At 51.0% G+C, this 109,270-nt stretch overlaps 1 protein-coding gene and 2 long non-coding RNA genes across 6 annotated transcripts; 2 read left to right on the top strand and 1 right to left on the bottom strand.

The window, feature by feature from the left end:
• Window positions 1–24,474: 24,474 nt before the first annotated feature.
• PCDH1 (protocadherin 1) lies at window positions 24,475–50,611 on the top strand. 4 transcript variants are annotated; one of them, XM_074313697.1, is made up of 6 exons: window positions 24,475–24,724; window positions 33,010–33,872; window positions 36,861–39,056; window positions 44,201–44,420; window positions 45,365–45,403; window positions 46,599–46,737. In XM_074313697.1, exons 1-5 carry the CDS (start codon window positions 24,685–24,687, stop codon window positions 45,388–45,390), a joined length of 3,345 nt encoding a protein of 1,114 aa, XP_074169798.1. In that variant the 5' UTR covers window positions 24,475–24,684; the 3' UTR covers window positions 45,391–45,403; window positions 46,599–46,737. The 4 variants fall into 4 exon arrangements, with proteins under 4 accessions (XP_074169798.1, XP_019594647.2, XP_074169799.1 ...); XM_019739088.2 differs by lacking the exon at window positions 45,365–45,403 and having other exon boundaries at window positions 24,476–24,724; window positions 46,599–50,611; XM_019739089.2 differs by lacking the exons at window positions 24,475–24,724; window positions 45,365–45,403 and adding an exon at window positions 25,954–26,245 and having other exon boundaries at window positions 46,599–50,611.
• Window positions 50,612–51,249: 638 nt separating this feature from the next.
• On the bottom strand, window positions 51,250–109,065 carry LOC109451127 (uncharacterized). The gene is made up of 5 exons (XR_012489806.1): window positions 108,990–109,065; window positions 108,006–108,105; window positions 103,560–103,613; window positions 58,684–58,826; window positions 51,250–51,600 (listed from the first exon to the last, which is right to left on the bottom strand). It is a non-coding gene; the product is annotated as an uncharacterized LOC109451127 (long non-coding RNA).
• On the top strand, window positions 63,357–67,189 carry LOC141567120 (uncharacterized). The gene is made up of 3 exons (XR_012489514.1): window positions 63,357–63,464; window positions 65,461–65,501; window positions 66,851–67,189. It is a non-coding gene; the product is annotated as an uncharacterized LOC141567120 (long non-coding RNA).
• Window positions 109,066–109,270: the final 205 nt, after the last annotated feature.

Here is a 109,270-nt window from a genome sequence, read left to right as displayed (position 1 = left end):
CTTCTTAAGGCTTAGGCTGGGAACCCGCAGTTTCACTTCTGCATTCTGTTGGTTAAAGCAATTCACAGGATCAACCCAGAATCAGTGCCGGACGGGAAGGCACAAGGGCTTGAATAGTGGCTAATAGTTCTTGGGAGATGAGCAAATGCTTTAGTGGGGAAAGTACATAGTGCTATGGAAACACCCAGGAGAGGCTCATAACCTAGTTATGGAAGTCCTACGGTAGGAAGGCTTTCAGGAAGACTTCCTGGAGGCAGATACATCTAAACTGGAGAGCCTGAATGATGAAGACTGAGAACTAGACAGATGTAGAAGGGGAAAGGAAAACAATTCAGACGGGAAACAGCTGGTGCAAACTCCCAGGGAGGCAAAGAGCACAATTTAAGAATTGTGTGGCTCTGAGGGGCGGGGGTGGGGGAAAGAGTATAGGATAGTCATAGCCCTTTAGTCTGGAGATAAGTGGGGACAGGTTATCACATCTTGTAAGCCCTCCAACATGTCTGGACTCTGTCCCGAGGGCATCAAGCATGTACTTTGGACATCAAGAAAGGAAGCAGGCATGATCGAGCCAGAGGGATTCTAAAAAGGCTACTGGCTGCTGAGTGGCCTATGGATTGGAGGGGTCAAGCCCTCATTTTCATCCTGTCCCTTCTAGCCAGTGACCTCACCGTCGTCACTGAGAAGGCTGAGTCATCACCTCAGCGCCGGTATCAGTACTTTTTATTAGTCGGAATTTTTATCATAAATGCAAGTTCCTTTGTAGAAATTTTGGGGGTTTGGGTTTTTTATTTTTAAATAAACATGCCATAGAAAGCCTGCTACCCGGTAGGATCTAGCCATGTGATCAAATAGTTTATATCTGTGTGAAGTGTGTTAAGGAGAGCGGGGAGCATGCCAGCCTCAGTGGATTTTACCATTCCGTTAAGTAATGGTTGGTTAAGAGAGGACCAACTCTAGTCAAACAGTACTAAAAGGCTTATAACAAAAACAGCAAACCCCTGCCACACACAGCTCTCTCTCCTCTCCAGTCCTACTCCCTGGGGCAACCATTTTCAACTCTGGAGTTTCAGAAAGCAACACAGAGGAGCTGGGGTTCTGGAATTGGATTGCCTAGCATCCAACACAATTCTTCCACTTACCAGCTGAGTTCCCTTGATCAAGTGAATGATAGCTCTACCTCAGTTTCCTCATCTGGAAGATGGGAATAACTGTACCCATCTCATGAGATAACACACGTAAATTGCTGGGTACCTGGTCAGTAAATGGTGATGATGAACAAGGCTCTAGCTTGAGAGCAGCTGTGAGGACAGCTGTAGACATTTAGTTGCACACTGTACAAATAAATGAAAGGCATGAATTTGAGTTAGAGGAAATGACAAGAACAGAGACTCATTTGGAGAAGTCTGTCTCTTCCCTTTGTTCTAAGACCAAACTCTGTTTGTTCTCAGTCCCATTCCTTTCCTGTCTCTTCTAGAACCTTGTCTATAATTATCCTGACCCTCATGCCAAAGCATACATCTCTCTATTAGTTTTTTTTCTTTCTACCTACAAAATATATACAGGCCTTTTCTATCTTGGAGTGGAGTGGGGGTGGGGGGTCCTTTATTTGAGCCTCCTGCCCTTTTCAGCTACCATTCTGTTTCATTCTTTTTACTGCCAGATTTCTCAAGCAACGCACATACTGACTCCCATGCATGACTCTGTCGCTTTCAGTTTTGTCTCCCAGCTTCCATCTATCCTCTTCTGACACAGCTGTCACTAGAGTCATCAAAGACCACCTCATTAACCACTAGTGGGCCTTTGCTCAATCTGTCTTCTAGAGCACTTGACTCACTTGACCATCCAGTCCTTAAATTTCACAGACGAAACCACCTCATCATCCCACTTCCTTATTTCTGTCAATTGTATCATTTCCCCAAGCCATTCAGAAAAGAAACCTTGAACTGAAGGTTGGCTCGACTCCCTTTTCTGCCCTCCTCCACATTAGTTTTTGACTCTCGTTGCAAATATGAGAAACTCATTGAAGCTAGCTCTTTAGAAAAGTTTTATCAGAATATAGAGGAGTGTGTGGGTGGGTGGGCAGACATCTAATGGACCCCATCTTCCAGGATGCAGATGGAAGCCAGGAAAGACCAGGACTGTAGACTCAGGAGCCAATAAAATGAGTCCTCTCTCTCTAGCTTTCTGGAGTTCTCGTGATCTGCACAAACACCATAAAGGTGTCAGACACTCCCACACCTAGCTAGTCACCAGATCCTATAAAAATCGCCATCTTTTAGGTGGGCCCTTGAATCCATCTCTCCATCTTCCCTTGTACTGCATCTCCTACATTTGTTTACCTTTTGATTGTTCTGTTTCTGTCTTGCTTCCTCCTCCTGACCCTGAGTACAAGCGTTGCCCGCGTTTCAGTTCTCTATCCATTACTCTTTTCTTGAACTACCTTCTGTGTTGTTGACCCCTAAATGAGAGTAGAGTGGTTAAAACCTTAGATCGCAGAGTCCTAATGGCCTGGGTTTGAATCTCTCCACTTTCTAGTTGTGTGAACTTGGCAAAGTTACTTGAATTTTTTGAGCCTCAGTTCCTCATCTGTGAGATGGGGATAAGAGTTCCTTCCTGACAGGGTTGATGTGATGATTCACTGAGCAAACACACGTAAAGTGCTTAGATGGGAAGGACTCAGTAAATGGCAACAATTATTATTAGCCTTTCCCTTGTTCTCTTTCCTGAGTTCTAGGCTTATATCATGTGCTGCTCAGACCTCAGATCCACCTGTCAGAATTCTCCAGGTACTGCTGGAAGATGCAGCTTGCCGGGAGCTGGAGAGTGAGATGACCTGAAAAAGAGGGGTGGTCTCATAGAATCCTCAAAGCACTCCCGCCCCCCCACCTAACTTCAGCCAGGCCTCAGCAGAGAAGACCCAGAATAGTTTCCTTGTTAATCTCCATTGCCTTGCTGGCTGAGTCTCCGGAATCTGGGAGAGAACGTTGGGCTGCCATTAAGAGAACAAATGAAGGAAGATTCCAACCTTTTAAAAAAAGCCCCGCGGGTGGTGAGAGGAGATGTAGCAGGATCAGTGGAGCTTTGAGGTGGGTGTGAAAGGTGAGAGCAGCACCCTCAGGGCGCTGAGCCGGCTTAGGCTGGGGCCTCCCTCTAGCACTGGGGATTTGGCAGCACAGAAGCCAGAGGCACTCCTGTTTTTAGCTGAGCTATTACGGGTCCTCTTTGCTGCCCTGTGAGCATTCCTCATTAAGCTCAATGTGAGGAGCAGCTTTCATCTGCCCCTAAGCCCTCTCTGTGCTCCCTCCTCCCTCTCTGCTTCTGGGTAGCAGCGTTCCTACCAGCAGGGATGTGGTGAGGGGCAGTGCCCCACTCTCACCCAGTGCAGATCAGGGTTCGTGGGCAGAGAAGGGAACCTTACAGCTGTTTGCTAGGAGGCAGAGTGGCCAAGTAGTTAAGAGGTCTGGCTCTGAAGAATAATGCGTCCCTGTTCTAATGTCACTTCTGTCACTACTATCTTTGTGTCCCTTGGCAAATTGTTTGACTTCTTTACGCTCAGCTGTACAATAGGGATAACAGACCTACCTAATAGTTGTGAGTTTTAGTAAGATAGTGCAGTTAAAGCAGGAAGTTTTGTCTACCTATACCACCTAGAGCCAAGGGCCCTGTTCTTACAGGAACAGCCATCTCCATTCCCCACATACCCTGACTGCTGTCTCTACTCCATCTGTATTGTCCCCTGTTTATAGGAATGTCTCTGCCTTTGGACTATGAGCACCATTAAGTCAGGGATAGAATTGCATGGATCTGCCTCCTTGGTGCCCATCACAGGACCTGACACATACATGAGCTTAATAAATACATGTTTAGTTTGGCAGGAACTAGTGAAACAATATAGAAAACTCAAGATTTCCTCTGGGGGAGGCCGGATGGCTCAGTTGGTTAGAGCGCATGCCAGGACTTGGAGCTGAGCTGTGCCCTCCACAACTAGATGGAAGGACAATGACTTGGAGCTGATGGGCGCTGGAGAACACAGTTTCCCCACAGTCCCCAATTAATATATATCCCTCTGGCCTCAGGGTCCCACCACCCACTCTGGGTCATTCACCACAGAGAGAAGGCTTAAGCCAGTCTCTGTCCTGGGGCCTGGGGATACCACAGTGAATGCATAGGATGGGTTCCTGGCCTCAGTGAGTAAACTGTCCAGGAGATGATGGATGTTAGACATGTAACAAAACTGAAGATACATTTTAACTAGGAGCATTGCTGGCAAGGAGAAGCCCAGTCCGCTATGAGAACATAGAGCAGCAACTATATTTGAGGGAGGGAAGAATCAGGGAGAGTTTCCTGGATGATGTGACAAGCAAACTGTGGCTCAAAGAAAGAGCAAACTGGGTTGAAGTGGAAAGTGGAAAAGAGCCTTCCAGGCGGAGGAAACAGCACATGCAAAAGTCCTGAGACAGAGAGGAACTAGGCTGCTAGGTGGAAGACAAGGTTAATGCCACCGGAGCCCAGTGATGGAGGGGTCAGTGGCCTCTCCAAGGCCACAGAGTTCGGAGCATGGGTTCTACATAGAGTCTTGTAGGCTTTGATGAGAATTTGAGCCTTTATCCCAATGACAATAGCTAACATTTATTCAATTTTATGTACGTGTGCACTATGCTAAGTGCTTTACATGTGTTTCCTCGTTTACTTTTCACAAGTCCCCTATGAGGCTGGTGCTATTCCCATTGTACAAATAAAGAAATTCTGGCTCAGGGAACTTAACTTGCTCAAGGTCACACAGTTGGCCTTGGCAGAGTGGGATTTGAACCCAGACATCAGGACCCAAGGCGGGCACTCTTAACCCCAGAGTGGCCCAGCCTGAGAGCTAAGTTCGGTCTTTGATCTGAGCTGCATGTTCTCAGGCCTAGGTTCCTCTTTCGCCTCACGTGCCAGATCCTTCTCCCGGAATTGGTGGAACCCATGCAGAAGATCGCTCCAGCTAGATGAGCTCCCTGGCAACGGGCCGGACTTCAGGCTGTGCGGCCATGGAATCGCCTCCGCCAGGCCCCCGTCCACGTGACGAGTTGGGGCGCGGGCGCCGCGGAGTTGCGGAGCGAGGCCGCAGTGCGGTGGGCACTGGGGTGTGAACGCTCGCGCTGCCGCTGCAGCTGTGAAATCTGGAGGCAACCGACCCCAGAGAGCCGCAGGGGCGAGGAGGGAGGGCGCCCCTCGGCGTCCGGCAGGGGGCTCTCTCTCCCCGCGATCCAGGGGCCGAGCGCCGCAGCCCCAACTCCTGGATCACGTTCCCTCTAGCCTTGAGGGGGAAAACAGCGTTCATTTCTGATTAAAAATGACTATTTTTTAAATGAGCTTCGTTCTTTATTTCTTTCTGCCCTCTCCCAGGGCCAGAAAAAAGCGGAAAGCGACACTGAGAATCCATTCCAAACGAGCAGCCAAGAGGAGACGCGGCAGCTCCCAGATGTTGATGTTTTGTTTTTTGACATAAATCTTTGCACTCATATGGGAGTTTTCATTGATTCATGTTCCCATCTGCTGAATTTCCTTTTATTTATTTAATATGGCTTTTTGGGGAAATCTTGCTCCGAAGCTCTGGAGGAGCATAAACTGTGCAACCGCTGCACAGCCTCCTCCCTCCTCCCAACCCTGGCTACTGGTGGGAGGGAGAGTCAGTGGCACCCTGCAGAGAAGGCAGCTCCACGGCCTCCTCTAGGGGTGCAGGCGCCTAGCCCCCCCACCCCCACCCCGCTTGGGGCCTGCCTGGAGGCTGTAAAACCTTGAAAGAAACAGCAGGACTCCAGTCACATTGAGTCTCTGCTCCTTCTCCTTCCTGCCCACTCACACCACGGCATTCCCGTCACTCTAAAAACACACTTACTCTGGGTTTAACACTTTGGAAACCAGGAAACAACAGTGGATGTCCGCATTAAACACGTAAGATCTCCTGCTCCCCGGACTCATCCCCCATGTCCCCACCCAACTGATGATTCTTAGTAATTACCTAAGAGCTTCCTTCCACTCCAGAGTCAGACTGTCTGGGTTTGAATCCTGACTCGACTTTGTATAGGGAATTCTTGAGCAAGTTCATTTTTCTGAGCCTCAGATTCCTCATCTGTAAAATGAGGATAATTATTATTTCTTTCTCAGAGACAGATATATTTCACACATGAGGAAACTGAGGCTGAGAGTAGTTAAGAGATTTGCCCAACTTGGACAGAGCCAGGACACACTCCTAGGTCTTTCTGATCCACATCTTACCTCAGCCCTCCCCTCCCCACCTTGCCCAGCTGCTCCTCCAGGTTTCCCAGGATATGCCACCTGCATGGCAGAAAGTGGGTGCCTTCTTTTCCATGAAGCAGAAGAAAAGACTAGAAGTTAGTGGCTCAGAATATCTGCCACCTTAGAACAATACCCATTTAACCTTGGAACACAGACCCAGATTCGGAAGAGAACTAGAGGTCGTCTCATCCGGTCTCCTACCTCACCCATGCAGGCTTCCCTGACAGGGGCAGAGAACTCACCCCTCTCCGCACTTACAGGGCAGTGCCTTCCATTGGAGGATGCCTCTAGCTATTAACTCATAGACCATTCAATGAGACCATTTGAATGTGAGAAACCATGATTTCCACAGACCAAATCCCTTAAGACCTATTCTTGCTAAGGCCCAAGACTGTATGTCCAGTCCTGAGTAGAATGGAGGGATTCCCCCAAGTGTGAGGTTATTCCGCTGCACCTTCCTTTTTTTTTTTTTTAATTAAAGTTTATTGGGGTGACAATTGTTAGTAAAGTTACATAGATTTCAGGTGAACAATTCTGTAGTACATCATCTATAAATCCCATTGTATGTTCACCACCCAGAGTCAGTTCTCCTTCCATCACCATATATTTGATCCCCCTTACCCTCATCTACCACCCCCCCACACACACACACCTTCCTTTGTGAAGATATATTGAATGCACATTCCTACCCTATGTATATCCCATCCAGCCCAAGCTTCTCTGCATGTGCTACGTGGGACTGTCCTTTAAGGGCAGGATAGGGCTGCATATCTTGGATTCTGATTTGATTCTAAGCTTACCCTGTAGGTGCACAGGCCCTTAATCCTTCATCCCTGTGTGCTGTTTTCTGGCACTCCCATGTGAAGTAAGCAGATATGATGTCTCTATGTGTGCTCAGTGCCTTACAGGAAGTAAGCCCTCAAAATATATTTATTGAAGAGAATCAGATGGTATGGGGAGGCACTTTTGTTCACTTTGCCCAGGAATCACCTAGAATGAAACTATTGCCTTCTTCTTGAACTAAAGTCTATTCACTGGCTACATGATTCATCCTTGAGATTGTCATGAGATAAAAAATAAGGGGGAAATTATTAGTCAAAGTAAGCAGGGGAGGAAAAAAAAACCCTGAAATAATGGGAGGGGGGAGGCAATACATTACAATTAAATGCCTGATTATCCACCAAAATCCATCCTTCACTTTTTCTATAGTAATAGAATTGAGCTGGGATGTGGCTGTCCACTCAGGGTTGATATTTTCCAGCCGCCATTGCAGCTAGGTGATTAGGTAAAGAAGTGATGTGGACCACCTCCAGGCCAGGTTTATAGAATGTTACACATACATAAACCCTGACACATGCTTTCCCTCGTTCACCAGCTGGGTCTCAAACATGGCAGCAACCTGGCCTCAACCATGCACCCCGTGGCAAGGTCCTAGAGTTACCTTGATTTCTTAATGACTACGCGGAACAGAACTGCCTGAGGATCTAAAACACTCTCCCTTCAGACCATGATATGAGAGAGAAATAAACATTCACATTTTTTAAGCTGCTGAGTTATGACTGGCTGTCTAATTATAGCAGTTGAGTATGCGTAAAACAGAGGGTAGGGAGTGAGCTGGTGAACGGCCTGGGCTTCAAAATCAGATTGACTAGCTCCTCACTTGGAGCTGCTGACCCTGGGCTACTGATGAACATTCCCGAGCCTCCACTTCCTCGCCAGTAATGTGAGAGGGATAAATACAACACTTATCACAACCACTTTGAAAAACAATCTTTGGGCTCGTCCATTAAAGCTGAAGATACATAGTCTGTAATCCAGCAACTCCATTACTAATTATACCCTAGAGCATTCTGGACCCACATACACCAGAACTCAAGTACAAGAATGTCTGTGATGTCCAAAAAGGGGAGACAACTCCAACACCCATTCACAATGAATGGAAATATAAATTGTGGCATTTCATCCAAATTAACTTCAGATACATGGAACAACATAAATGAATTCCACAAAGATTCATGCTAAAAACAAAAAAAAACCTCAAAAGACTAGATATTGTATCATTCCATTCATATATAGTTTTAAAATAGCCAAAACTAAACTGTGTGATTTAGGAATGCATACATAGGTAATAAAAGTATAAAGAAAAGCAAGGCAATGTTTATCACAGATGTATGTAATAATCCTATGTAATATATTATAGGAGATAAGTATGTGTTAAACTGTTCATATGCATGTTTTAGACATTTTTGTGTATCTTTTACATTTTACAACTAAGTATATAAAACATCACTTACCTGGTAGGGTTATGTGAGAGTTGAATGGGGTAATGCATACACAGCGCCAAGCTCCATTCTCTGGTACATAGTATGTGCTAAATGGAAGTGGATTTTTCCATGTTAAAGGGAAGATTTGGGGCCTTGGAGAAGGCCAAGTGATAAAATTAAGAAAAGGCCCTAGTTTTTCCTTTGAAGCACACTGGCTCCTATTTTATGGTATCCTGTGTGTAAGTGTATGTGTGTGTTGGGCTGTGTGTGATTGATTTAGGGTTAATTGACAGTCATAAGCTTACTGCAGAGTTGGAAACCTTCACTCTCCCCTTCGGAGAAGACACAGAGCACAGAGAGGTGGGGGACGCTAAGGGGCCTGGATGAGAGGGGTAAGAGCAGTGAGAAGAGAATTACGGCAGTGCAGGCTCCATCTGAGACGCCCAGGCACGAGACTCCAGTGGGTCCCCAGGATATCTTACCCACACTCTCACCCTTTTGGCTGCATCATGCTTCCTGCGGTGTGGACGAGGCCTTAGAAGTCAGCACAGGCGACAAGAGGATGGCCTGGGCCCAGCTCAGTGACAGTGAGGGAAGCCATTCTGCTGACTCTGTGCTCTACGGCACTGTGGAAGCAGCCAAGAAGAAGAGCAGTCACTCAGCCAAATGGTGCTGGGATCAGCTAGGCGGCCAGGAAAACCTGGCCAGAGTCTTCCAGCAGAAGATAGCAGCAGAGGTGAGCATCACTGGATGGATGCCACATCTGAGGGTCTCAGAACCAAAACTGCTGTGCCCAGGCGCAGCCATGAGCTCCCTAAATGTGCCTCCCCAAAGGGAACGCAGTTTGGAATCCCGAGGAAGCCTCCTTTCCCATCCCGAGTGTGCTGATTTCCACATCGGGGGCTGATATACTTCATCATGTGATAGAAGTCATGGGCAGAAGGGAGGTTAAACCCTGGACCCACCACCTAGACTGTGGATTCTTGGACTAGAGATGTTTTGGGATTTTCACCTTTTACTCTGACCCCCTCTGGTTAATCCAGTTCAGTAATCCCGCTCACCCTATCTCTGCTGAGGCCATGGAATGTCCAGGTGCTTTTGTAAGTGCTGGGGTTATTATGATGAATGAGAAAGACATGGGCCCCTGCCTTCAGGGAGTTTACAGTCTAGGGGGAAAGAAGTGCAGGATAAATAATTACAATTAGGGGTTATGTTACAAAAGAAGAGGCCGAAGGATCTATGGGACAGGATCAACAGGAGATTTAACACAGTTGAGTGATATTTCTCAAAATATGGTCCCTGGACTACCTGCATCAGAGGTTACTGTGATACTTGTAGAAAATTCAGATTCCTGGGCCTTGTGCCAGATGTCCTAAGTCAAAGGCTCTGAGTTGGGGCCAAGAATCTGCTTTCTTAAAGATTGAAATAAAATTTATATAACATACAATTAGCCATTTAAAAGTGTACACTTCAGTAGCATTTAGTACATTCACAATGTTGTGCAATCATCACCTCTATCTAGTTGCAAAACATTTTCATCACCCCAAAAAGCAACCATCAAGCCTTCACTCCCCATTCCCTCTCCCCCATCTTTTGGCAACCGCTAACCTGCTTTCTGTCTCTGTGTATTTACCTATCCTGGACATTTCATATGAATGAAATCATACACTATATGACCTTCTGTGTCTGCCTTCTTTCACTTAGCATAACGTTTCTCAGGTTCATTCATAGATGTTGTAGCATATGTCAGTACTTGATTTCTTCTTATTGATGAATCATATTCCATTACATATATATACTACATTTTGTTTATCCATTCATCCATCAAAAGAAATTTGGGTTGTTTTCAACTTTTGACTATTGTTTGATATTGCTATTATGAACATTCACGTACAAGTAATTTGTTTGAGTACCTGTTCTCAGTTCTCTTAGGTATATATTCAGGAGTGGAATTGCTGAGTCATATGATAATCCTATGTTTAACTTTTTAAGGAAATACCAAACTGTTTTCCACAGTGGCTGCACCATTTTATATGCTGACGAGGAATGTACAAGAGCTCCAACATCACCACCTTTTTGCCAACTGTCATGCAGGGTCTCAGCTCCCGCTCCCTGCACAAGAACGCAGGATATGGTGAGGCCAAAAAGGAACACCCATGGAGCCATAGACAGGGGAGTCATACCACTATAGTCAGGCTGGCGGCTGTGTTGGAGACACAGGAAGCAGGATCCATATGATCCGCAACCTGTCGTCCACTTCTCCACCAACCGACTCCACTTGCTAACTGCAATCTGCGCTTGCTAGCTCAGCAGCAGTTATATCAGTAGCCAATGGCTAACTGGTAACAGCTGATGGCCAACTAGTCACAGCTAATGGCCATCTACCACCCAAGCCAGCACCTTTCTACATGAGGCCGAGAGCCTGGAAACTGCTCTTTGGGATTCTGTCCCCACACCAATACTTGTTATTTTTCTTTTAAAAAATTTTATTATAGCCATTCTAGTGCTCATTGTGGTTCTTATTTGCATTTCTCTAATGACTAATGATATTTGACATTTTTTCATGTACTTATTGGTATCTCTTGATTGGAGAAATATCTATCCAAGTTCTTTGCCCATTTTTAAATTGGGTTATTTGTTTTTGTCATTAAGTTATAATAGTTCTTTATATATTCTGGATACTAGAACCTTATTGTATATATGATTTGCAAGGAAAAAGAGAGAGAGAGAGAGAGAGAGAGAGAGATTCACTTTTTTGATGGTATCTTTTGATGTACAAAAAATTTTAATTTTGGGCCAGCCCGGTGTCTCAGGTGGTTGGAGCTCCGTGTTCCTAACGCCAAAGGCTGCCGGTTCAATTCCCACATGGGCCAGTGGGCTCTCAACCATAAGCTTGCGGGTTCGACTCTCTCAAGGAATGGTGGGCTGTGCCCCCTGCAACTAACAATGGCAACTGGACCTGGAGCTGAGCTGTGCCCTCCACAACTAAGATCGAAAGGACAACAACTTGACCTAGAAAAAATCCTGGAAGTACACACTGTTCCCCAATAAAGTTCTGTTCCCCTTCCCCCAATAAAAAAATTTTTTTTAAAATTTAATTTTGATGAAGCCCAATTTATCTATTTTTTTTCTGTTTTTTCTTGTGCTTTTGATGTCATATTTAAGAAACCATTGCCAAATCCAAGGTCATGAAAATTCACCCTTATGTTTTCTTCTAAGAGATTTATGGTTCTATCTCTTACGTTTAGGTTTTTGATCCACATTGAGTTAAGCTTTATATATAGTGTGAGGTAGGGATCCCATTCTCTCTCTCTCTCTCTCTCTCTCTCTCTCTCTCTCTCTCAATAGGGGATATCCAGTTGTTTCAGCACTATTTGTTGAAGATACTATTCTTTTCCCATTGAATGGTCTTGGCACCTTTGTCAAAAATCAATTGACCATAGATGTATGAGTTTATTTCTGGACTCCCAATTCTATTTCATTGATCTATATGTCTGCCCTTATGCCATATCACACTATTTTGATTACTATATATTTGTAGTGAGTATTGAAATCAAGAAATGTGAGTCCTCCAACTTTGTTACTTTTTTTCAAAATTGTTTTGGCTATTCAGATTCTCTTGTAATTCCATATGAATTTTAGCATCAGCTTTTTCATCTCTGCATTGAGTCCAAAGCTATGAAAGTAAGGCCCAGATATCTACATTAAAATGTTTTTTTAAGTTGTAGTAAAATCACATAACATAACAGTTATCATTTTAACCATTTTTAAGGGTATAGTTCAATAGTGTTAAGTATAGTCACATTGTTGGGCAACCATATCCAGAATTTTTCATCTTGCAAAACTGAAACTATACCCATTAAACAACAATTCCCTATTTTCCCCTTCTCCCAACCCCTGGTAACCATCATTCTACTTTCAGTCTGTATGAATTTGACTACTCTAGATACTTAATTTGACTTATGATGTCAAATTAAGACAAGATCTATAAGTAGCCTGGACCACTGGAAAGAAAAACAAATGAGCCCTAGAGCAAATTAAGCCTGAAACATCCCTGGAGGCAAAAATGGCAAAAACTGAAGCTATCCTACTTTGGATGCATCATGAGAAGTCAGGGTTCTTTGGAAAAGACAATAGGAAAAATAGAAGGCAGCAGAAAAGAGGAAGACCAAATATGAGATGGGTTACACTACCACGGTATTTTGTCAAAAATGGAAATCTGCTTTGTAATAAGCATACACACACACACACACACACACACACACACACACACACACACACACACACAGTGATTTTTACCAGCATTAAAGTTTGAGAGCCACTGACCTAGGGGTCAGGAAAGTACTTCTAGGAAAATACATTTCAGCTGTTATTTGAAAGATGAGTATAAGTGAATAAAGGGAATGGGGTGTGAATCAGGCAGAAGACAAATTGTGCCAAAGCCTGGGGGTAATAAAGAACTTGGAGCACTTGAGGACAATCAAAATAGCCATAATAGTAATTTATTGACACTTACCACATGCCAAACACTGACAAGCACTTTAGAATATTATTTTATTTAATTTTTCATAACAATCCTATAAAGTAGGAAACGTTATCATCTCCGTTTTATAAATGAGGTGACTGAGACTTGAAAGAGAGAACTTGCCCAAGGCCACTCAACTACAAAGTGGCAAAACAGAATTTGAACTCAGATCTTTCTTTTCCAGTTCCTTTTCTCCCATCAGGCCCCAGTCAAGTTTAATCATCTGCTTGCAGCAAGAAGCAAAACATTAAACATGTGCCTTTCCCTCCCCCGGTCTAGTCTTCCCACTGTCTTTCCCAGGGTATTCATCCTTCAGGGTTCAGAGAGACCTTCCTATTTCAAAGGTGTTCCTTACTGTTATTCTCTCTCGTTGAATTGATGGTTACATGAATACAAGAATAGAAGTATCATTGGTAACAATAAGCAGTTATGTGCTTATTCACATGCTTGTCTAATGCCTTTCTCTCCGACGATACTGCCAACCCATGAAGGTAAGGATCCAGACTGTTTGGTTCGCCTAGTACCAGTAGGTGCTTACTAAGCATTTATTAAATAAATGAAGATAGGAACTCAATAAACATTTTTGGGGTGTTGAGTGAGTGATTTTTATTTCTGAGACAGAAGAAAATCAAATGGGTTGTCAGACGTCATTTAAGACATTAACCAAAGTTTCCCTCTCTCTCCAGAAAAAACCTTAACCTCACTCTTCCAGCTGTCACATCTCATAGAAAGTGCCAGTGGTTTTGATTCCTTGGAAAGAGATACAGAAGAGAACTTGGTCTGACTTAAGAAACATCTCCTCCAATGTTGAGAAGTTCAAATCCTGAGATGGGGGTGGGAACTCTCCAGTCAAGAATGTCATCAAGAAGAAAATAGAACACCATCCTAGCAGCCTCAGAAAGTCAACTGCAAGTGGGGAAGGAGGGAAGTGACCTCCCCAGACCTTTTCTCACTCTGGGATTTGGCTTTCCTGCTTAGAACTAGAGAGTTACCATGTTTCCCCGAAAATAAGACCAGGTCTTACATTAATCTTTGCTCCAAAAGACGCATTAGGGCTTATGTTCAGGGGATGTCATCCTGAAAAATCATGCTAGGGCTTATTTTCCAGTTAGGTCTTATTTTGGGGGAAACACAGTAGCAGAGTGACCATGCTGCAGGTGAAGCATAATTGCTCCTTACCTCCCCTGGCTCGCCCAGTGTTAAATTAGCTTTATGTCAATACCACATCGGCAGCTGAGATGAATTATTGAAGCTCATTCACTGCAATGGGCCCAGGTTCCACTTGCTTTATGGAATGGAGGTGAATGTGAGCATATTATTTCTGTTTGCCTTGTTGCGGTTAGTACATTTTCAGTCTGTTGTTAATGTGAAGAGACTCAGCCCTGACCGGCAGATAATGCCAGCTTCTGCTTCTCATGAGATCAGTGGAGACAGGCACAGTGGGAGGGGAAGAGCACACAAACATGTCTTCTGGCCTCAAACTCACGGGGCTCTTAGTTATCACAATTTATGCTGCACATAAGCACATGCAGTATGTATGCATGCGTACATTCAAAGCATCAGTAAAGGTACATTCACCAGAGGCCCAGGAACAAAAATATGGAGGGTGCCAACATTTTAAACAACAATTTTCTAAAAGCCTGTGCAAATTGTAAAGCCTCTCCTCTCCTCTCTCCTTCCACACCAATGCATCCCTCGCAGGGCTGGCTAGTTTGCCCCCCACACTTGGCAGACATACATGATCTGGGATGTCCAAGGTCAAGGGTGAGGAACCCAACGGCTGGGGGCTCCTATGTGCACGTGAGGGAACACTTTTCCTTCTGTGCTTTCCCCCAGCTCCCCAATGAGCTGGCGTAACCCTGGATTTAAAGATATGTTTCTGCTGCTTGGCCCAGATGTCAAAATTATTAGTGATAGCTGTGCATTTATTCTTACACACCTACATGCACATTCACAGTCACAAACATGCATTTACATTCACACACACACACACACACACACACACTACATACATAGAGACAGGCCTACTGGCCACATGGTTGGATTTGGATGTTGCTGAGAAGACTTCCTGACCCTGTCAGTTGATCACATGCCTGAAAAATCCCACCATTAAATATTTATCCCTTTGGGAGTTCCCAGTTAAGAATCAAATACCTCTGGTAAAGGCAACACACTATAAAGTTATCATCTAACATTTTGGCAGAAACTCTCTCTGCCCAGGGTTCTTCCCCTTCCTGGCTGGCTGACTCTTACTTATTCTTCAGCTCTGATCTGGCCTTCCCTGCTGTTCCCTCTGCCCTCAGACTAAGAAAGAAGGTTAAGTTTCCCCATTATCCACTCGCATTACTCTGTTATTTTCCTTGGATGCACCTATGATAACTGTAATTGATTATTTGTGTGAGTATATGTGTTGAATTTGTGGTTCCAGCAGACTGAGCACTCCTGTGAGTTAGGGGCTGCCTGTCACTCTGCTCTTCGCTGTACCCCCTGTGCCCAACATAGTGCCTGGTACATAGTAGATATTCAATAAAATTTAAATGAAGCTGGAGGATTTGGGAAAGGACAGCAAAGAAGGAGGGAAAGGGGCACAAAAAGTCAGATCAGATGGTGCCAGACTCTTTTGATCTTGGGCCTCTGAATATCATGTCTCTCCCTTCCTCACCTGCCAGAGTGACAACATGTCCCCCTCCCTGGGGCATGTTAAGATGCCCCATGGAACCACAAAAGGACAGCACTAGGGTTCAAGAGGACAGAGACTTCTCAGTGGGAGGAAACAGGTTTAAGGGGTATCCTGGCCGAGTCTGTCTCCCTACTTTTCCAGAATGTGACTGAAAGATCATATTTCTGGAGCAAGCCTTGTATGAGGAACCTCCTCTTCTAGATGTTTTCTGGTAATTAACATGCAAGATGTTTGTTGCTTAGAACATGTTATTGATACTATTAACAAAAATACTATGGGGTACTATTTATTGAAAGCTTACTATATGTCAGGCGCTGGGTTAAACACTTTAAATATATTTATACATAATTATTTCAATTAATTCTCCAACAATCTTGTAAGGTAAGTACATATTATTCCCATTTTACAGATGGGAAAGAAGCTCAGAGAGATTAAGTCATTGGCCCAAGGTCACACAACTAGAAAGCAGCTGAGCCAGGACAGGACTCTTGAGGCCACGCTTTTACCCACCAGGATATATACTGCCTTCCATTTTAAGCCCATGAGGAGATGCCAGCCCACCCCTTATTCCTAGACTTTCCCATTCACTCAGCAGCTATAAACTGATGCCATTTATGGACTGGGGATTTAATTGGGATCTTGGAAGCTGCCATTATTTTATTGTCCTAGAAGCACCTGGACTTGGCTCTTGACTCCTGGAGTCAGAGAAAAGGAGAGATGCCAAAACATTTGGAATCGCCAGAGGAAGCATATATGTGTATATATATATATATATATATATATATATATATATATATATATATATTAGTTCCTCATTGTCCCCAGCAAAACACTCCTGGGCTCAGGCCCTCCTGTTTGAGAGATGGGCCCACGTGAGTCTTTTCCCTCTGTGTTTCTCTTCTCCCTGTGCTGATCCTGGGGGCTCATTTTGGAACAACGGTCTTGAGGCAGGTGACAGGTAAGCTACACAGGGCCACAGAAACCAAAACCAGTCAATGTGAGGGAGGAGCTGCCACTGAAGATAGGCTGTGTTTTCTTGAGACTGCACTCAGGGCCCTGGATTATTGTGCAGAGTCCCTTCCAGGAAGTGAGAACTGGCTTGGACATTGCGTTACGGTTTCTTCTTGGCTACTCTCTCCCTAGTGCAGGGACTTCAGCTTTGCTCCTCCAGTGACTAGCAGAGCCTGAGCTCTATAGCCCCAAATTAGGTCTGGAATCACTTTAAGACTACGAAGGTTCCACACCTCATGTGGATGAAATTTGCTCTATCACAGACACTTTCTGCCTCATTCTTTCAACTTGCATTGATCCTCGTGTTACCCCCTCTAGTCTGTGAACTCCTAAAGGGCAGGGTCTAAGTTAGTGTTGGATATGGTCAATTGGCATGCGTCCTCTATTCCTACTTTCTTCTGCTATGTTACAGAGACTAGAAGGCTAGAATACACTTCCCTGACTCACTTACAATTAAGTGCACTTGTGTGACTAGAAGGCAGAAAGGAGGAAGAGCCCTTCTCGCGGCTATTTTGGGCTTTCTGCTAGCAAACAGGATCCTGGAGACATGGGTTCTCCTATAACAGCCATTCCAGCTTCCTGGTCTCTTCTTCCTAATTCTTAGATAGCAAACCTCTGGCAATGTGTTCTTTAATTCAATAGTTCCAGTGGTGGACTTTTGAAACCCCATCTTTCTAACAATGGCCTAAGTATTAGTTCTCCTGGTATTATTAACTCTCTTGGTACAGTTTCTAGGAGTCTCTTCCACAAGTCTTTTCAATGTTTTTGTAAACACTTAATTCCCTATATTAAATTCCCTTCAGTTTAAAATACCTAAAGTAGTTTCTGTTTTCTGCACCGAACCAAGCCCTCAAGGAGTTGTGAAATGACTTCTTTAGGCAACTGGAAAATAAAAAGCAAGAATGGTGCAGGGTAGGAAGCCAGTAAGCAGAGACAAAAATACATGATCCTAAACCAGCTTGTCTTACTGAACAATCAGCAGCCTTTCCCATTCAGAGTGTAACAAAGATAGAGGCAGGGGCAGAGCAGGTAGGTAGGCAGGCAAAGAAATAGACTTATATTTCAAAGGCTGTATGACTTATACATAGGGGATAGATAGGCAAATAAGCACACAGCTTAAATGTGGGAGTTCAGAAGTTGGCTATAGGCCCACCACACAATGTGAATGAATGTGTGTGACCCTTAGATACACACACACACACACACACACACACACACACTATGACTCGAAATTCTCACTTCTAGTTTGAAAATTCAACCTCTTCATTCACTATGATGGCCTCAAATGTAATAAAGAATGATACAGAGGGTAAAGATGCCTGTGTGTTAGGAGATAAGAATCAAGGTGAAATGATAAAACTGCAGTGAAAGAAGGAAGAATGGAGTGCAAATAATGAAGGAAAACCTTGAATTAGGTGGGAGAGTATAATGGGAGTGAACTTAAATTGAAAGGAGGGAAGGAAGTGAATGAAGGGGTGTCTGAGGGCAGATAAACAAGAAAACCAACCTCCTCACTCCTAGATAACTTAACCTCTACTACACAGTGCCTGGAAAATAGTAGGTATTATGTATACATTTACTGAACTGAAGAACAAAGGGAGAATGGGGGAGGCAGGATCAGACAGAATGGGGTATATGTGTACTAATAACCACTAACATTTGCCAGGTTTTACAATGAGGCAGGCACTCTACTAAGTATTTTACCTGTATTATCACTTTAAATCCACACAAGCACTTTCTGAGGCAATTATTAAATTATCCCCATTTAATAGATGAAGAAACTAAGGCTCAAATAATTTAAGTAATTCATCCAAGGTCATATAGTAAGTGGCAGAGTTAGGACTTGAATTCTGATATGTCAGACTTCAAAACCAATGTTTCTCACCACTACGTTATATGTATTCCTCTTTAAGGAACACATAGGTAGGTCTATACCCGCCCACCCCCCACACACACACAAAAGTTTAGAGGGGATTCCCAAGGGACATGGTCCCAGACGTGGCCTATCAGAGAGGAGAGGGCTAGCAGAGGAGGGAGGGGAGCAGGAGGCTGGGGCCCCGCCAAGCACCCTGTCTGGGGAGGGACCATATTAAAGCCTTATCTTCAACAACACAAAGAAAAACAATTTGAAACTTAATCATCTCCCAGAATTATGATCCCTCCCCACAGCAGGGAGCACATTAGCAGAGCTGAGAAATGATAATTCAGCAGCCCCCAACCCAGCAGGGAGGGAAAGAGCGAAGGACGGAAGAAAACAGAAACAGAAGCAAGGCAAGAGATGGGGCGGGGCGGCGGGGGGGTGGAGACAGGGCTTGACCTCTCCTGGTTCTTTTTTCTGCTGGGGTTGAGACAGAATTCCAGGGGAGTGGCGTGGAGGCACTTGACCCTTCAGTTCTGCTCAGATAAGACAGGGGTCAAGTTGCTCCTTGGGTCAGTTCTCAGCACTGATGGATCCCATGTTTGAAGCTGCGCCTATGCCCACCCAGGCCAGGTGTGGTTTGTGGTCTTAGCCGGGGTGGAGGAGAGCTCCCGAGCCCCAGGGCTGACCCTGACCACCCTCTTGTCCGATGGCATCTACGCAAATCAGCGGTCCGTCAGGACCCGAGGTGCTGGACAGCTCCCAGCCCCAGAAAGGCTTCTCTGAAGTGAGATGTAAGGATGGGGCGAGGCTTCCCCGCGCCCCAGCAGTCCCCACCCTCAGGAGACGCGCGAAGCCTGCCGGGAGCTAATGGGGGAAAGGGCACGGGGTCAATAAGGGGTCCCGATGGAGATCTGGTGGGGACCTGGAGACTGGAGCCCCGGGGGCAACTTCTCCAGACGCATTCCTTCCTATTGAGTCGAGACCCCCCCACTGCCCCCACCATCTCCCCGCCGGGGACAATGGCGCCTTCAGCCCCCAGAGATGAATGGAGCCTTTGAGAGCCGCACGCCACGGGGTCAGCGGCGGCCACCGGGTCCAGGGCTGCCTAGCTTCCAGAGCACGCTTGGGGGGGAAGGTAGCCTGTGGTCCCTGTCTTAGAGACTGGTGGCTGCTGGGAAAGAGATTCATCCCGGCTCAGGCAGTTCCTGGTAAAGAATGACTTTATGGGGGTGGGGAGAGAGGAACTCCCCTCCCTGTACCAGGGGAGGAAACAGTTGTGAGCCCCCTCCTCAGGACGCAGCACTGCAAGCTGCACGGGGACAGAACCTACACGAAGCTTTTGCTACCTCTTCTCTCCTTTCCCAAATCAAGGTCTCACCTTCCTTGTGGATGGGGCATCTTTCCCCCTTGTCTCAGTGCCCATGTCCTTTCTGGGGCTGCCCTGAGGTATGGTCTCCCCTCCCTACCCCTGTCTCCCTTCCCCTTCCTGCAATGCACTGGCTACCGGGTTTCTATAGAAACAGGCCCAGGAAGGCTCTGCCTGGAGGCCAGGGCCAGAACTGCCCTTGAGGGGGAAAGGGAGATAGGAATTGAAAGTAAGGAGCAGGAGGTAAGTTCTAGCTATTCCCAGAAGGGGAGGAGACCTGTTGAGAGTGAGACTTACACTGTTGGGAGGGTTTGAAGGGCATCAGGAAAAGGGGCCAGAGATGTAACTGTGTGATGTGCATGAGGCAGAGTTGAGGGGCTCCTTCTTGCTTCTCCAGTTCTCAGTGCTCCAGACATCTGGACAAGTCCCCCTCAGAGGGGATACTAGTGGGCAAATAAGGAAGGGAGATAGGTAGTACCAAGAGGTTTGCCCTTTCCTACTTTACATGAGGCTTTATCATTTTACCCTTCCTGGGGGACATGCCCACTTGAGAGAAGGAGGCCCCCAGGAAACTAGAAAGCCCCAGGAAATAGGAGGGGAAATTGAAGTGGGTCTGGGTGTTTAGGACTGTTCAGGAATCTCCCCTAGGCAACTAGAGCTAGAGGAGGCCAAAGGCCTAGGAGTACCAGGTACTTCTGTGGCATCCCTCCCTAGCACCTAGGAAGAGCTGGGGGGTGGGCCTGGAGGCTGCAGCTACCTCCCTCTGTCCATCCTGTCAGAGGGAGAGAAAAAAGTAGAGGTGGTCAAGTAGGGGTTGGAAGCAGAGAAGGTGGAAGAAACCTAATGAAGGAGGGGCCAGAAGAGGGGTAGGTGGGTGCAGATGTGTGTGGCTAAAGCAGTTAGGGAGCTTCTTAGAGGCTTGACTCTCAGCTCCTGGGAAGTGAGCCCTAGCTCTCCCACCCTCTTAATGCTCCCACCTCAGGCAAGCTGCCTCTTGGGCAGGGACCACTGGAAATCTTGGAGTCCTGGGAGAATGTGTTCTGGGGGTCCCTTGGGAAGGGGCCTCTCAGGTTATCAGAAGGTTCAGCAAAGCTTCCCTGGGAAGAGTGGGGAGTGAAAGGGGTCCCTTGGGAATGCAGGGTTTCCTGGACCTGAGCCACTGGCTCTCCCTTGGCCATAGTCCCCAGCACAGCCGTTTTGGTGTTTGCTTATTTTGGTTATTTTTTGATCAGATATTTTGGCACTGTGCACACTGCCTCTTGTTGCCATGGCAGCCGTGACAGGGACTGAGGCACCGTGAGAAAAATACCAAAATTAATGAGTAAGCGAAAGTGCAGCCGAGAGAAAAACAAGGTTAAAAAAAGAGTTAAAACAGTAATGAAAACAGGGCTTCCCAGCTCCACAGCAGAGCAGCTGCTGAAGCCTCCCCAGAGCAGCAGCCCCTGCCCACCCTCAGGCTCCTGGCATCTCCCAGACCTCAAGGCAGAACTCGCTAGCCTTCCCCCACCCAGCCAGCCACAGACGCAGCAACAGCCACTCGGGAACTGTCCCAAGCACAACAGATCAGCTCCAACAGCAGATCATCTCCCATCTCAGGTAGCATCCTGCCTCCCAGAACAGCATCCCAGGGAACAGCTTCTCATCTCCTAGGCAACGTAGTCTGGGCTACGGCCCCCACACAACAGTGGTCCAGCTATATTACCAGGAAATGGCCTGCCAGCTACACTTGAGCTTCAGAGCTATGACTGCAGGCATAACAGCATCCCAGCTAGAGTCCTGCACACAGTAACAGCCCAGCCACAAGCCTGGGCAACAGCATCTTAGCTATAGCCAATCCCTGTATGCTGTCATCACAGCTATAGTTTCAGGACCAATAGCATCCCAGCTACAGTCTTACACACAACAGTAGCTCTGCTCTTATCGCAGGTAACAGCCTTCCTCACAAGTATAGGCTCCTAGCAACAGTCTCTCCTCTCCTAGGACCTAGGCAATAGATCCAGCTACAGCCCCACCTACATCATATTAACAGAGAACAGCTTCTCGACTATCGCCAGTCTCAGGTGTGCCAGCCTCACACCTACGGCTTCGGACCCAAAGGCATTTCAGTTACAGCCTTCCCCTTAACGTGCACACACGACACACACACACACACACACACACACACACAGCTTGGCAACAGCCTCTCCAGCAATCTGATTGTTCTGGCTGTAGCCTAGGCACAATAGTATCTCAGCTGCAATCAGAGGCAAGAGCCTTTCTCTTACAGTGCCAGTGCCTGCAGTATTCTAATCTTCTTAGCTACATCCCAGGTACACACATGTCACAGCAAGAGCCTTAGGCCACCAGCATCCCAACCACTCCCACAGCTAGCATCCCCCAGGCTCCAATCCCCGGGCACAATCTTAGCTGGAATCTCAGGCATCATCAGTTTCAGGACCCCCCTCCCCCCAATGCTCTACTTGCCAACCAGGTCCTCCCTCCAGTTTGGTATGGGGCCAGGAGCCTGGTTTCTCTCCTCTTCAGATGCCACCTCCCTGTCCCTGTCTTTGCCTGCCCCCCTTCCTGGGGAAGGCAGCCTTGATCCCCATATCTACATTGCAGGCTCTCAGGTCCCCCACAGAGCGCAGCCTAGCAGCTGGATACGAGGGGATGGGGGCAGGGAGAAGAGTAGCCACACCCTGGTTTTTCCTAGCCCAGTTCTGCTCCTACCACTTGGTGCAGGATTTGGGTTTGATGGTGGTGGAGCAGGGAGGACAGAGGAGAACATCTGGGAGATTAGCATTTCCTGCCCAGTTCTGCGGCTGCCTATCTTGCTCAGCCCTGAGCTAGGGAGGAGAACAGAGGAGCCTTTGAATGGCTCCCAGCAAACAGACTGGGGAGGGTTTGCTGCAGTGGGCAGCAGGCACACACTGGGGGCAGGGAGACCGGGCAGCTCTTCTGTGGAAGATTTCTTCTCTCTGGGCCACTGATTGCTTCCTTGGAGCTGTGCTCAACGATGGGGAGAGTATGAGTTTTGCAGGGGACACTGCAGGACAGAAGCCACTTACAGGACAGACCCTTCTTTCACTAGCTCACCCTATCTCCCATCCAGAGCCCCCCACCTGGGCTCCTGGGGCTGAGGCCTGGGGGTGGAGACTAGATCAGGGCCAAGGCCAGAAAGGGAGTTCAGTTGAGGGGGGCTGCTCTGGGAGAGGTCTTTGGGCAGTCCTTGCTTGCCTCCTTACAGTGTTCCACAGAGAGGCCAGGTATGAGAAGGGGAGGAAGCAGAGAAAGAAACAAAGGATAGAAGAGTGGTAGGGATGGGGAAACCGGGGAGGATGAGGAGGAGTTAAGAGGCTAGGGCAAATAGAGGCTCAGCAACCAGCCATCCGATTAGCCTTTCCACACCCAGCGCCAGGTCTTGCCAAAGACAGCCTTCCTCATTCTTCGGACCTAGAATGCCCTGCTTAGGCCTCTAGGTGGCGAAATGCGGGAGGTCGACTATCGAATATTGGAACTGGGGCATTTGGAAGCCTGGGGTACCAAACCCTGAACGCAGGAAAGGGGGTTCCAAAGCTGCTCCGAGACCTCTAGATGGCGCCAGAGAGCCAGAGCTGAGAGGGAGAAACTGAGTATCGGAGTGTGTGAGACACTGCGTGTGACACCGTGTGTGACTCGGTGAGTGTGACAGGGAGCGTGTGGCACTGCGAAGGCGTGTGACACAGGCCGTGACACTGCGCGGCCTCGTGGGGCAGGGACCCTTGTGACTCTGTGTGAATGTGTTTATGTCATTGGTAAATGTGTGGCGCCACAACTCCTTACCCTCCTAAGGGCAGGTGATTGGGGGACCCTCGAATAGCCCAACTCGGGCGTGTTACCTCATTCTCACACTAGCATATCTCCCCCATGCTCACACTAGAGGAGCCCTCGGGTCCCATTACCCTCCCCCTCCTACGTTCCCCTCTACAGCCCCACCTCCACCGCTTGCTGCGGCCACCGAAGCTGACCGCTCTGCGGCTCCGGCCAGAGGGGGAGGGGTGGACTTCCCCAGAGCGCAGTGGGAAGGGAGGGCCACACCGGGTGATATGGGGGTCCTGGCGGGAAGAGGATGGATCTGGAGGAGGAGATGCCGAGGGATGAAGGCACTGGGGGATACACTTACCCCTGCCTCGACTTCCTAGGGGGCATGGAAAGGGAGAGGTGTTTGAGTGAGGTTAGGAAGGGAATTCGGGAGGGGTCCCAGATCCGGGCTCGGGTGGAATAAGTGTAAGGTGAAGAGCCAGTGAGGGGGACAGCCTGTGTATCCGGGCCCCTGGTAATGGGGAGATAGCAAAAGGGGGTCCTCGTTTTGGGGAGCGGTGCTCGGGGTCCCCTCCCAGTGGGACCTGAGCGGTCCGGAGCTCCACCTCCCGGCCGAGGGGGGGGGGCTGGGAGGCGGGCGGGAGGCAGGCGGGCGGGCCAGGAGGGAGGAGGGAGGGAGGAGGAGGGAGGGGGCGGGCCAGGCTGTGCGCTTCTCTCGCTGCTGGCTCTGCCGCCGCCGCCGCCGCCGCCGCCGCCGTTGCCGCTGCCGCCTCACACACACTCCGAGAGCGGGAGCGCGGCGCGGACGCGAAGCCGCTGCGGCTGCTGTGCCCAGAGCCAGCCGGAGCCGGAGCCTGAACCGCAGCGCCAGCCCGAGCCGTGCAGAGCCGCAGCCCGGGCCCGGGCCGGTGGTGGCTCATGGACTGCAGGGCCCGCGGCCGGTGCTGCCCCGAGGCGGGTAAGGATCTGGCGGCGGTGGAGGCGGCGGCGGCGGCTCCTGGCCAGGAGCGGCCATGGCCGGCGGGAACTGCGGGAGGGGCTCTCTTCGGAGCGAGGCCACCGTGGCCCTGTCGGTGTTCGGCGCGCCGGGGCAGAGGTGGGAGAGGCTGGGAGCTCGGAGTAGGGGTTGAGGCCGGGGCACCCTGGATTCCATGGTGGCGAGAAGCCGAGCGAGGAGAAAAGGTGCTGAATCGGACCCCAGCCTCGGCATCCCGCACCCCAGCACGCTTGGAGCCGCGGGGATAAGGGGACCCTACGAGCTCGCGGGATGGAGATGGTTTTGGGGAAGCGCGCAACCCCCAGTTGGGGGGGCTCCCCGAGGACGAAGTAGCAAGGACCCTCATCCACAGCGCACACACACACACTTGTTGGGCGACCAGCTCGGCTCACTCAGGCGCTTCCAGCTCCTCGCGGGCGCCCGGAGGGCCAGTCCACGGACATATGTACACGCATACATACATCCGTACATATGTGCACACAGACATACCTCCCGCACACCAGCGCCCACTGGGGCACCGTCACTAGCTCAGAATCCGCTTCAGCCTCTGCATGCTCAGCAGCACGGACACACAACCTGCGGCCTTAGCGAGCAACCGATCACAACCGGGTGTGACATTTGGACATACTAAACACAATCCTGTGTTCTCATGTAGGAATATCACGGCCACAGTTTGCCAGATGACCACTCAAAACCTAGTCTTACACACACATATTCCTTTAAGGAACACACCCTAACATAAATTATGTTACCTACTCCTTGGCCAGAACATACCAGTAGGTACACATCACAGGTCGGCTTGCACCCCTCGACTGAACCCACATAAACATAACCCAGTCTCAGCACACGTCTTGAAGGCACACACCCTAACACAGTAAGTGGCACCTGCAGCAGCGCCTAACGATGACAAACACAGAATCCACTGTTTCACATGTCTTAACAGTGAGTGTCACACACACCTTACACCAACAGTATCACATTACACCTTGCAGCGTGTACACACAAACTCACACACTCAGTGCCTGTCCCTCGGAGGCCAAATTCCGTCAGGAGATGCCGGGGACGCCAGGCGAGCCCCTAACGCCCCCTCACCTTAATCACGACATTGTTACTGTAAATATTGGCACAGTGGGAACCCTGGGGGCCGGAGGGACCGGCTTCCCCAGCCGGCTCCTCCCCCACCTTCACTCCGGGGCCGGGCGGGCTGGGTATTCCCGGAACGAGCTGGACCTGGAAGGCCGCGCCTCCCCAGGGCTCCCGGGCCCTAGGTCCCTTTGCAGAGGGTGCAAGCCTGGGGCGGTGTTTGCGGCCCTCTTCGGATCACTTAGCCGCGTTCTCCGAGCCACCTGGGTCCCCAGCACACCTGTGTCCGTCTCACACCTGGGCGCCCCCTCCGCCGGGTCCGGGCTGCAGGCCAGAGTTCTGGGCGGACAAGGCCCTGGGGCCAAAAGGGAGATCGCGGCACTCTCAGGAGCAAAATTGGTAGGTGAGATGAACTCGTCTCCCGTCCCCCCAGCTACCCTCAGTAGCCCAGACTTCTGGCCTCAGTTTCCCTAGTGATGGTGACTGTTCCTTCTAGCAAGAAATATTCGGGGCGGCCTTGAGGTCTTTGAGGATTGAGCGCGGGGCAAAGACCCCTTTTTCTCCCGCCGCGAGAGGGTCGGTTTTATGAGAATGTCCCTCCCCAGCCGGGCTGGAGGCTTTGTGATTCGGCCGCCGTCTCGCTCCCCGCCCCCTCTCAGCACCCGCAGAGCTTCTCCAACCGACGCGGGCTTGCGGGGTCCCTACAGCAGAGGCAGGAGATGCGGAGGAAAAGAGATCGCCCGCGGCGGTCCCTGGGGCTGGGAGTGCAAGGGGCCGGTTGGCCGAGGCGTGTTCTCACCGCGCCGCGCCCCCGCCTCGCTTGGAGTTCCCAGAGGCCCGGTACAGCCGGGGTGGGGGTGGGGCCGCCCGAGCCCTAGGATGGTGGAGGGACAGTCGCTGTCCCCTTCTTCCCCCGCCCCCAACACTCCAGCGTCCTCTGGGAGGAGACGCCCCGCGCGCTGGGTGTGTGCGGGGAGCCCCCGCTGACCACCGCGGTGTAGACAAGGGGCTGCCCTGGCCGGCAGAGCTCTGGACGTTCCGGAAAACGCAGGGAGCCTTCCATTACCTGCTCTGGGCCAACCCTCGTTTCCTGCCAGGAAAGAGGGCACCCAGAAGGTGTTTGTGACACCCCAGAGGTCTGGGTGTGTGTCTGGGGAGAGGCAGGGTGTTCCTTTCTTGAAGAGGGGGTCTGGAAGGATTGAAATCTGTAATTACAACTAGGCCAGGGCATGGGATGGAATCAAGAGGAGAGGGATGAGAAGGCCCTCCAGAGATGGCCAGGGACAGTGTGGAAGGGGAACTGGTCTGGTTTCCCTGCTTCCCCTACACCCAGTCCCCAATTCCAAAAGGGCCTTGAGCTGGAAAGAGGTGCCATACTGGTCTGGCTGCTGTTGTGGCTGCTTCTTCAGGGGAGCTGGGCTAGATAGAGAGTGAGCTAACTGCTGGAAGGAGTGGGATGGAAGGGCCAGGAGAGGGCCTGCAAGGGTGGGGGTGTGGCTGAATGGGAATCAGGGCTTCACGGAGGGGAGATGGAGGAAGCCCTTCTGATACTGGGTGAGGGCTGCCCCTGCCATGAGCAAGGATAGTTGTTGCTGCAGAGAGAGATTCTTTCAACAATGTGTTGCGCACCTACTATCTGCCAGGGCCCATAGTGTGTGGTGAGGATGCAACACAGTAGTAACATATATGCCATCCTTGCCTTCATTCGTCTTGCCAGTTAGCAGGGGATTGGTTCATCTATTTATTGAGTACCTACTGTGTGCCTGGTGCTGGGAATAAAATGCTCTATTCAGTGATTGAAAGATACAGCAGTATATATCCACTTTACAATGTTAACAGACATTAATGCATCAGATCTCATTTAATCCTCACAAATAACTTCAAAAGGCCGGATTTATTATTTCCATTTCACAGTATGAAAATAGGTTTAGAAAGGTGAAGTTACTTTACCAAGGTCATACAGCTAGGAAGTGGTGGAGCAAGGGTTTGAACCCTGACAAGCAAACTCAAGAATGCAGGTGCCTAGAAGCCCTGGAGAGGCTAATAGAGGGTTATAGCAGAGAAGGGAGAGGAGCTGAGGGCTGGCATTGTTCACCCTGGGAGGCTTCTGAGCAGCTACACCCCGTGCAGCCCTGCTTGCTTACCCTCCTCTCCCAGACGTTAACTTTGTCCCTTGGTGTTTTGTGTTGACAGTGTCAGTGGCTGTTGTGTAACAGTGCAGGGGTGGGCGGTGGGGGGTCCAGGGCTGACCTGGTCCCTGGGATAGTGATAGCTGCCTCTGTGTGTTTCCTCTGTGTTTATCAAGGCCATAGTATTTATCAAGAAATGACCCATGTCTCTGAGGTAGGCTGGAAATGTAGGTTCCAGGTGTGTCCTCCCCACTGTCCTCCCTCCCCAGATGTTGACACAGATAGTGTTTTCCTTGCCCTTCCCTGGTCTCTGCCCCCTCACACCTCACTGTACTCCTTAGGCCTGAGAAGGATGAGTCAGTGTCCCTGCAGAAGCTCTGGTTTCTCGGGATCCTGGGTGCCCAAGACACTGGCAAGAGGTGGGGACATCCTTACCAGAAAGGCTGCTGGGGCTTGGGAAAGGGCAGATATGGCACTAACTGCTTGGCTGCCATCTGTGGCGAATTGACTCCCAATAGCCAACCACCGGGACAAAGTTCAGGGATGGTGGGAGCAGGGCTGGGAAAGGCCGCCTTACTGCTGCTCTGACTCTCCCTGCATCCCTAAGGCCCCGGAAGCAGCCTGGGAAGCCTGGGGTCCTTCAGTCCTTGAACCCTAGGCCCTCTCTTTCTCTTCCACTCCTTGCCTGGCAGTTTTGGCAGCCCAGAGAGAGTGGAAGGGGGTGGTGGGACACATAGCAAACATATTCTAGCCTCTGTAGGTGATTTCTGTTGATTTCCCCTCCCCCATCCAGCCTTTCCCCAGACTCCGGGATGTGAAGAGGCATTCTTTCTCAAATCCTGACTTCTGCTTACTGCTTCTGTGACCTAAGATGATTAATTATTCTTTTTGAGCCTCAATTTTATCATCTGTACTATGGGGAATGATGTGATAATAAATAGTACTCATTTCAGAGGCTTGGGAGGATTAGATAAAATAATGTATGTACATGTAGTACAATCTCAGGGAGTGTTAGCTGGGACCTAGTGATGACAGTGATGATGATGATAGTAAAGGTGGTTATGACAGAGTTTGTGCTTCTTTCTGAACTGCTAGGATCTAGTGTATCTCAAAAGTTGTTCCCAGAAGGCCTGGACCATTGCTTCCTGCCGCCTGGGGATTTCTCCGGGTCCCCCCTCCAGAATCAGAATTCCTAAGGGTAGGGCCAGACAATCCTCATGGTAAAAGAACTCTGCAGGTGCTTCAAGGACCTAAACCCTCTGCAAGTCTTGCCCCTACTCTGGGTACCCTCCCCCAACCTCATTTTCCCCTCAAATTCCTCCTACCTCCTAGGAACTTCCCTCCTCCCCTACCTTCTTTGCCTTGGATATTCCTCTGTGGTTCTCTTTCCAATTCAGAAGTTTGATACCACAGTCCTTTCCTGGCTCCTCTGCTGCCTAGAGGTAAGGGATCTCATAAGAGTTTGGTTTCTGGGGGCAGCCAGTTAGCTCAGTTGGCTAGAGTGCAGTGCTGTTAACAACTAGGTTGCCTGTTCGATGCCCACGTGGGCTGCTGTGAGCTGCACCCTCCACAACTAGATTGAAACAACTATGTGACTTGAAGCTGATGGGTCCTGGAAAAACACACTTAAATAAATAAGTTTAAAAAAAAAAAAAGAGTTCGGTTTCGGGGGTGGGGGTTGGGGGGGTGGAGGGGGTGGTATGTGGTGGTGGTGGGTCACAAGCATGTTGTGTTTGTCATGTTGTGTTTGTGCTGCCTGGGAGGCCTGAGAGGTTAGAGTCCCAGGTTGTGACCCCAAGTCAAAGTCACCCTGACTCTGCACCATGTTTTCATAAGATTCATAAAGGGGGATGTGACCCAAAAAGCTTACGAATCCTTGAGAGTGAGTGGAGGCAAGCAGTCACTGCCTAATTTCTCCTCTTTGTCAGGTTTAGCGTAATTCCCTGCAACCCTCACCCTGCCCAGACTTATGCCTGGAATTGGTGCACATGGTGGTCCCATGTTGTGCGTGTGCTATGAGGTGAGGGCAGGATAATGTGCCTAGCAGGGAATGAGGTTCTTTGGAGACAGGTGTGTCTGCGTTGGGGCATGATGGTAAGACGAGCCTTGTGCCAGGTCCACGCAGGTAGAGGGGAAATGGCTGGAGGGTGGATCCAAATGGAGCATCAGATAAATTCTTACTTCCTTTAAAGAGATTAAGATTGCAGCTAGGAACAAACACACACTAATCTGATAACGGCCTCCAATACTTTGAGCACATTCTGGAGAGTGACCAGGGAGGGAGGCTGGCAGTGCTTTGGGCAGGCTACATGGAGCAAGTGAAGTGTTAGACTTGTGTTTAAGGAATATGTGTGTTCAATGAGCACTTGCTGAGAATCTACTACGGACCTAAACAGAGAAGGATTAAACTGACCCCAGCAGGTTCTCAGTAGGGACAATGGGCAAGGAAACAAGCAAGGACCACACCGAAAGTGCCAGGGTAGGCTGAGCCAGGGAGCTAAAATAACCAGTTATTCAGGAGCTCTTACTGAGCACCTATTGTATGCCATGTCCAGAGCTGTGAGTGTGTGTGTGGGGGAGGCATCTTGAGGATTTAGGAGTAAACAAAGCAGAGGCTCTCCTGCTCTCTGCTCAATCTTGCAGGAAAGACAAAATAATTCCTAGATTATTTCCCAAGCAACTACATAACTACAATTATAAGTGCTTTGAGGGGCATTTGTTTGCGTACTCACTATGTGCTAGGCATTTAGCCCACATGACTTCAAACTCCCTAGGAAATAGGGAGTATGATCCCCATTTTACAGATCAGGAAACTGAGACTCTAAATCATGTGCTCTGGCACCTGCAGCCAGGAAGTGGGCAGCTGGGATTTGCCTCAGACTGTCTGATGTCATAGTCCCTGCTCTTCTCTATCCTGCTGCCTGATATGTGCCAAATGGGTACAATCAAACAAAATTGACAGATAGTCATTGAGTTAGAACGACTGTCAGCCCACGATGGCAGATTGCATCTGTCCTGTTCTCTGCTGTGTCCCAGTGCCAAGACAAAGCCTGGCATGTTGTAAGTGCCCAATAAACATTCATTGAATGCATGAATGAACATCTACAGTGTGCCCAGCTTTGTGAAGGAGCAAGGGTGGGGGGTGAGTATAGGGAGCCCTGTCCCTTCCTTCAGGAATGTTTGGCATTTGCCTGGAGAGGCAGAGAACACAAGAACAGGTGACCAGTACTGGAGGTGAAGAGCATAAGCGGGTGGTGTCCCGGGCAGCACAGTGATTCATTGCGCGGGACTGGGGCAGACAATAAGTGGCTGTGAATTGGAGGAAGGACAGGTCACCGTGGGCTGGAGAGGCCTGGGAAGGATTCCTGGGGGACCAGAGCCTGCCTTTAGTGGGGTGGGTGTGGTCTGTGACAGAGCCTGGGGCGGGATTTCCAGGTAGGGGCAGGTGTTCCATGTGCAAATGGGGAGGTGGGGAAAGGAGATGCAACCTGAGCCCTTTGCTGACTATTCTGGGCCGAAGACTTTGGATGTGAACAGATGTGAACAGAGGGGCTGGCCATGGTCTTGTTGGAGAGGAGGAAGAAGACACGGACAGTATGGCAGGGCTGGCTGGGGTCTGCGAATGCACAGCCTCCAAGCTGGGGGAAATGGGCAGCAGAAGTGGGTTATTGCGGTGATGGGGATGCAGCTTGTGGTTGGCTAGGGCAGACAGGACTCTAATTGGAAAGATTTGGAGGTGAGCGGGGAGAGATGGGCCTGGACCTGTTAAGGGGGGAGGGACCAGATGTGAAATAAGGGCTAGATGTTTGTGAGGAAAAGGATCGAATAGGAGCCAGATGTTGAGAGACTGTGAGCAGAGGAAGGAGGGTGTGGTCCGGGAAAGGCTGGTGGTGTCATTGGCAGCTCTGTCCCAGTTAGACCTGCTAGGCTCCTGGTGGCTAAGGACAGGCCAGGGCAGCTCCAAGTTCCAATTCCAGGGCAAGTCAGTCCTGACCCCAGTCTTGACATCTATTCTCTTCCATACACCTGCTGGTATCTTGACCTCTTGTCTCTTTCATACTGCTCCACTCCCCACCCCCCGCCCCCGCCAACTCCAGTGGAAGGCAGAGAGGGAGTGGGAAGGAGCCTGGGGAACTGTGTATGTGCACCCATAAGTTCCCGCTCAGGGGCATGTGTGTTGGGTGGAGGTAGAGGTTGGGGAGAACTAACACCTACTCCTCAACCCTGTTTACAGGCCTTGATTGGTATCCAGTTCGAGCTGGCCCTTCATGGGGGCGGGGGACATTGGGTATTATGGGTGATTTTTTTTTTAAATTTATTTTTTAAATTTATTGGGGTGACAATTGTTAGTAAAATTACATAGATTTCAGGTGTACAATTCTGTATTACATCATCTATAAATCCCATTGTGTGTTCACCATTATTATGGGTGATTTTTGTCAGACAAGAGGGATTTGAGACGTCATACCTCATACACATGCACTGACTTGGCATCTCAGAAAGGAGAGAAACAAGACGTCGTCCCCTCTCCCTCCAGCCAACCTGAGTGTACCTCAGTGTGGCAAGTAATGATCTGGGGTCCGGGAAGTAATAAGGGGTACCTGTGTCTCTTTCCTACCATGTGCGTTGGGGGTGCTCCAAGCCTCACCCTTCCACTAGCTGTCTGTCTCTATCTCAGTATCAGGGTAATTACCATGGGTGACTAAGGCAGAATGCTGGTGAGAAGGAGGTGTTGAGCAAAGCACTGAGTAGAGAGCAGGGAGGGAAAGAGGGAGTGTCAGTGGGTCAGGGCGTTCCATGGGCGGGAGCTGCTCTAGAGATTTCCAGGTGCCTTACTGGCTCCCCCAGATAGGGCAAACACAACGGCTACAGCCAGCTGTGGGTAAGACACAGGGTTCTGTGCTGGGGCTTAGCGCTCCTTATGGGAGAGTGGTGTGTAGGTGGGAGAGGGAAAGTGGGAGGCTGGCTCAGGGCAGCCCTCAGGCCAGATTCCTCCTCCTATCTGACCCTCTGTTTTGCCTCTATCCCTTTCAGCCCTCCTGATTCTGGAGCCTGCCGGGATGGGGCCCCTGAGATCCAGCCAAAGCCCTGGGGGGCAACGGTTACTGCTGCCCCCCTTGCTGCTGGCACTGCTGCTCCTGCTGGCCCCATCTCCAGGCCATGCCACTCGGGTGGTTTACAAGGTGCAGGAGGAACAGCCGCCCAACACCCTCATTGGGAGCCTCGCAGCTGACTACGGTTTTCCAGATGTGGGCCACCTGTACAAACTAGAGGTAGGCGCCCCATACCTGCGGGTGGATGGCAAGACTGGTGACATCTTCACCACCGAGACCTCTATCGACCGCGAGGGGCTCCGTGAATGCCAGAACCAGCTCCCTGGTGAGCCCTGCATCCTGGAATTTGAGGTGTCCATCACGGACCTTGTGCAGAATGGCAGTCCCCGGCTGCTTGAGGGCCAGATAGAGGTACAGGATATCAATGACAACACACCCAACTTCGCCTCACCGGTCATCACGCTGCCCATCCCTGAGAACACCAACATCGGCTCACTCTTCTCCATCCCAGTGGCTTCGGACCGTGATGCTGGCCCCAATGGTGTGGCATCCTATGAGCTGCAGGCTGGGCCTGAGGCCCAGGAGCTATTTGGGCTGCAGGTGGCGGAGGACCAGGATGGGAAACAGCCGCAGCTCATCGTGATGGGCAGTCTGGACCGGGAGCGCTGGGACTCCTATGACCTCACCATCAAGGTGCAGGATGGTGGCAGCCCCCCACGTGCCAGCAGTGCCCTGCTGCGTGTCACTGTGCTCGACACCAATGACAACGCCCCCAAGTTTGAGCAGCCCTCCTACGAGGCTGAGCTGTCAGAGAACAGTCCCATAGGCCACTCGGTCATTCAGGTAAGTGGCCCCTCCACCTCACTGGCAGGTTGATCCACCTTTAGAAATGGGAGCCCACCCTCACCTGGTGTGAGTTCCCATCACTTAGGGGGAAAACTGCGAGGGTACAGGGGTAAGACCCCTTATCCCTAGCCCCAGACCAGTGAGACCCGCCCACAAGCCCCACCCCACCCCAGCAGGCGATAGGTTCCTCTATCAAGCTACTTCAGTGACAGTGATACAGCATGTGGACAGTAATCCCCTATCCGCAAGGCACACTCAAGTTGGAGAAATCTCTAAGAAGTAAAACCCCTTTCAAGTCAATTGATCTCCCCACCCCGCTGCCCCCAGACACGTGAGCTGAGCTGGAACAAGGGAATCACCTTTTGTCCAGGTAGAATCTCTCCAGAGATGAGAGTATCTTTTCAACCAGGGGACCTTTAGCCAGATGAGATTTTTCTGAAGCTAGAGGACAGAGCCTTCCTTTGCCCCCCTCCTTGACAAAGTCAGATGAGATCATTTTAGACAGGTGAGTTCTCAGAGTGCTAGAAAACTGTACTCAGATGTCTGTATACTGGCCTCCTCCACTAGGCACAGGGTGCCCATGGGTGTGCAGTGCATGACACAGTGGGGGGTCGGCTGCCACTGCTGAAGTTCTCAGCACCCTTCTCCATGGGAACTGCCCCAGGGGCTGGGCAGCTTGGTAGGGCCAGGGCCTGGGAGGGAGCAGAGAAAGCGTCCCTGCAGACAGGTGGGTGTATCTCCCGCTGTCATCTCAGCCCTGGCTTCCTGCCAGCCCCAGCTCCTTTCTCCTTCCCCATGGGCTGAAGTTGTCTGTCTTTTATATGAGAAAGCTGAGGAGGGCTCAGCCTACCCTGGACACCGTTACCTATCCCAGGAAACCCTTCGTCCTACATCCTCAAACTGAAGTGGGCCATGGGAAGGAGTTTCAACCCCTTCTTTAGAGACTGGTGGACTGGAACCTATAGAAGAGAGACTGAGAAAGAAAAGGGAGACAGACAGTCGAGGATACCAATAATAATAGCCTAGATGCCAAGACTGCTCTAAACACATTATGTGTATTATATCATTTAATCACCACAGTACAAGGTAAGCATTATCCCCATTTTACAGATGGGAAACTGAGCCCATAGAGATTAGGAAACTTGCCTGATATCAACCAGTCTCTGTGTTCAGATCCCACCTTGGCCATGTCCAACAGCCTGGCTTCAGAACCTACGTGTTTGTACCAGCTTCACCCTTCCCAGTGGGGTAAAGAAGGAGAGTGGGGCAGAAACGAGACTAGAGTAGACAGGCAACAGAGAGAGGATGGGAGAGAACTGGCGGTGTAAAGAGGCATTAAGAATTGAACAAGGGTGGGAGGGAAACAGAGACAGAAGTCAGGAGTCCTAGACAGAGACAAAAGGAGGTGAGATGTCAAGAGAAGCAGATAAGAGCTGGGTGACAAATCTAGTGACAGGGAAACAGTTGGAATCATAATGAAAAAGTTGGGGACAGATGGACTAGGGCAGGGGAGGAGTGAGGAGAAACTGTTCGGCTTTCACAGGGCTGAGAGTTTGATTCAGGGGTGAACAGAGACCACTGTCGAAAGTCCCAGCAGAAAGGAGAGGAGCCTAGCAGTGGCCTGAAGCCCCATTCGGTGCAGCGCTCAGCACAGTGCTAGCACTAATTTTCAGAGAAGGATGGATGGATGGATGGATGGATGGATGGATGGATGGATGGATAAAAAGAGGGATCAATGCTATTTAAAGAGCACTTGCCACATGCCGGGCAGTGTTAGGCATTTACACATTCCGTTTAATCCTCACCACAACCCCATGAAATAGGTTCTATTGTTATCCCCATTTTACACATTTGTAGACTGAGGCTTGAAGAGGTTAAATAATTGGCCCAAAGTCACATAGTTGGGAAGTGGTGGAGCCAGGATTTGAACAGGACCCTTCTGCTCTGCTCCCCGGAACTCTCCCAAGTTATGCCTGGCCCTTCTGCCCCCCTCAACCCCAACCTGTCATCTCATTCTGTGATGGAACTCCAACCCTCGTATTTTTCCCTGAACCCTGATAGCTCATGGCTATTCCCACCTCATTCCTATTGTCCCATTACAACCCATGTTTGTATAGAATTGGGCCGAGTGTGCGTCGGTCAAGTGTGCTTCGGTTGGCATGGGAGGGTGTGCCTACTGCAAAGGGACAGACAGTTCATTGTTTGATGCTGGGAGCCCAGCCCGCTGTCAGCAGGCTCTGTGGCCTGCACCAACCCCTCCCTCCTGGCCACAGGCTCTGCTGGATTCCTCAAGTTGGTGCCTAGCCAGCGCCAGCCCAGCTGGGAGGGGAAGAAGCTGCTGAAACAGGTTTCCCCGGTTTGACAGAGCAGTGGCCTCACAGGCTCCCTCTGACCCACATCCCTACCTGGCTGCTTTCAAAAGAAATCCCCTCACCTGTGGCCTCCAGGTGGACATGTGCAAACACACGTGTGCACAAACACATATACCTTCTCCTACAATCACACATAATCACAGTCTCTTACACGTATATGTGCATGCATGCGTGTTATATTCATGCATACACACCATCTCTGCTGCTCACACCTTTCCAGCTCTTCAGAAGGGTCGCAGGCCAATTGAATTGGGTAGCAGGGCTGTATTAGTTGGACAATTGGATCCTCACCCCCATGTTTGGGCAGACGAGTGCAGGAGACGAGTGCGGAAGAATTTCGTTCTGCCCTGTCCCATCTCTAGCAGTGGCTTATAGCACTGTTGAAGAGTCCCAGCCTGCTTCTCCCTACGCTCTTTAGGGAACTAGATCAGTAACATGTGCTACGGTGTCAGGATTGGGAAAAGGGCAGCACATGTGCTGCTTTTTAAAAGGGTGCTGTGTTACATCAGTCGTGTCTGCCACGCTCGTTGGAAAGGCACCACATACATCCCTTAACTTGCTATCCCAGACTAACCTATCCTCGTTTTCCTTGTTTTTCTCCCCTGCCCTGTAGGTGAAGGCCAATGACTCCGACCAAGGTGCCAACGCAGAGATTGACTACATGTTTCACCAGGCCCCGGAAGTCGTGAGGCGTCTTCTGCGACTAGACAGGAACACTGGCCTTATCACTGTACAGGGCCCTGTGGACCGTGAGGACCTAAGTACCCTGCGCTTCTCGGTGCTTGCCAAGGACCGAGGCACCAATCCCAAGAGTGCCCGTGCCCAGGTGGTGGTGACCGTGAAGGACATGAACGACAACGCTCCCACCATCGAGATCCGGGGCATAGGGCTGGTGACCCACCAAGACGGGATAGCCAACATCTCAGAGGATGTGGCAGAGGAGACAGCTGTGGCCCTGGTACAAGTATCGGACCGAGATGAAGGAGAGAATGCAGCTGTCACCTGTGTGGTGGCCGGTGATGTGCCCTTCCAGCTACGCCAGGCCAGTGACACTGGAAGTGACAGCAAGAAGAAGTACTTCCTGCAGACCACCACCCCACTCGACTACGAGAAAGTCAAAGACTACACCATCGAGATTGTGGCCGTGGACTCTGGCAACCCCCCACTCTCCAGCACCAACTCCCTCAAGGTGCAAGTGGTGGACATCAATGACAATGCACCTGTCTTCACCCAGAGTGTCACTGAGGTCACCTTCCCAGAAAACAACAAGCCGGGAGAAGTGGTGGCCGAGGTCACTGCCAGTGATGCTGACTCGGGCTCCAATGCTGAGCTGGTTTACTCTCTGGAGCCTGAGCCAGCGGCCATGGACCTCTTCACCATCTCACCCGAGACTGGAGAGATCCGGGTGAAGACGTCCCTTGATCGGGAACAGCGGGAGAGCTATGAGTTGAAGGTGGTGGCAGCCGACCGGGGCAGCCCTAGCCTCCAGGGCACAGCCACTGTCCTTGTTAATGTGCTGGACTGCAATGACAATGACCCCAAGTTCATGCTGAGTGGCTACAACTTCTCAGTGATGGAGAACATGCCGGCGCTGAGTCCAGTGGGCATGGTGACAGTCATTGATGGGGACAAGGGGGAGAATGCCCGGGTACAGCTCACGGTGGAGCAGGACAATGGTGACTTTGTTATCCAGAACGGCACAGGCACCATCCTCTCTAGCCTGAGCTTCGATCGGGAGCAGCAAAGCACCTACACCTTCCAGCTGAAGGCCGTGGATGGTGGGGTCCCACCTCGCTCAGCTTATGTTGGCGTCACTATCAATGTGCTGGATGAGAATGACAATGCCCCCTTTATCACCGCTCCTTCCAACACCTCCCACCGGCTGCTGACCCCCCAGACGCGTCTTGGTGAGACAGTCAGCCAGGTGACAGCTGAGGACATTGACTCTGGTGTCAATGCTGAGCTGACCTATAGCATCGCTGGTGGCAACCCTTACGGACTCTTCCAGATTGGGTCACATTCAGGTGCCATCACCCTGGAGAAGGAGATTGAGCGGCGCCACCATGGGCTGCACCGCCTAGTGGTCAAGGTCAGTGACCGCGGCAAGCCCCCACGCTATGGCACTGCTTTGGTCCACCTGTATGTCAATGAGACCCTGACCAACCGCACGCTGCTGGAGACTCTGTTGGGCCACAGCCTGGACACTCCACTGGACATTGACATTGCTGGGGATCCGGAATATGAGCGCTCCAAGCAGCGGGGCAACATCCTCTTCGGTGTGGTGGCAGGTGTTGTGGCCGTGGCCTTGCTCATCGCCCTAGCAGTGCTCGTGCGCTACTGCCGGCAGCGGGAGGCCAAGAGCGGCTACCAGGCTGGTAAGAAGGAGACCAAGGACCTATACGCCCCCAAGCCCAGCAGCAAAGCCTCCAAGGGAAATAAAAACAAGGGCAAGAAGAGCAAGTCCCCGAAGCCTGTGAAGCCAGTGGAGGATGAGGATGAGGCTGGACTGCAGAAATCCCTCAAGTTCAATCTGATGAGCGATGCCCCTGGGGACAGCCCCCGCATCCACCTGCCCCTCAACTACCCGCCGGGCAGCCCTGACTTGGGCCGCCACTACCGCTCTAACTCCCCGCTGCCTTCCATCCAGCTGCAGCCCCAGTCACCCTCAGCCTCCAAGAAGCACCAAGTAGTGCAGGACCTGCCACCCGCAAACACGTTTGTGGGCACCGGGGACACCACATCCACGGGCTCGGAGCAGTACTCCGACTACAGCTACCGCACCAACCCCCCCAAATACCCCAGCAAGCAGGTAGGCCAGCCCTTGCGGCTCAGCACCCCCCGGCCCCCACCCCACCCCTACCACGGGGCCATCTGGACTGAGGTATGGGAGTGACAGAGCACGTGTATTGGGCCTGTGCACTCGCCAGCCCAAGTGAGGGTCCACCCACGCCAATGGTGGGATGTGGGACCAAAGATCTGGGACTGCGGGCGCCCTGGCAATGCCCCTAACCACCCAGGCATGAACGGATAGGCGGAGCGAAAATTGAGGGAGGGTGTGGTCTCCTGCTGCTCCCTCCTTCTGGGAGAGGCCTGTGATTTGTCAGGTCCCTGGACTACTGGGTCATACAGGTGGGGGCTGATGGGCAGGTGAGCAGAAGGGTTTGGAGGCAGAGGGGGGAGGGAAATAGAGATGACATCTACTCCAAACCTGGATCTCTCTCTGAGACCAGCCATGGTGCTTCTCTAGAGGGAAATGGGGAGACCTGATGGGTAACTGGGTGGGGACTCGTTAGGGAGGAAGCCTCCCCATTTGTGCCTTCTATATGTACTGTGTGTAACCCTTTTCCCCACCCCAGGCTCCTGGGGCTGGGCCCCAGTTTCCCAGCCCCAGTCCCAAACACTTACCTTTGACAATAAAGTTCTCTATTTTTGGAGTTTTGGTTTCTTGTTTTCCTGGAACTGAGAGAAGGAGTGAGAGAGACTGGAAACAGCCCTTTTTCCTTAGGTCCTGAGCCAATTTTCCCATCCCTTCTCTCTGCCCCTTCCCACGTCCTCGACTTGCCCCTCTACTGCAACCATATCTTAATTTACCATCTTCCCATCCACCCCTATGTCCGTGTCTGGGGAAATGCCCTTCTGAGCAGCTTTCACATGGGATTGTCGGGCAACATGTCCCCTCATTCCATGTTTGTGAGGCTTTCTCCCTGGGAATGACACCCTTCACGAAGAAAGGGCAGGTGGAGATGCACCCAAGTTCTGTCCTTTCTCCACTGGCTGAGACTTGACCTTGTAGACCTGCCCACATTGAGCAGCCCATGACAGAACTCAGACCAGAGCACCTAGTGGGGGTGGAGTGTAGCCTACCTGCATCAGGTGAAGGCAGAGAACCTCTCGATTATACCAGCCACCTTCCCAAAGGGCAAGATCTTCCCAAGTCCCTTTCCCAGCCTCTTCATCCCAACACTACTCAACACCCAGCAATTATCTGGACCTGCCCTGTGTGTCCCCACCATGATCACCATCCTTGGCTGCCAAGGAGGGCCCGGGGAGTGGGGAGGGAATCTTCAGGTCCTTTGGATTGACCTGTTCTGTATCCCCACTCTTAGGGTGCTCCCTGTGAAATGGGGCCGGAGCCTCCTAGCCCTGTCCCCTCCCTTCCCTTTCTTCAGCTCCTTGCTCTGGCCACCTGGGCTGCTGGCTCTCACTCTCTCTCTCTCCGTCTCTCACTTCTTGCTCTCTTGAGTCTACCCTGTCCTTCCCTGTGCCTAAGTGGGAGGGGGCTAAAGTCTGGGTATAGGGCCTCAGGTCCTAGGTGAGTCTCTGAGGCCAGAGGCAACCTGACTCCATGGCAACTGAAGAGGCCTGAGACACTCCCAGGAGGTCCAAGGCGCCAGCTCTCTACTCTGATTTTGTCCACAAACTCCCTGACGTGTGTGAGGTAGCGCCAAAGTAAAAACTCCTGAGGGCTTTGGAGGAGTGGGACATGGGGAAGGGAAATCTACTTTCATTGTATTTCTCTGGGACAAATTAGCACCTCCAGGGTGACCTCCAGCAATTCCTGACCAACCATTCTGTCTCTTTTGTTACTAACCTACTGCCACCAGCTCTTCTATTCCTTTAGGTCCTTCATCTCTTTCTTTCCGGGGTCTGAGGGATTATCCATTCCTTGGCTCCAATCCAACCTGTGCATGCAGCCATATTGAATACCTCCTCCCAACATTTGGAAACAACCAAAGCACAACCATTGTCATCACCGAAACACAAAAGCTGAGTTCCTGCTAGATGCTCAGCATGGTACTAGACCTTGAGGAAAAATGGCCACATTTGGATAAGACATACAAGTGAAAAGATGAGGCAATTGAGAATCTTAAGTGTCGAGTGAGAAGTGCCATAGTAAAACTTTTCCCCACTTGCCCCACTGCTACTTTTGTTACTGCTGGCTTCCCTTTTTTTTTTTTTTTTTTTTTTTTAGTTTTTACTAGGTGCAAGCACTTTATGTGAATTAGCTCATTCAATGCTCATAACTCTTTGTGACATAAGTCATTATAGCGCTCATTTACAAAAGTGAAAACTAGTTGGCGATGAAGTCAGCATTCAAACACAAAGCATCGGAAAATCTGATTTCCAGAGTCCGCTGTTAACCATTACGCTATAAAAAAGGTGTTCCATGATCAAGCTAGTTTTGGTAGTAAGAGCTACACTATCACATTAGCCTATTTTAAAGGCTCTGTAAAGCCTGCAAGAAAAGGAGAACCTGTTAAACTTTGTATAACTCAGGGTTTTCCAAATTTATTTGACCCTAGTGCCTTCTCCCTTTCTTTAAGGAAGACAGTATGAGGAAAGCTGCATAGGACATGGGAGTGGGCTCCTTTTAGGAGGATGCGAAACTTGAGCCAGTTCTTCAATGATAAGCAGGAGATGGGAAGAAAGTTCACCAACTCCTGAGGCAGGAGGGAGCATGACCAAGTTGGGGGCGGGGGGCGGGGGGGGGGCAGAAAGGGAAGTATTCTGGCTGGAGGGGAGAGTACAGGAGAGAGCTGAGAGATGAAACGAGAAGAACTAGGTTGTAGAGAACACAGCTGTCTTGCCAGAAGCTCCTTAAGAGGAAATGGCCCCAGAAAGCACATGAGTTTTGGAGGAACTGAGTTTTAGAAAGTTCCCTGGAGTGTATGGTGGACTTAAATGCAGTAGAGGTGAAGGTGCAGGATTGAAACTGTATGGTCTAAACTAAGATGGTGGCAATGGGGAGGGGATGATGAATGGATAGATTTGACTGAACTTAGGGAGAAAAGACACCCAGGACTCAAGGGATAATTGGATATGGGGTAGGTATGGGGAAGGAGGGGAGAGCTACCAGGATTCCCAGGTAGATAGACATCATCCTTCCAAGTCTGGATGATGGGTTAGTGATGAGATCATTGCCCGTGCCCAAGCTGATTGAAGAAAAAGAATTTGATTTCAGATATATATCTGAAGGGCCAGTAGAGACAGCCATGGAAATATCCAGCAAGTGTCTAGAACTTCAGGACTAGAGTTTGAGAGAGCATTTGGATGCAGGCTTTTTAAGATTTAATAGTATAAAGGAAACATTTAGTATTAAGCATGACCCAACCCTCCATTTTACATAAAAGAATCGTAGGAAAAAGAGACCGAGTGACGTGCCTAGTGGGCAGGACTAAAGCCTTAGATGACCAAGTCTGGGTTCTGCAGGGAGGGAGCGCTGCTGGCTAATGTCCTGAAAGAGAAGCACCCAGACAAGCAGACTGCCCTGTGCCTCCCAGACCCCTCCTGGAGCCGGTTCACCCAACATCGGGGGGATGATGCTTCTTCACAACCTCTCAGCCCCAAATGTCCAGGTCAATTTTGGGGAACTTATCTGTCATCACCCAGATCCTTCAGTGTTTTGGATCACAACATGAATCCCAAGAAGGGTTGCCTATTCCTGAAGATGGGGTGGGAGCCAAGATGGGAAGGCAGTTCAGCTCCAAAGCCCTTTGTCCTGACAGCCTCGCTCACCCCCAACTGCCTTAAATGGGTTGGAAACTGGGGGGTATCAGGAAGTGGATCTACAATCCCAGAACCACCTGTTCTGGCCATCCTGATAACCACCTATTGAGGGTTTTAGAGGAAAGACAAAGCATCAAAAAAGTCTTAGAAGATTAGAGGGAAGTGGAGACTCATCAGCAGGGCCCTGGGCCTGGGGGCGTCCCACCAGGTCCCACCCCACCCCTGCCCTCTGGGAGTCCTGGGTTTGCACCCTCCACAACTCCTAATTTCTGGCTGGCCAGAAAACCTGTGGCAGTCCTAGGTGGGTGTATGGGTGACTGGCTGGTTGTGCCAAGTGCCAAACTGAGGTTGCCAGTTTCCTGGGGTGACCATTAACCTGTGACAGGCAGACAGGGCTGCGGGCTGGAAGCAGCCTGTCCCAGTACCACGCCCTCTACCCCAGCCACCAGTGCAAGCTTCTAAGTCCTGGCTCCACCAAGCTGGTGGCCCCTCCCAGAAGCTCCTTCCTATTTCCTAGGAGTCTATTTGAGGCCAGCCTTCCTGATCTCTGATGGACGCCAGGCCCCTCCCCCATGTCCAGGTCCTCCTGCTCTGGGGCCCTGCCCTCTACAATTCACAGTTTCCTGATCTGGAGCATGGGGGAATTTCCATGTTTCTGCTTCCCCAACCCCAAGGTGCCCTGGTTTGTTATCTTCTTCCCTTCCCCCTTTTTCCACTCCCAGGCCTCTCTGGAGGGGAATGAAGTGGGTACAGGGGGGCTGAGTGGGAGCAGACTCAGCAGGGAGTCCTGAGGCTGCCTGCAGCATTACAAACCAGGCGTGAGGAGCAGGATCAGAAAGAGGTTGGCACCTCATTTGGATGGAGGCAATGGGAAGTTACAGAGCATTGAGACAGGTGAGGAGCTGGAGTTTGGGGGATGCTGTTTGGAAATTAGGGGACTGTTGTGGTCTTGGTGAGCTGTTTTGGAATTAGGAGTCTGTACTGCTTTTAGGAAGCTGTTCTAGAAATTGGAGGCTTGCTAGTGTTTAAAGCCTATGCTGGAATTAGAAGAGTTGGCTGGTATTGTGCTCTTCTGGTGTTGGCTGTTCTGGAATTAAAGGGAGGCTGTGCCAACATGGGAGGCTGTGCGGTAACAAGAGGTTGTACTAGATTAGGCTTATTGTGGTGGCCTGGGGGCGATAATAATATCGAAGCCTATGCTTGTTAAGACTTTCAGTGTGTGGTCTTGGCTGTCCTGGGAGCTGTCTTAGAATTAAGGGGTAGTCCTCTCTTGGGGCCTGTGCCTTCTGGGGGCTATGCTGTGCTAGGGGGCTGGGCCTCTTCTTGGTTGCTGCTGAGGGGGCTGGAAGCTTTGGGGGTGGGCCTGGCTGAGGCTGGGGCCTGGTGTGGTGGTGGGCCCCGTGAGGTTGGCTGGCTTGCTAGCAGTGATAGTTTCTCTCCCTGCAGTTACCTCACCGTCGAGTCACCTTCTCCGCCACCAGCCAGGCCCAGGAGCTGCAGGACCCGTCCCAGCACAGTTACTACGACAGTGGTCTGGAGGAGTCTGAGACGCCATCCAGCAAGTCGTCCTCGGGGCCTCGCCTCGGTCCCCTGGCTCTGCCTGAGGATCACTATGAGCGCACCACCCCCGACGGCAGCATAGGAGAGATGGAGCACCCCGAGAATGGTGAGGAGCATCAGCATGCTGAGGGCGTCCCAGGAATGAGCAGAAGCCAGAGCATGGTGACAAGACCTTAGAAATGTCCTCCATGTACGGGGCTCATTGGGTGTTCAGCAGTAATCACTGTGCTGAGTGCTTTCAGGTATATATTCATTTAATCTTCACAACAACTCTCTGACCTGAGAACTTTACAGTGGAGAAAACTGAGGCTCAGAGAGGGTGAGTCACTTACCCAACAATTATACATAGGAAGTGACAGAGCTGGGAGGGATTCAAACCCAGGCCTCTCTGACTCCAAAGACCTTGCATTCAGCACTATATAATCCTGCCACCATGGGGACAGAAACCCTGAGAATGATGGCCGGAGGGCTCAGGTAGTGGTGAGAGAAACTTGAGGGGACCTTGAGATAATGAGGGTCCCATAACAGGGTCAGAAGGCCTTGAGAAAAGGGAGGGGACCCTGGATGCTGTGAGGAGCTCAGAGAAGGGTATGGTGGTCCCTTGGGGGGAAGAGCAGGAGAAAAGAGCTGATACAGGGAGTGGCGAGGTCTGGAGACAGGAAAGACCTGTCTGGGAAGGGTCTGCAGGGTGATGAAAGAAGGGAGGTCCTGGCCGGAGCAATGGTCAATGTGGGAATGTGTGGTGGGTGTGCTGTCAGAATGTGTGTGTAGTACGTGTGTGTGACGATACCTATGGCAGCCTGTGCAGGGGGAGACTGAATAAGCCTCCCCTCGGGATAGACTCTCCAGCTTGGAGTTGTCCTTGAGTCTTGCCCCCATCCTCTCCAAACTTCCCCAGCCCCCAAAAGAGGTGACAATTTCCACGTCCACCCCTCAAGCACAGGGCCCTGTGTAACCTCCCAGGCCCCAGTTCTCCAGAGTGCCCTTGACCCCACCCTGCCCGTCCATGCTGTGTCTCATGCCCATCTCGTCCTTTTTGTGCCCGCGCAGAGCCGGCTGGCCGGAGCAGGCCCTGAGGCGGAGTGCCAGGTATGTGGGAGCTACTCTGGGGTCTGGGGTCTGGGGGACTTGGCCCAGCACCCAACCCCGCCCACCTAGTACCCATGCTCTGCTCCGTGCCACAGTGGGTCCCTCAACTCTGCCCTGAGCTGAAGAGCCTTGGCGCTTTGAGGGTTAACAACAGAGCTGTCCCTTCCTCACCTTGCACTGGCTGGAGTCAAAGCCAAGGTGGGTGGTACCAGGGGAGCCCCCGCCCAGGCAGTGCTGCTCAGTCAGGTCCCTGAGGGGGGTCACCGCCTGGTACTCTCCCTGAATGAGGGCGGGACAGGGGCAACTGTGACAGGAAGTGCTCATGGCCTAGCTGTTCCCATGGAGACCCTGCTGCCCAGCAACCACACCAGCTACTGCTGATGTCAGGTGGCCAACTTCTTTTCCCGTGGGTGTTCTGGGCAGGGAGCCGGGGGGCAAGGCCAGGGGTGGTGGTTGTCCTGGGGGCTGGAGTGAGGCCGGGAGGGGCTGCATGAGTGTGCTTGCGGGTGTGTGAGTGTGTGCTTCTATGTGAACTCCTCACACAGAGGCTTGTACCCTCCCCCTGGCTTTAAAGCAGGGCTTTGCTGCCCTGGGGTGGGGTGGGGGTGGGGTTCCAGGACAGCTGGGAGCATGGTGAGGCTTGAGGGTTTTCAGAAGGAAGGTATGTGCCCACCTTTGTCTGAGGATAGAAATGCCCAGTGTAGAATTGTGTGTCCGTACCTATCTGAGGGTAGGAGTGTGTGTAAAAGAGACAGAGACAGAGGAAGAAAGATTTCTTAAATGAGGATGTGGAGTTCCTCACTTCTATGGGAGGGTAGATTTGTGTGTCTAAGCCTGTCTGGAGACAGATGGTGGAGTGTGGAGATGAGTTGTGTGTTTGTGCACCTGTCTGAGGGCAGATTTGGTGGGGGTGTGCAAGCAGAGCTAGAGGGTGGGTGAGGATGGAAGAAATGTATCTATTTAAGGATAGACTCTGTGTGTGTGTGTGTGTGTGTGTGTGTGTGTGTGTGTGTGTGAAAGAAAGTGAGCATGTGGTAGATGGTGGGAAGGTGTGTATCTATTTGAGGGTGTGCCTCTGAGCTCAGTGGGCAGGAAGGGGTATGCACCCCTCTTCTGAGGTGGCAGTGGGAGATCATGGAGCGGAACTCTGCGAGGCCCTCCTGCCTGATGACTGTGTCCCCACTGTCTCCTGCAGACCTGCGCCCTTTGCCTGATGTCGCCATGACGGGCACATGTACCAGGGAGTGCAGCGAGTTCGGTCACTCTGACACGTGCTGGATGCCTGGCCAGTCGTCTCCCAGCCGCCGGACCAAGAGCAGCGCCCTCAAACTCTCCACCTTCGTGCCTTACCAGGACCGAGGAGGGCAGGAGCCTGCGGGCACCGGCAGCCCCAGCCCCCCAGAAGACCGGAACACCAAAACGGCCCCCGTGCGCCTCCTGCCCTCCTACAGTGCCTTCTCCCACAGTAGCCATGATTCCTGCAAGGACTCGGCCACCTTGGAGGAAATCCCCCTGACCCAGACCTCGGACTTCCCACCTGCAGCCACACCGGCATCTGCCCAGACGGCCAAGCGTGAGATCTACCTGTGAGCCCCATTCTGGCTGGTGGCCATCCCCTCGCCCAGCTGCCAGCCAGCTCCCAGATGGGCCCATTCCAGGGCCTCCACTCCTGACCCCTCCAGCGTGGACTTCCAGGCCAGGTCCCCGAGTTGCAGGGGACTACCTGCCTCATGACCACGCTGGCCCATTCCCCAGGCAGGGTCCAGGTCCTCTCCCCTCACTTAAGCCCCCAGCCCCCAGGGAGCCCCTTCTTCCCCTTTATGGGGCTCCCCCAGCTGATGCCCAAGAGGGCTCTTCTACAATGACTAGGCTCCCATCCCTCGACTTCCAGGGAGCACCCCCTCACTTTGGGCAGATGGTAGAGTCAAGGACGGGCAGCACACTTTAACTCATTGTTTCCTGCATGGCCGACCAGAGAGAGATAGGTTGCCCCAATTCCAGCGCTGAAGCAGGGTTGAACTGGGGAGCCCCTCTCTCTGGGAACACCCAGAGGAAACTCCTCACCACCAGGGGCTCCCTGAAGGGCTTTCGTTACCAAAGGTGGGGTGGGATGCGGGTGGAAGTGGGGTGGAGGCCTTGTCTTCCCGTACTAGTCCTGGGCTGGCCCACTTGCCCACCACGTACCCTTGCCTGTCCCATCTGGCCCCCCACTTCCCTGCTGGAGATGCAGTGTCTGTATATAAGGACCTTGGAATGATGTCCCCATTTCTGCCTGATTTGCAACTTTTCTTGTTGATGTTGTGTTGTCTTGGGGGACCCCTCTTGGGGGGGACCTGCCCTGTACCCCCTCCTCCCTGCTGCAGTGCCCCCCACCCCAGGCCTCTATTGTTCCATGTTGTAAATACCCCTGGGGCCGTGGCGGGATGGGGGTGCAGGCCAGGGAAACAATGGGTGGGTGGGGGTGGGGATGGGGGTAACATTCGCCTATCAGCAGAGCTGGGCTTTTATTTAATTTTTTTTTAAAATACAAATCTCTATTTTTTTGGAACTGTTGCGCTGTGCCCTGGGGGGGATCCCCGCTCAGGCTGGCCCCCCACATCCTGATGAGCATCACATAGGGGCCCTGAGGCTGTGGGGGCAGCTAGACAGGGGGGGGATCACTGTGCCTCTGGCCTGGTTGGGTGAGTTGGGAGCAGGAAGGTTTGCTCAGGGGGTGGCTGATTGCTGCCCCCAATAGGGGGGACCTGCATCCTGCTTCCTCCCTGCCCCCTACCCCCCAGCCCCTGCCATGACTGATCCGTCAGCCTGTAAAACCACCATTGCCTTGATCTCAGGGGGTGGAAGGGCTGCCTCAGGGCACCCTGGGCTCCTGGCCCCCTTCTTCCAGTTGGGCTTCCCTTTGCCAGGGTCAGGGGTCCTGTGGGGGAGTGGATGGGGAGATTGGGGGACAGAGAAGCCCAGTCAGCCATGATGAGGTGGGATTCCTTTCTTCACCTCAGGGGGCCAGGGTGTGAGGGGCATCCTGTAGAGCCCCCATCTCCCACTGTGGCCATCTCAAAGCCTCAGTCCTCTTCCTTCCAGAAACCCCCACTGCCTTGGCCCATACCTCTCCAGCTCCCCAGGGGCCCAGGCTGGGAGGCTGGAGACTCAGGGTATGGCCCTTGCTTGACTTAGTCAAAGCTTGGGAGGCAGCCCAAGGGTGGGAGGGGTGGGTACAGGCTGCTGGGTTGTCTGGTGCCTTTGGGAGCTGTTGCTGGGGTCTTGACTCCTGTAACCCCAGAGACCCCACCTCTACCCTGGAAAAGCCAGGGGGCTGAAGAATTGCCCTATTCTCTGCTCCTTGCCCCTAACTTGGCTTGGAGTAACAGTGCTGGAAAGGAGAGCATTGTTAGGCTGGTGGCCCCGGCATACACAGCCCTTCTATGGAGGGCAGGGGGTAGAGTGGGCTGGGGTGGCAGCAACCAGGTCTAGGGGTTGGCCAAAGGCTCCTTTCCCTGGGGGAGGCCCAGGAAGTGGGCTGGGGCTTGTTAAAGAGACAGCCCCTTCCCCCTGCACAAACGGGGCAGGTGCAATAGTGATGGAGTTGGTAACATGAGGTGCCCAGCTGGTGGGGCAGTGGCCTCGAGGATGTCCTGAGTCCAGGAGGTCAGGATTCTGGCAAGATTGTATGAGGCCCATTTGCTTGGTGGAGAGGGTGGTCCAGACAGGAGACATACCTGAGGTTAGTGGACTCCCCTTCCCAGAAGCCCCTGGTCGCCTGGGCATCTTGCTTTGGTCTTGGAGACCCCTGAGCACTGGGTGGAAGGGCAGAGAAGCATTTTGCACAATGGAAAAGCCAGAAGGAAGGGGTAGCCCAGATGGCTGGGAGGGCTGAGAAGCACAGAGGAGGAGCCCTTCCCACAGGCCAAGGCAGAGTCCCTAGCCCCCTGGTTGGGGTTGGGGTGCTGAATCTGTCACCACCTGGGCACTTAGAGGTGAAACCAAAGGTGGGCAGGGGATGGGTGACAGCATTGGGGACCACTCCTTTTGGTCCTAGGTCTGTGAAGCCCTTCCCCAATGCCTTGTGTCGCGTACAGTTTTATGTACAAATAGGCGACATTTGGCCAGAGGAGACCCCCCCCTCAACCCAGCCTGACCCAGTCAGTGTCTTCCTAGAGGGGACCTAGTTGGTCCCCACCCCCCTACTTCAGAGCATGTATCTTGGTAGGGGGAGGGTATATGGGGACATATTTCTCTCCTAGGGTCCCTAAGTGTGTCTCACAACCCAGGGGAGGGTCTCTGGAGCATCCCTAACCTCTGGGGGCTCCCTAGCCCCTATCTCTTCCCTTGGGAGTCTCTAGGGAGACGTGTATTCCCGCTGGGGACCATGGGAGCATGTCTCCCTACTCAGGCTCTCTGGGAGCCTGTTTTCCTCCCAGGGTTCCTGGGAGTACTTAAGGCATGTCAGTCTTGGGCCATCTCTCTTCCCAGGGAAGGGGGAGATCTCTGAAGCATGCCTGGGAAGGGATGTTTCCAGCCTTCCCTGCATCTCTGCTCTGGGGGTCTCTGACCTGTAGCACTTTGGGAAGAGACTAGCCAGCTCTGAATTGTCTTTTCTCCTAGGGTTCTGGGGTACCTCTCTTTCCTGAGGGCCTGGCCTATGGAGCCATTTCTTCCCTGGGTGGGGGCTGTCTCCTGGTGGTGGGAGGGCTTGTGTTGGCCATGAGAAAGTCTCCACACGGGACTTCTCTGGGAGGGGGGACTGTGTCTCGCCCATGGGGTTCCCCAGCGGGTGTGTCTGCCCGTGGGGAGAGGGAGACTGTGTCTCCTCGGGTTATTTGAGTGGGGAGGGGGGCCGTGTCTCTCTCGTGTGCTGGGGGGTGGGGATCGGGGAGGGGGGTTTGGGGCACCTCAGTGCCCACATTGGGGTCGTGTTTCTCTTGGTTCGTGCCACTTCCCACCGCCTCGCTCCTCCCGGGAAGGGCTCCCGCCCCGCCTCCACTCTACCCCCATCCCTGGCGCTGCGAGCACAATCCCGTTGATTTGTAACGATTTCTGTCTCTTTCTGTCTTTCTCTTTCTCTGACCTCTCCCCACCCCAGCCGCGAGCATGCGCAGGCACCGCCCCTACCCCCTCCGGTTCGGTTCGTTTCCGGTTTGTTTGCTGAGCTGTCAATGAAAGACCCGTGTAATTATTCCCGAGCTTTACAATAAAAGTGTGAAAACCGGACCCCACTTCGCTTCTTCCGGGCCCTCAGCCTGCGTCCCGGGGAGATACTGGTGGTTAAATCTGTAGTAGAGACCTTGGAAGGGGTCAGGGGACACGTTTGGGATAAGAGGCACCCAGCCCAGGCTGGGATTAATCGGTACCAAGCAGGGATAGGGGCAAGAGGACGCAGACTGAGGACAGGTTATTTATTCCGTGCACCTCCAAGTGCCCCCAAGCCGGTCTGCTAGGCCCAACCCGCTGCAAGTACCTCATCCCCACCAGGAGCCAAGGTGCAGGCTAGAGATGGCAGGGGTGGGGTGGGGTGGGGTGCGGCGCTGGGGTTACACCATGCTGCCTTCCTCCAAGGAGCATGTATCCATGCCCACTAACCCCATTTGGCAGCGAGTACGAACTGCGGAGCTGGATGGGAGAAGAGGCGGGAGACTTCTGTCTGTCTGTCACTCCCTCCCACGCTCAAGCACGAAAGTTGGAAGTCGACTTGGGGACCCGAAAAGGTCTCAGTCCCCGTCTACGACTGCAACCCCCACCCCTGCTTCTGGGCCCAAGCGGCCCGGGCCTCCTCGGTCGGGCTCGCGGGTAAACACCGGCTCAGGAGAGGAGGAATGATAGAGACCGGATAGGCTGGTTTCCTGGCCCCTCCTCCCGCGTGCCGTGCGCTTCCGCTTGGCCCGCGCGCCTCATCCCCCACCCCTGCAGCACGGGCCCGGCTCCCGGACCCCGGGGTCGGTTCTGCGGCAGGGATTAGCCGAGCGCAGGGACTAATCCTGGATGAGCTTCCGTGTAAACCCAGATCGACCGCGGGTACAGCTGGAGTCGCGGGCGCCCCTTCATTCCCATTCGCAAGGCTTCACAGTGCCTGGCGCCCACCGCAGGTCCCCTCGCTCGCTACCTTCGGAGACGCGAGGTTGGATCTACTGTGGTGGATAGGCTGGGGGTGGGAATGAAGAAGACACCGCCAAAATCAGGGCTGGATCAGGTGCTTCCGGAGCCTGGCGTTGGAGGTAGGGGGTGGGGAGAGGGAAAGGAAAGATAAAGGCCTCTCTGTCAGTCTGAATTCACAAGATCAGGTCAGCTCCCTGGCTCAGTGTGCAACCCTGTGCCCCTCACCAACCGGCTCCGGGCCATGGCCAGGGTGACTGGCCCCTAACCCAGAGGCCTCACCTCCAGATCAGAGGAGGCACCGAATCAGTGGGAGGGCCCTACCTCATCCCCACCGTCTTGGCCAGACAGTGGAGGATGAGGAGCTTCTGTTAAGGCCAAGCCCTGGAAAAGATGTCAGGGGTCAAGGGACTTGCCCCTTGTTGATTCACTCATTTCCTGGGCCCCTCCCTTGTGCCAGCTCAAAGAATGACACAGGCCTCTATGAGAAAAGCTGGCAGGTAAACAATGACCACCACATCATGTGTTCAGCCCTGCCCTGAGCTGTAAACTCAGGCTGGAGGTGTTTCCTCCAGCAGGAGTCCAGAAGGCTTCCTGGAAGGGGTGGTGCCAGAGCTGAGTTTCAAAGGGCAGATGGGGAACAACCCACTGAGAAAGGGGACAGTGTTGCAGCCTGGAGGAGTAGTGTGTGCAAGGGCCTGGAGGTGGAGGAGGAGAAGGTGAGGTAGTTCAAAAGGACAAGAGAAGTTGGAAAGGAGGGCAGGAGCCAGACCTAGAAGGGCCTACTGGTCAACCTAAGGAGGGCAGGAGGGAGCCATTGTGGTTTCCTAAGCCTCTGAAAGAAAAGGTCAGATTTACATTCTTAACAGATTCTAATTGTCCTCCTCCCTCCTTCCAGGTTTCTCTGGGGATGCCTGGGTTGGGAGACACACCCAGAGTCAGACAGGAAGAGGAACTAGGTGCAGTGTTGGTTACGGAATATAGTCCCCTCCTCCTTCTATTACACCTGAAGTCAGAGACCTACATTAGAACTCTGGCTGCACCACTGCCTAGTGGTGTGACCTGGGACAAGTAACTGAGCCTTGGTTTCTTCATCTGTAAAATAGGGAGAATAATGCTTACCATCACGGAGGATTATTTGTGGGGCTTCAATGAAATAACTTGCCCATTATTTAACACACGTTTAACACCGACGATGTGTCAGGCCCTGTGCAGGTGTTGGTATTACAGCACTGAATTAGACAGCCATGGTCCCTACTGCCTTTTGGGACTTACATTCCAGTGGAAAAGACAGACAATAAACAAACAAATGGGATAATTATAGATTGTGTTAAAGTGCTGTGAAGGAAACAAACAGTGGGACATGAAGGAGGATAACTGGAGGTGGGGGAGAGGCGGGGGCTGCCTTATTCAAGTGTGGCCTGCGAAGCTTCTCTAAGGCAACCTAAAGAGTTAGAGCTCAGAACAGAGGATTCCTGGTACAGCTGCCAAGGCCCTGAGATGAGAACCCATGAAGAATTTAGCCTGATTCCTCTAAGATGCTAAGCTTCCTGAGGGCAGCAACCTAGGTCTCTCACTTCTCCCAACCTTCTGGATAAATACTAGGTCAAGTAAATAGAAACCAGGGGACTTTCTGGCTTGCTGGACCAACCTCCCCACACCTATCCCCTAGAGTGGTGTGGGGCTGCCGGCCTCATCAGTCGGCCCATCCGCACAGCTTAATCTTCATTCCAGTTGTTCCCATACAGGAAAGGTCTCTGCCTACTCCTGTTCCTTTACTGGGGTTCCCAATCCTCACGAACAGGAGAGGCAGCTTGGGGACCCTCCACAATCTGCCAATCCAGAGCCTGAACTGAGCAGAATTTAGTATCTGACCTGCAGGGGCTGAGAGACAAGATATGTCCCAAATGAATATGGCCAAGGGATTTAGGGTCATTGGGGCCTTTTGGAGTCTCCCCTTGGCTTGGGTGTCACTTCAGGGAGGTCTTGAAGAATGCTTCATTGCACATCGATAGTTTCACACACAGCCACCCGAGCTACAGAGTGCGCACAGCTCCTCTCACACACTCACCATCCAGCTGCACACTGCGTCTCCATGGCAACCAGTAGGCCTGGTCCATGGATGTTAGAAATAAGTGCCAGGGGAAGAGGAGAGAGAGGGAGAGACAGAGAGGAGAAACAGCAGAAATAAAGAGACTCAAAAAGATAGCCTCCCAAGGAAGCCCCCACTTTTTCCTTGCACCCTCTGCCAGGAAGCCTTGAATGGACTCAGGGCCTGAGGATGGAGGGGCTCAAGGTGGGAACTAAGCAGTGGGCTGGGGGCTGCCTGGATACAGGTAATGGGGACACAGTGGGCAGTGAGGGAGGAGCAGGAGCAGGGGAACTTGAGTTTTGGGCTATGATACTTTTACGGAAAAGGCAGATGAGGGGGTGGGAGACTTGGGGAAGCTACTTTCTCTTCTTCCCAGCCTAATTGGCTGTTCAGGCTGAAACTGCCTCTTAGTCACTTAGTCTAATTAGAATTGTTCTGGAGAGGACAGTGGGGGAGGGGAAGAAACTGGGGTGTGAGGGGCTATGGGTGGGTAGAGACAGCTGGGTGGGGGTGGGAGCAGGAGTTCTATCTACACCTGCCCTCCATCCTGTCACCATCCAGTGGATGTCCTGGCAGTGAGTCACTCTAACACCCCTGCCCAACTGTCATTAGTGTTCCCTCACACTCACCTGCTTTCGCCTCTGCCCCTAGTCTCTCTCTGGCTCTCACTCTGGCTCGCCTCACTCTCTCTCCTGCTCTCCCTATCTCCTCACCTTCCTTTTCCCCCTTCCTCAGGGTCTCCCAGTCTCTGGCCAATAATGTTTGTCTAATAAGCAAGTGAAGTATTTAGTTGTGGCTGGGGCTCATCTTTGGGGAATAAGAGGGACTGGGGCAGGTGCTGCCCCCTGGCATGACTACACACACACACACCCCTCTACTCCCCCCACCCCACCCCCAACTAAGCCTTGTCTCCTCTGCAGTTTGTTGCAGAGGACACAATATGTGGAGCTTGGCCTCTGGCGCTGGCCTGTGGATTGCCTTGGGCTACTTACTTAATCCTCTCTGAGCGCCAGTTTCTCCATAAAATGGGGATAATAAAGCCTACATTTGTAGTGTGGATTCAAGGTGATAATGCATGTAAACTGCTTAGCACAATAAATAGTAAGTGCTAAATAAAAGGCAGCTTTGCTCATCACCCCAGACTCCTTTCCTTTCCCTGGGCCCTTCAGGAGCCTGAAGCAGGCATCTTCCAATCCCCCTTCTTATTCTGTTCTCGGTTTCTTGGGAGCAAAAATTACCTCGCCTGTGGGGGGAGAATTGGGAGACTTGGATCCTGCCCCCTGCCCACAGGGTAGGAACAGACCCTCCTCCAGTCTGCAGTTTGATTTTCCCTTTTCTACATCTAGCAGGAAGAGGGGGGCAGCCAGAAATGACATAGGGGCAGTGTACTTGCTGAGGGGGACAATAAGGGATGAGCGCCGTCCAGAAGACTAAATATTTCATGGGGCTGCAGCACTGGGAGGGCAAAGTCCTCGAGCTGTGTTTGTGAATATGCTCGTGACTCCACGTGCTTTGGCACTCTCCCACATGCCCAGTGCCCTCTGCATGCACCCCAACCCTCCCAGTGCTACGCCCACAGAAAACTGCTCTGATGAACCCTTTCCTGGTCAGGATCCCTCCAAAACCCTCTCAGCACATGCATATTTTATTTCTTATAGCTGTAGTGGTTCAGGTTTTAGGCTGTACTTGAAATGGTCACGTTTTTCTTGCCCATGTATTGTTTCCCCCTTTAAGTCCCCCCAAGACTGGAACTTTGCCCCTCATCTCAATAGTATCAGTATTATCAGGAGAGCCAAATAGTTGGAAAAAACTGGTGGTCTGGAAGCAGGGCTGGGGTGGCAGGGAGGAGGTTTCCCTGATTCTATGTCTCTGTCTGGCATGGCTGACTGAGGAGGAAGGCATCCATCAGAGCGAGTGGCGAATGGGCAGATAGCAGCAGGCTCCAATGGCTTCCACGTCCACTGCTTACAGATGCACTGGGGGACAGACTCTGCCAAATCCCTGCCTCAGGTGGCCCCTATCGCCTATTCTCCTTGACTCTTTTCCTCCATATCTAAGGAGGAGATTAGAAGGTGCCCTTGTAATCTCTCACAGCTCCCCGTTTGTCCTTCTCTTTGACCTTACCCCAATCTATCATTATTTCATTTCTTTGTTTACTTGTTCAATTTGTCTCTTCCCACTAGAGTAAAAGCTTGCAGGAGGCAAGAATCTTGTTTAATTTATTTCCCACCACTCAAAAATGTTTACGGAAGGAAGGAAGGAAGGAAGGAAGGAAGGAAGGAAGGAAGGAAGGAAGGAAAGAAGGAAAATCTGCTTGGGGATTTTGCAGCCAGAGCAAGCAAAGGGAGGCAGAAGGTGGGTGAGCCACGGGTGTGTAAGGAGGTAGGTGAGAAGGGCTGTGGTGGAGAGGGGGAAGGAGGTGGGGGAGGGGAGAAGTGAGTGGGTTGGGGGTGAGAAGGAGACTGGGAAAGAGGCAGGTGTAAGGAAGGAGCAAGAGCCAGGAGGCACGAGCTTTGGGGGAAGGAATCCAGACCCCTACAGCGACCCCTACAGGCAGGAAGCGATCAAGCTTGGAATAGGAAGCCAAGGACAGGAGATGCCCTCAGCAAGGCTACGCTTGGAATTTGGGTTTGGGGCCAGAATGGGTAAAGTACAGAAGCCACCAGGAACAGCAGCGCCCTGGGGGTTTCCCAGGGCCTGCTGGTGCCACCACTGTCCCTTCAACCCACCCTCACTCCCCAGTCTGGGCGGGATGCCCAGCCTCAGGTCCCCTCCCCTTCCCTTCTAAACCCATAAACAGGAAATGCTCCAGGCTGGGCTGGCCAGTGTTACCCTCAGAGAAAAGCCAGCAGGGGGTTCTGACCCTTTGATCACCCATGCTATACCTAGGGAGGCCCCTTCAGAAGCCTTTGTCCTCCCAAATCAAAGGTGACAGCAATTTTAACTCATTAGCACTAAGCCCCCAGAGGAAGCTTGGGTTGAAAAAGAATCATTTCTCGGGCTCTGCCTTGTCCCTTGACCCTCTCCTGGGTCCAGGGGCTTCCTGATATGGCAGGCAAGGGACAGTGAGGTAGCCTGGGGTAAGGATGGGGAGACTCCCATCAGAGAAATTGTGTCTCCCCAAGAACTGTCCAGAGTGGCTGTGGTTGGGGGGAATAGAGGAGATTGGAGGTGTGCACCTGCAGTGGTTGTCATGGCAACCTGAGGCTCCCAAGAGGGTGGCCTCTCCCCCAAAGCCCTATGAAGCCTGGAACATAAGAGTGGGGACACACACACACACATTCTGGGCTTTGCAAAGTTATTCCTGAGAGTGCTACCAGCTTTCTTTCTCTTCTACTTCCCTGGGTGAGGCTGAGATCCGGGCCATAAGAAGAGGATGAGCCGGGGGACCAGGGAGTGGAGGCCTGCACAAGGGGAGACAGCTGCTCAGGTGTGCTGGTGCAGGGTTATGTATGCAGTGTGCCTGGGCTGGTGTGTCAGTGTGTACTCAGCTGACCCACCCCCCTCCCGCAGCCAGACCACACAGGAGAGGGATTTGGGAGGGAGATGGTTATTAACAAAGACAACAATAATCACAGTTAACCTTAATTGAGAGCTTATTAAATCCCAGCTATGTGATTGTGGTGAGCATTTTACAGGCAGCGTCTCATTTGATCCTCACAACAACTGTACAAGGTAGAAATTATTAGCCCCATTTGCAGATAAGAAAACTGAAATTCTAAGAGGTTCAGTTACTCGCTCCAGGTCCAGGTGATGGAAAGAGGACAAGACTCTGAACGAGGGAAGGAGGCAGGGGAAGGGGTGCCATCCCTGAGGCCACTAGCCCCAGGCCCCGTGGACCACTCATGTGCTTCTGTCCCCATGTTCCTTGGCAGGGCTGCTCTGGGTACTATGCCAAGAGGCAGAGTCTGGGAACCTCAGATCGTGGGGGGCCTGAGCTGGGCTGGGGCAGCTGAGGGCACCTGTGAGGGTGTGGGGACACTGAGCAGCAGGCATCGTGATTGGCACAAGCCAGGGGTGCGGCTGGCAGCCTTGCTCCTGGTAAACACGAGGAGAGGTTACTTCACAAGGAAACAGTAATTAACTTTAATTAGCACCTTGCATCTCAGAATATTATTAACATCTCAATTTCTCTAATCAAGGCTGCAGGAGAGGGGCGGCATCTGCCTTGCAGACTCCTTCTTGGCCATGCTCCCTGGCTTGGTGTGGTTCCTGCCAGACCCCCACCCCCTGGATGGCACCCAGGAGCACCTCCTCAGAGGTGGGTTGCCAAGGGGAGGCAGGGAGTGATAGGGCAGAGAGCAGGTCTAGGCCAGCGACACAGCCAGCGACAGGACAGAAGGACAGGAGCCAGGCTCTGTGTGGCCACCGTATCCTTCCAAGTAGACTGTTAGCACCAAACATAGGGCTAGGCTTGTGTCCTCTGATTCAGAGAACAGACATGGCTGGCGGCCTTGCTTATCCCCCTCCCTCTCTTCTTTCCTTCTTCTCCCCTCTCACATCTTTCTTTCCCTTCTTCCTAACTCCCCTTCTTCTCACCCTAATTTTCCATTTCAGAACACTTTGTTAAGCAACCATTACCGGACAGGGGTTGGCTTCCACCACTGGGGACACAGCAGTGGCACAGGACAAATCGTGCCCTGGGGAGTTTAGGATCCTAGGGAGGAGATAGGCTTGGGTAGAAAGAACTGTAATTGGGCTCATTCTGATGGGCATCACAATGGAGGTGCAGATAAAAGGCTGTGGGGTTCTAGGAGGTAGGCAGGAGTGGGAGATGCCAGGGCCCTAACATGAGGGCACCAAGACAGACCATTTGGGGTTCCACAAAGGCAGGAGGGTGCTGAGGCCAGGAGGGCACTTGCTGCTATTCAGCCCTCTTGAGAAGGCCACCACAGAGGGAAAGCCCTGTGGGCGCAGGAGGTGACTTCTTCATAGCCACCCTCCGTGGCTGTTAACCCTGCCCACTGTCTGATATTAATAGCTGACTGTCCTCCTTGGTTTAATTGCAGTGACCTGCTGCTTGTGCAATTTGTTATTTGTTTGTCAGTGTCCTCGTGGTTGTCTTCCCAGTCCAATGAATTTGTGTTTATTGAGCACTTACTATGTCTGGAGGGCCGCCAGTTCTGCCCTGGTGTATGCTCCAAGTGCTGGCATTCTTCTCTACAGGGACTGGAGGGGTCATGGCATTGCTGCCTGCAGGTCTGGACATCTCAGGAAAACCACCGCAGTGTTCCCGGAGGGTTCCTGGTAGGGAAGAGGCTGGTTCCACATTGGCCTAGTCAGCACCCCCATCCCAGGCTGTGCATGTGCCTACATTGTCATCTTGGCACCTCTCCCACCTCTATTTTTATACCACCCGGAGGACAGGGGCAGAAGATTAAGGTTCAACTGGAAATCTTGTCCAACATTAACCCAGAGGTTAGGTTAAGCGTTTAGTGGAAACCCCACTCTCAAACCCACCTAGTTTGGGAGGGCATACACCGTTTGATTTTATTACTGGGTTGGTGCAAAAGTAATTGCAATTTTTTGCAATTATTTTTAACCTGTTAAGCTGCAATTACTTTTGCACCAACCTAATATTTATCTTGGCTCAGAAAACTGCTCATGTTGCCAGGTACAAAGTAGGACCAATTACGTCTGACCACCCTAACATGGGCCATGGAGCAGGGATGGACCTTAGCTTTTCCTTTGCTATCGCTCTATTCAGGCCTACGGCATCTCATTTAACTCGTTTCCTGTAATTCTCACCTGAGCCTGGAGAAGCAGGAATTGTTATGCTCATTTTATAGTTGAGGAAACAAAACAAAGAGGTGAAGTCACACAGGTGGTAAGAAAGTGAAAGCATAACGGGGCAAGAAGTGCTGCGGCTGCCTGGAGATCACTCTCCTAATCAGTCTCCCCACTTTATTGTGAGCCTGCCCTTTTCCCGGAGCTGGGGTGCTGGAGGAGCCTGAGCACAGCCCCTGCCCTCAAGGACGAGCAGAGAATGGCCACTTGTCTTTCAGCAAACCTTAGCTCCTCCTCCGACTCCCCCCCCCCCACTCCCCAGAGCCCAGGGCTGGGCCTCTGTAATTGCAGAGTAGTCAGCACAGGGCGGGGAACAATCTGACGTTTCCAAAGGCCTTTTGGATGTTGATGATGATGGCGATGATGAGGCTGTCTGTCTCCTACCAAGACTGAGGCCTTTCTCTGTTTCTCTCTCCCTCGGATCCGGGTCTCCCTCTCTGCCCTGAAGACTAGTATTGTCCGAGGACCGGCATTTGCTTCTCTTTGAAGGAGGAAGGGGACAGACTGGGCCTAAGTGAAACCTGGGGAATCAGCCCACCCTCCACCTTCCCAGAGTGGGATGCAGGGATGTTTGGGACACCATCATTAGCATAATATTTGCATAAGGAACAATTGAGGAGATTGGAGTCGTGCCTCAGAGGAAACACCTGCAAGGAACTGTGAATGAAAGCCTCTCCCACCTCCCACTGACATCCCTCCCACCCCCACCCCCAGGATGGGGGTGATTGGCAGGAACCCAATGCACCTAATCGTGATGATGATGGCGACCACAGTTAATATTCACAGAGCGCCTACTAAGTGCCAGACACTGAGGTGGATGTTCTGCTTCTCTCAAGCTTCACGGCCACTCCAGGTGGCACATTTTATTATCTTATAATACAGTTTATAGAGGAGGAAGTTGAAGTCATACAGAGTATGTTACTGGCAGAGCTGAACTTTGGAACAGGGTGCTGTGGCTCAATTACCATGCTCTCAATCATAACTGCAGATTGGGGTGCTCTGGGCTCACCCCACGCACCAAGATCCAGGGACTCCTGGGAGGCTTCAAACAAGAGTGTAAAAGCAGGCTCCTATACACAGACACCCATGATCACGCACACACATGTACAGCTGCTCTGCCCTGCCCCCACCCCGGCTTCTGGAAGCAGAGAAGCTGGGCTGACTTGGCCCATAACCAGGTTAGCCAAGATCCAATTAACTAGTTAGCACAGGCAGAGCTGGGGGCAGGCAGGGCACACAGGAGAGCGGGACGGATGGGTCCGGTAATGTGCAGAGACAGCCAGAGACAGCGACTCCGCTCTAACCTGATAAGCAGCTCCCAACATCGATGAGGTCGGCCTGGCAGGCGGAGTGGCCTCAATCCCGGCGGCCGGGTGGGGGGTGCTGGGACAGCCTCTGACCCCCATCCGTCACCCCTGGCTGCCACACAATCCTCCACAGTGCCCTCATCCTCTGGCCTCACCTGAGCAACACTCACTCCTGCTCTGCCTCCCCTAAGGGCTGCAAGAAAGGCAGTTTCTGTGAGACATATTTTATCCAAAAGAGGCTGGAAATATTTGTCATCATACATGGAAAATACAGGTGAAGCAACCATCTCCTCCAGGTGGGAGGGTGGGAGTGAAGCAGCCAGAGCAATTAATGAGGGGGGAGTAAAAATAATAATAGACATTATTTATGGAGTTTGTCACAGGCCAGGCACAGTGCAAACCTTTTATGTGTATAGCAGCTCCTCGAATAACATTGTTTCATTTAACGTAGTTTCATTATCACATTGATATACTCTGGGAACTTAACTCTTGTTTCTATCAATTAGCCTATAGTAAAAGTGGTTTCGGTGTAAGTCGTTTTGTTTCTAGTCACAGTGAGGACGTAACTGTACTCCCTCATTTACATTCACAGCAACTCTTTGCTGTATGATCCCCATTTTGCGGATGAGAAAATTGAGGCTTAGAGAGGTTAAGAAACTTGCCCAAATTATCAAGACACCTCCAGCTCAAAAACCACCACACTTTGTACTACCCCTGAACTAGGTCTAGGATTAACAATATTTCTTACCGATAGCGATACTTCTTGCTTTTGCATATCACTTTAGAGTTTACAAAGGCTCTTTGCATTTATCCTGACACATTTATAAGGTAGATGTTATATTTCTAATTTCTACAAATAAATGAAACTGAGTCTTGGAGGGGCAGTGTGGCTTGCCCAAAGCCTCACAGCTGGTGAGTAACAGTCAGGATTTGACCCCAGGCCAGGTCTTTCCGACTCCTAGTCTAAAGCTCTTGAGGAGCCAATGGAAAAAGAAAATGATATCCCATCCTTTAGTCAGGGTTGAGTGGTCCATCTATTGTTTATCGTTTATCATAAGCTTGTTGGAAGAGTGTGTGCAAGACGCTAGGCTGGGCACAGGTGGAGAAAGCAGATGGCTCCCTGCCTCCATAGAGCAGGTGGAGAGGAAAGCCCTGAATGAACTGTCTGTGCACTTGGATGTGCCTTGGGCAGGGGACTCCAGGGAATGAAGGGCCAAGAGAAACCCTCTTAGGGCACTAGAGCATCTCTGGCTCTGATTTTCTCTTGTTTTCCAGGGGCTGCATCTAAAGCCCAGAGTGAAGTCCCCAGGGTCACACAGAGACAAGCAGACAAACCAGGTCCCCTGACTTGAAGGCAAGTTTCCCTCAGCCCGGAGGACTTCCATTCATCACGAGATGGGGACTTCCCAACCCTGTAACCTCTGAGTTCTGTCTGAAGGCCCTCCCCACCCACTAGTGAAGGAGCAGATGCTGTGCCCACCATCCCTAAGGAAAGCGCCCCATTTGCCTCTCTCTGTGCTCTGGGAGAAGAGAACCAACAGAATTCTTGCCACTTCAGGCAATCTGGGGCTTTGGGGTTGGGACTCCAGGGGGAGTGTGTTGAGCAGGGCAACAAGCAGAAGGCCCCACCTGTGTGGGACCCAGCATTGGGGCCACGCCCATGAGAACATGTGTGCACATCTGTGTTGCTCTCTGCTTTCTCTGATTCCAGCACCAGAAGGGTTAAGACGTCCCTAGCCAGGGGACTGAGGAGTTGTCTGTGCAGGAAGCTGTTCTCCCAGTCCCAAAGGCCTGGGGGATGGTGGTGGGGGGCGTGGGGAGGGACTTTCTCTGTCTCTTTCCCAGGCTCCTCAGCCTCCCTGGGGATCCAGCTACATGCCAGAAAGGTGACCTTTGACCCATCCCCCTCCGCAGGCTAGCCCTCCCCCGCCCAGCCAGTAAAGACTCTGATCCCTGCTCGGGTGCTAGGAGAGTGGGATCCCCCCTACTTCCTCACCTCCATTTTCCCACCGTCTCACTTACTCCCCTTAGTGTCTGACTCCACTCCCATGCCACAGTGACCATATTCAGACCCCTGAGCTTCTTCCCCCACCCAGCTCTCGGCCCCCAGGCTTCTCCTCCCAGCCTTCGCACTTGTAATCTTCTAAAAATAAAAGCCTGTGATTCAAGTAGGCAACTCCGGAAATCTACAATCCGGCCCAGGCATCCGCTGGGTGGGGGGCAAGGAAGGACCAGTGTACAGAGAAATACCCAGACACAGCAGCCTCCTATCCTCCCAGGTAAACACAGGAACACAGTCTGTTCCTGAAGAGAAAGAAGGCAACAGTGGAGGAGGAAACAGGAGCGGGAACAACACTCTGCTGGGTGGGGCTCTTGCGCTCAGGTCCCTAACAAAGACGGTCTGGGGTCTCCTCATGGGGCAGACTGTGAGCAATTACTCCCCTCCTATTTTCTCAGCAATTGCTTGAAGGAGTGGTGGGCTGCCTCCACCCACATGGTCAGGACTGAAATCTAAGGAAGTTTCAGCAGGTTGGGGCTCTATGCCCTCCTCTGCCGCTCACTTTGAGCAACGTTGCTCAGAGACATCTATTCCCCATCCTTCTCCTGGACCCTGGCCAGGACAGAGGCCAAAGGGGATCCAGGGGGAACATCATCTGAGATCTCTGTCTTTCCCAGCTGTGCGATCAGGTGGCCATGGGAAAGAGGGGCTCTCCAGTCCCTCTGTGGCCGGCCTGGGCCACTTCCTCGGGGTGGCAGAAGGATCAAGACCAAATCACATTGGACTTCGGTAAGATTCACTCTCACACTGGCCCTTATGGACTTTCTGGCTGGAATTGGTTTAATTGCTCAATCACAGTACATTCGAGGACCTCACAATAGAAATAATTAGAAGAAAACTAGCTAACATTTTTCAAGCACTTACTATGTGCCAGACCTGGGCTAAATACCACACATGCATCATTCTTACTGAATCCTGTCAGGAGCCCGTTTTTTATCGTCCTTAACTTATAGGTGAGGAAACTGAGGCACAGATTCTCACAGAGCTGGCCTTAGCCCTAGGTCACACTGGGAAATGGAAAAGCTGGACTTGAACTCGTGCCTGTGTGATTCCACAGCCTTTTCCTCTTGGCCTCTGTGCTGTGGCCTGAGGGTGTGACGCCCTGCTCGAGGGGCATATTGAAAGTGACTATGGTCACAAGGCCCAGGCGGGCGCCACTCTCAGGCCTGGGGGAGAAGCCTGCTGGGAGGCTGGGCTTGCTTCCTGCACTGGCCTGGGCTTCCTCTCTGCATGGCCTGTCACAGACATGGGCACAACACACGGGGTCAGAGATCCCTGGCTCCTCCCACTCTCAGCCACTTACAGTTCAAGCCTCAGGAAAGCAGCACAAAGACCAGCTTCAGGGCATCTGGGAAGTTGCCCTCACAGTCTCATCCCTGGACCTCTGTCCCCAGCTGACAGGCATCCGACTGTGGCTCACAGACCTGGCTGACTCTCGCTAACTCCAGATGGGTAACCCCTGCAGCAGCCTCACGGGCAGCAGCAGAAGCCCTGTTTACCTTCCTAGTCCCCTGTGGGGGTCAGGGGGCTGGGCAGGGCTGGCAGCACATCTGCGAAGGAGACACACACTGACCTGAGAAGCTGCCCTCTCTGCTCAGCTTCTTGGGGCCCTTTCCCAGCCTATCGCCAGGCCCCAGTGCTATGTCCCACATGTGGCTTTTGCATCCTAGGAAAGAATGAGTTCTTCCTCTGAGGACCAAGGGGAGCTGTCCAGCTCTTCCTATACCATGTACAACCCCCACCCAAGGACAGGCATTTTGAATTGCAGCCTTTTGGGTTTAGACAAAATGTATCTATCCCATGGGAATCAGATGGTGTGCCTGGCAGACTCCTACCATTACAGTTAGAAACACAGGTAAACACTTAGGCCAGCTCTGACATATGTAAAGTGAGTGAATTAGCTGCATCACCCATGATAATAACAATGCCACCATTACCAGCTTACGAGCTACTGTTTATTATCAACCACAAACCTGACGCTGTGCCAAGCACTTTACACACATTCTTATTTAATATTTGCAACGACCCTATGAGTTCCATGCTACTCATCCTCAGTGCCCAGAAGAAAACACTGAGGCCAAAGTGTCACAGTAAGCAGATGAGCTGGTATTTGATCCCAGGCCTGCAGATAGGTGGCGTTCCTGCGGTTCCTCTGCTTCTGGCCAACTGGCCCTTGTGCATGTCCCACAAGGGCACGTGGCCCACGGATAAACTTGGCAGGAATTCCTGAAATTCTAAAACTGCTCCAGGCGGTTCTGACGAGATAGACATGTCCTGCGACCTAGGTCTGGCTTTGCTTTAAGCCTCTAATTGGTTGCTGGCCAGCAGTCACCTTCCTGTACCAAACTCTTCTGATCAATAACTAGTGGGTGCTTTGACGCTCATGACGCACCCACCATAAGTCCATCATTATCACAATTCTTGATAGCTCCTCCTCACCCAAGAAACCCTCTGCCCCTTTCATGTTTGTCAGCTGAGCTACTAATTTATATGTTCCCTTTGTCCTTGGCTTGTAAGTCCTACCTGGTCCTCCCTCCCACTGTGACCTTGGGGGTGCAGGATAAATTCCATTCAACCCCCCCTCCCTATTTCTACTAGTTTGGCCTTGATATAGAAGTTTATCTCTAGTCCCTCTGTCTCCCCACCCTGTTATCTCTTCTTTAATGTTTCTCTGGTCACATCATGGATGCCCTTCCTCTGACTGTCTCCAGTGTCTCTTTCACAGCCTCCCTCCCCGAGCGAATGCTACGGAACTGCCCAACATGTGTAAGTGTGACTGCCTGGAAAATGTAACTTTCAAGGAGCTGGAAGTTGAGTGACAGTAAACAGAACCTTGGAGACCCAGACATCATCTAGGGTTTTCATGGACTCAGCAGCAGGAACCTAGAAATAAGGCAAGATGGGAGAAAGGGAGGGATGGGGGTGATCAAAAGATGAGCTGGAGGGAGAAATGGGCAGTAGGGAAAGTGATATTCATTCAACCAGGCCAAGAGAACCCTTGATTGTCAGTGTTGGAAAGGCCCTTAGGGATCAGCCAGTCCAGGAATGGGAAAGAAGTTTCAAGACGCAAGCTAAAGCTCAATGATGAGTAGCAGCTGCCGGGAGTGTGTCCTGAGAAGAGAGTGATGTTATTGATTAGCAATGTCTGCCACGGGCGCTGGATTAGAAATGGTGGCATCCGTGCCAGAATTTACATCCCTGATCTAGTTTCAATCTCTTTACTGTGGAACAACTAAGGAGCCCAGAGGGGAAGAGACTTGTCCAAGGTTTGCATAGTGAATTGGAGGCAGATCTCAGGGCCTTTGCTGTCTCCTAAAACCCAGGTGAAAGTCGTACAACTAGATAAAGATGTGGGGCCTAGGAAAAGTGGACCCTCAGTATGGGATAACCAGTAAAGTCCTAAGTATGAGATAAGCAGTTAAGGAGCAGCCAACCTAAGGCTGCGAAGACCAGACACTGGGTGAGTGTTCAGTTCTCACGGGGTCATCAGTTGACTAGATGTGCCTACCGCCCTCATTGTGCCTCCTCTGACCTCTGGCCTCTGGTCACTTCTGACAAGGAGGCTCCCTGGAGCAGAGGCCTTGGCTCTCTCTAGACCAAGAATGGAGAACCCAGTCAGAGGGAGGTAGGAGGAGGGGGAAATGGGCTTGGGGAAGGGCTGGCACCGAGAGGGGTGAAGTCCTGGCCTCTGTGGCAGTGGAGAGGGCTCTGAAGAAGGTGGCAGTTGGGAGGAACCAAGAGCTGGATAGGAGGTGAGCACGGAGGCACCTGTGTGCAGGCTTTGGGGTTTGGGCCAGAGGAGAAGAAAGAACCTGCAGGTGACAAGAGCCACAGAATGGGGATAATGATACCCTGACAAAGCCATTGAGGCTTGGAGCCCAGCCCGGCCAGGGTGCTGGCACAGCTGAGCCATGACGCACTGCTAACAGGCTGCGGGGTGTGAGCGGGAGGGGAGGCGGGCCTCGGCGCCCAGCACCAGCACAGCCTTGGAAATTTGCTCCTGAACCTCTGCCTCCCTCCCTTTCTTGGTCTCTGTTGCTCTTCCCTTCTCTTTTTCCCCCCATCCTATCTCTTCCTTTCTCTTGTATCCTTCCCTGTTCCTCTCTGTACCACAGCATCTCTACCAGGAGCAGAAATGGGGAAAGGAATGGTGAGAATGGTGGTGACAGAGAAAGATCTGGGAGCTGCTTTAACTTGCCCAAGGCTATGAAAAGAAACCAGGCTGCGAGAGCGTACAAGAGAGCAGAATCAGATCCGGACACCACACCCAAGTTTCCACGAGAGAAAACTAAGACCTAGGGAAGAAAAGACCTCATCCTGTCAGTGTCATATTGATTTGCCATCCCACTCTCCCATTTTCCTTCTGCTGCTGAGGATGTCCAGATTTTCCCCTAGGAAACCGCCCATTTCCTATCTCTGTCCATGTGGTTTAGAAAGGTCTAGCTTTACCTGACCTGACCTCAGATCTCAGGACATGACCGGAGCTGGCCCATCTGTGCCTTCCTCCACTGGGCCACATGATTCAATAAAAGTTGATCCACTAAGATCAGCGCTGGATCTTTTGCTAGACTATTTTGGAAAAGGAGTGCTTTCCTTCCATTAGGTTTGCCACATTGGTAGGTTTAAACCTGGACCTGCTTCAACCACTTGGGGAGTGGGTACCAGAGGGTAGAACACACAAAGGAGAGCATAGCCGAGAGATGGAGAGAGATAGATGCCAGACCACACTGTCTCAATGCTGAATCCAGCTATGCCTGAAGTCTATCCCTGGGCTTTTCAGTTATGTGAGCAAAAAGCCTATGCCAGTTTGAGCTGGATTTGCACCCAAGAGACTCTAATTCAGCTTAGAGAAACAGGAGAGAAAGAGACAACTGCAGGGACGAGGACCAAGTCGGATGGGAAAGCAGGCGTGTGTGTGCAGGAGGGGGAGGGCTGGTCCATTAGGGTAACTGAACTGGCATTCAACAGGGAAGCAGGAATACCCGAGTTTATTGGTGAGAAGAACACACTACCAGGATGATTCTCCAGGCCAATCTGAGGCGGGGAGAAAGCTTTCTTACTCCTACAAAGGTTGTCTATCTGTGTAATGGTAGAAGTCCATCCGAAGCCCATCTGGGCAGGGTGTGACTATACCGGGGTGGGGAGGAAGGCACCCAGTCGCAATTGATGTCCCTACTAACAGCTCTTATGACATAAGCCTCATCCCAAGACAGATCTTTAAAGACCAATGAAAACTTTCAACCAATCCCTCCCTGTTCGTCACGTGTGCTCCACATCCCTGCCGCCCCACCCTTCCTGATTAGATGTCTCCAGATTTCATCTGATTTACAGGATACGAAACTTAGTAATAAACAAGAAACAGAAGGAGGAACTAAGTCACAAGCTTGACTCATACTTGGTCCAAGTTGCATAGCTCCAACGCATCATGAGATGCAGCCCAGAGAAGGTGACCCCAATTTCCCCCTCATCCTGTACTGTAATGGCAAGATGTGTTGACCCCTCATTGATTATAACAGAATGAAATAACCTCCTGGGACCACCAACCTCAGGTCTTATCTGCGCTGCTTGCAGGAGGTACCAGGTGGGGATGGGGATGGTAAGAGGAAGTCATGCCCAGCGTTGATAAGAAACTTCCTTCCCTTGTCCCAGGCACACTGGTGTCTGCACTGAGAACCCTCAGGGGTAAGAGGAGGACACAGCCCTAAAGAAAGATGGAGTGGAGAGGGTCGGTTCCTGTGGCCCGGCAATTATTCTCCTCTTCATCCTTCCCTACCCTTTCCTATTTCCCCTCACTGGGAAACTACATAAACAAAATACATATATGTAATATGTATGTACATGTAAGATATGATATGTATAAATATATGCAATATTCAAGTATTGTCATTCCCCCCTCACCCTGTGTTTTAGAGCTTTGCCTGTCCAGTGAAGGTTTGCCTCTTCTTTTCTTACAGCTACGTGGTAATTCTGTTTATTTACTCATTCCCTTATTGATGGACATTTATGTGGTTTCTGGTTTTATTATGGTTGCAAATAAGAACATCTAACACATTCTGTGCAGTGAACATCTAACACACCTTGTTCACATGTAGAAGTGGTTCTTGAGGATTCATTCCTAGAAGAAAGATTGCTGGCTCAAAATGTATATGAATTTTTCATTTTGAAAGACACTGCCAAGTTGGAGTGGAGACCTTTTTCCTGTGAAGGAGCCCTCCCTGGGGCTGAACCAGAGATGAAAGTCACCCGAGGCGGAAAGAACATGGGCTTTCAAGTCCACGTTAAGGTTCAAATCAAAGTCTACATGTTCAGGTCCAAGTCCTGGCTCTGCCATTTTCTTCCTGTGTGATCTTGGACAAGTCACTTAACCTGTCTGAGCTTTTGTTTCCTGAACTACAAAGTGGGGGATCATAAGAACTGCCTCACAAAGGTGTTACAAGGATCAAATGGCATCCTGTAGGTCAAGCCTCTAGCACCAGCCTGGCACACAGTAGGCTCTTGGCCAACGTTAGCACCCTTTCCCTGCCTGCACCCCCTTCTGCGTTCATCACGGGAGGCCAGCTCTGGGGAGAGGCCAGAGAAGGTGGTTTATTAGTGAATGTCATGCAGAAGTTAGGACTCTATGGTAGCTCCTTGTAAATGTCACCCAGACAATTCTTGGAGCTAGGCACCATTTCAAGTACCACTAAGGATCTGCATTTGAGAATACAGGCTGGGCGCCATCCACTGGAGGACCTTTCCCTGAATGATCCCTCACCCCAGCCACGGCCCTCCATGTTCTCAGTCTCTGCAGAGGGGCGGAGAGACATCCTCCTTAAAGAAAGAGTGGGATGGCTAGATTTTATCCTAGGGCATGCTGGACTGCACATGCTCTGCCCAGAGAACAGAACAAGAACACGTACAGCTGACAGGACTCAGGTTGGGTAGCAGAGTGAGATCTCTGTCTTGGAGAGTCAGCACGCACATGTGTGTACGCGCAGGAAGCTGCAGGGCTGCACTGCTGGAGACCCCAGCCCCAGAGGAAGCCTGCCTGTCCCGGCCCAGGGGAAGGGTGGTTCCATGAAGGGGTATGGAAAGCTGGCAGGGGTGCTCACACTTTGGGGGTAATGGCCAGATTGCGTCCATAGTCCCAGTCAGATCCCCAGCAGTGCTTTGAGCCCCTAAGCTACAGGTCACTGTGCTTTGCTCTCTCTAGATGCCCTCCCCCAATCTTCAGGGCTATAGTTTCTTCCCTCTGGGGACTTCACGGGACATGAGAATCCAGGACTGGGCTGCCCTTCTTGGACGAGGAGGAGTGTGTGAGCCCAGAGGTTGCCCAGTAGGGCCCAGGGTGGTGATTTTGGCAAAAGAGGTGAAGCTGAGCAGCATGGTGATAGCAATGGTGACAAAGGCTCCCGCAGATGCAGTCATGACGAGTAATGGTTTGGTTGGGGAGGCTGTGGGGGCCTGGTAAGAAAGAGCTCTGCAACTGGAGTCTGAATACTTGGTTTTCAGTCCCAGATCCATCTACTACAAGCTGTGTGGTCTGAGGGAAATAGCTCACCCTTTCTGACCTCAATTTCTTCATCAGTAAAACAGAGAAACTAATACTACCAGTCTACCTCCCTCAATGTCTCTAACCAGCAGGTATCTTTAATATGCCAAAGGGCGAGAACAAATTCAGGCAGAGCTACTTTGCTGAAAACAGTGTGGAAGGGGACGTGACTGAGCAGAACTGGTCACATTATCTCCAGAATGATTTCTTGTGTCCCCTGGAGATTCCTGTCACCGTGACTATATTTCTTGGTTCCCAATTCCTGGATTCCAGGATAGCTGAGATCTCTGGCTCTCACCTCACTTAGCATCTCACAGTGAGGTCCTGGCTTCCTGCCCAGGCCCCACTCACTGGAGCTGGTGCTGACCCTGCAGGCCCCTGGCTCCCTACGCCAGGTCTGGAGACAGGGTCCAGGCTTGTTGGAAGGAACTAACAGGAGGCTTGCATGAAAGCCAAATGCTGTGCATAACAGGAGCTGGTTATGATGGCCAAGGGCTGGGCCTAAGCAATCCGACCACAGGGATACTTCTCAGGGGTCGGGAGAGTTTTGGCTCTGCATAAAACTCCCACCTGGATGTACCTGAGGAGTAAAAGGCAATGGGCTGGGGGTGGGGGGCAGGGAAATGTCCTCCAGATGGTCCCTTAGCCCCATAATAGACTAGAGTGAGTGCCCTATTCATGCTCTAGAAAGATGGGCGAAAACAAAGTATGAGACTACCCAGAAGAACCAAATCCTCACGTTGAGAAGGGAGACATAGGCCACTCAGTCCCACAACCACAAAAAGAATAAAAGAAAGGAGTGGGATTGGCCAGTGTTTACAAGTACGTGGGAGGGGGCAGGGCAGGGGGCAATGGCCCTCAGTGGGGGAGGGATGGGAAAGGAGCTACCCCTCATTGGACACCTAGGAGATGCCAGATACCACACCTGCATAGTTTTTTCACCCTCATAACCACCTTATGTGATAGATGCTATCTCCCTAGTTCCATGGGGCAGATGAGGAAACTAAGGGTCTGAAGGGTTAGGCACACTACTACTAGAAAGAGGCGGACCTAGAATCTCAACCCAGGAATGCCTATCTGACTGCAAAATTGATGCTTTGTGTTCCTCACCTACCATCCCAGGGCTCAGGGACATCCTTTCTGCATAGCCACCTCTCCAGGCCCTGCCTCCATGCCCCAGCCTCCCCCAACTGCTCTATCTCCTGAGATCTCCTTGAATCTTCACTCACTCCTCTTTCTGCTTCCTCTTTGGAAACCAGCCATAGGCTTTTTTCTTCCATCTGAGGGAAAGAAAATGGTCTCATTCCCCACCCCCAGGTCTTTCCATCCTCTCATCCATCCAAACCTAAGCATCTCTCTCCATTCCCTCCCCCTCCTTGTTTTTTTCCTTTCTGTTTATCCATCACTAGAATCCACCCCCTTCCCTCTTGCCTGTAGGTTCTGTGGCTATAATCAAATCATAACTTTTATTAAATTTAAGATTACTTTTTAATGGAATCAATTTCTTGTGTGGTGCTTCTCTGCCTGCCCGCGGGCTCTGCCGGCTCTGTGCTCAGCATCCCCACCCGCACAATTGTCTCTGCCGCTGGCGTTTCTGGCTAAGCTGCCTCAGAAGGAGGGGCAGGTCTGCCATCCCTAAACACACACACACACACACACACACACACACACACACACCCCAAGATACACCTTCCTGCAAAGCCCCCCCCCCCAACTCCGTGCACCCCCGCTGAGTGCTGGGGCTACGGGAATCCATGGAGGTGGCAGGGGCAGGAGGAGGGAGCTGCAGAGAGAAAGACTGAGGGCACAAAACAAACACAGAGCCCAGCAGACATTTCTCAGCCTGTTAATTTCCTACAGTTCTGTTTTCCAGCCTCGGAAACAAGCTGGTTTCTGCAGGCCCACCCCCGTCCCCTGACTGCATTGTGCAGCTGGTGAGCAGGGGGAAGTTGCAGGGAGGAGGGGGTCCAGAGGAGCCACGAGGAGACTCAGGTCTTCATTTGATTTGTAGAATACAAGCGAGATGCAGAGATGTGTCTGAAGTTGGGCCCCCAAAGAGAAGCCCAAATGGGAGATTTGTAGGCTGGAGCAGTCTAATCTTCCAAGTCTGGGGCTACAGGAGGAAGAGAGCCCAGGGGTGTGCTGCAGAGAACATTCTGGAGGTAGGAGAGGTAACAGAGAACAAAGGAGTTGGCGGGTTACTCTGATGGAGAGGGCAAGGGCTAAAAAGGGGGTATTAGGGGCGTTCTCATAGTGAGCTCACGGTGGGGCCTAAAGATGGGGGTTTGCTCACTCAGCAGAGATTTGGTGGCCTCCTTGAGCTGTCTGGGTAGCCCGAGGCTCTGCTCCAGCTTTCCTGGGAGGCTCTCTGGACAGTCTCATGTAGACAGGAGATCATGAGTGGACAGGTAGATCTGAGGCCTAAGAGTGACCACTCCTTGACTTTCCACGCAGACCTCAACACACTTTGCTTACGGAGTGTCAGGAAGGGGACCTCACGTCCATTCAGGTGGGAGGTGCATAGCTTAGTGGGCAAGAGCACAGTCTTAGCTTCAGGAGATCTGTACATCGAGACTCTGATGCTTTTCAACTACATGACCTTGAATAAGTAACCGAACTGCTCTGAGCCTGTTTCCTCATCTGTAAATGAGGATTCGGTGAGATGATGCATGTGGACATCTAACAGAAAGACTGGCACGTAGTAAGAGCTTAATAAGTAGATTGTTAATATTTGCATTATGTCTTCTAACAACCAAATGCACACACACAAACACACAGCCCGAAGTCCCCCGAATCCAGGTGGATTGGGACTTGAGCCAAAGCTTTGGCAGGAGGACAAATACCACCAGGTAGGCCTTGGCTCCTGGATGAAAACCATGCCACAACCATAGACCAGATATGAGTGACAGTTCTAGGACTGGAACCCAGGACATGGCGGGGTTCTTCTCCCTCCTTCAGGAGGGTGATTGGCTGATGCTGGAGAGCCCATGGCACCTTGTTAGGAGGAGAGGTGACAGACTGATGAAGGGTCCTTGACCCTGAAGGCCAAGCCCGCTTCCCCACCTTTGACTTTAGGGGCCAATGCGCCCAAAGCACGGGCTCCCTCTGGGGCACGAATGGAGGACTTCCTGTGGTGATTCCTCCTCTGTTGCCTCCAAGAGCTACTTGTTGCTTCTGGAGGCATTAGAGGGCTCTGCCCTTCTTCGGCAAGGCCCAAACAAGAGGAATCCATAAAGGTTTAAGTAGGCACTGCGCATGAGTGAACTTGGCTTCTCATTTCTGTCCTTCAACCCAAGGGGGAAGGAAGACACTGGTGGAGAATGTGAATAAGGGGCAGAACTGGGAAAGGCTGGTTCTGTTAGTGAAACCCCACATGTGCCCAGCTTGGGAGCAGACGTCAACATGGCCAGTCACAGTATAACTGAGATCTGCAGCGTGGCCCCATCAGGGCTGCACTTTGGGGCCTGGCAGTTGCCTGGGAGTTCGGGGCAGCTGGAGCCTTCTCCCCCACGCAGGAGCTCACCTCTCCATTACCCCTAGAAGAAGGCTGGTGCCACCTGCTCAGCATCTCCCTCTGTTCAACCCCTGTTCCAGTCATGCCTGCGGAATGGACCCCAGGACCTCCAGATCTGTAGGGTCTTGCCTGGGCCTCGATATTCCCACAGGGCCATGTATCAGCCACACATGTAGAGCTTTACTGCTTGAGGGGACTTTTGAGGTCTTAACATTATTCACTCAAATTTTCATTTCACTTACAAGGCAACCGAGGTCTAGATAGGGGGAGTCACATGAAGTGAGTGACAGAACCCAATCAAGATCTCCTGAACCTTCCAACGCTGCCTGCTGTGTTTGGTGGCCCTCACTCTGGATGTAGCTGTAACCGCTCCCCCCATTGACACCTGACATCACACAGCTTTGCACAGTATCTACCATGAGCTGGTACTTTACATGCATTCCCAGCAACCCTACTAGGGAGGTACTGTCACAATCCCCATTTTATAGATGGAGAGACTGAGGCTCAGAGAGGTTAACTAACTAATGTAAACTATAAGTGCTGGAGCTGGAATTTGAAACCAGAATGTCTGGCCCATAATCTCAGCTCTTAACCCCTCTACGCCGCTGCTCTTCACCTGAAGCTTCACCTGCACACATTTACCTTCATTTCCCCCTTCTCCTGTTCCTTACTTTCACCATCATGTTGCCATCATTTCCACCTTCACAATCCATCATTTTCTCATTTCAGTCTAAGCCAGATAATTGCCCCAGAAACAGGGCAGTTTCCAAATCACTAGCACACTCCCCTTTCTCTTGATCTTCCCTGTCACCTTTGCCATCATCATCTTCAACATTATCACGCTCACTATCAGCATCACCTTCACCATCTACAAGCTCTTTAATCGTAAATGACTGTGCAGATATAACTCCTGCCTTGGGACGGGAGGAGAGAGCATACAGTCTCCTCCAGCCATACGTATTCCCCCTTGAGTAAAGGTACAAAGTCAAAATGTGGAAAGGCAGTCTCCCTCTTAGAGACTTTTCTGGAAATAAGAGGGGTGGCGGGGAAAGACGTTGCAAATAGCCAAGAGCGTCTGTTGAGGGAAATTAATCAATGGCCAAGGAGATTGCTTGTCATCTTTCAATATCTATAGAAATAACAAGCCTCCAGGGGTGGTCGAAGCTTTAAGAGAAAAGAAGATCAGAGAATATTCTGCCCAACAGGTGCCTGTAATGAGCTACAGGGAAAAGATGGAATCATAGGCAGCTTCCACCCACTTTGGGTGTTGGCCAATACCCCATCTTCTTAGCCACAGTAGCTCCTGCAGTCCCTGGAAAACAGCAGCAAGCAATAAAGCCTAGGAATTTAAAAATTGATTATTCCTTTGAGTCCAAATCCCAGCCCAAAGAGCCTGTAGGTTGGCTCTCCGTGAGTGCTGGATGCCAGGGGTGCCATCGTCCTGCACAGGATCAAGGGAAGAGGGGCAGTAGCTTCCCGGACCAGAGCCTCCGCCCAGAATTCCAGCCAAGGCCCCAGAGCTCCCAGGACCTGGAATAATTTTTCCCCCTGGTTGTGTTTGGAATTGGCTGGTTTTCTGGGCACCAGGCCCAGCTCAGTTTAATTTTTGTTTATTTTTATGTACAGATTCTCTTCTGTTTGGGGAAGAGCTTTGTGTAAATTATTATTATTTATATGATAAAGAATAAATCACACCAAATAAAAAAACCCACAATCTCTTTTTCTCAATAGAATTACTAAATTAGGGGCTGAAAGGAACAGCCGATATGCTAGGGTTTGGTTTCAGGAAGCCTTTGGACATGGATTCTCACAAAATCTCTTAGTAAATGGGCTCTGTAATCCTGGATTTGATGCTACTCACAGCCAGCAGAGGCAAATGGGGCCTCAGCAGGACCACGGTAGTTCAGACCTAAGGGTGCTGGCTTCCTGGTCCTCCACACATCCCATCCCTTGGGAGATGAGTCGGGCATTTTTAAGTGACTCTCTAACTCATAAAGAGAAAAGAAAAGGGGAAATAGAGGAGTTTGAGTTTCTTGCCAGAAACATGATCAAAAGCCCTGAATTGGGGTGGGGGTGGGGTACACAGGAGTTACTTGAATAGTGGCATTATTACATCAGGGGAAAATGAGCCAATCATTTCTTTGCCTATTCATCACATTTGCATGCTATGAATCTATTGGTTGGAATGAAATGAGTCAGGAGGCAGGGATGCAGATGGGAAGAGGACCAGCTTGGCCCAGAGAGTGTCCCCAAGTGGCCCCCATCCTCAGCCTGAGTAGGGAGACCAGTTCACCAGAAGTACCCACCATCCCCCCAACCTCCAGGTCCACTCTTGCATAAAGTTCTGTTTGGGAACTAGAAAAAGGTGTACCTAGGGCAGGAATCCATCCTGAGGCTAATCTGCTGAAGGCCAGAGAGGAAAAAGTCTGCAACAGCTGGTTTTCTTTTCTTTTTTTTAATTTTTTTTAATTTTCCAGATCTCTGGCTACTGGAGATTTAAAAAACAGGTGGATCTGGCAGCATTACATACTAGCTTTTGCCCAAGCTGCATCCTCCTCCTAGAATGGGCTTCTCTCTGCCCAGGCATGGGTATGACCACCATTCTGCTTAAGAGCAGGGATCTGGGCCTTCATCTTGAGTTTGAAAATCCATTCTGCCACTTAATAGTGGTTGAAAATTGGGCAAGTCCCTGAGCCTTAGTCTTTCCACCGGTAAATGGGATAATAATAGCAATCACATACACACCTTAGAGTGAGGATTAAGGTATAAAAAGGGCCTAACACATAGTGTTGTCAATCAATGTGGTCATTATTTTAAATACTGCAATAAGCTGTCCCAGAGCTCCCCAACTGAGAACTAACCACGCCCTCCCCACCCTGCCCCAGGCCTTGTGTGGTCTGGGAACACAAAGCTTCTACTCCTAAGGTTTCCACCTAAGTCATTTTTCACAACCTGCCCTAAATCAGCTACTCGGAATAAGTGGGCAGTTCCTAGCCATGCTTTGCACTTAGTAGGTATTCAGTAAGTCAGTAAATATTTGTTTAAAAAGTTGCCCAACATGTCAAATTCCTAAACCCTGTAAATCCCACTAAATTCTAATCTCTCTGTTCTAGCTCCCATACAAGGCCTGGTTCAGCCACTCCCAGTAGAATAGGACATGGGGAAGAGTGGGAGGTAGGCTGTTAGGCAAGTGGGGGTGGGGGGGGGTGGAGCCTGTGAGGGGCTCTCCTGCTTCCAGGCCATGTGGACCAATCCCCTTCCCATAGGGCACTTAAAATTCTACCTTCATCTTTGATTAACCAACTGCTGACCTGAGACATGCCTGCCTGTACAGGTTCTCATCCAGCCAGAGGGGTGGGTATTGATTAGCTGAATTAGTGCAATGAACTGTACAGGCCATAACTCGGGATTGCCTAAAAGACCCTTTGAGAGGTGGTCCATGTAGGTGAGAGATGTCTCTGTGTGATTTGGGGCACATATGTACTTACCCATAAATATCTATATATTTATAGATGTGTATTTGTGGGTAAACACTGGTCCTTTTATCTTGGAGTACATTCAGTAATTCATTCTTTTGTCCATTTATTATTTGTTGAGGACCCATCATGTGCTACCACTAGATGAGATGCTATAATGCAGTAGTCACTAAGACAGACACAATTCCTGCCCATACAGAGCTTCTTTTCTTATTTTCTTAGTGAGAGCAGAGAGCAAGAGTAAACATGCAAATAAATAAGTAATTCAACTTCAGATTGTGAAAGTGCTATAAAAAATAAAGGAATAGAGAGTGACAGAGGATGTAGCAGGAGCTCCTTTAGGCTGGATGGGTCCTGAATGATGAGAACAATTCAGCCTCAGAATAACCTGGGAACAGAGTATACCAGGCAGAGGGAATAGCAAGTGCAAAAGCTTAGAACTGTTTTAGGACCAGCCACTCTAGGGAGCTGTGTTTTTTTGAGACAAATTTCAATCAGCTTATTACATATATACATTTGTGTCTTTCCGTTACTCTTAGAATCAAGTTCAACTCCTTACTGACTCCTACAACCCCACCCTCACACCCCACTGACTTCTTCAGTTCCTTGAACGAGATAAGCTCCTTCCTGCCACAGGGCCTTTGCACAGTCTGTTTCCACCACCTTGAATGCTGTTTCCTACCCTTTTTCTCTAGTTAAAGCCTATATCCTTTAGCTATCAGGAAACCTAAGATTTCCTTCTCCCACCACACACTAAATCAGTTTCCTTTGTTAGATGCTTTCACATTACCAAGTTCCTTCAGTCAGATCCATTATCTCACTTGGTAATTACGTATTAATTTTTTGCTTATCTGATATTAGTGTCTGATTTCCCCACCAGTACTATTACAAACTTTGGTAGAGCTGGGATCTTGTCTGTATCCCCAGCTGTTAGCACAATGCCTGGTACCTGGAAGGCACTTAATAAACACTCATTAAATAAATACTTATGCATGCTGGGGTCAGCTCTGGCTCCTACCACTAAGAGTCCCCAGTGACACACCCAGCAGCACAGAGGAGGGGCATAGGATGGGGAAGGGACTCAAAACCACAGACCAACTAATGGTATCAAGGGGGGAAGAGGGTGGGGTTGTTCAGCCCTAGAGAAAGCCTCAGGAGGCTATAATGGTATCCTTCAAATTCCAGGAGGCCTGTCACGTGCCAGAGGAAGAGCAGGGCGATTTGGGAGCCAGAAAGTGAAGGACTGGGCTGTTTTGGGAGGTAAGTGGGGCTCCTCCCTTCTAAGGAAGGTCCTGTAACAGTGAGAACTTTCAGGAGTAGAACAAGTATCTTATAAGGTAGTGAGTTCCTTGTCATTGGAGGTCTGTAAGCACCTCTGGGGCTCTGAAGTCTTCATTGCAGTGCCAAGGTACTGTGATTAGGGGTCTACCAGCAGATCAGGTCCCTTAACCCCACTGCTAGTCAGTCCTTTCAGCTGCAAAGTGGGGGCCTCCAGGGACCAAGGGGTATGTGGGGAGCCGGGTCCTTTTCACTTCATTCTTGGTGGCTGCTCTTTCCCCTCCCCACTTCCTTGCTCTGAAAGGGCCTGGGAAGGAGGGGACGAGGGTGGGGGTGGGGAGGCTCTTCCGCACGTCCTAAGTGGCTCCCCAGCTGGAGCGATGGTGCATATTTTAAGTGGAGTTTACAGACAATAGATCTCTCCAGGGCTTGGAGGGGAAGGAAGCTGAAATTCAGGACCATTCTGTGAATTCCCAAGTTCTTTGTGTCCATTGTATGGGGAACAATGCTGTTTGTTCAGCACATTCACTCAAGGTGGGGGGTGGGAGGGGTGGTTAGGTCCCGGTATTTGGAGGTTCTTAGAGAAAAGGGCCGCTGAGGAATGGAGGACCCTTTCAGGGAAGAATGGAAGCTAAAGGATCTGGAGGTGGGCCACAGGAGGTGGGGAAGCTGCCAGTCTGGTTGGGTGGGTTTAAATTCCAGGGCGGCCCCCAAGTAGAAGGAATTGCTTCCCTTCCACCACTCCCTCTCCTTCGGGGCATTCTAAGTCTCTCCTGACCTTGACGGTTGTCCAAAGGCTGCTTGTGATGGGGGGTGGGGGAGAGAGCTGTCCATTTACCAAGTGACCTTGGGCAAGTCACTTTCTCCTTGAGGCCTTACCTTCTTGCTCTGTTTCCATAGTTGAGGGGTTGGCCTAGAGAAGATCTCGCAACACTACCAGTTCAGACGTTCCTTGGCCCAAAGCTAGGCTCCTCTCCTATACTCACTATATACCCAAACTCACCAAGCCTGGGTCCCTCTCTTGATTCTCGCACTGTCACCAAGCGGTGCACAGTCTTGCTGGCTGAAGGAGGCTTGTATCCTCAATGTGAAGGAAGTAAGAAATGCAGCCCCAATTTCCGTCAAAGCACCTCACTAAGGAGAATATCCCTAATTTTGCATACATTATCTCATGCTGCCTAGATTAAAAGCCCTGTTCTTTCACTAGCTGACTTAACTTTAACCTCTCTGAGCCTCAGTTTCCCTTCTGTAGAAGAGACATAACAATAATGATCTCTATTTCACTGGACTGTTATGAGAAATGAGATAGCTCATCTAAAGCATGGTGTCCGAAAGGGATGGAGGGCTCCTAAGATGTTAGCCCCAGACCTGTGTATAATGACCAGCTCTGTTTTTCAGATAAGGAAAGAAGGCTCAGAAGGTAAGCATCACAGAGTGAATAAATGAAGGCATCGTAATTCAAAGCCAGGCTAGGTGATTTTGAAGCTGAGTTGCTTACCTGCTCAAGGCCTCCTGCAGAGATAGGACTCATGGCTGCTCTGAGCAGGCCTCTCCTGACTTCCCAACAGCACCTAACAATGCCTGAAAACCAACCCAAGATGTTGCATTGTTTAACCAGGGCTAGGGTCTGAGACTCCCCTCTAGCCCTTCCCATAATCCCACTGTAAATTGGAGCACCCCCCCACCCCTGCATCCCCCAACAGCCTCTGCATGGCAGTGTCTTATACAGGGGGAGTATCAGGGTCATGATCAGTGTCAGGGTCAAGGTCAGGGTCAGGGCACAGATCAGCCTTGGTGCTCCTGGGCTGAGTTCCAGGGCTGGGCTATAGTTTGGCTGGTCCCAGAGAGAAAACCTGAGCCTGGAGGCTGAGACTTGGTCCTCTTGTGCTCTAGGACCTTGGGCCCATCAAGGAGCCATTCTGGGCCTTGGATCTTCACAGAGCTAGAGCTGGGAGACACCCAGGTCCATGAACTGAGGCAGAGCTGAGAACAGGAGGAGAAGAAACCCGAGCCTTTGGGGCCCACAGGTTGGGGCGGGAGGGGGGGCAGTTACTGAGCCATAGTTCTTTCTCATTCCTATCTTACCCCCTCCATCTACCCTGATCCAGCCCATTTCCACCCCCACTCCCACTCTTTCAGCCATTTCTCTCTCCGGTTGAGGAATTTCGATTGAATGAGAGGAGAGAGAAAGGGAGGCATGGGGGAGAGAGGGGGGCAGCAGTGTCCACTTTGTCCATGTTAAGCAGTTCTTGTTCTATGAATGAAGGTGCTAGTGGGCTGGGGTGGAGGAAGTCGGGGGTGGAGGGAAACAGTGGGCAGGGCTGCCTTGGATGGGGTTGCCATGGGAACAGCAGCCTGTCAGGAGCCTAGCCTTCAAAGCTGAGGTGCAATAGTGTTGCAGGTTCCTGGGGGAGGCAGATGGCGGATGTGTGTCTGGGGTGGGGGAGGAGTTCTGATGTGAGCCCCCTGGGACTCCAGCTCCTGGATTCCAGATCAAAACCCTAACCTGAGAGGGAAGCAGCATCAAGCAATTCTTCCTGGCAGACACCCCTCAGCCTCAAACCCTCTCTTGCTGAGTGTAAAGCAGGGATGGGGGTGGAATCTACACTGTGGAGGAGGCTGTCACTGAAGTCCTCTGCCAACATCTACCCCTTTCACATAGGGCAGGAGGGAAAGGAGGACGGGGGAGGGGAACAGGGGCTTTGCTTGTCCTCAAGGCCTGGGTTAGGCATTCTGGCTCCAATTCCCCAGGGGGGGCCTTGGGGTCTGGGACTAGAGCTCCTAGAGACACCCAGTGAGCTGTGTGTGAGCTCTCCAACTGCATGTTCACTGCCACCACCCACCACCGTGACCCTCTGGCCACTAGGTGGGGGCATGGCTTAGCATCTATGGGAAGGGATCGAGGGACAGGCCAGTTCTGAGACCCAGGGTAGCCCTGTGAGGCAGCGTGGCTGAGTTGTGGCTCTGTGGCATGTGCCTTTCATAGGGTTGGCCCAGCTAATTCAGGCCCCAGTGAAACCCAAGGGATTTTAGGCGGAACCCAGCATGCTGCAGCTGCCAATTCAGCCCCTGCCTTCTCACGTTGGATGCCGAGTCGCCCACTCAGACAGACCTTTCCAGAAGCACCAACCAATTCCAAACAGCTCTCAAGTGCCTACTACTCACCAGCACTGTGCTGGGCAATGCAAGGGAGCCGCATGTAACGGGGGAGATAGACGCAGACACAGTGTACAGAGGCGGGTAGAAATGGCGCACTGGAGTCATGAAAATCTGTGTTTGCGTCCTCACCTGGCTATTTTTAGTTGGGTGACCTCAGGCAAGTTTCTTAACTTGAGCCTTGTTTCCTCATCTGTCAAATGGTGATGATAAGAGCACCTCACTCATGGAGTTGTGGGGAGGATGAAATGAGAAAATGTGCTTAAAGCCTTTAGTGCAGCATCTGACGTGTAGGAAACCCTCAGTAAAAGTGACGATTGTGATTAGTGTGAAGCACATGGAGTGCTAGCGGGGAGGTAACGTGGAGACTTGGCGAAAAGAACAATCAATCAGCTGGGAGAATCAAGGAGGGCTTCTTGAATGGGGTGCCTCCGGTGAAGCTGAAGCAGAATAGGATTTCTGTAGCTGGGACGGCCCAGAAGCGTGGAGCAAGGAGAAGGCACTTCAATGAGGAAAAGCATTTAGAGCTCTTGCTTCATTTTGTTTAATCCTTGCAGCACAAGTTGGCAGCCCCAAGTCTCCCTTGGGATGTCTCTCTCCTATATCCCCGTTTCCAGAGGCTCTCCTGCCCACCAGGAACCCTGCCCTGGGCTCCCTCCTCCTGCCCCTCTCCTCTTCCTTTCTGTCTCACTCACTATTTCCCTCTTCCTCCTCCTTTCTGCTTCACCTCAGGGAAGCCAGTCAGAGATAGCAAGTTGTACAAAGGGTGACCACTGCCTTGTGAGGGTTTGGCTCGACCAGGGGCTCTTCTGTCACCTATGGGACATTTGGCAATATCTAGAGACATTGTGGTTGTCGTGACTGGGTGTTGCGGGGATGCTATTAGCTTCCAATGGGTAGAGGCCAGGGATGCTACTAAGCCTCCTATAATGTACAGGACAGCTCCCACAACAAAGAATTACCTGGTCCCAAGTGTCAATAGTGCTGAATCTGAGAAACCTGCGTTAGACCAAGAACTGAAGCTGGGGTGACACTCTGGCCCTCTTCCCCAGGCACATCTCCTGATGTGAGACCTCCAAATCCTCACCCCCGGAGTCTCTGATCCCCCTCACCTGGTTCTCCCTTCTTCTAGTCCAGCCTTCAGCATCTTCTGGCCTCATCTGCCTACCACTCCCTGGCCTATGCCCCTTCCCCCAGGATGGTAACCCTCTTCTATCTTCTTCCTCAGCAGGGGCTGTGAGGGCCTGTCAGGCAGGAGTCATCCTGCAGGCTGCACCAGGCTTTGGAGACTGAGCTGCCCGCTACACTCAGTGCTGCCTGCCCACTGATTGGCTGAAGCTGCTGTTTCCATGGTGATCCCCAGCAAAGCCCAAGGCCCCCCCTTGCCAGCCCCCCCACAGGCCCTATTCAGTGGCAAGAGCAGCGACAGGCAGGTTAATAAAACAGGAGCCAGCGTGAGGAGCTGGGCTGTGGGCCGAGGCCCCAGCGTGGTGGCCCTCCCAAAGGAGAGAGGAGGATGGGGGTGGGGAGTGCGGAGAAGCTGGCTTGCCGCCCAGCCAGTGCCCTCCCCACTCTAGCCAATCTAGAGGACTCTACCCATGGCAGGTTCTGGGGCTGTAATCCCTCTGGGCGAGTGGGAATTCAGCCCCTGGAGCACACCTTCCTGCAGTGGCCTCTGGGGGAAGTGCCCCCTCCTACATCAGGACCACTGAACCCCATAACCAGAATAAGAGGAGTTCTGGATCTGGGGATGGGGAAGGGGGGTGATGGAGATGGGGTACAGGAGAGAAATGGCAGTAAAAGATTGGAGTGGGAATCAGGAAGGTGGTTGGGTGAGATCGAGATGAGGTGGGGATGGGGATAAAGATGGGAATGGAGAAAAAGATGAAGAAGATGAGCACGGAGTTGAGGATGAGGCTGGGGGAGAAGGAATGAGTTGGATGAAAGGGAGGGTGGAGTATGTAGGTGCTAGGGATAGAGATGAGGCTGGGATGGGGACAGAAGGGGAGTTGGTGGAGGTTGCAAGGTAGAGAAGGGGTTGAAGGTAGCAGGTGGCCCTAAGGGATTGGGATTGGAGCTGCATGGAGATGGAGCGGACAGGGAAGGGTAACATGGGGAGCATCTGGCAATGGGCATGGCCTCCAGCTTGTTCACCACGTATCGCCAGCACACAGCCTGGCCAGAGGAGGTGCTCAGTAAGTGTATACTTATTACGTAATTGGTGCTCAAAACGTGTTTGTGGAATGAATGAATGGGGTGGCAGTCAGTGAGCTGTGGAGGCTGGGAGCTTGCTCATGCTGGAATTAGTGACCACAGCCACACCACGGCCACCATCACCCCTCAATACCAACACTTAATGCTTCTCCTTCAGTGCTTTCAACAATCCTTTGAGGCAAGCACAATTACCATTTGACAGAGGTTCAGAAAGTTCAGGTAACTTGCCCAAGGTCACACAGCTCTGACCCCTGACTCAGATATGGTCAGCTATTTCTGGCCCGAGATCCAAACCATACCGAATGGGGAAGAGAGGGAGTTCTGTGTCACAGGGGCTCAAGGACGGTCTCTGGCTGCTATGCTGCGCTGTATGTCAGGCTCTTGGGTTGCCACCCCTTATTCAATCACTCACTGGTTCTGAGTCACTTTTCCCAGCTGGTAGAGATGCTGGGTTTGCTGTCGCTTGGGGCATCATTGCAGTCACTGCTCCCTCCCTATGACAGAGACCCAAAGCTGTTCTCACAGTCTGTCCCTGAAGTCACCCATTTTGAGACAAGGGGGGCCCAGAGCTGGTGCCGGAAGTCTGGAGTAAAAAGGGCTTTGGAATACAATAGAATAGCTTGGCCCTGCCATTGTGGTGTGGCCTTAGGCAGATGACTTAACTTCCTCATGCCTCAGTTTTCCCATCTATAAAATGGAGAAAATAATACCTCCGAGGGTAGTGATGTGGATTCCAAGGGAGAGGTCTGTGCAGTGTCTGGCACAGAAAAAGTTCTCAGTAAATGCTGGTTCCCTGCTCCTAGGACCAGGTCACTTCCACAGGTGCTTCTGTTTCTTCTTCTGGGAAATGTCTGATCCCTTCATCTAGGTCGCAGAAAGGAAAAACAGGGAGAAGGGACTTCTTGCTTCCCCGGTGTCTGTCCTGTCACCCCTTTCAGAGGACTCAGTGTAAGAGGATGAAATTGAATTTTGTAGGCCTAGAAAAAGAGGTGGGATGGGTGAGCCTCTGATGGTGAGGATACTTTGTTGTCTTCTCAGCAAGGGTAGATGGATTCAGGCTGAAGGCATGAGAGGGGCTTCCACCCCCTCACATCTACCCCCACTCTACAGCCCTGCTCCCATCCCCAGCCAAGCTCTGGAAGGCCACTGAGAGACGCCAAGCCACGGGACAAGACACAGAGCCTTTCAGGCTGGTGCCAACTGGCTGCTGCCCCTCCAGCCTCCCCGTGGCCAGTGCCAGTCAGTCTCTGGAGGGCATGGCTGGGCAGCCAGGCCAGCAGCTAGGAGCCCAGGCCTGGGAGGGCAGAGGCGGCTGCAGCAACCTGAGCACTCGATAAACCATTAATTCTTAATAAACGACAGGCTGTGCATTATTTAACAATAATGATACTTTCTGTTCCATTATAGATTAAAACACCGGCCTCTTCTTATTAATCCTGCATTTCAAAAGCTTGTAAATCCTGCTCAGCCAGTGGAGATAAAAGCCAGCTCATCCCCATCCCAGGGCTGTCACGCTTGCACTGACACAGTAGCTCAGCAGCCGGGCCTGTGTGCGCACACACGTGTGCCTGGGTCCACCCACTGCCCTGCATCATGGACAGGAGACAGGAGCACAGCTGCAGGTGTGGGGGTTGCCTCCACTCTCTGTTTTGCGTCCTCTCTCTCGGAGTCTCCTATCTCTCGATTTCTTTTCTCCCTCTCAGCATTTTTATCTGATTTTTCTCTTTTTTGGTTTATCTGTTCTTTTCTGTCTTGTTTCTCCCTTTCTTTGTATATTTCTCTCTTTCTGTTTTTGCTGTCTCCACTTTTTCTTTTTTTCTTCTCCCGTCTCTCTTTCTCTCTCATACATCACTGGCCTCTCCCTTCTTTACCTTTACATTATTAAACCAAACAGACCCACAATATGCACAGACTCTATCCCATATGGTCTTTACTTTCCTCAGGGTTCCTCTGAGGGGTGGGGTAGGGAGAAGGTAAGAGAACTCCTTAGAAAATGAAAAAGAGGGGCACAGAAAACCCCAAGACTTTGCAGGCTGGATGGGTTCTGATCTTGAGCCCTCCTGACCTACTCTGAGAGCTAGGAACTGCTAGTGCACTCTCTGGGGGATTCTCGGTGCCCCTCTGTATTACCTCCAGGCTCTGTTTACATATTCCCAAGGGACTGGGAACTCACTACCTAAGGAGATAGTCTCTTTTATTGCTGCAAAGCTCCTATTATCCAGGAACATCTTCAGTAGGAGACCATATTCACTTTCAGGCCCCCTCTGGCAAGTGACAGGGCTTTGGGAATCTGAAGGCTGTCATTCTAACCCCCTGACACCTCCAGCCTCATTGCTGACATTCCTCCAGGCCTCATGTGTCAGTGAGTTGAGTTCCCTCTTTATCCTGGTTCCACTGCTCTGTGCCACCAGGGTGTGTCAGAGAACTATTAAAGGTGGCCCCAAAGTTAACCATAGCCTTCCTGTGGTGCAGTCAAAACAGAGATCAGCTAGATCCTCCTGCCGTCTGGGGATCAGAAACCATAACTAAGGGCTTGGGAAGAAAATTCACTCTGACCTTGAAAGGCTCTTTCAAGGTCATTGCAAAAAATATCATTATTGAAGTTTTAATACATGCTAGGCACGCCTTTTATATTCCTTATCTCATTCAATCCTATGAGATCCATTCTAATATTATTCCAGTTTTGCAGATTAGGAGACAGGCTTGTAGAAATTAAGTTAACTTGGCCATGGTCACAGCTTAGAAAGGGGTAACGCCAGAATCTGAACTTGGTTCTCTCTGAAGCATTTAAATTCAGTAGGAGACTGCAGCCCTAGAGAGCTAACCTTGGATGTTCTCGCCAAGTACTTGGAACTAAGTGTCTCCTTGGTCCACTGGGCCCCCAAAGTCATCGTGACCGGTGTCCCTGAAGCTAAACTCCCACTTCAGGATTGGACTAACGGTGTCCCAACATGGGCTTTCCAGATAGAGGTATAGATCGGGTGGGGATTTCTGGCAGCTCTATTTGCATTTGTTGGCTATTTCTTCAGGTCAAGTAGGAAGAGATGGTCCTTGACACTTACTGACTGCTCCCACACGCCAGGCTCTATCATCAACTCCTTTCATTTTCACTATAACTCCATGCAGGGGGGTGTTTAAACCCATTTTAAAGAGTGGCATACTGAGGCTCAGAGAGGTTAAGTCAATAGTATTCATGCTTACCCCTTGCTCAGGAATCTTGGAGCTTGACTGTGATGCTTCTTTGGGATAGTGTGTGTGTAGAGAGAAAATGGGAGAGGAACAGGGGTCAGCTTAAAGAAACACAGGGTTGAAGAGGAGAGGTGAGCAGCTTTCTTTTTTTTTTGAAATGTACGAATGGGAAATTTAACTTGATCCCTTGTGGTTTCTGGGCCAACCCCTGAGTAAAGTTGGATGGTTTTTACAAAGGAAAATTTTATCCATTTTCTGGTTTTTATGGGGCTTCCTCAATGAGCAAAACCTCTCCTGTTGGTGCTTAGAGAGGATTTCTCTGCATGGCCCACAGTGATGCCGTGTAATCTTGCAAAAAATATGGTACTAATATTCGTCGGGTTAGGGTTAGTTATTTTTATGTCTTTGTCATTTTGTTTCTCGGCAGCTCTTTCTGCCGCCTGAAAAGGACGCAGCGGACACTTTATTTCCAGAGTCATATTTTTTAATTTGATCAAAGCAAATTTCACTTGTTCTTTGTATAAATTATTTAACTCATTTCTTTTAGGTTAAATGTCTCAATAGGAAGATAGAAAGTCTTTCCATCACATTTTCTTCCAGGATTTTAATCAGTTCCTCTAGATGGTATGTACTTCTCGGTCCTCCATCTTTCTCTGTCTTTTCGTCTCTCTCCTTCTTTCCCTGTGTTTCCCTATCTTCTCTTCTCCAGCTCTTGGGTCTCTTGGCCTCAGCCCAGCTTCAGTCCCTCTGTGACTCTGGGTGGGAAGAATGGGGAGAGTGGGAATATGGAGGCCCCCGCTAGCATACACTGTACCTCCGCGGTGGGATGAATTACCTAAAGGCACGCTTCCTCTGAGCTGACAGGTTCCAGGCTTGGCCAGCAGAGTGAGGGCTAGTGTCAGGCCCTGCTGGGCTCCTCAGCGAGGTCTCTGTGCCTAACCTGAATTGCTGCTCCTGCCTCTTCTAGACCTGTGCTCCCCCCACCCCCTTCTCCCTCTAGGGCTGCAATCTCCTGCTGAATTTAAATACAAGATCCTCTTCCCAAATTCCAGCTCCCTTTCCTAATGAAAAACTCCATCCTACTCAATCAGTTGCCCCTTGTCACAGGCAGGTTTCCTCAGTGTCTTATTTCACTCTGGTCTGGTTCCCTCAGCCCCAGGGCTCTTCCTGGGCAACCCCATCTGTCCCCAGGTTAGGCCTGATGCCTCACTCTGATAATAGTGCAGGGCTGGGGGTGGGGGTGGCTAAGGTAGAGGCTTGGGGGCTGAGAAGTGGTGCTGCAGAGGAGAGGGGCTTGGCTTTGCCAGGAGCCCTGCCTCTCAAGGAAGCCCCATCTCTGTCTGGCCCCAGGCCCTGTCAAGTGAAGCAGAAACCGGCAGAGCAAGCTCATTACTCTGTGCACACTCTTCCTACCCTCACATCACATTGTTTCAGCCAAGAACAAGTCTCCAGTGGGAATTCCCTTTCCTCTTACTTTTAAAATATACAGTAATTAACAAACTAACGCTATTAACTGCGACAACGAGGAAATTACAATAAAATCACTGCAGAGTCCACAAACAGTTGGTCTGGTGGTGGGTCTCAGCTCTGTCTGGCTGGGAGAGGCCCAGTCTGGGCCCAGGTGTCGTCATCTTAGCCACAGCAGGGGGTGGGGGGGACTCTCAGTCTAGGAAACTTCTGCCAGGGGTGGGGCCATGAGTCCTCAACAGGTCAAGTCAGGCCTCAGGCACAGCTGCTGCATTTCCTGTGCAGGAAGAGTCAGGATCCTGGCCATTCTTCCAGGCCCGGAGGTTTGCTCTTTTATGAAACCCTTAAATAATAGAGCTGTGGCCTGGTGTTGACCTGGGCATGTCTTTGAGGACATGGCCTCTGCTCCGGAACAGGCCCAGTGACTTCCCTTCAAGGTCACAGTAGGTTCTGACAAAGTCTCCAGAGGATGCAGCTCAAAGAGAGGCTGAGGGAGGGCCTGCTGGACCACTATGACGTCCTTCTCTGACCCTGTGGAAGCATCTTCAGAGTTGCCCTGTCCAAACTTCTGCTTTCCTTCCAGCACAGTCAGGCTGAGCCTCCTCTTGGGGGAGATTTTGCTCAGGTGCAGCCAAAGGCCCAGGAAGGAGTGGACTTTTTACCCAATTGTCCGCCAGTCTATTTCTGGTCTTACTTCAGTTCTTCATGCTGCAGCCCAGTGTAATTTCCTCTGGTGAGTTCCCAGTAAGCCTAGTCCATGAATTCCAGGGGTCCTTCCCACCCTTGCCTCCTGATCCCAGGTTTCACAATCTCCCCTGTTGGTTCTTTGAATCCCCTTTCCGCATCAGGCAACCATGGTGACCCAAAAGCAAGCAGTTGGTTCTCATCCTCCCTCCCTAGACTTTGTGTCTCCTTGCATATTGACAAATGTCTGCTCAGAATGTTTAATGATTCTGTTCAGAAACCCACAGTGAAGTTATATTATTATCCCCATTTTACAGATGAGGAAACCAAGGCTCAGAGAGGTTAAGTGACTTGTTTGAGATCACACAGCCATGAAGGCACAATGTCAGGACTTGAACAGCGTGTTATATTTTCCTACATGATTATATCTTCCTTGTCACCTCTTGGTTCTTAGGGAATGAATACTCCCAATGAGAGGACACAAACTTGACTTTCCTTCCTCTCCATGACCATGGTGGGCTTAGGGAGGTGTATAAAAAATAAAAATAATAGCTCATCTCAATTTTCCCATTACAACAGCATTATGAATTGTGTGCTACCATCATGTAGATTTTACATGTGGGAAAACTGAGGCTTGGAGAAGTGCGGTACTCTGCCTAAGGCCATAGAGCTGGTGGTGACAGAGTCACAGCTTAAACCCAGCCCTGTCTGATGCCAGAGCCCACTCCTGCCTTTAGATACTTGCCTGAAGAGTGAGACAGACTGACTTGAAATCAGCGACAGTGAGTCCAGCCATGGTGAGTGGCGAGTCTGAGAACCTCATTAGGAGTGAAGCTGCCACACATGTCAAAAACTCTGGCCGCCCAGCCAGCCCCACTCAGGCTTCTAGCACACAGTGTACACATCCTTACTAATTCACCAAACTCAATCACGTTGCTGTGATGGATTTTCCCATCATTACTCCTGAGTGAGTGACAACCTGCTCAGACACTTGCCTTCCCCGCTGCTTTCAGAGAGTTTCAGAAATCAGAATACTTTGCTCCCTAAGTTGATTTCAACTTGTCCTAAAGTCATTTTAATTGGTGAAGCATCAGAGGCAATTTGGGTAACTTTCTGAGAGACCCTTCTCACCAGCGCTGAGCTGCAGAAGGGGGGGAGTTGAATGCCACCTCAGCCCCCAGGGTGGCACGTTCCCCTCCTCTGATTGGTCAGGAGACCAGCTCCTCGCTTTATTTTCATGTTTCTTGCTGAGGTTCCTACCGCTGGTTCCTGAGGATAACAAGATTCATTTTCTCAATGGCTCTGACAGATAGGATTGTTATTGTTATTACACTCATATACCACCTTTCCTCTGAGGAGCTTAAGGCGCTTTACAAATTTGAAAATTATCTAATAATCTTCCAGCAACCCTGAGAGAGGGGGGAAGCTGCAGCTAGAGGCACTGCAGTACAGCTAGAGAACCCCCCCTCAATCCTCACCTCCTCACACAACCCAGGAGGGTGGGCATATGGCCACTGCTGGGTTGGGGGCACACTGAGTTGGAGGTCTGGAAGAGTCCCACTCCCCCTGCTGGATAAGGAAGAGGAAGATGTCTGGGTGGGAGGAGGGAGAGAGGAAGGAAGAGGGAGGGAGACAGACCCAGCTCCAAAGGACAAAATCCAATGGGAGGGAACTCAGGCAAGAAGAATTTTTTTTTAAGACAGAAGAAATGAGAGGAAGCAGGAGGCTCCTAGGGGCTTGTGGGTAAGAGAGCTGAAATTCAAAATGGAAATCTACCAAAGCAGCAACTAGGCAGGTTGCAAAGGACCCTGCATGAGAACACGGACAGAAATATCAAGAGGACCCAAATTGCAAATTTAGGTGGCTGCTTTTAGGTGGGTGTGGGAAGCCTCTGTGGACTTCCCTTTTCCTCACCTACCAGCTGAGAGGTGTGGCATTAGGTCTCTGCCAGCTTGACATCCTGTGATTCTGTCTTCCTTTAAATTTCCTCTTGCCAGAGGTGGCCACAGTAATTACAGCACCTTTACTAAGCGTGAAGAGAAAGCTACTATCAAAATGATGGAAGGGCTCAACTGTATCGCCATTATTTTCTTGAGAAGTAGGCATGCATATCCACCTTATTGGAGGCTGTGCTTCTGGGATTATGGATCTGTGATGGTTCTAGGCCTTTTGGAGACTAGGTATAGTATTGTGGTTAGGAACTGGGCTGTGAGATCAGACAATGTGGTGACCTTGGGCAAATGACATAACAGCTCTGAGCCTCAATTTCCTCATCTGCTCCAGGAATAGTGACTATCTTTTGTGGATACTGGAGGATGAACTGAGAAGATGTGTGCCGAGCACAGCCAGCCATGAAAATGGTGAAGACGAAGAGGAGGGAATACAGATGCTGATGATATGGTGTGATATTGTGATTTATAATAATGTATATTGGGTCTTTGTCCTGTATTTGGCACAAAGCTCCCAAAACCCTTGGGATTTTCTAAGTGATGAGAGCCATTAAGGTGTTTTATGTTATACTATTAATGAAATGACTTTTGGAAAACCCCTAGGTCACCTAAGGATGGTGGCTGGCTGCCAGGGGAACAAACTTTGTGATTAGAGGCTTGGAACTTTCAGTCCCATTCTCCTATTGCCCCCTCCACCCCAGCTCTGGGAGGGAAGAGGGGCTGGAGATTGATTTCAATCACAAATGGCCGGTGATTGAATCAATGGTGGCTATTTAATGAAGCCTCCTTAAAACCCAGAAGGACAGGGTTTGGAGAGCTTCCGGGTTGGTGACCCTGTGGAGGTGCTGGGAGAGTGGCATGCTTGGAGGGAGCAGGAAGCACCCCCCCCTTTTCCCTATAGCTTGTCCTATGCATCTCTTCCATCTGGCTGTTCCTGAGTTCTATCTTTTATAATAAACCAGTAATCTAGCAAGCAAAATGTTTCTCTGAGTTCTGTGAACCTCTCTAGCAAATTAATGGAAACTAAGGAGGGTGTCATCGAAACCTCCAATCTATAGCTGGTTGACCAGAAGCACAGGTGACAACCTGGACTTGTGATCATTGAAGTGGTGGGGGTGTGGGGGTGGGGCAGTCTTAGAGGACTGAACCCTTAACCTGCAGAATCTGATGTTATCTCTAGGTGGATAGTGTCAGCATTAAGTTGAACTGTAGGACAGCCAGCTGTGTTTGAGAATTGTTGTTGGTGTGGGGAAATCCCCTCCTCCCCACACTGGAATTGGGTCATCAGAACCCTTTTAGATAGCTAACCTTCCCTTGAACTCCTTCTAAAGGTTCTGTCCTCCCTCAAGGGCTAGGACAGCCCAAACAAGACTCAGGGGCAGTTGGCAGGCTGGGAATTTGGGTGGGAAGGGGCTGGAGACCCAGCAGGATGGTCTTTGAGGCATCTGCCCTTTACCCTGTCCCCACCCCAGGCCCACCAGATCATGGCTCTCATTCTAATCTCCTTCACTGCTCTCTCCCCACTGCCCTTAGCTTCCTCTGTGCCTTAATTGATGCAGGAGGTGCCGGCTGGCTGCATCCCTCTGCTGCTCCCCCAGCTGGCACCTCTCTATTTCCACTGGGGCTTCTAGAGAAGGCCGGGGCCACCCTCTGCTTTGACTGTGTGAGGGCCCCCATTGAGGAGCTCAAAGGAGGACATTGAGAGCTGGAAGTGATACTGCAGACCAGAGTTTGAACAGTAGGTTGGGGAGGAAGGACAGTATAATTCAGGACAGTGAGCTGGAGAGAGGGCAGAGAAGCTTTTGAGGGTGAAGAGAAATATAAGAGTAGGAGGCCCTGTAGTTCTCTCCATAGTCCTCCTACTGAAATGAGACAGCGGGACTCACTACATGGGAGATATTATTTCTATATATAAGGGACTTGAACATCCTCAGGTTTTGGTATCTGAGGATCCTGGAACCAGTCCCCCATGGATACAGAGGGATGACTGTAGTTAAGCTTTTGGGGAGTCAAAAGTTATATGCATATTTTTTGCTGTAAGGGGGTCAGTGCCCCAACCCCCACATTGTTCAAGGGTCAACTGTATACATACTCATATTTTTAAAATAATTATGAAATTTCAAAATAACGTGCCCTCCAAGACACTGTGGAGCTGGTACCACACATCCATCCATTCGATAAATATTTACTAAGTAGTGACCCTGCCAGACCCAGCGAGGCACTGGGTACAATGCTGAACAAAACCAGACGTGTGCCATGCCCTCACAGAGCTGAGAGTCTAGTGAGGGAGGCAGATTTTAAACAGGCGAACACACAAATAAAGAAATGGTCTTAAAAGTGACTTGTTCCTTCCATCAGACATTAACAATACCTGGGAGAGAAAACTACGTAAGCTCTAGACGGCCAGCCAGGGAAAACCTCTCTGTGGAAGTGCTAGTTCAGATAAGATCTAAAGGCTGAGTGGGCAACTAACTGGCCAGGAGCAGATTGGGGATCGAGGGCAGAGGGGACAGCAAGAAGGGCTATGAGGAGCCCAACTGACGGGCCAGCAGCACCTGAGCCATGAAGGACCTTGGAAAGAGGTGGAATTTTCTTTTATTCTTTAGTGCGATGGGAAGTTATTGAAGGAGAGTGATCTAATTTAGGTTTATAATGATCTCTCTGGTGGTTGGTTGAATGCAGAATGGATTAGGGAGAGGGACAGGAATGGAAGTAGCAAGACCAGTGAGCAGGCTGTTTTAGGAGATACAGGATAGGGGGCCTCCCATGATGTCCCCCTCTACCCACCTGCATCTAGCGTACAGTGGTTCTCAATGTTGGCTAAACAGTAAACTCACCTGCGGTATTTTAAGAATCCTGATGCCCAGGCTGCACCCAGACCACTTAAATCAGAATCTCTGGGGGGGGGGGGGTAGTACCAGTCCTTTTCAAAGCTTCCCAGGTGATTTTCCTTTTTTTAAAATTAAATTTATTAGGGTGACAATGGTTAGTAAAATTATAATACATAGGTTTCAAGGGTACAATTCTGTAATACATCACCTATTTATCACATTGTGTGCTCACCACTGAGAGTCAGTTCGCCTTCCATCACCAGGTGATTTTCTAATGTACTGTTCCTGTACAATCTCCCTGTCCAAGATGGTGGGGAAGGGAACTCACGTTGAGAAGCGCCTACTATGTGTCTGGCTATGCCATTTCATTGGCTTACATTAGTTCATTTAATCCATCACAACTGTGAAAGATGGGTGCCACTGTACCCACTTTACAGAAGAGGAAACAAACTCAGAAGAGTGAAAGATTTTGCTTTCCTACTTCCTGGCCTTGAGGAAGTTACTTAAACCTTTCTGAGTCTCAGTGTTCTTTTTTAATAGCTGGGGACTGTCTCTACTTATAGAATTGCCAGCAGAGTTAAATGAGGCAGGTTTGCCCACATTTGGAATATATTAAGAGTTCCATTATAACTACTACCGTGTTTCCTCGAAAATAAGACCTACCCCAAAAATAAGCCCCCGTTAAGACCGTCAGCCAGACGGACGCATTTAGTACATTATGACGATGTTCCAGAAGAAGATGACATGACTGTATTTGAATACATATAGATTGTTGCACATGAAAAAATAAGACATCCCCTGAAAATAAACCCGAATGCGTCTTTTGGAGCAAAAATTAATATAAGACCTGGTCTTATTTTCAGGGAAGTAGGTATTAGCAGAGCCCAAGGTCCCAGAGTCAGTAAGTGGCAGAGGCAGGATTTGAGCCACTGGTCTGTCGTATCTTCCATTGCACAGGGGCTATCCGTTGTCCCTGTGGGTGTCCCGATGGAACCAAGCCCAGGAGCAGGGCTCAGAGCCCCTGACCAAGCCTGGGAATCAGCACCCACTCTCCGCACACCAATCAGGTTGCTGCATTGACACCCCGGTTTCAGTAGGCCACCCTGCTTCCCTCTGAAAGGAGGGAGTAGGAACTATTCTCCCCTTTCACAGATAAGGGGAAGTGGCTTGCCCAAAGTCAGAAAATAAGTTAGAGACAGAGCTAGGCTATGAACACAGGTTCTGAAGTCATGTGGACTTAAATTTCATTCCCAGCCCTGCCTCTTTTGAGCTGTAATGCTTTGGACAAGTTTCTTAACCTCTAAGCCTCAGTTTCTTCATCTGTAAATGGAGATAAGTAAAGAATAATGTACATCTAATCAACTGATAAGGAAGGAGCTCTAAGACATATTATTCTTTAAAAATAAAAATGCAGAACAGTTTTAATACAGTATGCACCAAGCTGAACTTTCTTGTGTGTGTGTGTGTGTGTGTGTGTGTGTGTGTTTGTGTGCGCGCATGCACTCGTATATATCAGAAAGTCCACAAAACAACTGAAACAGTAGGGCTGGGGCTGGAATAGAAGAGTTACTTTTCATTGAGTAGAATTGGTGCTACAACTGAGCTTTGAATACCACGGGTTTGAACTGTGCAGGTGCACTTATACATGGAATCCTTTCATCTTGTAAACAGGCAACATAAACTTATGGTCTTGATAAATACATAAATGTATTTTCTCTTCCTTATGATTTTCTTATAACATTGTCTTTTCTCTAGCTTACTTTATTATAAGACTACAGTACAGAATACATATGACATACAAACTATGTGTTAATTGACTGTTATCTGTAAGACTTCTGGTCGAACAGAAGCTATTGTAGCTTCTAGTACAATAGAAGCTAACAGTAGGCTATTAGTTAAGTTTTAGGGGAGTCAAAAGTTATATGCGGATTTTAGACTGCATGCGGGATCGGTCCCCCCAACCCCTACGTTCTTCAAGGGTCAACTATATTTGAATTTACTTTGTGCAGGTTTTATCAGTTTAAAAAATTTTAATGGGGTGTTAATACTTCTGGGGTTGACTCAAGGATTAAATAAATTCTTACAAGTGATGTGCTTAACACAATGCCTAGCACAGAGCAAGTACTCAGTTCCACACCACAATATTTATTAAGCACGTAGTAGTTTCCATGGGTCTCAACTCTTCACGCCCCCTACCACATCCACATACTTGCCAAGGCCGCAGGACTTGCTTTGGCCATGGGTGTGCTTGCGTGGTTAGGCATGCTCTCTTGCAGTCCTGCCTTTTGCAAAAGAACAGGCCTCAGGTAGCAGCGGGTCCAACAAGGGTGAGAGGCATGTGGAACAGATCTGCACCCAGTCCATAGTCCAGCACCAAGCCCAGCTGAGCCCAGTCCAAATCAACCAAACCCAGTCAGCCTGCAAGAAGTACTTATTGTTGTAGAACCTTGAGTTTTGGAGTAGTTTTACACAGCATTATTATGACAAAAGCTGACTAATACAGACTATATGGCAGGGGATACAATGGTGAGCAAAAACAGATATAGTCCCTGCCTTCATGAAGCTTATACTTATAATCATGAAAAGGTCAGGAGAGTATTTAATGGCAGGGGGGTGGGGAAGGTTGATCTAGGCAGTGAGTCAAAGAAACTTCCTTGAGGAATTGAGACCCTGAAGGATGAACAGTTAGTTAACCAGGTAAACTCCTGCAGACAAAGGAACAGAATGTGCAAAGGCCCTGAGGCTGGAGGAGACCCGTGGCTCCAACAAGGGACTGTAAGACGAGGGAGGGGGTACAGAGTAGGCAAGGGTTTTTTTTAAGCAAAGGAAAGAATGGAAGGGTTTGGGAAGAGAGTTTGGGGGAAGGGAGAGGAGGACATGATTAACAGCATACTGTCAGAGGTCATTTGGACTGAGGTTATACACATACTGGAAGTCATGTTAGTTGAGGGAAGTATTACAACTGTTACAACATCTGTGCCCATCTCTGTATCTCTGCCACATTTGCGTCTATATCCATATCTGTCCTTGCTTTTGTGTCCAGCCTCAGAAGCTCCAGGGCCTCTAGCCCCTTCCCAGATTACTGGGTTCCTGAAAAACTGTGCTGCACGTGTATACCCTATGCATTTCCCAAACTATTGCCCGCTCTGTGGGCACCTTGGGTCTCTCCAGGCAGGACGGGTATCTCTGGACCAGCAGAGGCTGAAGGCCCCCAGGACTCCAGAGCCTGAAGCTGGATGAGGATTCCTCCCAGTTGGAGGCAAGGAGCAGGAGGCACAAAAGGCCCCGGCATCTGCAAACCTCTCATCAGTGCAAATCAATGCGAGATTAAAATTCATGATGGTTCCGGGGCACAACTGCAAACAATTTGTTCAGTAAACTTTGCTCTAATTGGTATTCGTAGAATTTCCTGTTAATCAGGCCCCTTGGGCTCTGTGGGGCTGGGATGATCTGTCTCCCCATGACAGGACAGGGCGCACGTGTGGGTGGGTATGAGAAGAAGGCGGGGGAGGATGGTCAAATGCGGGTATCTGTAATTATGTGCCTCGTTATGTCTCGCTGTGGGGATCCAAGCGCCAGACTGGGGTGTCCACAGGTGACTTTGCCCAGGGTGTATTTCTGTTCCACTCCAAGTGGGTGTCTGTGTGTTGGGGGTGGATCTGCCTGAGTCAGAGTCTGTGGGCTAGTCGGTTGGGGGGGGGGGGGTGTCTGTCCAGGTGTGCGCTTAGGGGCTGGGGTAATGCATATCTGTTGGGGTATGTGCCCCGGTGGTGAGGGTATGCTCCTGGCGAGTTTGTGTTGGTGCCTGCACGTGCCTGTCCAGGTATGTGTCTGCGGGTCACGAAGGACTTGTGTTGCAGGGTCTGCGTCTCAGTGTGGAGGCTCTGGCTCCAAGAGATAGTAACTGGTGACGATCAAGTTGGTTCCTGGACTCAGAGGGTCTCCTGCCCGTGAGTCCCTGGTCTAATGTGCTAGCTGTCACCAAAGAGGAGCAGGGCCCAGCGGCAGATTGCCCCCACCCCATGCCCACTACCCCTTTCACCAGGGCCCTGTTTCCCATCATGTACCACAGGCCCAAGACCCAGGACCTACAGGCTTTTGAGGGCTCTGCTGGGAAATATCAATGACCTCAAATATGAAGAGAGTGCACGTGAAGCAATCACAAGTAATGAATGCTTAATTATATGTCTACAAAATGTAACATCGTGTACACTGCAAAGCTGTGCAGCTCACGTAGTTCTATACAAATCACATGTAATGTGGGATCTGGCTGTGTTTTACTGTGTTTGGTATTATGGGAGGTGTAGCCTCCAGGAGTAAGAAGACCCAAGAAGGTCTAGAGACAGCCCTGGCCATTCTCTTGAGCTCTGGCAGGAGCACCCGGCCCTCTTCTCCCTGGTCCCTAGATCTGCTCACTCTTACAGGGGCATCCTTGGACAGTGAGTGACGGGGTCACCCTGGCACACTGTCAGACCCTGACACAGAGATTGGAAAGGCGTAGCGTGCGTGCGTGCGTGTGTGTGTGTGTGTGTGTGTGTGTGTGTGTGTGTGTGATGGGCCTCTGAGTGGCAGGACTCCCTGCAGCTTGTGTCTCTGAACGGGTTTATACTCAGACACAGAGTAACTGCAGTGCTTGTATAATTGTGTGTAAGGGACTGTCTTATACACAGATGGTTATGATGCTTATTTCTGTTATGTGTGTGTGTGCATGTGCGTGTGCAAACAGATAACTTGCTTGAGCATGAGGGCGTTTGAAGGGGGTGTGCTGGCTGGGGGGGGTTGTGCATGTGGCCCCCACCCCACCATCCCTCACACTCATTATCTCAGCAGGAGCAGCTCTTGCCCTGGGGCCCGCCCTCACTGTTTTAAGCAGCTGCTGCTTTTCCTCAGATTAAGCCCTCTGCTCCATCTTCTCATTTTCCTGCTAGGGGGCCATGGGCTGACTGGGGAGGGGTCTCTGGAGAGCAGTGCCCCCAGCAGGCAAGCTAATCCTCCACAGACCCCACCTCCACCCCTTGTCCACAGGGCTTCCTCTTTCTTGAGTCCCTGTGACTGGGCAACAGGGATGATGTGACAGTATCAGAGTGCTGGTTGTGTGTGTGTCGTGGTGGTGGTGGTGGTGCTGGGTCTAGAGTGAACGGTTCAGAAGCACTAGGACAGGTCCCTAGCTGGCTGGGAGGGTTGGGGCTGGCTCTTGGTCCCAGCATAGGGTCCTGAGCCCCTCTGGCATTGGGGAAGGGCCAGAAGAGCCTGAATTGTAGGTGGCAGGGATGTGGCTTTGCCCAGTTTAGGAAGTCCTGGGCCCACCTGAGGCTTATCCAAGGGCACCCAGAGAGGCTCAGCCTAGGCAGAGGGCATGTAGCCCCCTCTACCTGCTGGGTGAGGGAGAACCAGGATCTCAGCAGAAGTTGCTGCAGAGAGGGGAAGCAGGGAGACAGATGAGAGAAGGGTGGTGGAGGGGGAGTTAATCCCAGAGGACCTTAGTCTGAGCACCTCCCTGATACTGGGGAGGGAGTGGGCTCCAGAGAGTCTGGGTGAAATTCAGGGAAGCTGCAGACAAGGGAGCCCAGGCCTGGGGCAGGTGGATCGGCAGCCATCTCCAAGATGAGTGCTCTGAGCTCTTGTGGCTGCATGGAAGGACCCTCCACCACAACACAAATCTGCAGACCAGGCCAGGTGGGTGCAGGGACATCAGCCGCCAGCACCTTGGCTCTGACTCCAAAACATTCAAGGTCTACCATGTGCCCCTGGGATGCAATCATGAACAAGACCCAGACTAGCCCTCGTGAAGCAACAGGCTGCCGGGAGAGGCAGGAGAGTAGCCAGTGCTGGGAAGGGGGAAGCCAGGGCTGTGGCCATCAGAAGAATCACATGACTCAGCCTGGGGAAGACTTAGGGAAAGCTTCTGAAGGATGCCACTTTTTAGCCAAGGCCTGAATATAATAACAATGTGAATTGTTATTTGAAATAGGAGTAATGAAAGATAGTGACACTGAGCAACCTACCACACGCTCGATATATTATCTCGTTTACCTTTTATAATTGCCCTGTGAGTTAGGTACTAGAATCTCCATTTTACAGATGAGGAAACTGAGGCCCAGAAAGGGGAAGTCCTTTGTCTAGGAATAGAGCGCTAACAGGTGACAGAGCCAACATTTCAAGTCCACCAAAATTTGAGCTCCAAGACAAGCCTCCTGCGGTCCTGAGTCACCTTTCGTAACTTCAGCAGCAGTAGCAGTGCAGCTCCCCGAGCACCCTCTCTGACCCTCAGAGGCCAACCTGGCAGCCTGGACCAGGCCCAGGTGAGCAAGATGCAGGCGAAACTGGGAAGGGGAGGTGTAGCCCTCAGGCCCGTGTTTGCAGAGACTGACATCTACCTGGCCCTGTTTTCATTTGCTTTCTGGTTGAGAAGGGAAAAGGCCCACGTTTTTATGACACCAGCTTGTGATTCTATTTTCTGTTTAAATTCTGGGTGAGGGAAAAATAAGAGACATCAGAGAAACCTTCAGAATCTCATTTCGAGAGTCTGAGCTGCAGATAAATGAGCCTCCTGCAGAAACGCTACATCAAAGCGAATTTTCTCAGCTGTATTTTCTTTCTTTTAATAGGGCCATTTACTACATTAATATTCCAGGAAGTCATTTTAATTTTGTGTTTATCATCCATTGGGAAAGTTAAACAGGATCAATATGTAACCAGTGGCAAATTTGGGGATCTTGGGGGAGAAGGGGTGTGTTTGAAAGCCATGGTGATTCCACAACTGGGAGTCCTTAGGAGGGGGCAGGAGGCTAGGAGAGGCAGGAAGGGATGGGGTTGGGGAGAGGAGGGGAAGCGTGGGGGAGTTGTAAGGTGGTAATTGTCTGAACATGCATTGAAAGAACAATTATTGAGTATCTACTAGTGTGAAGCATTGCTCATGCCTTATGTTCTCCAATCCTCACAACTCATGAAGTAGATATTCCTGTCCTCACATATGGGGAAACTGAGGCTCAGAACATTTGTCACACATCCAAGGTCTTATAGAACTCTGATTCATTGACTGATTCATTCCTTCAATAAGTAAGTGTCAAGCACCTGCTATGTGCCAGGCGTTTCCCTAGCAGCTGGAGGCTTTAGGTCAATGAAAGTTAATTTACCAAAAGCCTAAGGCTTCATGTCAAATCCACTGAATGTCTCTTTGGGTGAATTGCCTGCTTCTGGGGAAACAGGTGGGCCCCTGCCCTTGCAGAGGTTACAGTCAGGTGGGGAGACAGGCTTTCATCAAATAATCGCACAAGTCAAGATGAACTTGCCCCTATGGAATGGGGGGGAGGTGTGTGACTTCATCTAGAATAGGTCAGGGAAGGCTTCCTGAGGGTGGTGATGTTCCAGCTGAGATCTGAGGGCAGTGTGGGAGGCAGCTGGGTGAGAGCGATAAGCAGAGTGGTGTGGCTAGTGGTGTGGCTAGGAGCAGGGCCAGCTCCAGGGACCTCCAGGGGCTGCTGAGGTAGACAGAGGATGTGATGGGAGCTCCTGAGCTGGGTCAGGACTTGGGAGACCCAGCAGGCCATGAGGCAGATGTACACTCTGGGTCAAGTTGTATGCACTGTGGGTCCCCACTCCTCCCCCTGCCAGGCAAAGCTTTGGGCAGTGGAAGGAGATGAGAGTGTGTGTGGGGGGGAGGTAAAAGGGGAGAAGTAGTAGATCTTCACTAAAGCCCTGAATGGAGGGTATCTCAGGGGACTTGGGAGGATGGAGCTAGATCTTAAAAGGAGGGGATGGGTTTTCAAGGAATTGAGAGATCAAGAAGGCAAAACCCTTGAAATCATCCATGATTCCCTTCTTTCTGCCACACTCCCCACATTTGATCTGTCAGCTCATCCTGTTGGCTTTACCTTTACAACATATCCAGAACCAGACCTCTTATCACCATCTCTATCGCTGCCTCCCCAACCTAAGCCACCATCTACTCTCACCTGGATTATTGCAACAGCCTCCTAACTCTTCTCTCTGCCTCTCTCCTTGACCCCCTGCAGTCTAGTTTCAATGACGGTCAGAGTGATACCTTTAAAAGATAAATCAGATCATGCCTAAAGCCCCTGGTGGATTCCTGTCTTATTCAGATAAAAGCTAGTCCTTACAAAGGCCAACAAGGCCCTACGAAATCTGCACTTCCCAGGTGACTTGTGACTCCAATTCCTTACGACTCATCTTTTGCTCACACAGCTACTCTGGCTGGCTTGCAATTCCTATAACGCGCCAGGTAGGGTTCCACCTCACAGCCGTTGCACTTTGCACTTGCTGTTCCCTCTGCCTGGAATGCTCTTCCCCAGATATGTGCTTGCTCCCTCCTTCACGTCCTTTGAGTCTTTATTCCAACTCGCTTTCTCTGTGAGACTGTCTCTGTCCACACTAGTTCAGTTGCTGTCCCCTGCAGCAGCACTCCCTCACTTCCTGGCTGTTTGGTTTTATGCTAGTGCACTTCTCGTTTCTGACGTAGATTATAATTTACTGATTTATCTTGTTTGTGGTCGGCCTCCCCTCACTAATGTAAGCTCCACAAAGGCGGGATTTTTGTCCACTTTGTTTACTGCTATGGCCCCTGTGCCCAGAACAGTGCCTCCATCATAGGTGCTCAATCCGCCAGATAAGAAGGGACATCTTCCCACTTTGGGAGGCAGGTCGCAAGGCTCCTACGGGGATACCATTTCGGTGCTGAGTTGTTTTTAACTAATTTATGTATTTTATTCTACCGATTCCTAATAACAGCCCTTCCTGGTGATAACTATTATTGGCCCCATGTTATAGACGGGGCAGCTGAGGTTCAGGGAGGAAGTGAAGTAAGGGGCAGATCTGGGCATCCTTCAGATCTCAAAGGACAGGCACTAGTGCCTCCACTTACCATCTATAGGACCTTGGGCAAGCTTCTGTCCTCTCTGTGCCTCAATGTCCTCATCTATAAAATGGGCACAATCATAGTACCTACTACCTCCAAGGGCTGTTGGGAGACTTAAACAGGACTATGCATGCACATTATTTAGCTTGGGCTGCATGGAAGCTGTTCAATAATGTTAGCTATTATTATTCTTGGACCTGTGCTCTGCTGCCTGAGTCAGGCCTCTGGGGTACTCCCCACACAGGGGTCTCCATATCTTTTCCATAGGGACCTCGGGTCAGCCCAGGGCTTTGCCTCCAAATGGCAGTGGCTGGGCTTGTCCAGTCCCATTTGTTTAGGCGGAATTTAATTTCTCCCCAAGCTGAGAGCCTTCTGCCCCCTCCTGCCCTTTCTCTTGCTCTCATTTGCAGGAAAATGAGCTCCGGGAGCTTTCCCCCTGGTCCAGAAATCCAAGGTGAAGAATTTCATTAACAATCAAGAGGACACAATCAACATTCTAATAATTCCAGATCCGCATCCCCCACTTTTGCAGCCCTCCAAGTGCCCCCCCTCCCCACTCCACCCATTTCGGGTGGTACGCAGACACACTCACCTTGACAAAAAAAAAATCTCATTTCCTCTCCAGCCAAATTTGCTTTGCTATTCAATTTAGCACCTTACCTTCTGCCATGATGATGAAGGAATGTGCTTGGACTTCCTGGAGGCCTCCGGCTTCTGAAAGAAACATGGGTGGGAAGGATGGCATCGTGAGGGGCTTGCTTCTCTTACACCTCCTGGAAGGTTCCAGGGTGAAGTGACACACTTTCCCCCTAGGGACTCAGGAATCCCATGGCCAGAGAAGCAGAACTTCTCCAGTGTGGGGAGAGGAGAGGGTGGTGTAGTCATCTCCCCAGGCCTGTTGAGGTGGGTAGAGCTGATAAGTGGCCTTTTCAAGTTTCATTTGCATTTTCCACAGAGCAAGGGCCCACCTCCAACACCTGACCCCAGCATTTGGGAAGACCTAGTCTGTACCACCTTTTGACTGTATGACTTTGGGTAAATGAATAGTTCAGAGCCTCATTTGTCTTATCTGTAAAATGGGGATGCTGGCAATAATGCTGTTCTCTCAAGGTCCCTGGGGGACTGAAATGAGACCATGCTTAGCACAGTTCCTGGAGTGGGCACACAATGAATAATGTGCCGCTATTATTGTAAGTGTGGTAGGAAGGTGTCTTTGGCATTTGAATCCTGCAACATGGTGCTCACCATCCTTTCTCTCTCCTTACTTAACCCTTCACTTGGAATACATTGAGTTCTTATTGATATAGTGATGTATGAAAGATGAATGAATATGTTCAATAGGCACTTACAGTACAGAGCGGGCAGAGTTATGACAGGCTAAGTTTGGGGGTGCCTTTGTGGTGGTCAGAAGGAATGAGGAGAAATTTATCTGGAGATGAGCGTGAGAGTGCAAACTGTCAATGCAAAGGTCTGGAAGTGAAAACCCCAGGAGGCTGGAGAGGAGAGTTCCTTCTGTGGTGGTGGCCAGGGGCGCAGTCAGGAGCCAGGTGAGAGTGGTAAACTTGGCCTTGTAAGCCACAAATGGGAGTTTGGCTTTGGTCCTGAGGACATGTGGAGCCATTGAGGGACGCTGAGGAGAGTAATGGCCTGGGTTTTCTCAGAGAAACCTCTGCCTGGCTGCAGGTGGGGAATCGATGGGAGAAGGGCAAGAGTAGACGTGGGGAGATGAGACAAGAGGTGGATGGGGCCTGGGCGGGTGACCGCTGTGCAGATGGAGAAAAGCGGAAATGTGCATTCCAGAGGTAATCCTGGTAAGAGCTGACACTGACAGTCAGGGGGGTAGGAGATAATGGCTGTGGTCTGACTCCAGCACCCCAGCCCACGGGGGGACCTGGAAGAGGTACTGGGGTTGAGGGGAGAAAGGCACCCTGTATGTCTGGGCACTAAGGTGGGGACTTCACGTACCCCCGTTCCTGTCTGGGAAGGTACCTGAGGAAGCTTTGGGTAGCTGGAGACAGGAAGTACAGCAGGAGCCCAGGAGTCCAGTGTTACACTGGCCTGGACCCCTTCAGCACTCGATGCAGCTGGGGCCCAAGGGGGCTGTGGCAGGAAGTTTAGTTCTCTAATCTCTGAATCCTCCTGAAATCCCTTTAGAGCTTTGAGTGGCCCTAGGGCTCCCTTCCCTATGGTGGTCCTGTAGCAGGGCCCATGAGGGCCCCTGGCACCTCCCCTGTGCTTCACGCACTCATATCACACCACACACACACACACACACACACACACACACACACACACACGAGTGAGTTCCAGCTTCCATGACGAGCCCTGTAGGAAGGGAGGCAGGGACCTTGAGAGTCCAGAGGAGAATGGGGAGGAGGTAGAGGAGGAAAGGAAGGGGAGGGGGAAGAGGGAAACTAAAAGATACCCCCAGCTGCAGTCTTCATGGCTTTGGCAGAGATTAGCCCCTTAGGGGAGAGGGAAGGGGTGTTCTGTGTTCCTAGTAACTGGGAGCTCTTCCTACTGGAGCTTCAGCTGGGCGGCAAACCTCCAGACCACCTGCCCTTCTGTCTCCTTCCCAGGACACAGGTCTCTGGGTCACCTCCCCAGCCTTTCTACGTCCCCTGATGTGACCTGCAGCAGGCTGGGCTGTGTGTGTTGGGAGAGGACAGACAGGAGAGTCTCGGGAAAGAGGAGCAGGAGAAGGAGTGTCTTGCCTCCCTTTCCAATGGGGACGGGAGGGGACTGTTCCTACATGTTGTGCAGGGAAGACAGATGGTTAGGAGCCTCCTGGAAGATCATCCACCCTCACCCCTTTGGCTCCCACCTCTTCCTCCATATGGCAGCCACGTTACCTTCCTGCCCCAAATCTTTCTATAGGTCCTCAATGCCCTCAGAATAAAGTCCAAACCCTCCAACAAGGCCGACAGGGTCTCTGTTCACCCTCCAGCCTCTACATTAACATTCCTTCCCCCAAAGCCTCCAGGCCTCTTCCTGCTGTTGTTCCCTCTGCTGGTCCAGCCCCGCACCCTATTCCTCTTCCTCATTCTTAGGTCTCAAACCCTGAAGGGAAATTGCTCAGACCACCCCACCATTCTAGAAAAGGTTCCTCCTTTGGGTGCCCCATGGCACCACTGGCCTGCCCCCACCCCACACGGCCCGGGCCCCCACTCAGCTCTGATCACTCTGTGTCACACTTGCCTGGGCCTTTCTCTCTCGAGCCTAAGAACTCAGTGAGGACAGAAACTTGCCTTTCTAGAATCCTCAATGCCTGGCACCATGCCTAGCATTCACTAGTGGAAGGAACACCCCAGGAATTACCAGGATGGGATTATCTTTCAGGCTAGAAGCTGGTTAGAGGTCACCAAGATAAACCTCCTATTTCTGAGATCCAGAGAGTAGAAGGGACTTGTCCAAAGTCACAGAGAGGGAGCGGCTGAGCCAGGAAAAGAACTCAGGAGTCCTAACTCCTTGGGTCTTGCCCTTTCATGGAGGGATCCAGAGAGGAAATAGAGGCAGCTGGCGGGAAGTGGACAGGGGCAGACAGTGGGAAATGGGCAGCCCGAGTGTCCTGCAGCAGCCCCCAGGGTGTGTGCACAGATGTGTGCTGTGCTTGACTGGCTGGGAACCCCCTCCTGCTGCCTCTCAGCAAGGGGACCCACTCCCTGGGGAGAAGCCCACCCAGGACTGGGTGATGAGGGTGCCAAGTGGGCCAGGCTCTCAGATTAGGGATTTACGTCATCTCAAACCCCGGTGGAAGCTGAGAGTGGGTACCCAGGGGGCAAGGCAGGCACTGGGGATGCAATCACAGGCTAATAGCCTCCCAGCCTGAGATGCAATTAGGGGCGGACTCTCAGTGGGCCCAGAGGAAGTGGGAAGTTAGTCCTTTGGAGTTGGGGGTGGGGGCCCACCTCTGACAGTCCTGGCTCAGGGTCAGAGGGGCCACAATGAGGGCACAGGTGGGATAAGGAGACCCCCAAATAGAAGGCAGAGTAGGGGCATGAGTGGGTAGTGAGGCAGAGGGGGGTTTGGAGGTAAAGCAGTCATGGAAGATCAATGGGGAGGGGTATTTTTCTAGAACCCCAGATGTAACAGTGAAAGAGCCAAGCTAAGTAACGTAGATTCCCAGCCTTTCTGAGTGGGTTTCCGTCCCTATAAGATAGGAATAATAACAGACGGTGGTATCTCAAGTGGCCGTTGTGAAAGTTCAGTGAGGAAAAGCATGTATAGCACTTAGCTCAGAACATGACCCTTACCAAGGGCTCCATAAACGCTCATCATGATGGTGAAGATGGAGGGAGATGGGATTACATACTGGGCATACACACGAAGTTCGTAATCGTGGAGACCTGGGTTCAACCCCAGCTCTTCCACTTACCTGCTCCGTGACTTTAGGCAAAGACTCATCTGTAGGCAGAACTGATAGTCATACTTAACCTTGGCCAGGGGTGAGAGGAAGTGCAATAGGGAACACACACTGCCTGGGACGCAGCTTTTGCTTCAATGGCAGCTCCCCAGGATGGAGTGGGGTCATCCCTTGGGCCTCAGATCACAGCCCCCAAATCTTCTGCCCCTGAGATCGCAAAGCAGTGCTCTGTGACCTCAGGGGCTCTGGCAGGGACCCTATCACCCCAGTCTGTTCAAGACAAAGGTCTGCAGACCTGGCTTCCTGTTGGAGCCTTGAGAGGGACCAACCAGGGATCGTGACTGTGGTTTAGAAACTGCCAGATGCACTGCAGTTGTAAGGAACTGAGTAACTGCTGGAGCTGTTCAGTTCTCCCAGAACGTAGCCCCAGGCCCAACCCCAGCTCTAGGGGAGGGCAGAGGAGGGATGGCGGTGGGGGGCGCCATGCTCATCCTAACTGGCGTTTCCTGCGCACTTTATCTATGCCATCTGGTGTCATCCTCACAACGACCCCATGAGGAAGGTACAGGGAGCATTCCTGTTATACAAATGGGGAAAAGGAGGTCAGAGATAAAGTGCCTAGCCCAAGGCTGCCAAACTTGCAAGTGTCAGCCCCAGGATTCAAACTACAGATTGCCCCAGAGCGCTAGCTTTGAAGGGTCAGCCTGACAGTTCTGAGTTTGAGGGGGAAGCTTTGTACCAACCTGTGTCACACGCGCTCTGCAGGATCGCTTCTCCCCTCATTCTGGAGGTCCGGCAGTGTTAACAAGCCGAGGGATTCTGAAGCTGGTGCTCTGGGGACCCCTGGGGAAAGGCCCAGGCTGAATTCAGGCCGGGCTGAGATGGAGTTCAGCCCACAAGGTCACTGACTGGGCTCAAGGTCAGTGTGGGGACAGAGTCCCAGAGAGCTGTTTCCAGGCTCTCAGCCTCACATGGAAAGGTGCTAGATTAGCCACGGCAGTTATATCAGTGGCTAATGGCTAACCGGTAACAGCTGATGGCCAACTAGTCACAGCTGATGGCCATCTACTGCCTGAGCCAGCACATTTCCACGTGAGGCCGAGAGCCTGGAAACTGCTCTCCTGGCTTTGTCCCCACAGTGGGGGTGCCCCAACAGCTGGCGATGACCCTGTTCCAGCCAGTGCATTCTAGCTCCCTGGTCCCACCTCACCTGCCTGCCCGACCAAGGAATGAGTCCAGGTGCTTTGAGATAAAGAGGAAGTACATCCCAAACGCGATGAGGCAGCTGCTTTGGGATAAATATAAACCTGGATTTCCTGGGCCCTGGATGACTAAGCACAGCTGAGCCCAAGGTTTTCCAATCCTTTCTTGGTGGAGAAGGTAGAAATTGGTGGCACCCAACCCCCTAATGTCAGTGAAGATCTCTCCTCCCCAGCTCCAGGCTTTGGAAGAGGAAGTCACTCTGTCCCAGTCCCCAGGGCCCAGCTGAGGTGGAGATATAGCCTGGTGTCACAGCAAGAGCATAGGCCACGGTGGACCTGGGTTCAAATCCCAGCCCTACTACTTACAGGCTTTATGGCCTGGGTCCCAGTCTGTAAAATGGGGATAATCGTATCCATCTCCACAAAGATTAATAAAGAATATTGGCGAGGAAAGCACAGACATTCTGCAAATGTTTGTTTCCTTTCCTCCTCAGCCCCCAAGCCTCTCTGGCAACTAAAACCTACCATTAGCAGCAGAGTTGTCTCCAGACTGCTCTTTAAAATGCAGGGAGCCTGGAAGAGAGGGGCAGTCATTAAGTCTACCTGAGATGAGGCACGCGCAAAGCCCTGACTTTCCTAGCTGTAGGATGGAAGAGGTGATTGAATTACTGACACCTGAGAAAAGCAGGGTTGGCAAGGCCCTAGAAAGCAGATCCTGGCCCCACTCCCTTATTTTACAAAGGGGAAAGGAAGAGAGGGGAGCTGAGGGCCAAGGTCACCCAGAGTCAGGTACTGGTCAAGTCAAG

The sequence above is a fragment of the Rhinolophus sinicus genome, linkage group LG10 (assembly GCF_036562045.2).
Source record: "Rhinolophus sinicus isolate RSC01 linkage group LG10, ASM3656204v1, whole genome shotgun sequence".
In the NCBI taxonomy this organism is placed as follows: Eukaryota; Metazoa; Chordata; class Mammalia; order Chiroptera; family Rhinolophidae; genus Rhinolophus; species Rhinolophus sinicus.
The sequence above is the reverse complement of the archived record's forward strand: the minus strand, read 5'-3'. Positions and strand labels throughout refer to the sequence as shown.

Excerpts from the sequence above, each read along its gene's own strand:
- PCDH1 (XM_019739088.2), top strand. The coding sequence starts at position 24,685 with ATGGACTGCAGGGCCCGCGGCCGGTGCTGCCCCGAGGCGG. Across the intron at positions 24,725-33,009 it reads CCGGTGCTGCCCCGAGGCGG|CCCTCCTGATTCTGGAGCCT; the intron begins GTAAGGATCTGG and ends TATCCCTTTCAG. Across the intron at positions 39,057-44,200 it reads CCAAATACCCCAGCAAGCAG|TTACCTCACCGTCGAGTCAC; the intron begins GTAGGCCAGCCC and ends CTCTCCCTGCAG.